The following is a 144,179-nucleotide window of genomic DNA, read 5'->3' on the forward strand; positions in this document are numbered from 1 at the left end:
GTGTGTGTGTATTTAGAATGTGGGGCAGGGTGGAAGGGTTGGCGCGTGGAAGGGTTGGGATGGGGGGGGCGCCTGAGTTTTGTCCTGCCTAGGGCAGCACAAAACCAGGATACACCACTGGGCACAATGGGTAGCTGGGGGAGCAGGAGCACAGTTAGGCTAGGTGGAGGAGCAGGGGCACAGTGGGTAGCTGGGGGAACAGGGGCACAGTTAGGCTAGGTGGGGAGCAGGGGGCACAGTACCCACTGTGGGAGCAGGGGCACAGTGGGTAGCTGAGGGAGCAGGGGGCACAGTGGGTAGCTGAGGGAGCAGGGGGCACAGTTAGGCTAGGTGGGGGAGCAGGGGCATAGTCGGTAGCTGAGGGAGCAGGGGGCACAGTTAGGCTAGGTGGGGGAGCAGGGGGCACAGTGGGTAGCTGAGGGAGTAGAGGCACAGTTATTCTAGGTGGAGGGAGCAGGGGGCACAATTAGGCTAAGTGTGGTAGCAGGGGCACAGTTAGGCTAGGTGGGGAAGCAGAGGGCACAGTGGGTAGCTGGGGCACAGTTAGGCTAGGTGGGGGAGCAGAGGGCACAGTGGGTATCGGGGGAGCAGGGGGCACAGTTAGGCTAGGTGGAGGAGCAGGGGCACAGTGGGTAGCTGGGGGAACAGGGGCACAGTTAGGCTAGGTGGGGAGCAGGGGGCACAGTACCCACTGTGGGAGCTGAGGGAGCAGGGGCACAGTGGGTAGCTGAGGGAGCAGGGGGCACGGTGGGTAGCTGAGGGAGCAGGGGGCACAGTTAGGCTAGGTGGGGGAGCAGGGGCATAGTCGGTAGCTGAGGGAGCAGGGGGCACAGTTAGGCTAGGTGGGGGAGCAGGGGGCACAGTGGGTAGCTGAGGGAGTAGAGGCACAGTTATTCTAGGTGGAGGGAGCAGGGGGCACAATTAGGCTAAGTGTGGTAGCTGGGGCACAGTTAGGCTAGGTGGGGGAGCAGAGGGCACAGTGGGTATCGGGGGAGCAGGGGCACAGTTAGTCTAGGTGGGGAGAGCAGGGGCGCAGTTGGAAGCTGAGGGAGCAGGGGGCACAGTACCCACTGTGGGAGCTGAGGGAGCAGGGGCACAGTGGGTAGCTGAGGGAGCACAGTTAGGCTAGGTGGGGGAGCAGGGGCATAGTCGGTAGCTGAGGGAGCACAGTTAGGCTAGGTGGGGGAGCAGGGGGCACAGTGGGTAGCTGAGGGAGTAGAGGCACAGTTATTCTAGGTGGAGGGAGCAGGGGGCACAATTAGGCTAAGTGTGGTAGCAGGGGCACAGTTAGGCTAGGTGGGGGAGCAGAGGGCACAGTGGGTAGCTGGGGCACAGTTAGGCTAGGTGGGGGAGCAGAGGGCACAGTGGGTATCGGGGGAGCAGGGGGCACAGTGGGTAGCTGGGGGAGCAGGAGCACAGTTAGGCTAGGTGGAGGAGCGGGGGAACAGGGGGCACAGTACCCACTGTGGGAGCTTAGGGAGCAGGGGCACAGTGGGTAGCTGAGGGAGCAGGGGGCACAGTGGGTAGCTGAGGGAGCAGGGGGCACAGTTAGGCTAGGTGGGGGAGCAGGGGCATAGTCGGTAGCTGAGGGAGCAGGGGGCACAATTAGGCTAGGTGGGGGAGCAGGGGGCACAGTGGGTAGCTGAGGGAGTAGAGGCACAGTTATTCTAGGTGGAGGGAGCAGGGGGCACAATTAGGCTAAGTGTGGTAGCAGGGGCACAGTTAGGCTAGGTGGGGGAGCAGAGGGCACAGTGGGTAGCTGGGGCACAGTTAGGCTAGGTGGGGGAGCAGAGGGCACAGTGGGTATTGGGGGAGCAGGGGCACAGTTAGTCTAGGTGGGGAGAGCAGGGGTGCAGTTGGAAGCTGAGGGAGCAGGGGGCACAGTGGGTAGCTGGGGGAGCAGGGGCACAGTTAGGCTAGGTGGGGGAGCAGGAACTCCTTCCTGCTTCCCCTAACTTACCAGGCAGAGGGTTCGCCTGCCTGTAGCTCTGCCCCGCTTAACTTCACTTAATTTGCCCTCACTGATAGACCCGAGTGGGGACTATCAGTGAGGGCAAAGGGGGCAGAATTAAGAGGCAGGGGGCGGAGTGCAGCCACGCTACACAGCACAGCTCGCACACCCCTAAAGCCGGCCCTGACCGTGGCTTATTTACGATTCCAAAGCTACACTCAAGTCCTGATACAGCTGAACTTCTAAGACAAAAAAACAAATAAGGTAAGTAAACCACTACCACTTAGTGCCTACAGAGATGGCACTACCGGTATAAGTAAACTTACCCAGTACCTAATGGAGGCTCCAAGGGCCTAACCCCAACTTGTATGTAGAAAAAAAGATGAAACATACAGAGAGAAGCAGCTGCAGAGAGCAGGTGTATCTAACTGTATGAATCTGGAACAAAATAAAGTAGTCTCACAAAAAATATAAATAAATAAAGTTGTAATTATAAGACAGTATGTGAATCTCCTTGTGATAATTCAGCTAAAAAATAGATAGACTAATTATATCCTGTATCCCTAGTATGTAATATGAGTATATTTAAACCAAATAAAACACCAAGAAATTAGCTTTAATAGATTCTGCTCTGTGTTCTCTCAAATATAACTCAAACTAACAAGAGAGAGGATAAAGAGGTATAATTACAAAGAGTTACCACTAAGAAGATCCTCTAAACAACAAATATATATATATATATAGGATACCTAAGAAGGGAGATCCCAAATCCAGGTATATAATATGGACTAATGTAACAGTATCCAAGATGTAGAGAGGATATAGATATCGTGGAGCTTAGGATGCCCACGGCATATCTATTGAACAGAGCAAAAGAAGTAAATATAGATATGTGTGAGGGAAATAGCAGAAACATGCTTCACAGACTGTGTAGCAGTCAAAAAATCGCAACAAAGTATACAGTATCCCTACTTACATGTACTTCACAGGCTCAAATAGTGGTCAAAACAAGAGATGTATAAATAAGCCCATCTATTCAGACATACAATAAGTGCCTACAAATCATGACAGTGCCATATAGTTACAAATGTGGGCAAACCAGTGATGTCCGTAAAAACGGACAGTGAAAACGCCTGACGCGCGTTTCAGTGCTCTTACTAGCACCTTCGTCAGAGGCAAATCCGAAACTGTTCGGTGTGAGCTTAAAATACCCCATTCAAAGGGTCTCTTGTCCAATAGGAGTCCTCCATATGACAGGGGGCGGGGCCAAACATTTCCCGCGCTGAAACAGGCTAATTGGCTCCATCGGAGGAGGTGGGACGGTCATATATTTTCTATTTGCATAAGCTCCTCCCACTTTCCTCCGTCGGTGGAAAAACTGCCTTCCAGCATATTGGATGTTAGGAGGAAGCTAGAGAGACGAAATTACACAGATCTGAACGAGCAATAAATGTATTATAGGTCTATCAAGATGGGTATAATCCAGTGTATACATATATATGTAATCAACATAAATTCATGACAGCTCTTAAGGTTCTATAGATGCATATCAATCTAGTGAATCCACAAGACTAGGTACATTTGTCTATAGATAATGATTATATATCCATGTATGGTAACTAGGTATATATCATATACCTTAGTATGTTATACAGTGCTGGATCTAAATACAGGTGTTTTGATATGGAGTCAAAAAGTACATATCATATCACCATAGAGTTGAGTGATATGAAGTTAATAATGCATATCAAATCCCCATATAGCTAAATGAATAGTATAGATATGTATATCAATGTTCATACGGGTCTAAAAGGTATCATACAGACAAACACATCTGTAAAAGTTGATTATATACTCTTTCATTCTGACAACTCATATATAGAATAGTATATATAAACATACATATATATACAAAGGACCACAAGTACTTGATTATTGAAATACATTGATCAATAGATAGTGGCTATATGTCAACACTTTGTCCTAACCGTGGAACTTAATAGACCGTACCTGCATAGGGATTTATTGCAATGCTCAAAATCCAAGTACAGAGGCTCAAATAACCAATTAATGATTAGATGTCAAATAGAGTCCCTATAGTTTAAAGAGGGTATTGTGCTCTAAATGTTACCAATGAGCAGGATCAAACAAAAGCATAAAAGAAGAAATCTATTAAAAATAAGAGAAAACATAAATTAAAGAAAATATCAGTAATGTGAGAAGCCACTATTACGTACACAGTAGTGGATCATGTAGTATAATAAGTATTTTTAGTCGATATTGTTAGTCAGAGATAAAGGGTGTGAATGAAAACCCTTCATTAAGGCCCATAGGGGAAAGAGTTTTTAGTCTATATATCCAAATGCTCTCTCTTTGTAGGAGTTTTTTTTATCAAGATCTCCTCCCCGTGGGCCAAGTGTAACTGTCTCAATTCCACAGAAACGTATGTTTTCTGCGGATCCTCCATGGTGGAGTTTTAGGTGTTTTGAAATAGGAGTATCAATTAGTCTCCTAGGGTTAACAGATGTAATATGTTCTCAGATCCTCTGTTTAAATGCACGAATCGTCTTTCCCACGTACATTTTTTTTTGCATGAGCAGGTTAATAGATACACTAGACTGTGGTTTGACAATTAAAGAATGTCTTGATGTCAAACTCGTGTGTATTCGAAGAGTCCAAAATCTTCTTAGATGGACGTAAAATGAATTTGCATGATTTACATCTTCCACATTGGTATGTTCCAAATACTGATGATTTTAACCAAGTGGGCTTGGTAGATAGAGTGCTTAAATGGCTTGGAACGAGTATATCTTTGATGTTTCTACCACGTCTGGCTGTCACTGATGCATATGGAGTAATGACTTTCTGTAGATGGTGATCTTGTTGGAGAAGTGGCCAAAATCTGTTTAGAGTTGTAAGTGTTGGATGCCATCCTGCATCGAAATTCCCTATACACCTAATCAGTTGTGTGTTGTCAGTACCATCTTTCTCTAAAAGGAGGGTTTCTCTATCTGTCATCAGGGCCCGCTGATATGCATTTTTTTAAACATCTGTTGGGGTAACCTTTCATTTTAAACTGTTCCTTAAGAGTTTTTGCCTTAGTCTTAAAATCTTTGACTGTAGAACAGTTCCGTCGCAAACGTAGGTATTGGCCCACTGGTATCCCTCTTTTGAAGGGAAGTGGGTGATGACTCTCCCAATTTAAGAGATTATTAGTCGAGGTTGGTTTTTTTTAAAGAGTGTTAGTCTATCTATTTTTTAGCTTAATTATCACAAGGAGATTCACATACTGTCTTATAATTACAACTTTATTTATTTATATTTTTTTTGTGAGACTACTTTATTTTGTTCCAGATTCATACAGTTAGATACACCTGCTCTCTGCAGCTGCTTCTCTCTGTTTTTCTCTGAGTTTTTCTACAGCTGGACTTCTGAATGGGCTATTAAAGCCAGTCGTCTAGATATGGGATCACAAAATCCCTTTCCTTCTTAGGCCCGCAGTGATGACTACCAGCGTTTTTGTAAAAACTCACGGGGAAGACGAGAGGCCAAAAGGTAGCACTCTGAATTGATAATAAAGCACTGTTCTTGGCATTTGATGGCAAACTGTAAGAATCTCTTGCTTGTTTCTGCGATGGGAATATGCAAGTAAGCGTCCTTTAAGTCCAGCGACATCAGCCAATTTTCCGTCTGCATTATGTGTATTGTCTCAATAAGAAACTTCTCCTTTATAATTAAACTGTTGACAGCCTGGAGATCCAAAAATCGGTCTGAACGTTCCCTCTGGTTTTGCGACCAGAAAAATTCTAGAATAAGTGCCCTGAAATCTTTCTTCCAATGGAGTGCTTTCTATGATCTCTTTTATAAGTGCATTCTCTGCTGTCGCCGAGTTGACCATTGAACATAAAAAATGTCTTCTTTGGGTATCCGAAAGTTCTAAATGGTGACCCTTTCTTATAACTGAAAGGACCCGCCATCCTTCCCAAAAGTGAGTCGCTCTTCCTCCTACAGGAATGGCATCATACATTTCTATTCTGTCAGCGAATCTCTTTTCTTTTGTAATCAAAAAATTCCCTTTGTTGACCTCTGTAGGAGTTTCTCCTAAAGGAATTTCTGTAAGTGGAACGGTCTCTAAAAAATGTTTTATTCCAACGCTTTTTCTTGGATTCTTAAGGCAAAGCTTTTTTGCCCTCAGTCATTTGTTTCAACAGCTCATCAAGTTTGGAACCAAACAGTCTGCCAGGTTCAAAAGGATTTTTTTTATGCTGAAGGCATCCAGCATGCATTCTACCTGTCTAAGCCTGCTGCAAGCTCACCCGCTGGCCATCCTAATGGGTAGCAACCGAAGCAGAGCCTCCCGAGCCACAGCTCCCTCACCTTGCTTCTGCCTAGAACAGGGGTAAGACTGCCTTTTTTTCCCCTCCAAATTAGAAATCCCTGCTATTATGCACTGCCTCTAATCTGCAGGGAAAAACATGTTTATGTTCCTGACCCTATAGTGTTCCTTTAAATCATGATCATAATGTATCATGTGTTCATATGAGATTGTATTTACCTAATTTTAAGACCTGCTAAAGTACTGATGATTGTTGTGTCTTGATATGTAAATCCAGAGAATTCAAACAGTGTGTACTTTCTTTTTCCTAAGACTATATCTGTATACTATGGTGTGTGCTATTCCCTATACAACTCTATACTGAGCAGCCACAAATTAAAACCACCTGCCTACTGTGTAGGTCCCCCTTGAACTGCCAAAACACTGGACTCACAAATACCTCTAAACGTGTCCTGTGGTATCTGACGCCAAGACATTAGCAGCAGATCCTTCTGTGCATTATCCTGCTGAGTGGCCAGTCATCAAGGAACACCTCTGCCATGAGGTGATGTATGTGGTTTTCAACAATTTCTAGGTGGGTGGCACACGTAAAAGTAACATCTATGCAGCCCCATACTCGACAAACTATGATGCACCGTGTGTTCTGACACCTTTCTATAAGGACCAGCACCAAGTTTTTCAGCAATCTGAGCTACAGTAGCTCTTCTGTGTGATGGGATTCAACAGGCTAGGTGTCACTCCCTACGTGCACCAATGAGCCTTGGGCACCCATGACCCTGACACAGGTTTACCAGCTATACTGTGAAAAGGAATATAGTATACACACTAACCACAGATAATAAATCTGCTAAATTGAAAGGGTCCCAGGTGTACCTCACTAACACCCAAAGTAGTAAAACGTGAAACAAGAAAATGGAAACCACATTCAATAAGCATACAATGAAAATACAACCTGGAAAATATAACCAGAGTAGGTCTATTCTCTATAGGAGAAAATGACAAAAATAAATACAAATCATAGCGTAACACAATAAGAGATTAATAGTGAAAATGTGATGTTAGTAGCAAACTCACACACAGCGATGAAAATCAGGCCTCTCACCCCCCTGGGGTATATGTAATATGTAGCTTGATAGCAGATTCAAGTATATAGATGTCTTCAAAGAAATGGATAAAAAGAGCCATACATGGTGAAGTATGTAGTAAAATTACAAAAACGCATTTATTGATTGCACTTACAAACAAAGGAGAGTCATAGGCATATATCCACTACAAGTGGAACTGGATAGCAGCGTGGTGGATTGGAGACAAATACCAGCTTGAAGAACCCAGCAAACAGGTAAATAGATAAAATATTAAAATACAACAACGAAAGTCCGATATCCAACGCGTTTTGTCCGACAGTATATGTAAGGGACTTCTTCAGGGATATATGTAGAGCCTTGTGTGGAAGGACTTCTTATACCCGAGGTAATTCTTCATAATGCCGTTCACCGGCAGCGTGCGTTCCAGCGTGGAACGCAGTGATCCACTTCCTCTGACGTCTATCCGGTATTCGGCGCATCTGCCCGGGAAACTTGAGGTCCACAGCACTGGAGTACTAAGCGTGCTGTGACGTGTAGTAAAAGAGATCTAAACACAGGAGAGGAAAGTACACAACTGGCGATATGTCGCCATACAGACAAGGAAAAAACAGAATCCTGGCAATAATACAGCAAATATATACAGCAGATGATCGAACATATATTAATGTATAATACAGAGTATAGAATACATGAAAACAGTGAATAAACTGATGAACTGGTCAATCAGTTAACCATCAATCCATCAATTAGTATTCAATATGCAAATAATTAATGTTAATAAACCAATCAATAAGTATATTTAGATAATATCCATATGTATAATATACAAAAAAATAAACGGAATTACAATGTATACTTGACTATTATACAAAATGGAAGAAAAAAGGAGAAAATTAGTATGGATGTCAAAAATCAACTGTCTAAAAGTAAATCTAAATGAGTATGTATATAAAAGATGAGAGAAAAAAAAAAAGGTAAAAGGTAGATACACATGAAATCCAAACAACAAATCCAATGTTCCAAGATATAAATTCAAATCAGACCTTGTAGGTCTATTTCTGCATTAAGGCCATGATGTAAAGTGTTGAGAGTATATATCCAGAATGCTTCTTGGCGAATTAATTCTTGGAGTTTATCCCCTCCTCTAACGCCCAATGTAATATGTGCTATGCCAAAGGCTAAAAAAATTTCCCAACAAAAAAGGGGACATGTATTACAATGTTTTGGAACACTATGGTCTAATTTACCTTTCTTGATATTATTAAAGTGTTCCAAAAGTCTGATGTGAAGTTTCCGAGTAGTGCGGCCCACATATTGGGCCCCACAGCCACATTGAAGTAGATAGATTACAAAAGTAGTTTGATCTGATATGTTTTTGATGTACGAGTACCAACAAAACTAGTAATATTCCTTTTTTGATATTTACACGTGGAACAGTGTCCACAACAATAAAACCCTTGTAAGGGTTTAAGGAAAGAAGTGTTATGGTACTTTTTCAGTAAACAAAAATGTTTAAATGTCTATCTGTTCCTGTCCAAATTAAAGAGAATTGAATTGCGTATATACGCTGAAGTAATTCAGTCTGACACACGGAGTTCAGGTTAAAATAACTTCGAGGAAATTTATTGGCAAGTCCAGAAAAGCGGGCTCGCAGGCCCTTTTAAGAGGCATTTTCGTCATCATTGATTATCAAGATATCAGTGAATAAACATCATTAATTGGATTAATTGTTAAGTGTCTGGATTAGTATCCACCTATCAATATAATTAATTGGCTCAAAAACTAAGTGGTTAGCTTCGTGTCCACCCACCAAGAGGTGGTATTGTTTTGGACACAGGTGGGGACAAGGGGGTCTTGAGCGTCATTTTACACGGTCGGTGATGTCAGGTCTCGTGGTTAGGTGCAAGGTCTCTTATGAATAGAACATTTCATTACTACTGTGTTCTCATGGCCTCTAAATTATACTATGTTGCGAGTTAGGGGAAATTCAACAGTTCCTGGGTTAGTCATATCCTTATGGAGAATACAGTCTTTGTCTATTGTGTTAGATGTGCTGAGAAATTCTGTCATGTAATGTAGTTTTCATATGGAGAAGTCAGGTTATGAGGACAAAATGGAGGATTTGTCACAGTATCAGGTTAAAATTGAGTTAGTGCAATAATTCAATACAAGTTCAATAAAGATTTTTTTAAATAATTCTACATCAGAAGTAGATGTGGATGTAGAAGGTATCGGAAGAAGACTAGGAGCCAATTTATTTTTGAGGTTAGCTGCTCGTTTGTAAATAATTGTAGGTTTGTTAGGGATAACATCTCTAAGTACATTGTCTCTTTGTAGGATGTACCAATATTTATTTAGAATTTTTTTAATTTGTTTAACTTGTGAATTCTATTGGGTGATGAACACCAATTGAAATTTATTTTTAGGAGTGTCAAAATTATTTTTATTTTTAGCTCGTTGTCTATTAGGGTGATTATTTAGAAAATGAGATCTATCTGTATTAAATATGGTTTGTATATCTACATTAATTTGGTCTTGGTCATAACCTTTTTCTGAATAGCGTGTTTTGATTGTCTGAGCTTGTTGGAAGAATTTGTTGTCATCTGAACAGTTTCTTCTAAGACGAATCAATTGACTTCTTGGCACATTAGAGAGCCAAGGAGAGTGGTGGGCGCTGGACAAATCCATGGCTGTATTACATTCGGTTGGTTTGAAAAATGTTTTGGTTTTAAGTTGATTTTGATCCACATAGATGGTGAGATCTAGAAAATCTAGAGATACTGAGCTAATGTTATAAGTAAATTTAAGATTATGGATTTTTACACAATAGGTGTGGAATATGTGGCGCTAAGTAGTAGGTATAAACAGTGGGTTTTAGCTGCTGAAAAACACTCTGTGGGTACTCCTCAAAAGCCCACCATACAAAGATAATCACCAAAATACAAAAAAGGTTTCAGGCCCAATTGGTGTTGCCACCCCTTGGGTCCTCTACCTTTAAGAGTGCAGCGCTGTGTTTGGTTACAGTAAATTACCTGTGGTTCAAAGACAGGTACCCTTTGCGTTCTCCAATATAGTGAATATACAAAAGAAAAAAATATATACAAATGATTGTGCAGTATATTAAACACTGTGGTTGGAAATTGAGTGAGTTCACAATTATGTCTACACTCACATTTTTTTAGAGCCTTTTCAAGTGAATTAGGCTCTAAACTTGTGCACGTCTGTGTCTTTAAAGGTAGATCACACGACCCCTCTCTCCAAGTTGGATGGTGTATTCTCCTCTCCACTCGGTATATGAAAGACACAGAATTAACGAGCTAAGTGTAGCATCCTTTGTAGTTTTTGTGAGTTTTCAAAAAATGAGATTAAAATGCTCACCTTGTTTAGAGCCTTTTGGTAACTGGCTCTAAGTATGCAGACCTAGTGTCAATTTGTGGGGTGACACTGCCCCTTCCCTGGAATCACTGGTACTGGATACAGTTGGTAGTAAAAAATAGGTGAATTTATTACAATGTATAAATAATCAATATAAAATACTTTCTAGAAAATAAAAAACAGATAAGAACAAATATATTAAGAGTGTTAGTGGTTTCCAATAAAAATATTCAGTCCACTTAAAAGCTAAAACGCGTTTCGCCGGTAAAACGGCTTCCTCAGTCAGCTTGTAAAAGACTTCCTGATTCTCTGTCCTTTTAAATCTGTGAAATCCCGCCTAAAATGCGTCCTTCCAATCGGAATGGTCCTTCCGATCACCTGACGTGGCTAAGCAGCCGTCGCGTCACTTCCGGTTTTTCGGCACTACAGGATCCAGAGTGCTTTGCGTCCAGCGCGTCACTTCCGGTTTTCGTCCGGTCGCTTATGGGGATTGTAGTCCGAAAATGGCGATTAGCCAAGTCCATATTTGGAGCCTATTTGGCTCAATTGCAATAATAAAACGAAAATAAAAGAAAGAAGTGTACAGTTAAATGTTCTTATGTATACTCTTTATATATAGCACGGAAAAAACGCTTGTCTAGCCTTTTTTTGCATTTCCATTGAAGGTATTCCGTTTTCTATATATAATCTTATCTTTAAAATACAAAAAACCTTTTTTTGTGAACCTTTTTAATTAAAAGACATACAGGTTATTTAAATTTGATAGGAAAAAAGTGACTTGTGCTTAGGATGTGCTTTTTATACATAGATCCTATTTTCTGCAAAAAAAACATTTTACCAAATACACATTTAATTATTTATTTCCCAGTTAGTGGGGATTTTTCTTAGGTGAGTGTATCTGTTGCCTCCCTTATTTAAAGGTGGTATCACATCTATACAAAAAAACATGCAAAGGAAATAAAATACATAAAATACTTTTAAAACCAGTGGAAGGCGAACGTTGGTGATTAAAAAGTATACATGGTTTTTTCATAAAAAATGGCATAGCTCAAAATCTGCGTTAAGACCTGCAGGGGCTAAAGTGTTGAGGTTAAAAATCCATTTTGTTTCTATTTTGCCTAATTTCTTAATCTCATCTTCCCCTCGCCAATTGAGTGTGATTTTTTGGATTGCCATGAATTCCAGACATTGGGGGTCTCTATTGTGTACTGAATTAAAATGCTCTGAAACACTGTGTTTATCATAACCTTTCTTTATGTTCCTAATGTGTTCATTAACACGAGTTTGTAAAGGGCGTTTTGTCCTGCCCACATACAACAAATTACATGAGCATTTTAAAACGTATATTACTCTTTTTGAAAAGCATGTGATCATCTGGCGTATCTTATACTTATTTTCTCCTTTTGAGTCATGGAATTCTGTAATATGTCTCTTTACACTTTTCGTGCTTCTACATGCTAAACACTGTCCACAGCCAAAAAAACCCTCTTTCTGGAAGAAGGGAGTAGATGTATTTTCTCTAATATGATTGTGTGTTAATTTTCGTTTTAAATTGGGAGCTCCTCTGTATACTAATTGTGGTCTCTCTGGTAGGATAGAGTGTAGCATGGGATCGTTCCTTAACATAGGCCAGTGTTTATTGATTGTCTGATCTTCTGACTCTCTTGATTGTAATTACAAATGAGCGGCAGACTCTTATTATCATTTTTATTTTTAGGTTTGTATTTTAACAGGGAAGATCTTTCCATGGCTCTTACTTCTTTTATCGTGTTGGAAAGAGAAATTTCCTCATACCCTTTTTCTATAAAATCCTGTTTAATCTTAATGGCCTGGATTTCAAAAGTGCTTTGATCTGTGCAGTTCCTTCTAACTCTCATCAATTGTGCTTTGGGTATATTTTTAAGCCAGGGGGAGAAGTGACACCTGTTCAAATAAATATAATTGTTAACGTCCACTGATTTAAAAAAGGTTTTGGTTTTTATCTCATTGTCCTCTATAAAAATGGTCAGGTCTAAAAAATTAACGCTTTCTTTGCTGAATTCTGTTGTTAGCGTCACTCCCCAATCATTTGTGTTTAAAAAGGTTAAAAACGTATTTAAAAGATCCACTGAACCGTTCCAGACTAAAAAAATGTCGTCTATGTACCGCTTATAGGAGACAAGGTTCGCTCCCCACTCTAGGCTGTTGTCTATAAACTTGGTCTCCCAGTAAGCCATAAAAAGGTTAGCATAGCTAGGAGCAAACCTTGTCCCCATAGCGGTACCGACTTTCTGTAAAAAGAATTCATTGTTAAACCAGAAATAGTTATTATGAAGAATGAGGTCTATTCCTTCTAAAATAAAGTTGATTTGTTCTTTTGGATAGTTGTTGTCTTTTTTGAGAAAGAATTCTACTGCCTCCAGACCTCTTGTATGGGAAATTATGGTGTAGAGTGAACTCACGTCTGCTGTAACTAAAATATAGTGAGGTTCCCATTTAATGTGCTGCAATGTTTGTATAATGTTTAGTGTGTCTTTGAGGTAGTTGGGAGTTTGTTGAACCAAAGGTTGTAGACACTTGTCCAGGTATTCCGATAGTCTACTGGATACGGAATCTATCCCAGAGACTATCGGTCTACCTGGAGGGTTGGTTAAATGCTTGTGGACCTTGGGTAGATGGTAGAAGACTGGAATTTTTGGTTTATTGATATTGATATACCTATATTCTTTTTCATTCAATATTTCTATTTCTTTTCCTTTGTTTAGTAAATCGTCAAATTTATTCTTAATACTGTTGGTGGGATCTCCATTAAGTTTTTCATATGTCTCTGTATCTCCTACTAATCTGAGTCCCTCTTTGAGGTAGTCCTCTGTCTTCATAATCACAATCCCCCCCCCCTTTGTCTGCTGGTTTTATTACTCTCTTTTTATCTTTTTACAGTGCTTTTAGGGCTAGCCATTCTTCTTTGCTCAAGTTCATGTGTTTCTTACTTTTGGGTTTTATTTTATTTATGTCTTGCATGACTGATTTTTCGAAAGTGGTCATTTCTTTGGATATGAAATTGTTCGGAAAAAAGGTGGATTTAGCTTTGAGGTCAGTGTGTATATATTTAGGGTTGCTATTTGAAATAATTGGTTGATCTATTCTCATAAAACATTTTTTCAGGCATAGTTGTCTTTTATACCTATTGAGATCTATAAATATGTCAAATTTATTCAGTGGTTGTGTGGGTACAAACTTTAGCCCTTTATTGAGAATTCTTTCTTGTGCCGGTGGTATAGGATCTCCTGTTAAGTTAAAAATGATGGATTTGGTTTGAGTGGTTGTTCTTCCTATCTTCCTAAGTGTCTTCCCTCCCCGGGTTCCTCTCCCCTTAAATTTCTTTGTCTTTTGGGTGGGGTGTGTAAAGGTGAAGAGATATCGTGAGGGGATTGTGTTCCTTTGTACTTGCCTTTCTGGCGTCCCTCTTGAAAAAAATCATCCTTCTCATGTCTGTCTGTTAGGATATCGAACCTATTTGAAGTGGCAGCGTAACTATTATGGGTTTCTTTTCTATTCCTAGTGAGGATAGGTGACCTTTCCCTGACTCTTCTTATTGTGCCGCTTTTCTCCTTATCCTGGGTTTGTGTAGTCCTTGTGGGTTGTGTGTGTTGTATAGGGAACCGTGTGTGGGGTGATCTTATCCTGGAATGATGGTTATCATGCGTTGGTGTTACTTGCCTTTGCCGTGAATTAATTCTATTTCTACTGTATTGGTTCCCTTGTCTAGTGACATCTGAGTAGCTCCTGATTGGGTGATGTGGTGAATGGCCTCTATTGTATTGGTGCCTTGAGTTTGCATGAAAAGGTGTGTCTGCATGTCTCTTTTTTGTGGCATAAGTAGTGACTTGGTTATTGTCATAGTCGTATTTATCTCTTTTATACTTTTTCTTTTTGATATTAATGGTTTCTGTCTCAGTTTTTTATATTTGCTTCTGAATGTTTTTAGTGATTGTTTCGTATTCCTCAGGAGTAGTGTGGTTTAAAAGTAGATTTTGTGTCTCATTTATATCCTTGTCTAATTTTAATAGGGTGGTTTTTCTTCTTTTTATTATCATTCTCATGGTGGTAAAAGAAAAATTATCTAGCATTTCTTGCCATTCCTCTATAAACTCCTCCTCACCTTTGTCAAAGGTGGGGTATTTATTATATCTCAATCCCCTCGGGGTGATTTTTTCTTTTAGATACTTTTCTAGAGTGGCTACCTCCCAAACAATACGAACTTCTTGGTTCATAGCTTTTGTCAGTTTGTATTGGCATTCCCTAATATCGTGAGTGTTGGTTTGATTTTGGGTGCTGTGAGTTAAAGTGGGGGTGTCAAACATTGTATCTATATTTGTGCAATAATTTTTCCTTTTTCCCTTTTTGATAAAAGGAAAAATTATTGCACAAATATAGATACAATGTTTGACACCCCCACTTTAACTCACAGCACCCAAAATCAAACCAACACTCACGATATTAGGGAATGCCAATACAAACTGACAAAAGCTATGAACCAAGAAGTTCGTATTGTTTGGGAGGTAGCCACTCTAGAAAAGTATCTAAAAGAAAAAATCACCCCGAGGGGATTGAGATATAATAAATACCCCACCTTTGACAAAGGTGAGGAGGAGTTTATAGAGGAATGGCAAGAAATGCTAGATAATTTTTCTTTTACCACCATGAGAATGATAATAAAAAGAAGAAAAACCACCCTATTAAAATTAGACAAGGATATAAATGAGACACAAAATCTACTTTTAAACCACACTACTCCTGAGGAATACGAAACAATCACTAAAAACATTCAGAAGCAAATATAAAAAACTGAGACAGAAACCATTAATATCAAAAAGAAAAAGTATAAAAGAGATAAATACGACTATGACAATAACCAAGTCACTACTTATGCCACAAAAAAGAGACATGCAGACACACCTTTTCATGCAAACTCAAGGCACCAATACAATAGAGGCCATTCACCACATCACCCAATCAGGAGCTACTCAGATGTCACTAGACAAGGGAACCAATACAGTAGAAATAGAATTAATTCACGGCAAAGGCAAGTAACACCAACGCATGATAACCATCATTCCAGGATAAGATCACCCCACACACGGTTCCCTATACAACACACACAACCCACAAGGACTACACAAACCCAGGATAAGGAGAAAAGCGGCACAATAAGAAGAGTCAGGGAAAGGTCACCTATCCTCACTAGGAATAGAAAAGAAACCCATAATAGTTACGCTGCCACTTCAAATAGGTTCGATATCCTAACAGACAGACATGAGAAGGATGATTTTTTTCAAGAGGGACGCCAGAAAGGCAAGTACAAAGGAACACAATCCCCTCACGATATCTCTTCACCTTTACACACCCCACCCAAAAGACAAAGAAATTTAAGGGGAGAGGAACCCGGGGAGGGAAGACACTTAGGAAGATAGGAAGAACAACCACTCAAACCAAATCCATCATTTTTAACTTAACAGGAGATCCTATACCACCGGCACAAGAAAGAATTCTCAATAAAGGGCTAAAGTTTGTACCCACACAACCACTGAATAAATTTGACATATTTATAGATCTCAATAGGTATAAAAGACAACTATGCCTGAAAAAATGTTTTATGAGAATAGATCAACCAATTATTTCAAATAGCAACCCTAAATATATACACACTGACCTCAAAGCTAAATCCACCTTTTTTCCGAACAATTTCATATCCAAAGAAATGACCACTTTCGAAAAATCAGTCATGCAAGACATAAATAAAATAAAACCCAAAAGTAAGAAACACATGAACTTGAGCAAAGAAGAATGGCTAGCCCTAAAAGCACTGTAAAAAGATAAAAAGAGAGTAATAAAACCAGCAGACAAAGGGGGGGGGGATTGTGATTATGAAGACAGAGGACTACCTCAAAGAGGGACTCAGATTAGTAGGAGATACAGAGACATATGAAAAACTTAATGGAGATCCCACCAACAGTATTAAGAATAAATTTGACGATTTACTAAACAAAGGAAAAGAAATAGAAATATTGAATGAAAAAGAATATAGGTATATCAATATCAATAAACCAAAAATTCCAGTCTTCTACCATCTACCCAAGGTCCACAAGCATTTAACCAACCCTCCAGGTAGACCGATAGTCTCTGGGATAGATTCCGTATCCAGTAGACTATCGGAATACCTGGACAAGTGTCTACAACCTTTGGTTCAACAAACTCCCAACTACCTCAAAGACACACTAAACATTATACAAACATTGCAGCACATTAAATGGGAACCTCACTATATTTTAGTTACAGCAGACGTGAGTTCACTCTACACCATAATTTCCCATACAAGAGGTCTGGAGGCAGTAGAATTCTTTCTCAAAAAAGACAACAACTATCCAAAAGAACAAATCAACTTTATTTTAGAAGGAATAGACCTCATTCTTCATAATAACTATTTCTGGTTTAACAATGAATTCTTTTTACAGAAAGTCGGTACCGCTATGGGGACAAGGTTTGCTCCTAGCTATGCTAACCTTTTTATGGCTTACTGGGAGACCAAGTTTATAGACAACAGCCTAGAGTGGGGAGCGAACCTTGTCTCCTATAAGCGGTACATAGACGACATTTTTTTAGTCTGGAACGGTTCAGTGGATCTTTTAAATACGTTTTTAACCTTTTTAAACACAAATGATTGGGGAGTGACGCTAACAACAGAATTCAGCAAAGAAAGCGTTAATTTTTTAGACCTGACCATTTTTATAGAGGACAATGAGATAAAAAACAAAACCTTTTTTAAATCAGTGGACGTTAACAATTATATTTATTTGAACAGCTGTCACTTCTCCCCCTGGCTTAAAAATATACCCAAAGCACAATTGATGAGAGTTAGAAGGAACTGCACAGATCAAAGCACTTTTGAAATCCAGGCCATTAAGATTAAACAGGATTTTATAGAAAAAGGGTATGAGGAAATTTCTCTTTCCAACACGATAAAAGAAGTAAGAGCCATGGAAAGATCTTCCCTGTTAAAATACAAACCTAAAAATAAAAATGATAATAAGAGTCTGCCGCTCATTTGTAATTACAATCAAGAGAGTCAGAAGATCAGACAAATAATCAATAAACACTGGCCTATGTTAAGGAACTATCCCATGCTACACTCTATCCTACCAGAGAGACCACAATTAGTATACAGAGGAGCTCCCAATTTAAAACGAAAATTAACACACAATCATATTAGAGAAAATACATCTACTCCCTTCTTCCAGAAAGAGGGTTTTTTTGGCTGTGGACAGTGTTTAGCATGTAGAAGCACGAAAAGTGTAAAGAGACATATTACAGAATTCCATGACTCAAAAGGAGAAAATAAGTATAAGATACGCCAGATGATCACATGCTTTTCAAAAAGAGTAATATACGTTTTAAAATGCTCATGTAATTTGTTGTATGTGGGCAGGACAAAACGCCCTTTACAAACTCGTGTTAATGAACACATTAGGAACATAAAGAAAGGTTATGATAAACACAGTGTTTCAGAGCATTTTAATTCAGTACACAATAGAGACCCCCAATGTCTGGAATTCATGGCAATCCAAAAAATCACACTCAATTGGCGAGGGGAAGATGAGATTAAGAAATTAGGCAAAATAGAAACAAAATGGATTTTTAACCTCAACACTTTAGCCCCTGCAGGTCTTAACGCAGATTTTGAGCTATGCCATTTTTTATGAAAAAACCATGTATACTTTTTAATCACCAACGTTCGCCTTCCACTGGTTTTAAAAGTATTTTATGTATTTTATTTCCTTTGCATGTTTTTTTGTATAGATGTGATACCACCTTTAAATAAGGGAGGCAACAGATACACTCACCTAAGAAAAATCCACACTAACTGGGAAATAAATAATTAAATGTGTATTTGGTAAAATGTTTTTTTTGCAGAAAATAGGATCTATGTATAAAAAGCACATCCTAAGCACAAGTCACTTTTTTCCTATCAAATTTAAATAACCTGTATGTCTTTTAATTAAAAAGGTTCACAAAAAAAGGTTTTTTGTATTTTAAAGATAAGATTATATATAGAAAACGGAATACCTTCAATGGAAATGCAAAAAAAGGCTAGATAAGCGTTTTTTCCGTGCTATATATAAAGAGTATACATAAGAACATTTAACTGTACACTTCTTTCTTTTATTTTCGTTTTATTATTGCAATTGAGCCAAATAGGCTCCAAATATGGACTTGGCTAATCGCCATTTTCGGACTACAATCCCCATAAGCGACCGGACGAAAACCGGAAGTGACGCGCTGGACGCAAAGCACTCTGGATCCTGTAGTGCCGAAAAACCGGAAGTGACGCGACGGCTGCTTAGCCACGTCAGGTGATCGGAAGGACCATTCCGATTGGAAGGACGCATTTTAGGCGGGATTTCACAGATTTAAAAGGACAGAGAATCAGGAAGTCTTTTACAAGCTGACTGAGGAAGCCGTTTTACCGGCGAAACGCGTTTTAGCTTTTAAGTGGACTGAATATTTTTATTGGAAACCACTAACACTCTTAATATATTTGTTCTTATCTGTTTTTTATTTTCTAGAAAGTATTTTATATTGATTATTTATACATTGTAATAAATTCACCTATTTTTTACTACCAACTGTATCCAGTACCAGTGATTCCAGGGAAGGGGCAGTGTCACCCCACAAATTGACACTAGGTCTGCATACTTAGAGCCAGTTACCAAAAGGCTCTAAACAAGGTGAGCATTTTAATCTCATTTTTTGAAAACTCACAAAAACTACAAAGGATGCTACACTTAGCTCGTTAATTCTGTGTCTTTCATATACCGAGTGGAGAGGAGAATACACCATCCAACTTGGAGAGAGGGGTCGTGTGATCTACCTTTAAAGACACAGACGTGCACAAGTTTAGAGCCTAATTCACTTGAAAAGGCTCTAAAAAAATGTGAGTGTAGACATAATTGTGAACTCACTCAATTCCCAACCACAGTGTTTAATATACTGCACAATCATTTGTATATATTTTTTTCTTTTGTATATTCACTATATTGGAGAACGCAAAGGGTACCTGTCTTTGAACCACAGGTAATTTACTGTAACCAAACACAGCGCTGCACTCTTAAAGGTAGAGGACCCAAGGGGTGGCAACACCAATTGGGCCTGAAACCTTTTTTGTATTTTGGTGATTAAATTTAAGATTATACTCATTGGAATTAATGAATAAAAAAAAAAAAAGGCTCAAACTATCAGATGAGCCCTCCCATACAAGTAATACGTCATCTATGTAGCGCCGCCATAAGACGCTATACTTCCTTGCACTACTTTTGGTAGGTACTAACCACAGCACATCAGGAACACCCTACAAGACTTGCCATTTTGGAGATGTTCTGACCCAGTCATCTAACCTTCACTATTTGGCCCTTGTCAAAGTCACGGAGATCTTCTTGCACATTTTCCAGTTTCCAACATATGGTATTCAAGAATGAACTGTTCACTTGCATCCCAATATATCCCACCCCATGACAGATGCCATTGTAACAACATAATCAGTGTTATTCACTTAACCAGTCAGTGTATTTAAACATTACTTTTGTTTCCAGTTTTGTCCTGCCACAACTGTTGTGTATTAATCCATTTGCAACATGGTGAAACACTCTGCAGCTATGACAGTTATTGGAGACATCTCTGGCAAGAAAAATATGGTGGTATTCTGTTTAACATTTACTATAAAGAAAAGCAGCCATTTGTACAGTCCTCTACTTTAGAAATGCATATTACTAGAGATGAAAATTTAAACCTCAAAAAGTTCTGGATGTTTGTGTTTTAAATACACACACACACCTGAAAAGATTTACCAGTTTCAAAGAGAATCTTTTTTGGCCACCATAAATAGTAGCAACGTTGACAGAAACTTTCATCCAGCCAATTACGAAAAAGTTAAAAAAAATTATATGTCCTTTTAATTTAACATATCAATTTAGCATGATTACCAGGTAAGGGGCGTTTTGTTCAAACCCAATCAAGATTGTCAAGGTGCCAAACAGTTCAATAGTGACAGCAATAAATTATTACAATCACATAATGAAGTATAAAATGATCCCAAGTGATTGTTCACATTGTGAAAAACCAAATACCTATACAATACTTTGTAGAGGAAAAAAAAATATTAAGAAATAGAATATTTAGAGTATCAGATTATTTGAAAGGAGAAATAGGGGAACAAACAAAAGTTTAAAGCAGCCTCAATTGCCAAGGGCGCCTGCAGAAACACAATGCCGGGCTGCTCATTTCCAAGTCAAGCTGGGAATTATGGGAGTTTTGGAAACACGATTACTCGATTTTTTATTTATTTTAGGCCTAAGGAGAACTTCTCAAAGTCCAACTTGAGATATGCAGGTAATGCATAACAGTAATTTTTCTATTTGCACTGTGGAGGGTTTTATTGTTTAGTTTCTGTATAAACATTGCTACTGTTTGTGTTCCCCCCCCCAAAAAAATAGCACATATGCAGTAGTACTAGAAATGTGTCAGGTTTTATATACACATTGGAAACCAGTTTAACTCACAGAATCTGAAAAGGTTTGGTAGTTTAAAGTTTAGCCTCTAGAACCATGCAGTTCTAGAGTGGGGCTGCGAAAATCTATATTAAGATATTATCACTGCATTACTCTCCAAAGCCCTAAACTAGACATCTGCTGTGCTGGATATATTCTCTACTTCTAGAACCCTCCCACAGGGCATCTACCTAGTAGTACTGCATAATAGACAGTGTGCAATACAGAGAGCAGATACTTGCAGTGATTGGATTCCACAAGGTTGTCTTTAAAAAGGAAACCAAGTAACAAAGGCAGAAAACAACCATAATGCAGCGTAGTGGTTATTGTCAGGAGCACCTATTGTAAGTAGTGAAAAGGTTTTAGAACAGTTTTGACTTCTTACCTTGAGCCCACCAGGCAGGGAGGACTTTGCTGTAGTGGGCATGATGCTTGGAGTGTTCATTTAACCCCTTAAGGACACGACATGTGTGACATGTCATGATTCCCTTTTATTCCAGAAGTTTGGTCCTTAAGGGATTAAATGCACCAAGGAAAAGATGCAATCTCATGATAGATAAAGGAATTGGCAGGCACTTACAGACAAACTTTTGCTGAGTTGAAACAAATTGTCTGCTTTCCGTGGTGCTGACCCACAGGAGAGCAGCACAACAAAATAAAGACAGGCATACATGTAATTTTAATATTCACAAGGTGTCTCCCAGCAGCTCAGCTCGCACTATGTACCAAGAGAGGCCAGTCCAGGAACACATGTGAAAAGGGAAGTGTAGCTAAGGAGGCCCAATTTAATTTGCAAGATATTTTATTCCCATATATTTAATTTTTCAAAAAGGGAGAACTATATATATCAGGACTATGATAAAATCAGACAAGCTAAGTTTTGTTTGTGCAAGTGTGCAAAACGAAACTCAATATATTAGCAACTGAAACATGGGGTATAAGTTACATGATGTTATATACATATGTCCTCATATATTTGAATATTGTATTGTTTAGATTTTACATTAAAAAATTCTCTATAGATTAAATTGCTTATATATGAATCAAGCTAAATCCTGGCATTTAAAAAAAAAAATTGAATATATTCAATACAATGTCCCATAAAGATCTGCACACCAGTCAAGCCATAAGAACGCACAAACGCACGAACCATAACTGAACACTTATTTGTATTCCTTACACAGTATAGAATCCCTTTAAGAGGCTATGGTTTTTTTCTTATAAGCATGTTTATTATATAAAAAAAATTGTGCAGTACTAACTCATGCCATATATTGTTTTATCGCGAATTGCTGGTATCTGCTGTTGTGGCAATATCGTCATGCATGTACCTTCTATGCACAACAAAAATAAAAGAATAAAGAAAACTAATATATATATATAAATATTTCTTTTTTTTTCTTTATTCTTTTATTTTTGTTGTAGTTTTGTATATAGTTTATACTCCGTTTGCAAACACTTCTATATTGTATATGTGAATAGGTCATCTGTTAAAATGGTGTTATTGCACTTATGATATGCACTTTATTACATTGCTATTTTTTTATTAAATATTTTTTGTATAATAACATGGGTGTGCTATTTGACTTTTACGGTGTACTTGCTATCCTAAATAGGTAACAGCAATTTCCATTTAGCACCTAAAAAAAAAAAGTTATCTGCAGTTATCATGAAACCCCTGCAGCTGAACGCTACCTACACTAATTACTTTAATTGCATTTATAGTCACAGCTCTACAACAGTTTGTCAAACATACAAAAGCCATGAGACAGGAACACCTAACACATTTATAGCACAATCACCACTAGAATGAGCTGTAATTGTAACTTTGTAAGTTTCTGCCAAACAATATTTAAACTATGTGAGTTTTGCCATCAGAACAAATAAAAATCTCTGTAAAAAACAAAGTAATTAGCAATGGTAATTTTTTTGTAAATTTTATTTACATATCTTCAAAATATTTAGATGTTAAAAATATTTTTTTTGTAGGGAACAAAATTGCAAAGAAAGAAAAAAAAAATGGTTGTGTGGAAGACACTTTAAAATCTCAAAGGTTTAAGTGTCACTTGAGAAGTGTATGCTGAATCCTCTCAACATTACCAGAAAATATCTATAGGGATTCGTGTAATCTACTTGTTAAGATGTAAAACCATCTTCAATTTTCCAATACTATAGCCTGCCTAATTGTTTTATACTGAAAGTAAAGTTTTCAGAGGATGAGAAAAAAAAAAAAAACATGTAAATAGTTCTCAGTGTATGGTGTAGGCCTCTCCTAAATGAGGATTATGAGCCTATGACTAACCCATATATATCTCATCTTGCTACAGGAAATCCATTTTATTGCCAAAAAAAAAAAGCGGGCGTGGGGGAAAGAGGCAGGGAGTGAGGTGCAAGAATCCTGAAAATGATGACACATAAGCCACATATCCACGCTATAGAAGTCAGGACACAGTTTCTTCTGTTGCACCACTCAACCACAGATGCAATGCATAATTTGCTTTTCTTAATCTCCATCTGTTGACTTGAAATGGTCATCATCCACTGTGGAATAAATATGTCCCTCGTTGCTAAGGAACTCTAATGCTTGTCTGAGGGCAAATAGCAAGAATAAGTAGAATGTTATTTCATGTAATAGGATCTTAATTATTGGCCATATTTTAAAATTAAATCTTTACAATTTTGTTCAACTACCATTCACAAATCTAGCAGGTACATATAAAATAGGCCTTGCGTAGATTAAATCCTAAAAAATATATACATTCAAAGATAAGAACTATATGGCCGGAAGTATAGACAGACACCTGACAGTCTTTATGAGATATTAGACAAGCAAATCCAAACCATGGGCATTAATATAAAGTTGGTACCCTGCTTGCACATATACACAGTTACCACTCTTCTTTAACCCCATAAGGACGTAGGCAGTTGTAGCGCAAATTCCAGGTTTTGTTTTCATCTAAACTTGTACATGTTGTTCAACCATAATTCACCCACACATCATTTTGTTCAGGAGAAACAGGACTTTAATTTCACATCAAATATTTATATATTAAACATAATTTAATATGAGAAAATATGAAACAAAATGTGAGAAATTAAGAATTTTATTTTTGCATGGCATTTTAACTGTGAATGTCATAATACTGTTAGCCGTTACTGCAATAAAGTACACATTTGTATTCAGCGATGTCTCCAGAGTACAAAAGTACCCCCGTTGTACAGGTTTTATGGTGTTTTGGTAAGTTACAGGGTCAAATATAGCACATTACATTTTTCAGTTTATACACATTGAAATTTGCCAGACTGGTCAGGTTGCCTTTGAGACCGTACAGTAGCCCAGGAATGAAAGTTACCCCCATGATAGCATACCATTTGCAAAAGTAGACAAACCAAGGTATTACAAATGGGGTAGATTTTTTGTAGCCACTTGGTCAAAAAACACGAGCCAAAGTTAGCGTTCAAATTTGTTTTCTGCATTTTTCACACACAAACAAATATGAACACTAATTTTGGCTTGTGTTTGTGACCAAGTGGTCGCAAAAAAAAAAAAATGACTGGACATACCCCATTTGCAATACCTTGGAGCTGTCTACCTTTGCAAATGGTATGCAGGGTAATTCTCATTCTGTGCTACCAATCATTCTCAAAGGCAACATAACTAATCTGGCAAATTTCAATGTGGGGAAAAAGGAAATGCAAGCCTTATATTTGACTAACTTTTCGAAACAGCAAAAAACCTGCACATCAAGCTTGTCAAACTTGCGTCCCACAATGAATATATTTGCGGCCCACCTGCCCTCGGGACGATATTTCCTGTCTGATTCTGGTCTTCCCTCCCACGTCTGCAAGAGGGCAGAGTGGCTGTGTCTGCCTCTCCTCTTACTCGCAGTACCAGAGGAAGAGCAGAGCTGGAACTTGAGGACGGCTTATCTTAAGGTAGGGGAAGAGGCATTTGGGGAATGGGGCCAGTGAATTAAACTGAGGGAGTAGGCACTATATTAATTTGGGAGAGGGAGGTATTAGAGGGAGGGGTTGCTGTATTAATTTGGGGGAAGGAGTGGGCCTGTGTATTAGAGTGGTGGAGGGGGGCAATGTGTTAAATTAGGAGGAGGGCAGTGTATTAGAATGGTAATTGGGAGAGACAGAAGTGTATTAGATTAAGGGGCAGTATATTTGATTGGATTTGGGGGCAGTGAATTAGAATGGGGGAAGGGGGCAGTGTATTAGTTTGGGTCTGCATGGAGGCGCTGAACGCTCTCCTTGGAGATGCTGATTGGCCGCGCAACTGTTTGCCACACATTCACAATAGCTTCCCAATGCTTTCCTATGGGAAAGCATTGGATTTGGCCAAGATCATCAAGTTTAATGATCTCCGCCAAAGTGAAGAACACACTCGTGTTATTGTTTTATTAGAGCTGTGAAACTGCATATATTCACCATTTTAGTTCCATTACCAAACTGCTCTGAATAGGTCATGGCAGTTGGACTGAAACATTGGTTACATGCAAATACATGTGTCCTTAGAAAAAATGTGCTCTTTTGTTTACTGTGAAGCCCTACGAGTGTAAGGACGTCAAATGTCAGGCAACATTTTTATACTGTACTTTTCAAAATTTTCTATGAAAACCTTTTGCATTTTTGTGGCCCACAAACTTAAACCTGGTTTATTTGGCCCGTGTTAGCCTTTGAGTTTGACATGCTTGCTGTACATGGTGGGTACTGTTATACTCCGGAGACTTCGCTGAACACAAACAGTGTTTCAAAACCGTAAAACGTATCACAACAATTACATTGTCAGTGAAAGTGCCCCGTTTATGTGTGAAAAATGCAACACTTTTGTTTCGTTATTGTTGTGATAAGTTTTACGGTTTTGAAACACTAATATTTGTGTTTAGAGATCTATATACACATTTGACTTTTATATATGTATTAATATCAGAATACAGATCAAACGAATTTAAACAGGAATACAATTTTTTTTGTTTCTCAATTGATTTATTTTTAATATATAATTAGAATATATATATATATTGCACGTACATATAAAAGTACTTGGATAATACATACATATGATCCAAGTACTTTTTCTTTAATTTATGAACGGTTTTAAAATTTTATTTTAACTTAAACCTTTTTTGCAGACACGAGGGTGGACAGCCTGGGAGTTCGGGCAGTCCCCCTGCAGGCACTGCATAAGCCAGCTATTCCAGCCATGTAATCGAGAGGACCCCACGATCATATTTTATGGATCAGGCAGAGGGGGCTGCCTGAGCTCCCAAGCAGACCCAAGGATCACGACCACCGGCGTGGGATCAGCTGGGACGTTCTATGCCACCCTCTGGCGTTTAGAGCTACCCCAAAAAGGACTGCATAGAATGCCCGCTGTCCTAAAGAGGTTAAAGGTCTACTACAAGATTTTGTATTGTGTGTGTGAGAGAATGTGGGCTTATTCAGCCAAAACCGCATTTGTAGCATATATAGGATGCTACAGAATCGGTACCAAGCATCTGTCCATGAATGCTAAATATGTATATGGTCTTCGGGACATCGTCATTACAACTATGCCATGGACAAGTAGTACATTAGGGGGGTGTAAGCTTTCAAACTACACACTTTTTATCAATATGGTAAGTACAATGCATTAATAGCTTTAAATTTTGAGCCAACTTAGGGCTCTAATGAATGTGAGTGGGCATACCAGAAAACATTAATATTTATTTTCCCTATATTATAATGTCTACTGTCTGCACAATTGTAGTTCTATTTTTGAGGTATATGTGCTGATAAAAGGAGATTTTATACAGGGATATTATGTGTGGTTGTTGCACGTTGCTTGGCAATTTGCACATTTATATATTTGCACTTTTTTAAAAGTTATTGTTGCACATATGGAATATTGGTCATTGTGTTGATTAATGTATTGCTGTATAAGCTGGGTTATTTGATAAGCATTTTTAAAAGTTTTTTTTGCAACTTGTTAAAGTAATTGTTTATCCCATTGAAATTTGAGAGTAGTATTGCATTTCATAAGGGTGTTTACAGTATTTAACTTTATAAGTTAAGCTTAGGAAATCTCAGTTTGTTTGCATTTTAGAGATTATTTTTACAGTTATAGTTAGTTATTTTGTAAGTGCCTTAAAATATAACTTGTTTTATTCCTTCTCATAACTTATTTTGCCATTCCTTTTCTGCTCATTTTTACAACAGATACTATATAAATCACCCAAAATAAACTTTGACCCACAAACTCTGTTGCGCATCTATAACCGCCAAAAACAAACTAAATAGTTTCTAAATTTTGTCCTGAGTTTAGAAATACCCAATGTTAACATGTTCTTAGCTTTTTTTTTTGCACGTTATAGGGCTATAAGTACAAGAAGGACATTGCGGTTTCAAAATATATATTATTAAAATGTATTAATAGTGACATTGTAACACTTATCTGTCAGAATTCTCTGAATCACATATACATTTTTTTTTTTTAAAAGTAGACAATCCAGGGTATTCAATATGGGGTATGTCCAGTCTTTTTTAGTAGCCACATTTATATTTGTGTGTTAAAAATGCAGAAAATTAGGAACACTAACTTTGGCCAGTGTTTGTGACTAAGTGGCTACTAAAAAAGACTGAACATACCCCATTTGCAATAACCTGGGTTGTATTTTTTTTGCAAACGGTATGCCATCATGGAGGTAATTCTCATTCCTGGGCTACCACACGCTCTCAAAGGCAACATAACCAATCTGGAAAATTACAATGTAAAAAAAAACCAACCTGAAAATCAAGCCTTATATTGACCCTATAACTTTCAAAAACACTATAAAACTAGTAAATTGGAGGTACTGTTATACTCGGGAGACTCGCTGAACACACATATTAGTGTTTCAAAACAGTAAAACGTATCACAACAATATCTGTGAAAGTGCCATATGTGTGAAAAATGCACACACACACACAAAAAAAAAATTACATAAATATGCACATAGAAAATTACACACACACAGTATATATGATAGGATACTATATGGGGGTGTGATCAATCACTCCTTAGCATAGATTGATGTTGTGCTAGCCCAATGAAAACAGGTTGCACGACATGACGTTAGGAGGAGGCGTGACGATTCACATTCGCCATCCTCTCTCTGGATAGGCTGAATACAGGCTTGTCTGTGATGATCAGCTGTGAGTATTCCCCTCATTAGGGGTGTATATTTACCGGCTCTTGAGGCTCATACATGTAATAGCTCCTGACGACGGCGTATATACACGCCGAAACGCGCTTCAAGCACTTTTCACTTTAACTTATGTTTCCGCTTGATAGCACTTAGTATTTTGTTTTCAGAAGTTAGTGTTTAATAGGCATCTTTTTTGACCGGACGTAGGGAATGGCGTTTCAAGTGTAGTTAGTTCAGTGGGGCACTCCGTATTTTGGGGCTAGATTTATCCACCCTGGCTGACTCTACATTGGCAGGCAGATCTATAAAGATAGTAAGGGGGCTCTCTACCAAATATACCCACTATCTATTTTAGTACGCTTGTTGGGATTCTCTACCTCTACTACCTAGCACAATTGAGCTACTTATTTCCGGTCTCTTTTCATGCTCCCTAGACTTTCCAATCATTCTTTCTTTCTGTATAGTCAGAACTACCATTTAGGATCCCCTTGTTTGTTTCAAGGGTCTCCTCTCTTTACATTGTCTTTATTTTGGGTTATCCCCTGTCTAGTAGTTCTGTGATCGGTATCATCTAGGATAGATTTCACACGTTTAGTTGTGACCGTGTGTATTCATTCCTTTTTCTCGTTTCCTACTTACTCATCTGAGCAATGCTCTTTTCATTTTCTCTCCTCTCCCTCATCAAAATATCTTACACTCACTTCTCAACAAAATCACATCCACATTAATCCCACTTTATCCATTCTTTCTCTCCTGCTCCCACCCAATCGCATACTAGACCCCACCAAATAAAGCCCATTCACACCACGTCACTATCTCTCCTCCTACTTCTAGCACCTGGTGACGTCTCTCCCAACCCAGGGCCCTTTACCTCGTCTGCTCACACAAAACTAGAAATCATGCAAACGTCATCCAAATACCCTGCAGTTTATCCTCCTCTACCAACATTCAGTGTGTACTCTGGAACACCCGTTCCATCTGTAGCAATATTAAAAACAGCCATACACGACCTCTTCATCTCCAATTCCCTCACACTACTAGCATTCACTGAGACCTGGCTTTCCCCTCTGATACCGCTACTCCAGGTTCTTAATGTTTCGGTGGACTACAAGTCTCCCACACTCCACTGTAAAGGCAGCGGTGTAGGCATCCTTCTCTCACTTCAATGTACCTTTCCAGCCATCCTCCCTGCCCTATCCTTTACTTCCTTTGAAGTTCACACTGTCCACATATTTAAGTCCACTCCTTTAAGAATTGCCATCATCTACCGCCCTCCCAGTCATCCTAGGCTATTCATTGAACACTTTTCTTCCTGGCTACTCCACTTTCTCTCCTCTAGCACTCCTTCCCTCATACTTGGGAACTTTAACATCCCAATCAAAAACCTCAACTGCCCTGATGCCTCCCGTCTGCAACCTCCTCCCTTCGGCCTCACACAGTGGTCTACTTCAGCAACTCACAGCAGGAAACACTCTTGACCTGATCTTCACCAATCTCTGTACTACCTCTAATCTCTCCACTGTTCCATTTCCTTTATCTGACCACCATCTGCTGACCTTTGACATCAGAATACCCCCATACCCACATTTCACCACCCTCAACTCTCCAATCTCACAGAAACCTCCACTGTCTTGATCTCCACCATTTCTCCAAACTCCAAATTCCTTTTACCCATCTCAAATCTCACTTGCCTCTTATCTAGACATCATTGCACCCCCTACATTTAAACGCAGCAAGCCTTCCCATTTACAACCATGGCACACCAAGCTGATCAGATATCTCAAAAAATGTTCCAGAACTGCTGAAAGCTGTTTGAGAAAGTCTGACTCTGCACCCGACTTCCTCCACTATAAGTTTATGCTGCGCTCCTTTTGTCTGCAAAAGTAAATTACTTCAACACCTTCATAAGCACACTGTCCCGCCAACCAAAATACCTCTTTCACATTTTTAATGCTTACTTCGCCCTGTTGCTCACCCTCCTCCGACCACCCTGTCCGCATCAAACTTTGCAACTCACTTCACCGAGGAGATTTCTATAACCAGGGAAGATATCTCTAACCTCTCTCCCTCCCCTTCCAATACATAACCCAACCACACTCACTCACCTGTTCTTTGCTCATTCGCACCTACTACAACGGAAGAGGTTTCTGCTCTACTCCGGTCCTCCCGCCCCACCACCTGTTCCCTCGTATCTCACTCTCACAAAAATTTCCAATCTCTCCCTTTCCCTTCACCCTTTAGGCATGCAATCATAATGCCTATTCTGGAAAAGCCCTACCCCCCATCCAACTATTGCCCTATATCGCTACTGCCATTTGCCTCCAAGATCCATGAGAGAGTTGTGTAGCAAGATTAATAGACTTCCTCGAATTAAACTCTGCTTGACCCGCTTCAGTCTGGATTCCGCGCTCGTCACTGTTGAAATAGCTGTGACCAATTTAATCACTGCTAAATCTCGCAGCCATTACTCTATCCTAATTCTCCTTGATCTTTCTGCTGCCTTTGACACTGTTGATCATCAACAGCTTCTTATCATTCTCCATAATCTCGGTCTATGAGATACTGCTCTCTCCTGGTGCTCCTCCGACCTCTCCCAGCGCTTTTTCAGTGTTGCTTTCTCTGGCTCTGCCTCTTCTCCCCAACCCCTCTCTGTTGGCATTCCCCAAGGGTCTGTCCTTGGTCCCCTACTGTTCACCATCTATACTGCCTTTCCTGGTAAACTCATCAGCTCCTCTGGCTTTCATTATCATTTATATGCCGATGACACACAAATCTACCTGTTCTCTCCTGACCTCTCTGCCCATCTTGACTCGTAGCTCCGACTGCCTCTCCACGATTTCCAACTGGATGGCTGCTCACTTCCTTAAATTCAACCTGTCCAAAACAGAACTTCTGGTCTTTCCTCCCTCAAGTGTTGTTACTCCCATGTCGGTCTCCCTCCAAGTCAACGGTGCTACCATCACTTCTACCTCGCAGCCTAGGTGTTCTTTGACTGCGACCTCTCCTTCACCCCTAACGTCCAGTGGATCACCAAATTCTGCCACTTTCACCTCAAAAACATATTTAACACGAGACGCAGCTAAGGTCCTGGGTCCATGCCGTTATTTCTCGCCTCGACTACTGCAATCCCCTTCTCAGTGGTCTTACGTGTTCCCAGATTGCACTGCTGCAATCTATAATGAATGCGGCGGCGAGGCTCATTAATCCACCCATTGTACAGCGCTACGGAATTGGCTTGTGATATATACATATATAAAATTTAATTCTAAGTGTATTTTGATATAAATATATATTATCAATAGTTAGAATAAAAATTATATATCATTTTTTAATTGACTTATTTATATTTTAGAATATATACACACAATATACAGTTATATATACATGTGTAATTTAATTCTAATTGTATTTATATATTAATATATGTATAGATTATATAAAAATACACTTAGTATATACACACACACACACACACACACACACACAATATATACATACATACATTTATATTTTGATTTAATAACATTTATTTTACAGATGCAGGGAGACTGCCTGTCAGTTTAGGCAGTCCCCCTGCAGGCAGATACATGGACTCCTATTGCGGCCATGTGACCAGTCTTTCAGAGCAATGACATGGCCCGCAGGGGGCCTAATTTGCAGAGGGGGAACTGTCAGGACTGTCCCCCCCAGACCGGGAGCAACACCGATTGCGAGCGGAGGAACGGCAGCGTTCGGGTAAGTAATATAATTGCAGCAAACTTACTAGGAACATCCGCGGTCCCTAAGGACCGTTTGTCTGTTGTACCTAGTACGTCCGTAGTCCTTAAGGAGTTAGTAATGCTAAAATTTTTAAAATGCAATTTCTCGGGGGCGTGGCTTCAACGCTGAGGAGAGTGGACGCATGTCGGCTAAGCTCCCGCGGCGCGCATAACTAACGGCAAGTACTGGGGCACCTACCTACCCTAAACCAGCCCGGGACCGGGTCCAACCATTCAGGTCACAATGGGGAAGAAGGCGAAAAAGCTAAAAACCCTTACCGGGAGCGGCTCCCGCAATATCGCTGACCTCCTACAGCCGCGGCCTAGGCCCAAAATGGCGCCGCAACTAGACGTATTCTATTCATCCTCTGAGGAAGAACTCCTAGATGCACCTGACGAAATACCTTGTTCAAGGAGCGTGAACAGCCCTCAAAGAGAGGAAGACCTGACAGCCCCAGCCACAAAAGGGGATATCAAAGCCCTATTAACAAACATAAGAGCCTTCTTCAATGCAGACTTGAATATTATACGTGAGGACATCACAGTAGTGACAGCAAGACTGCAGGCTAACGAGGATGCCATCACCTCCCTAACCCAAAAGCAAGTAAGCACCACCGAGCACTTGCTACAGCTCCAAGCATCACACAAAAGTATGCAGGTCAGACTGGACACCCAGGACGATGCAAGGAGACGTAATAATCTTAAAATCAGGGGCATAGCCGAATCAGTTACCGAACAGGAACTGCCCCATTTCTTACGCCGGCTATGGACTACCCTACTGCCACAGCGCTCTACGAAGGGCATTCAGGTAGACGGCTGCTACAGACTAGCCAAGTCAAATAGGGCCCCGGAGGGGGTTCCCCGAGACGTCCTGATACGTTTCCCGCTACTCCATGACAAGCTGGCCCTGCAGGACGCTGCAAAATCCAGAACTCCTCTTAAGTTCGAAGAAATGCAACTCCAGTTCTTACAGGACTTATGCCGCTCTACTCTGGAATGGAGACGGTCTTTCCAACAAGTGACAAAGATCCTACGCTCTGCAGACATCGGCTACAAATGGGGACCTTCTCGAGCACTAATAGTCCATAAAGATGGGAACATACATCAGCTTTCCACCGCAGAGGACTCAGCGACATTCCTTCAAGGACTGGGCCTTACCATGTCTTCTGACAATACAGCACGTCCAAGTCACAGATGGGACATACGCAGGATTGTCCCTTTTACCCCACGCTCTGCAGAGGACACAGGCTGACTGATAAAGCACCAGCAGTCACAAGGAACTGGACTGATCCCCACACCAGTACCAGATACCGGTCAACCTCTGATGTTTATATGTTATAGTTTTAATGTTTCATTAGTATGCAGCACTGTTAGAGTTCCCGGGTCATAGTTAACACAGGTGACCCTAAGCGACCGCACACTCCTTACGACATGTCCCGCTAAGAGGACACAGTCACCGGAGATTCCCCTCCGCTCTTCCCCCGCCCAACACTCTGGGGTAACTGAGTGTAAATAGCTAATCAACACACCCGATAGACCACAACATCGCCTAAGTATAAGACAGGACCACTGCTTCCATACATAAGACCCAAAGGGCTGGGTCACACTCCTAGGCCCACGGTCTCGGCACCATTATCACGCCCTACATTACGTAACAACATGTAAATATGAGACATACATCATTTATATACTGCTTGAGCACTGTACCACTCTATCAGTACACTCCTACCTGACACAGACGCTAAGTGTAGTATTATGTCAACTAGCAAAGTGTTTACTACCTTAATTCAAAAATCACATTACTGCTCTCTACTGTGCTAAGGCTACTAAAACGTGGCAGACGAGGGCTGTCGTGACGCAGTACCTGTTTTTGCTTATGTTGTCTTTATTTTGCTTTGTGTTTTTTTTTTTTTCTTTTTGTTTGTTTATTATGCCCTTTGGGCAAAACGGAGCTATCTCCACCTAAGAAAATTACTACCGGTACCCAGTGGCACCATTACAATATTGTTCAACATAACAACTCAGCATGTCTATATTAGCTAACAGCTCTACGCATCTCCTCAACTATACTTACCATACTACTATAAAATGTTTAGTTACATGCCCAAGTTTATGCAAAGGTCAGCCACTCTCCTGTAACAATAGCTCCATCTACTAGTCAGCCTGCAATCTAAGCATACCATAAAAACTTTAAAAATGTGCGATATATACAATTGCCATAACTCTGTTTTATATGTCTTGTTGTCAATCTGTGTGCAGAGGCTGTTGTGGCTTACTGAACACTATGTTATTTCTTTGCACGCTATAAATAAAGAATTTAAAAAAAAAAAAATGCAATTTCTCTATACATACACACAAGACTCCAAGGCTATCCCACTTTGTTGAGGCTGGCTGGCAGCTAGATTTTACTAGCAAGTAACTAGTTGCTTGACACCAGAACAGATACATACTTGATTGTGTTCACATTAATTCCTTGAAGCCTTGCCTTCAGATCATCTAATGCCATTCCTTCACTCCCTCTGTAGCTTTTAATCAGATTCAAAATCTAGAATGGAGGGGAAAAACATTGCACACATTTATCATTTAAGAAGAAGAAAAAAAAAAACAGACTGCTCATGAATGATAAAGGAAATTGCATGTTTAGATCATTAGCACTTTTCCAAGCAAAAAAAAAAAGCAGCAAACAAAAACATATAGGGTCATTAAGTCTGCACAGTAATCCTATCCTCATCATGACAAACTTCCTCCATATAAACAAAAATAAACCTAAGTGACAGAGTTTTGTTTTTTTAATAAAAGTTTACAAACCTTTTGAAAATATGACGATGAGATTCTTTACAAGACAAAAGATGCAGCTCAGTCACATTTCACACAAGTATTTGCTCTCTCCTGTGATAAGCAGTGATTTTCAATTACAACATAGCTTGTTGCAATTAAAAGCCTATTGTTAAATCAGAGGCTAATATAAGCACACCGTGACTAACTGGGTTGGAGAAAGCTTTTGGCTATTCCTGCCTGAAGTTTGCATTTTGATTTTAATTTGCAGCAGAGCAGAGTTTATGGAATAACCCTAAGGTTTAGGGCAAGTAGGGTAATGGCAGGTTAGGCATTTTAAGTACTTCATGAACTTAAAGTCTAATTTTCCATCTTATATAGTATGTGTGCATTACATAAAACCACCATTTCATATATATATATGTACCTGGCTCTGATGTGGCGTCAGCCCATTAATTGGCATGTCATTTGCTCCTGCAGTCTCCCCCATTCCCACGCGTCCAGGTGTGCTGAGGACCATGGCAGATCCACCTCCTGAAGCCTAACACAAGAGACGGACATCATATTAGGAAAAACAAAACTGAAAAAACTATTACAGAATTAAATGGAATCGAAGGAATTAAAAGCCTCAGAGAAGTTTGACACTGGAGCCTCGAACAGGATCAAAACTCGCAGTAGGAGGACCTGGAGCTGCTTTGCAAGGAAAGCTTTCCAGAAGCAGAAGACTCTTCCATATGTGCGGTCTCAATTATAAACAAGAATACAAACCAGCACCCCCTCCCCCCAACCCGAAATAAATATAGACCACTGCCACACAATCCATGGATTTACACTATTTCTACACGGCTATCTGCAGCTTCCACTGCGTAGCCTTTAACATTGCATGACAAAGTAGAACCAATATAGCAAACATTACTAAGGAAAGACCCCTCCACGAAGAATAGTGTCTGAATTTGCAAGGAATGAACATGCAAAATACCTATTAAAGCAATCTTTATACAATTATTATTATTTTTATTTTTTTTTACAGTGTCACTACAAGACATAGTTCACAAAACATTGTTAGTTTATAGACAAATTGCTTCAACCAGCGATGTTGAACAGGGAGGGCTGGGGAGGTTAGGGCCATGCAACTCCCCCCTCTGCAGGGCCAGCAGCGCTACCTTTCAATGTGCCTGCGAGCCTTGCAAAAAAGGGGCCATTATGGGCCAGTTGGAGGCTCAAAAATATAATTTCCTGACCTGTTGCTCAGAGAGCACACATCTTATGCTGGGTGTAGAGCAAGTGTATGGCTTCCATGAGCAGCAGGCAGTTCAGAATGTTGCTGCGGGTTACAATGGCAACGCTCCAAAACTGAAAACCAGAGGGAGAGACAGGAGGCTCTATATACACTGGACAACTAAGGATCTTTATAATGTCACCTCCCCTTGCCCGAGAGGGATGAAGGGATACATACATAACAGAATAAACCTTAGTATTTGGAGCGCTTGCTTTTCCTGGCATTTTTTTTTCAGGGCCAAGCTTTGTGGTGGGGTTGCCAAATTATTTTGGGGCTCAAGTCCCAGGTGTTTCCTAACCCTAGCGATGGCCCCGGATTTAACTAAATTAAACCTTAAACAACAAGCTCACTACTGCAGATAAAAACAAACTGTAATGAAACAAAGAAATAAAGTATATACACTAAGAGAATACACGTATACTGAGATAGTTCCAGGTGAACTTCACAACCACCTGTGGAAATATATAGCAAATAGACAAAAGTGGAAACCACCCAGAATACGTATAGTGGATAAAGTACAAAAGGACAACCTGATATAGGTCAAATTTCCTTGAATGGAATCTGTGTGAAAATTGAAAACACTTTCATAGCGTAAAAAAGTAAATATAAGTAGTGTTTAAAGTGAGATTGGAAATGCACTCACAAACAAATGATTATTCAGGCCTTTCACCCTCTCAGGGGTAGTGTGATGAGCAAAGATGTCCTCCGACACTATATATGTGGATGTAAAAAATGCAATATAGTGAAGTATGTTTAGAAATATATAAATTCACATTTATTCATTGCACTTACAAATTAGCAGCATAAAAAAGGCATCTCTCCATAAACATATGGAACTCCTGGTGGTGATAGTCGAGTATCCACTATCCAGAGTCAGGGAGAAGATACAGCATTCAAATAAAAATAAATAAAAACAAATATAAGTACATAAGAAGTATGATAATATCCAACGCGTTTCGTCCTATTGGATGTCGGACTTCTTCAGGGATAATTGTGGATCCACTTCTGAGGGTTTTTATACCCTTCAACATCATCTTCTTGATCCGGTACACATGTAATCAAACATGCGTTTCACTGTGAACCGCAGAAATCCAGCGCGGAATACAAGGAGCTTCTCAAACAGTTCCGGGTAATAGTGCGCATGCGCGTAATGACCGCGCATGCGTCAACTGAAAAGACCGTTGCCTGTAGGGGACAAAAGGCATAGAAAGGCGAAAAAACGCCTGAGAACAAAACCGAGCACATTTTGCTACAAATTCTAATAGAGTGGCCAAATTGCCTATAATATTACAGCATACACTCTAGATATATCTCTAAATCTCAATATATATACACATTTTATTTGTATTACGAACATGAGCACAAAATTAATATAAAATATACTGCATAATATAAATTATATATGTATATACAATCATATGTAAATATAAGGTTATAGATAAGGATGGATGTAAAATCCAACTAATATGGACCCAATTAAAGGGACATGTAGCCCCATAATAAATTATTGGTGTGCAGGATTACTGAATGTAAATTTAATTATAGGGTTCTTATATGTGAAACAGAGAGTTGGGCTCAATTAAAGGGTCAATTAAAGGGTCATGTATACCCAGCATATGTTATTGATGTGCAAGGAATTATGGGTGTAGATTAAATTGATTATAGGGCTTCCTATAAGTGAATCAGGAAATTAAACTATAGTAAGGTATATACATAAAAAATAAGCATAAAAAATATATAAAAAAATATATATTCCATATATTTACATATAGGTTAATATATACATATAAACAAAGAAAAACCATGGCATCTTATTGAAGAGACTTCGACAACGAAGAGAACCCTTGAGGAAAAATGATTAGATGAGACCCTGTAAATCTATTTCTTGGTTAAGTCCCACATTCAAGGTTTTTAGATTGAAAATCCACCAAGCCTCCTTCCTAATTAGCTCCTGCAGTTTGTCTCCACCTCTCCATCCTAGTTGAACTGAGTCTATTCCATAAACTTGCAGAGTGTTCCAAGAGAATGAGGGACAAGAATTACAGTGTCTTGGTACACTATGGTCAATTTTATTTTTGCGTATGTTGTTGTGGTGTTCCAATATTCTGATGTGTAACTTTCTGGATGTGCGTCCGACATATTGGGCACCACAACCACATTGCAACAAATAGATTACAAAAGTAGAAGAACAATGAATATAGTTTTTTATAATTCTTGTCCCTCATTCTCTTGTAACACTCTGCAAGTTTATGGAATAGACTCAGTTCAACTAGGATGGAGAGGTGGAGACAAACTGCAGGAGCTAATTAGGAAGGAGGCTTGGTGGATTTTCAATCTAAAAACCTTGAATGTGGGACTTAACCAAGAAATAGATTTACAGGGTCTCATCTAATCATTTTTCCTCAAGGGTTCTCTTCGTTGTCGAAGTCTCTTCAATAAGATGCCATGGTTTTTCTTTGTTTATATGTATATATTAACCTATATGTAAATATATGGAATATATATTTTTTTATATATTTTTTATGCTTATTTTTTATGTATATACCTTACTATAGTTTAATTTCCTGATTCACTTATAGGAAGCCCTATAATCAATTTAATCTACACCCATAATTCCTTGCACATCAATAACATATGCTGGGTATACATGACCCTTTAATTGACCCTTTAATTGAGCCCAACTCTCTGTTTCACATATAAGAACCCTATAATTAAATTTACATTCAGTAATCCTGCACACCAATAATTTATTATGGGGCTACATGTCCCTTTAATTGGGTCCATATTAGTTGGATTTTACATCCATCCTTATCTATAACCTTATATTTACATATGATTGTATATACATATATAATTTATATTATGCAGTATATTTTATATTAATTTTGTGCTCATGTTCGTAATACAAATAAAATGTGTATATATATTGAGATTTAGAGATATATCTAGAGTGTATGCTGTAATATTATAGGCAATTTTGCCACTCTATTAGAATTTGTAGCAAAATGTGCTCGGTTTTGTTCTCAGGCGTTTTTTCGCCTTTCTATGCCTTTTGTCCCCTACAGGCAACGGTCTTTTCAGTTGACGCATGCGCGGTCATTACGCGCATGCGCACTATTACCCGGAACTGTTTGAGAAGCTCCTTGTATTCCGCGCTGGATTTCTGCGGTTCACAGTGAAACGCATGTTTGATTACATGTGTACCGGATCAAGAAGATGATGTTGAAGGGTATAAAAACCCTCAGAAGTGGATCCACAATTATCCCTGAAGAAGTCCGACATCCAATAGGACGAAACGCGTTGGATATTATCATACTTCTTATGTACTTATATTTGTTTTTATTTATTTTTATTTGAATGCTGTATCTTCTCCCTGACTCTGGATTGTGGATACTCGACTATCACCACCAGGAGTTCCATATGTTTATGGAGAGATGCCTTTTTTATGCTGCTAATTTGTAAGTGCAATGAATAAATGTGAATTTATATATTTCTAAACATACTTCACTATATTGCATTTTTTACATCCACATATATCGTGTCGGAGGACATCTTTGCTCATCACACTACCCCTGAGAGGGTGAAAGGCCTGAATAATCATTTGTTTGTGAGTGCATTTCCAATCTCACTTTAAACACTACTTATATTTACTTTTTTACGCTATGAAAGTGTTTTCAATTTTCACACAGATTCCATTCAAGGAAATTTGACCTATATCAGGTTGTCCTTTTGTACTTTATCCACTATACGTATTCTGGGTGGTTTCCACTTTTGTCTAAAAACAAACTGTAGCCTCAGGATATGTAGCGGTACTTACCTTATCCGGGGGCCGGCCGCGGTCCTCTCTTCAAGCCGCGCGCGGTCCTGCGGCTGCACGAGCCGCGCGCGGCTCATCCGACTGCTCAAACAGGAAGGCGGGCAGTGACCGCGAGAAGCGGTCACGTGTCCCGCCTGCAGCTAAGAGCGCGCCGCGAATCTCGGGCGCGCTCTTAAAGAGACAGTGGGAGCCTAAATTGCAAAAAGGCTCCCATTGGCTCCTGTCACGCCAATCACCCCATACACTTACCTGTTGGGGGAGTGGAAGTGACAGGAGCCAATCACGTTAGTTTGAAGGCTACTTATACTTACCCTTTTCCCTTAGTTCCTTGCCCTATCGTGGTTTCTGCTACAGTTCCCTTTAGTGCTTGTTGTGTTCAGTTGTGTTTCTCCGTACTTGACCTTGGCTTTGTATTCTGACTTCGTTTTCGCTTTATCCTTGTCTGTACTGTTTGCCGGCTTGCTGATTCCTGTGTACCAGACCCCGGCTAGTTCTCGTTTACGCTGTCTCTTTGTGCCCTTGACCTCGGATCGCTCCTGACTCTGTACTTCTCCTTTACGTCGAGTCCGGCCACTCTAAGGTCCGGTAGACGTATCTCTCCTCTGTGCTGTCTTCTGTTTTGCTGGATCCTGCGTGTAGGGGTATATACTCGTTACATTACGATAGGGCCATGGACCCCGCAGATTTAGCTCAACAGATGGCGACCCATGAGGCTAGATTTGTAGAGCAGGATCACCGTATGGATCAAATAGCTCAGGCTCTCCAGACGCTCTTAGCTAGAACCATTCCAGCAACCGCACCTAACCCTCCTGCACCCCTGCTTCCTGAAGTATCGACTATGCCTAATGCTACAGCACATTTAACGCCTCCTCCTAGGTATGGAGGGGATTCTAAGACATGCAGAGGGTTCATTAACCAAATAGAGTTTCATTTTGAAATGTATCCACGTTCATTTCCCACAGAGAGGTCCAAAGTTGGGTTCTTTATGCACCAACTTACCGACAAAGCACTTGAATGGGCAAACCCTATTTGGGAGGCTAATGGACCTATGGTGCATAACTTTCACAGTTTCCTAACAGCTTTTCGCAGAACTTTTGACACTATGAAAAGGTCTAAGAATGCCGCTAGAGCATTAATGAGGGTTAAACAGGGTTCTAGGTCTGTGGCTGATTACGCTATACAGTTTCGTACCCTTGCCTCACAGGTCGATTGGACCAATAATGGGTTAACTACTGCCTTCATGGAAGGCTTATCAGATTCTATATTGGATGAGGTAGCGGCTAAGGAACTTCCTGTTGCCTTAGAGGACCTTATTGACTACCTCATCGATATAGATAATAGGATTCGGGACAGGCTCTATACCAAGAACAGGAATAGAAGTTTTGTTACGCCTATTCACCCCAGAGTTAATCCACCGGAGAGTGTAAAAGTATCTGAAGAGGAGCCAATGCAATTAGGGGTTGCCAAACTCTCTGATAATGAAAAATTACATAGGAGAAGAGAGGGACTCTGCCTATATTGTGGTAGGAGAGAACATATGGTAAAGGAGTGTCCTCTGCTCCCGGAAAACTCTCGCACCTAAGACCTTATAGGGGACTGGCCTTGGGTGTGATTTCTAAGTCTCCTACATTGCCTCCTAACCGACTGCTTCTCCCTGTTTCTTTACATATGGGAGAGAGTTGTATAGTTGAAAACATATACGCCCTGGTTGACTCTGGGGCAGCTGAGAATTTTATAGACTCTGGTTTTGTAAAGAAAAACAATATTCCCATCAGGGAGAAGGAGATACCCTTGGCCGTTGAGGCCATAGATGGTAGACCATTGATATCTCCAGTTGTTACTCACGAGACTGCACCGCTACACATGTACACAGGGGTTCTACACTATGAAACCATTCGGTTCCAGGTCATCACCTCTCCCTCTTCACAGTTGGTATTAGGGTATCCATGGTTACGTGCCCACAATCCCATTTTTGACTGGGAGACAGGGCAGATAAAATCATGGAGTGAAGCCTGCCATGAGTCATGTACTATTGAAGTCACGCCTGTGAATTCTATTAACGTTCCTACTGTTCCTCCTTTATCTACGGCTATACCCTCTCAGTATTTAACTTTAAAGACTGTCTTTGATAAAAGAGAGGCTGACAAATTACCGCCTCACAGACCCTACGATTGTGCTATTGATTTGTTGCCTGGTACTATACCTCCCAAGGGCAGGGTGTAGTCCCCTATCGGTTCAAGAAAACCGTGTCATGGAGGAGTACATTAAAGAATCATTAGAAAAGGGATTTATTAGGAGATCCTCTTCTCCGGCTGGAGCGGGGTTCTTCTTTGTATCGAAGAAAGAAGGTGATTTAAGACCTTGCATTGATTATAGAGGTCTTAATAAAATCACCATCAAAAATGCTTACCCTATACCGTTAATAACAGAATTGTTTGACAGGCTCAAACATGCTACGGTATTCACCAAATTAGATCTTAGAGGAGCATACAATTTGATACGTATAAAAAAGGACCACGAATGGAAGACAGCCTTTAACACTCGGTCAGGTCATTATGAGTATACCGTCATGCCATTTGGGCTTTGCAATGCCCCAGCAGTGTTCCAAGAATTTATTAATGATGTCTTAAGGGACTTTATTCACTCATTTGTTATTGTGTACTTGGATGACATTTTAATATATTCTACAGACATTCACACTCATCACAGACATGTTACGACAGTTCTGAAGACCCTTCTTGCTAATGGTCTTTATTGCAAATTAGAAAAATGTCTATTCGACCAATCCGAGGTCCAGTTTTTAGGGTATTTGATTTCCGCTGAGGGTTTTCGGATGGATCCCCAGAAGCTCGCTGCGGTCATAGAATGGCCTCTGCCGCAAGGTCTGAAAGCCATCCAGCGTTTTCTGGGTTTCTCTAATTATTATAGACGTTTTATCAAAGGTTTTTCGTCTATAGTAGCGCCTATTACTCGTATGACTAAAAAGGATGGCAATACACGTGTCTGGTCTACTGAGGCACTTCAGGCTTTTGACTTTCTTAAGACTACGTTCGCCTCTGCCCCTATTTTACAGCATCCTGTCCCCTCATTGCCATATATACTTGAGGTTGATGCTTCCGATATAGGGGTAGGTGCTGTCTTATCCCAAAGAGAGTCTCCTGACAAGCCATTGCATCCTTGTGGCTTCTTTTCTAAACAAATGTCCAAAGCAGAAAGGAATTATGATGTGGGTAATCGCGAACTCCTTGCTATCATTTTAGCACTCAAAGAATGGAGACATTTGTTAGAAGGCACTAAAGATCCCATCCTCATATTTACGGATCATAAGAACCTGTCCTACCTTAGCGAAGCTAAAAGATTGTCTTCCAGGCAGGCTAGGTGGTCACTGTTCTTGTCTCATTTTAATTATATAATAACCTATAGGCCAGGCGACCGGAACACTAAAGCGGACGCTCTGTCCAGACAATTCGAGACTATTGACAAACAGGAGATTGATGTCACTCCTGTCATTCCCCCAGACAGGATAATAGCAACTACTATATTGTCTATTTCCTCGTCCCTCTTGCAGGCCATACAAGCGAAACAGAGCATGGCACCTGGCGAGAGGCCTAATGATAAATTGTTCGTTGACGTTCCCGAGAGACGGGATATTCTGTCACTGTATCACGATACTAAGACTGCTGGACATCCTGGTATTTCCAAAACAGTGTCAGCCGTTTCTCGGTATTTCTGGTGGGATACCTTACGTAAGGATGTTACTGACTATATAAGTGCTTGTTCTACTTGTGCATGTATGAAAACCTCTCGTAGAGTTCCTTGTGGGCTGTTGCATCCGTTACCCGTTCCCGAGAGACCTTGGTCTAATCTATCAATGGATTTTATTGTTGAATTACCCTCTTCGAATGGTAACACAGTCATCCTAATGATAGTAGATCGGTTTTCCAAAATGGCTCACTTTGTGTCTCTTCGCAAGTTGCCCACTTCCAAGGAACTGGCTCTTATCTTCGCTAAAGAAGTGTTTCGATTACATGGTATTCCCTTATCTATTGTATCCGATAGGGGTAGCCAATTTATTTCCAGGTTCTGGAAAGCCTTTTGTTCGGAGATGGGTATTTCCCTCTCATTTTCTTCCGCTTACCATCCCCAGTCTAATGGAGCTGCTGAACGTGCCAACCAGTCTCTGGAGCAGTACCTCCGTTGTTTTGTGTCTCACCATCAGGACAATTGGTCTGACCTGCTTCCTTGGGCTGAATTTGCTCGGAATAACGCCACTCATGATTCTTCCGGCAAAAGCCCTTTTTACGTTGTCTATGGCCAGCATCCCGTTGTTCTTCCGGCTGCATTCTCCTCACAGGGCATGCCAGTTCTGGATGAGCATTTGGCTGGTTTGCGTAATACTTGGGAGCAGGTTCAGCGTTCTTTGGTGGACTCTGCTGCCCGCCAGAAGGCTCAGGCTGACAAGCATCGCAGAGCGGCTCCTTCCTATGTTGTGGGGGACAGGGTTTTGCTTTCCACACGGAATATTCGCCTCCGGGTGCCTTCTATGAAATTGGCTCCCCGCTTCATTGGTCCTTATCGCATTATACATAAGGTTAATCCCGTTTCTTATGCCTTGGGTCTGCCTAAAAATCTGCGTATACCCAATGTATTTCACACCTCGTTGTTGAAGCCTTACGTACGCAACCGCTATACCCGGAGTACACCCCCTCCCCCTCCTGTCTCTGTGGAGGGTCATGAGGAGTTCGAAGTGTCTGCTGTTATTGACTCTCGTTTCCTCAGGGGTCGGCTTCAGTACTTGGTACATTGGAAGGGTTATGGGCCTGAGGAGCGCAGTTGGATTTCTGCGGATGCTGTTCATGCTCCCCGCCTTGTACGTTCTTTCCATTCGCGTTTTCCTGCCAGACCTGGTCCTGCCCGCCCGGAGGGCGTGTCCTCAGGGGGGGGTACTGTAGCGGTACTTACCTTATCCGGGGGCCGGCCGCGGTCCTCTCTTCAAGCCGCGCGCGGTCCTGCGGCTGCACGAGCCGCGCGCGGCTCATCCGACTGCTCAAACAGGAAGGCGGGCAGTGACCGCGAGAAGCGGTCACGTGTCCCGCCTGCAGCTAAGAGCGCGCCGCGAATCTCGGGCGCGCTCTTAAAGAGACAGTGGGAGCCTAAATTGCAAAAAGGCTCCCATTGGCTCCTGTCACGCCAATCACCCCATACACTTACCTGTTGGGGGAGTGGAAGTGACAGGAGCCAATCACGTTAGTTTGAAGGCTACTTATACTTACCCTTTTCCCTTAGTTCCTTGCCCTATCGTGGTTTCTGCTACAGTTCCCTTTAGTGCTTGTTGTGTTCAGTTGTGTTTCTCCGTACTTGACCTTGGCTTTGTATTCTGACTTCGTTTTCGCTTTATCCTTGTCTGTACTGTTTGCCGGCTTGCTGATTCCTGTGTACCAGACCCCGGCTAGTTCTCGTTTACGCTGTCTCTTTGTGCCCTTGACCTCGGATCGCTCCTGACTCTGTACTTCTCCTTTACGTCGAGTCCGGCCACTCTAAGGTCCGGTAGACGTATCTCTCCTCTGTGCTGTCTTCTGTTTTGCTGGATCCTGCGTGTAGGGGTATATACTCGTTACAGGATATCCATGTGAGGGATGGAGAGAACCACATTTGACTATAAACATACCTGACCCTGGGAATTTAGGATCATGTGAGCTTGTACAACCTCCAGCATGTGTGATATCAATTCATTCATGTCTTCAATAGGTGCAATCTTAAATGCTACAACACTCTTCTTATTCTGAAAAAGAGGGGGGGGGGGGGAGCAATTGTTAAGTTAATTCAATTTGTTATGACCATTTTAAAAATGGTATAAGCACCTGTGAACTTAAATTATTTACAAGAAAAATTGTGCTTCCACACTTTATATATTATTACCATGACAAAAATATAGCACACTACATGTGAATAGTGGGTAATGCAGAGTATACTGCTACATTGGACTTGGCTGATAAAAAATTTGAACAGAATGTTGGATATTTGTAAAATTAGTAGGAAATAAATGTTTCTCTTACTTGCACCTCTAACTGGTATAATTCAGTTTATCAGAGGACAATGTCAACATACATACATAATTCACACACCTGTATTTTTCCAGAGAGATCGATGCCATTTCCTCACTCATAAGCAATACACCCACAATTGACCATTCACATGTGTAGTGGTTTTCAAAATAATTTTAAAGGGATTAACTGGGCAACCAAACCAGCCCCTGTTTTACCTGCATTTCACAAATATCCAAATCTGAAAAGCCTGAATGAGGCATTTGCATGTGATTTCAAAAATCAGAATTTGATTTTGTGGATAACTTGGGCCATGAATAACACCAACATTGGCATAACCACAGCTGGGTTTTTTTCCTGACAATTTGAAGCGAATATGTGAATTGTCATTTTCAATTTTTCTTACTGGAAAACCAAGCAAAAAAAAAAAACCTTCTGTGTGTTACCTGGAAGGAGCGAAGATGACCTGCTACTTTAACGTAGCTATTAGGCGGTACCACAATGCTCTCACAACTTGCTTCCTGCAAGTAAGGATACAGTTGCACATTAATACAGTTACAGTTTGTAAGAGACAAGCAGTTATTAACTTAGAATTCACTCAAGTCTATTACATAACCAAATGAGATTTTGGCAAATTACTGACAGCATGCAGTCTTCCTCATCGCGTGCACTGTAAGCATTCAAAATACCAACCCACTTCCTCTGTAAGACCTCTATAGCCTCTCCTTCGGATTACATCACTGTTTTTAAACATTGTGAAATCCAACTTGATGCAAATTTGAGGAACTGTAATAGTAATGTTATTACAGATCCTCAACATAGAATTATGCATTTTGCTTTCTTGTAAACACTACATGTTTATACAATCACCTGCCCTTAGTCTCTGTGTACCAGCTACCAAAGATGTGACTTAAATGAGAGTAAGCAGGGCTCATAATTTCCACTTGCCATTAGACAGAAAACATTTTGGAAGTCGAAATTCACCCCTGGTAAGTATGCTTTGAGTATTCCAGGCTTGCAGTTGTGAGTAATTTAGAAGGCCTGGCTACTAACATAGCATTTTAGCTCCTGGGAGTAATCACAAATCCTGCCAGAGCGCCTGCCACCAATGAAATGTAAAAGATCCAGTTTAGATTACAGAGATAGCTTACATCTGTGTCCACCCACTGTCTGACATCCATTGGTGCTGCCGTCATGTCATCCACTTTATAAAGAATATTTGTTGGAGCCTTTTCAGCATGTCTGACTATTCCAACAATTGTAACCTGAAAAATATATATGTTTGGGTTATAGACAATATTTCATTGAACAATTACACATATCCTAGATGAGAATACAGATTTAACGGACACTTGAGCTGGCAGAGTTTCCCATCATTACAATGTTGGTTTTTAGCACTCTTCCTTTCACAAGACATTAACATGCTCATGTGGTCATTTACTTTGCGTTACAACATTACTTTACTTCTACTCTTATTTGCTATTGTTTATATTAAATGTACGAAATTTGCTGTATTGTTCAAATTAAATTGCCGAACAATTCTGAATTCTCCTTTACCATGGCTACTACTTAAGCAATTTTTTTTATGTTCTTATCGGACCCAAGCACCATAACTGCCTATACTCTTAGCATAAAAACATCTCCTGTCCATAAACACCGTTGCTTAACCCCTTCATGTTGCCAATCATGTATGCACAATTGTTAGGGTATGCAGCCGTACAATTTTAACCAATACATACTGTTTATGTATATGAGAAGATTATAGATTATGTGGATAGATTATAGATTAACGCTTTTCTGAAATGCATTATTTGGTAGGCATTATTTTTTTTTGGTCCAACCAAAACATTTGTTTTTGTTCCCATTGAATAGTGCATTGAATCTATGCATACTGAAATAAAAAAATAAATAAAAAAAACACACAACTTGGACATTACAGTTCACAACAGCCAAAATACACTGATTCTGTGGGTGGTTTCATTTGTTAGTGAGTAAGTTAAACTAGGGCTTGATAAGTTTGCTTGTTCAATCGGGCATGTGGTATGTTGGTATCCTTTTATACACATGGTGCCTTTCTAGTGACTGGTCAGCAATAACTTAACAGAAAGTGTCTGCTGATTCCTCATTGTTTAGCAGATATGCCTGAAGCATGGCAAATCGAGGCATCTTATTCTGTGCATTTGGCCCCAATGTTCTTGAAAAAGTGTTGCTTTGTGAAAGTCAAAATACTATATTTTCTATAAGATTCAAAAGTATTAAGCACTAATTTTAAAGACGACAACAAATTAAACCAGACAAAAGGTGGAGATTTGGTCAGAATACCCAAAATCTGAACTGAATTGGCTTTAGAAGATATGATAATTGCCAATTCAGTCAGTATTTGAACATTTTCAATCAGTTTTGTCCGTTGGTCTGGTGTTTAGTAAAATCTGGTGTTTAGTAAAGAGACCTATTCATTTAGAAGATCAAATACACACCTGAGAAAGCTCAACTTCCCCTATTCTGAAAACCTCATCATTCTGCGTGGCCGAGAGAAGCTGTGATACTGTGCATGGTACGATCTGTTGTGCCCTGGATCTCTGGAAAATAAGCAAAACTTTTTAAAATACATAGTATTTTATTTATATAGCGCCAGCAAATTCCGTAGCACTGTACAATGGGTGGACTAACAGACACGTAATTGTAACCAGACAAGTGGATGCATAGCAACAGAGGGGTTGAGGGCCCTACTCAATGAGCTTACATGCTAGAGGGAGTGATCATATCCCAAAGCATTGGGGGATAAAAAGAGATAACTGAATAATAAGTGCTCTTTAAAGGGATTCTCCACTCTCCTCTCTCTTCCTTCCCTCCCTCCCTCTCCCTCCCCCCTTCCCCACCCCCCCCCCCCCCCCCACGTATATAGATTTTTTGTACACAGCAACAAGGCCATCTCCATAGTGCGTTGTATCGTATCCTTGAGTATCTCCTCCACCTTAAGCTCAATCTCTTCCCAAAACTGCTTGATAAGAGGACAGCCCCACTAAATATGCGTTACTGTTCCCTGTCCTGCTCTGAATCTCCGGCACTTATTAGGTACACTTGGAAAGATCATATGTAGGCTGTTCTGTAGCAAAAAAAAGGAGGAGTTTATAGTTAGATTCTTGGTATTTAGCTAGGAGAGCATTTGTGGCGTAGGACCAGGATCTTTACCCATTGAGCCTCCGTAATGGACTTGCCCAGTATCTGTTCCCACCTCCTGCGAAATGTGTTACTTTCCAAATGGCCCACAAGAAGGTGCTGGTAAAGGAGGGATACTGCCTTATCTAAGGCTGTCTTACCATCACATAGTTCCTCAACCATGTGAGGTTCCGATGGATCGCCTCCTTATTGGGGAGTGTCCGGTAGAAATGGCTCACTTGCATATAACCCCCCTACCCCCCCAGTCAGTTCCGGCAAAGGGCCCAGGCCTGCATTATTCAAGACCCTATGACTTCTTACCCCTCCGTGGAAGTCCCAGAGCCTGGGCCTGCAGCCCACCTCCTACCCTCGCATTAATTTGTATTTGGATCATCAGGCTTGGTGCAGAAGACAGATGTGCTGCCCCCTAATGCTGTGCCATGTCGCCAACGTCTGCATCACTGGGGAGGTCAAATCCACAGTACTCCGTAGGCACCCCTTTGAGTCCCAGAGCGCTGTTAGGAGTGATGGCTGCAAGTGGCCCTTATGAAGCTCTACCCACTGCTTAGGAGCTGGATCCATATGCCATTCCCAAACTCTGCAGAACTGTGGATTGGTGGTACTTACGGAGGTCAAGAAGTGCCAGTCCTCCCCAGCGTCTCGGGGCACAAGATGTCATATTTGAGTCTCTTGTTCTCCATTCCATACATGTTGAATCATGGAGGATCTCAGGGAAGCAAAGAAGGCTGTGGGAAAGGCGAAAGGAAGAGCTTGAAACCCGGTATAGGAGTCTACGTAGTACGTTCATCTTTATAACTGCGATCCGGCTAAATCACAATATATGCGGATAAGCCCATTTTCGTAGATCTTGTATGCGTTGTAAGAGGTAGAAAATTCATGCGGTATTGATACCCCGAGTCCCTTGTGACAACTATTCTATGATTGGTTCCATCACAGTCCATACAGATGTTCAAACAGCTACTAGATGCATACTTGCAAAAACAGAATATTCAAGGATATAATCTTTCAATGTAGGGTAATAACTGCTTGATCCAAGGATAAATCTGACTGCCATTCTGGGGTCAAGACGGAATTTTTTTCCTAGCTTGTTGCAAAATTGGAAGTTTTTTGCCTTCTTTTGGATCAACAGCAAAAAAACAAATGTGAGGAAGGCTGAACTTGGACGCAAGTCTTTTTTCAGCTATGTAACTATTCCCAGATATTTCATGTGTGTAGTGCACTATTAAAAAGGAAACGGATGATGTAGGAGTTTGTTTTTGGTCCTTTTCCCATCTTTTCCCATTTTAGAATTGACAGTGATTGTGGATGCAAGCGATTCTTGATGGAGACTGTTCTCAACCGTTAAAGCGTTCAGCGCCTGGGTAAACTTGGGAAGCAAGATATGCCGAAAGTGCTTGTAATAGCCCAGGGTGAAGTCATTTGGGCCTGGAGTTCGCCCAGTTTTAGCAGTCTTGACCACCGCTGCCACCTCTTCCTCAGTTATTGGCCTATCCAGTGTTTCTGCCTCATCTGATCCAATTCTTTCCCTGATTAAGTCACTGAGGAACCTCATCCTTCTAACATTTCTAATCTCAAGGGCCCTGGTTGAGTCGGTTCTTGGTTCTCTAAGGGAACTGGAGAGTTCCCTTAGAGGTTCATAGTTTGTGTACCTGAGTGAGCGTTCGAGGGCCCTTCAACATTCTCGCCAGTAATTTCCCCCGTTTGTTAGCACGTGGATAGAAAAAGGCATCCGATCTTTAGACCGATCGGTAATATATGAGTGATGAGAGTTTGCAGCTGGCGTCTAGCCTCCAATAGCTCCCCGTAGGTTCCCACGAGTTGGGATCTTTTATGCTGTGCTTCGAGAGTATCTTCACAGCAAGCTCTGCTAGATGGCGCTGGGCTTCCTTCTTCCTGGATGCAAGGCGGATAATAGTTCATCTGATGACACTTATGTGTTTTCCAGCTCACGGCTGCTGTGAGTTTGCCTGGCGTGTTCATCTTTAAGTATGCGGAGAGCTCCGCAAGAATGCTCTCCTTAATGCCCAAATCCAGTAGGAGGGAGTTGTTTAGCCTCCAGGACCATGTTACTGGTCTAAATCTCGGCAAGTTCATTTCCATGGTCACAGGGTTATGATCTGACCACATAGCTGCTTTTATCTCCACCATCTGCATGTTTGTTAATTGTGCTTCTTGAAGAAATACATATCTTATGAATTGCCCAATAGGGAGTGTACTCCTTATCCGCTGGGTGTAGAGCTGTCCAGCAGACCACGAGCCTGAGCCTTCTCAGCAAATTCTGTATGCTACTTGACCCCTTAAGGACCAAACTTCTGGAATAAAAAGGAATCATGACATGTCACACGTCATGTGTCCTTAAGGGGTTAAAGCTCCTTGTGGGGTACTGTTGTGTCCAGATGATGAGTCAACTACCGGGTTTATAGGGACATTAAACTCCTCCCCCCCAGGACTAGGGTTCCTTCTGCGAACGACTCAAGTTTATTAATGATTTTGCGCACGTATTGGGATTGGTTCGCATTAGGCACATACACATCTACAAATGTGAATTTGCGATCCTGCAGCTCTCCTTTCAGGAAGATTTATCTGCCACCACAGTCTGTCATCCTCTTGGTCTCCTGAAATTGCAGCGCCGCCTCAAGCAATATAGCTACTCCTGAACTGCTCCACCACTGACACTTAGGGGGTGGGGTCCAAGACATCTTCAGTCTATGTGTCCTATCACAGGTATGGGCCCCTAACTGCAGGTAGAGTGATAGCGTCAAAAGCCAAGGACAGATTTATGCTTAACTGTAGGTTTTTTTTTTTTTAAATGTAATATTTTTATTTTTTTATTATTTTTTCGTCCCTCCTCTCCCCTTCTACATTTCAACTTCAAACTTTTCCAACCTCAGCAGGAAGCGTGGAATTTTCTCTGGTCCTCTGGCCGCTATTCATTGTGATCTCACTTGGATGCTAAAAACAGGAACCCCCATTTGTAAGGGATGTTTCTTTCATGCAGGACAGCAGTCATCGGTCTAAGTGCCCGCTGTGCCTCAAACGTAACCAGCCCCCTGGTAACTCCATACTGGTCTTGTCCTGGCCTTCTGCATAATCTTCTCCTTTATAGAGTAGGAGTGTAGGCAACAAATCAGGTCACGGGATTCTCAGTCACGAAATCTGGGCCCTGTGTGCTCTCTCAAAGCAGAACACCTCCGGACTCGCTCCACCAATGACTATGCTGAACAGCCCAGCCAAAAGGTACTCCGCGTTTTCCTCTCCCTCCACTTTGGTACACCACGTACCCTAATGTTGGAGCGGCGACTCCTATTGACCAGATCCTCCACCTGGCGGCGTAGGGAAAGTATCATGGCCCCCTGCCTTGCAATGGCAACATCCGAAGTCGTGTCCCCTTGTTGTGCGGCTTGGGTCTCAAGTGCCTGTATCCAGGCTCGCCGCAACCGCTGAGGTAAGGAAGGCAATCAGCGTGGTGGAGAGGGACTGGAGGTCGTCCCTGATTATCATAGCTGCCACCACCGATATCTGACAGCGTGGAGGCTCCTGGGCAGAGGATACGGGTGCCATCTTGGAGCCGTGCGCCTCGCAGCTAGGCCCCCGGCGGAGTCTGAAGGTCCCGTTCATTGGTCCCGTTCCCGTTCATTGGTCCCGTCAGACTATGCGTGAGCAACCCTACGAGTCTGCAGGGGTTCCGAAAGCTTGGTGCGGCCCATGAGGGTAAATAGTGCTCCGGCAAGTCGTTATTATAAGCTCGGTGGTACAGAGCTCAAGTCTCAAATGCCCATCTTGCTCAGACCATGAACAACATGCAGGCTAATAAGAAATAATTAACCACTAATTAAACCATTAGCGTAGCCAGCCTCACAACTAGCCATAGTAGAGATACTTTTAACATATGAAGAAAACCCATGAATAAATGCATGAAAAGAAAAAAATTAAACCTACAAAGGGTCCCCTAATGTCAAAGGCAAGAACACATAGGGAAAGAATAGACCCAGAAGTGGATTGTGAGTTTGTGGTTACAAAATAGAATGAGGGGGAGTAAACACATTTGGAGGCGTTAAAGTCTGGAAGAATTGTGCAGACACCAATTTTAGAGTTTAGTGTTCTAAAAACTTTACATAGCAAGCTTATTATAGTCCTGATCTCAAAATCTTTGCAGTAGATTAATCTTTGGAAAAAAAAAATATCGCTTGTGAAAAAGATGAAAGGAAAGCTGCAAGATATAGCTGCACATAGGTAATGTGATACAATCAGAAAATAAATAAATACAAAAGTCACATATAGATGCATACATTTCAGAAGTTAAAAATGCATATATCCCAAACTCTACACCTCTAAACATGAAGTATGTTGGACTGTGGTGTGGTATTTTGGGCTGCAAACAGAGCCTAATAAGAGAAGCCAAGTTACTATTTCCACTGCACAGCATTTATAGCCCACGTGTGATAAAAATCAAACCAACTGCTGGTTTACACAATGTCTGGACTCCTCCAGGTGTGATTGAGATGCCACTATCTCGCTGTAAAGCCACACCCACACACTATGAAGCCCAGCTTCTGTGCACAGCACATGCCGACTAGTGGAAAACTGATAAAGTCAGTTTGATCCGATTGTAGAACCATTGTAGTTGGTGCACCTCATTTCAGAATGGAAACAAAGATAAATAAAAACTGTCCACATACAGGTGATACTCGAAAATTTAGAATATCAGGCAAAAGTTCATTTAGTTCAGTAATGCAATGTAAAAGGGAAAACTCATATGAGATAGACACATTACATGCAAAGCAAGATAGTTCAAGCAGTGATTTGTCATAAGTGCGATAATTATGGCTTACAGCTCATGAAAACCCCAAATCCACAATCTCCGTAAATTAGAATATTACAGGCAATCAATAAAACAAGGAGTGTACATAGAACAATATCGGACCTCTGAAAAGTATAAGCATGCATATGGACTCCGTACTTGTTTTGGGCCACTTTTGCAGCAATTACTGATCCTCTGATGAAGTGAGCAATAGACGAACGAAACGCGTAAGGACATTATTCTTCACTTTCTGGCACTTACCGTAAAACGACCGGGTTCCATTTGGAACGCAGGAAGATCGGTGACACACACGCGGCTCTCAGCTTCATCTGCCGGCAGGACGAGAACATAGAAGCAGCTGCTAGCACCGTACTTTCCTGACTCCAGTACAGCACGAAAAGTTTTTTTTACATAATTGTGAGTGCGAATCCTTTTTACTTTCTGGTCAATAAATCGATTTTAATACAGCAAGCACTTTGGATTTCAAACTCAGTTTCTGCAAGCACGGAGGGATTTCTTCCACCATGATCTGTTAGTTATTATAACCATTTTTAACAGTACATTGTTATTAAGATATAAATTGCTGCAAGATTCATCATGGGACAATCCCAGTTACACTGCTCACACCCGCTGAGGGCCCCTACCCATCAAGCTATGAAGAAATCGGGCGGCTGGCCACAGGTTCATCCCCGGTGTGCAGATCACTTAGAGACTTGGGAGACGGGTACAGCGGACTGGGGCTGGAAGGGTACAGTTCAGCGGGACATCTGTGATCTCTCTCTATGGGTCCTACTGCATAATATATAATACTGTACAATATAAATTCAGCTAATCCAGCATACAAATCCCAGTTTGATTATAACTGGAAATAGCTAACAAAATTCACAGACTGTTGTGAATTTCTATTTGAGTGATACAATTGTATCCATACAGAGACATTTTTATTATTGGACTTATTCAACAAAATGCATACTTATGTTTTAACAATTTAATATAAGTAATATCATTTCTTTTTAGCATTGCATCAAACAAGTTTAAAATTTAAAGGTATATACTACTCCTGAAACTATATTGGATTATTCATATTATCAAATATTTTCTTTTCTATTGCACTTACAGGGATACTTTAGTGGAGTCCCTTTTTTCAGTTGAGAGTTAACCTTTAGCTGTGTTCTATACTCTTAAATTAAGGTCCATTTTGGACCTTATCTTTTGATTCCTGTTGCAGCAATTACTGCCTTAATGCAGCGTGGCATGGAAGCCATTAGCCTGTGGCACTGCTGAGGTGTAATGGAAGACCAGGATACTTCAATAGCGGCCATCAGCTCTTCTGCATTGTTCGGTCTCATGTCTCATCTTTCTCTTGGCAATGCCCCATAGGTTCTCTATGGGGTTCAGGTCAGGCGAGTTTGATGGCCAATCAAGCACCGTAATCCCACGGTCATTGAACCAGGCTTTGGTGCTTTTGGCAGTGTGGGCAGGTGCCAAGTCCTGCTGGAAAGTGAAGACAGCATCCCCATAAAGCTTGTCTGTGGAAGGAAGCAAGTGCTCCAAAATCTCCTGGTAGACAGCTGCGTTGACCCTGGACTTAATGAAGCACAGTGGACCAACACCAGCAGATGACATGGCTCCCCAAATCAACAGACTGGAAATTTCACACTGGACTTCAAGCATCTTGCAGTGTGTGCGCCCCTCCATTCTTCCTCCAGACTCTGGGTCCTTGGTATCCAAATGAGATGCAAAAGTTGCTCTCATCAGAAAAGAGAACTTTGGGCCACTGAGCAACAGACCAGGTCTGTTTTTCTTTAGCCCAGGTAAGACGCTTCTGACGTTTGTTGTTCAAGAGCTGCTTGACAAGAGGAATAAGACATCTGAAGCCCATGTCCAGGATCCGTCTGTGTGTGGTGGCTCTTGATGCACTGACTCCAGCCTCAGTCCACTCCTAGTGAAAGTCCCCAACACTTTGGAATGGCCTTTTCCTGACAATCCTCTCCAGGCTGCAGTCATCCCACACTTTTCCCTTCTTGATACAGCAGTTTGGGAACATCCAACTTCCTTCGCAATTACATTTTAAAGCTTTCCCTCCTTATGGAGGGTGTCAATTATGGTTTTCTGCACAACTGTCAAGTCAGCAGTCTTCCCATGATTGTGATTCCTACTAAACTAGACTGAGACCATTTAAAGGCTCAGAAACTCTTTGCATGTGTTATGGCTTACTTAGCTGATTAGAGTGGGACACTGAACCTTTTCACAATATTCTAATTTACTGAGATTGTGGATTTGGGGTTTTCATGAGCTGTAAGCCATAATTATCGCACTTATGACAAATTACTGCTTGAACGATCTTGCTTTGCATGTAATGCGTCTATCTCATATATTAGTTTCCCCTTTTACGTTGCATTAGTGAAATAAATGAACTTTTGCATGATATTGTAATTTTTTTAAGTATCACCCGTATATGGCAGCCTTATTTTAAAAGCATAGGCCCTGACTAGCTACTCCAGCGACATCTATAATAATCTGTTCCTGCTGGGCTACACAGCAGACCCTAGTGGTGTAAGACAAGGTATTTCAATTAACTGGTGAGGTAAAAAAAAAAAAAAAAATCAAACCATGAAAATATTGAAACCTTAATAAAATACCAATTACCGTATATACTCGAGTATAAGCCGAGTTTTTTAGCACATTTTTTGTGCTAAAAAACCCCAACTCGGCTTATACTCGAGTCAGAGTCTGTATTATGGCAATTTGCATTGCCATAATACAGACTGGGGGCTGTGGGCGCTGCAGAGAGATGTTACTTACCTGTCCTGCAGCTCCTGTCAGCTCTCTCCTCCTCCGCGCCGTCAGTTCAGCACCTCGGTCAGCTCCCAGTGTAAATCTCGGCTCTCGCGAGACTTACACTGGGAGCTGACAGAGGGAGCTGCACGGACGGCGCGGAGGAGGAGAGAGCCGACAGGAGCTGCAGGACAGGTAAGTAACGCTCTCTGCAGCCCCCACTGAACTGCCAATGCTGGACCACCAGGGAAGGAGCCCCCCTCCCTGCCATGTATCAAGCAGGGAGGGGGGACGAAAAAAAATTAATTAGGGATAATAAAAAAATTATAATAATTAAATAAATAATACAATAATAATAATTAAATTAAATAAATAAAAATAATAAATAATAATAAAAAAAAAATAATTAAAATAAAAAATTGCCCACCCCCCACCAAGGCTCTGCAACACACACGCTGCACCCATACACACACACACACACACGCTGCACCCATACACACACACACACACACACACGCTGCACCCATACACACACACACGCTGCACCCATACACACACACACACACGCTGCACCCATACACACACACACACACACACACGCTGCACCCATACACACACACACACACACGCTGCACCCATACACACACACACACACACACGCTGCACCCATACACACACACACACACACACACGCTGCACCCATACACACACACACACACACGCTGCACCCATACACACACACACACACACGCTGCACCCATACACACACACACACACGCTGCACCCATACACACACACACTCACGCTGCACCCATACACACACACACTCACGCTGCACCCATACACTCACGCTGCACCCATACACTCACGCTGCACCCATACACTCACGCTGCACCCATACACTCACGCTGCACCCATACACTCACGCTGCACCCATACACTCACGCTGCACCCATACACTCACGCTGCACCCATACACTCACACTGCACCCATACACTCACACTGCACCCATACACTCACACTGCACCCATACACTCACACTGCACCCATACACTCACACTGCACCCATACACACACACACACACACTGCACCCATACACACACACACACACTGCACCCATACACACACACACACACACTGCACCCATACACACACACACACACTGCACCCATACACACACACACACACTGCACCCATACACACGCTGCACCCATACACACTGCACCCATACACACACACACACGCTGCACCCATACACACACACACACGCTGCACCCATACACACACACACACGCTGCACCCATACACACACACACACGCTGCACCCATACACACACACACACGCTGCACCCATACACACACACACACGCTGCACCCATACACACACACACACACACACGCTGCACCCATACACACACACACACGCTGCACCCATACACACACACACACACGCTGCACCCATACACACACACACACACGCTGCACCCATACACACACACACACTGCACCCATACACACGCTGCACCCATACACACACACACGCTGCACCCATACACACACACACGCTGCACCCATACACTCACGCTGCACCCATACACTCACGCTGCACCCATACACTCACGCTGCACCCATACACTCACGCTGCACCCATACACTCACGCTGCACCCATACACTCACACTGCACCCATACACTCACACTGCACCCATACACTCACACTGCACCCATACACTCACACTGCACCCATACACTCACACTGCACCCATACACTCACACTGCACCCATACACTCACACTGCACCCATACACTCACACTGCACCCATATACTCACACTGCACCCATACACTCACACTGCACCCATACACTCACACTGCATTCATACACTCACACTGCATTCATACACTCACACTGCATTCATACACTCACACTGCATTCATACACTCACACTGCATTCATTATACACACACTGTAAATAAATATTCAATTAATATATTTTTTTTAGGATCTAATTTTATTTAGAAATTTACCAGTAGCTGCTGCATTTCTCACCCTAGTCTTATACTCGAGTCAATAAGTTTTCCCAGTTTTTTGGGGTAAAATTAGGGGCCTCGGCTTATATTCGGGTCGGTTTATACTCGAGTATATACAGTAACCTCTTAAATCAGTACAAATTGGAAGTTAATATTCTAGTTTTAGTCCAACTCTAAGAAGTTGGCTGGCAGTTCCCAATTCAATTACTAATCTAAGAAACAAGGCCATGCTGGAAGATGATACAAATTTGACATGACCCAGAGAAAGTGAGTAGAGGTTATTAAAAGAAACTAGAAAAACGAAATGCTCACTGTGGACATAACGTAAAAATAAAAAGCTGTGCATTTCTAATACTAGCATAACTGGGTTTCATATAGATTGGAATACACATCCCAAAATGGTAATATGTATAGTCTAAAACATGGTTTCCCAAACTGAGTCGCCGGCTGATTTTTGGTGGGTCGCGCTGATGATCCACACTGGGGACTCGGGAGACAGTCAGGCAAATACTGGGGAGCTCAGGGTGGAGTTGCCCTTTAAAAGACTAGGAGGGGAGGGACTGCATTTTGTCGTTTTAACCTTTTCAATGTCCTTTTCTGTCCTGTTAGAAATGGGCAACTATATCCCACTTGTTATGACTGCTGCTTGGACTATGGAAAATACATTTTTATTTGATACTCACAGCTTTCTTTTCTCCTTGTGTGGGTGCTGGGGATCCAAAGCCCCCTGGTGACTGCATGTAACCACCACCTCCTCCCATTCCAGAACCACCATAACCACCACCAAAGCCTCCTATTGCACACAAGTAAAAGAGGTATGTTAATTCCAAACCATGATCTATTCAGTATACTCAATTACATCACTCAGGGTCAAGCATAACTATCATAAACAACCACCAGGACAAATTTTCTTATTCCAGACAGTGACCGCAGCAAAGATATTCCTGGTAGTGCAAAAAAGTTAATTTACTTACCTTAAATTCTTTTTTCTGACATACAGTGGCAGTACAATAGGGATGTATCATCCCTAGGACAAGCATCTGAAATTAAAATTAACATAAAAAAGTTCCTCCCCCAACAAGTAGACACCAATCTGTCATCGACCCCGAGTACGCCACAATAAAAAAAATAGACTTAATACTGCAAAAATATCAAACTCATTAATAAAAGGGGTGGGGGTGTTTTATTGCCACCATATTAAGGAAAAAAGGAATTTATGGCAAGTAAAATTACAGTTTTTCCTGACATATGGTAGCAGTACAATAGGGATATATCGTGATCCCAGAACTATAGGCGGAAATTAGGCAACCACTTGCAACACCTTATGCCTGAAAGCAGCGTCAGAGGCAAAGTATAAGTCTTGTCTGTAATGTTTTAAAACGGTGTTAAATGAAGACCATGTAGCAGCTCTGCAGAGGTCTTCTGGTGAAGCTTGAGCTTTTTCAGCCCAAGAAGTAGCTATGGTTCTCGTAGAATGAGCTTTCAAGGAGGTAGGTAAGGGCAGATTTGATAAAACATAAGCCAACTTTAGTGTCCACGAGCCATCTAGCCAGATTAGACTTTGAGGCTGTATGAACTTTACATTTACTTAATTTCACAAAAAGATAGTCAGTGTCTTCCCAAATGCAGAGGAGCAGTCCAAGTAGACTTTAAGGGATCTTCCGACATACAACTTTTGCCAATTTTTTTCCAGATTAGAGTCAGATGAATTACCAAGAGCAGGCAGGGAAATTGGTTGATTAATAGCATTAGAATAAATGACTTTAGACAAAAAAGAAAGTTTTAGATATAGAACAACCTTGTCCTGAATAATCTTTGTAAATTCTGTAGAAGATGAATTTCTCCGATTCTCTTAGCAGAAGTTATAGCCACAAAAATAATGGCGTTTTATAGATAAGAGCTTTAAGGACATTTCCTTCAAATGTTGGGTGCAAAGAGCCTCCAACACTAAAAACCAGGTCACAAAAGGGGAAAACCTCTTTCCTTGGAGGCCTGATAAGCTATACAGCCTTAAAAAAAAAAAATTATAAATATATATATATATATATATATATATATATATATTTGTGTAAGGGGCAAAGTACTTGTATAAGAAGTGAGACTTCAGTAAGAAATGGGAATAGTATAAAAGGGCAAGTCGGTTGTGGTGTGCCGATACCGACGATACGGTAGGCCTGTAAATAAAGAGGGCCCACCAAGTAGTATGAGAGTAAAGAAAATGGAAAGAAAAGAAAGAGAAAAGTGTTGAAATGAGGAGTGGGTGGGAGGGGCATTCAGACGCTGACCTTGATCGGTAAGGAGTCAGGTAAGGGGTGTAGCTTATATAGGGTGGTGAGTTAACTTAAGCCCCTCCCACAAATACAGGCCAAACGGCCTTACTACTTGTGTAAGGGGCAAAGTACTTGTATAAGAAGTGAGACTTCAGTAAGAAATGGGAATAGTATAAAAGGGCAAGTCGGTTGTGGTGTGCCGATACCGACGATACGGTAGGCCTGTAAATAAAGAGGGCAAAAATGAATAACAAAAGATTTATTACAGTCAACAATATATACAATTTATCCAGATATGGCTTTAAAAGCATTTCTTAATTCTTGTGTTGGCTTGGGGATATATGTAGTATAGGCAGATGATTTCCAACGTCCCAATGCCTTGATGACGTGTACTGGTACGTTAGCGCTGGATGCGGTGGAGGCTGCTCCTATGCGAAACGAGTGACCAGAGTAGTGGGAAGGTTTGAGACCCAGCATTGTTAGCAGGGATCGTATATATCTCATGAATGCCGTGGTGGTGAGTACTGTGTGTTGTAGTTGGAATAATGGTTGTGATGGTAGTGCTGTGGTGTTGAGAAGATAGGAGTCTAAGGCTGCTACTGGACACCATTTGTTTAGGGTAGGATAATATGTGATTTCTACTGGGGGCGCATGTTGGCTTGTCTTTGATTGGGGTAAAGAGAGTATGTAGTGATCGCCATGTTTTATAAGGTGTTTGTGTAGCAGGCACCTCTCTTTTTGGTCAGTTGTGACAGCGGTGAACTCCCTTGGCCTGAGGAATCCGTAGAAGGCTGTATACATGGCTGTTTTAATAACTGTGTTTGCGGTAGTGTGGAAAGGTCTGGAATCTAATAGGTCGGATAATGACTGGAAAAGTTCTTTGTCAATGGGTAAGCGTTGTGGTGGTCGTGGAGGTACGGATTTCTGTATACCTCTGAGTATAATTTTTACCTGGTATGATGACATGAAGCTCTGTGTGTTGGGTTTTATGGTTAGTATGTGGTGTTGTATGCCGGTAAGATATAGTTTAATTGTGTTATATGATAAGTGTAATTTGAGGTGGCAAAAGGAAGCGAAAGCTATGACGGATGTCATGACAAAAGGTTGTGATATGTTGTGATCTGCCAGAAATCTATTATACAGTGTGAAGGCTCTGTTGTATGTCGCTTGAGTGTTGTGTGATAGTGCTAATGTGGCTAGATCCCTGCTATGTTCCATTATAATGTCTAGTCCATGATTAGTTGTGAGAACGGGGGTGCTACTGTGGCTGCTTGAGCTGCTGACGGGTGTGCTTGACGAAAGTCCTGAAATTTAAAACGAGACAGGCTGTCAGCTGCTACATTACTAATACCTGGTACATGAAAGCAAACCAAGTAGAAGTTGTGACGTGCTGCCAACCACGTGAGCCTTCTAAGAAACCTCATAATTGTAAGGGATGATGAACGGCCTTTGTTTATTATGTGACATGTGGCTTGGTTATCTGAGTGACAGCGAACAGACAAGCCTGACCATTGATGTCCCCATGCCACCGCAGCTGCCACGATAGGGTAGATCTCAAAGAGGGCTGAGGTTGTGAAAAACCCTTCAACATCACGGACTTCTTCTGGCCATGCGCCCCAAAGCCATTTGGTACCGAAGATGGCTGAAAAACCTTTGTTAGATGCTGCGTCTGACCATACGGTTGGTGACGTCTCTGATAAGGCGGGGAGGAACAGACTTTTACCGTTCCAGCTGGTCAAGAACCTCCTCCACATCTGTAGGTCTGCTGTGGCTTGTGGGTCCATGGACAGTCTGTGGTTCTCGTGTTGAAAGTGGGGAAAAAGACAAAGTAGTCTGGATATGAAGGCCCTTCCTTGAGGGATGATGCGCATGGCGAAGTTTAATGAACCTATAAGGGACTGGAGTTCCTTACGGTTGCATGTACCCAGAAAAATGTAGTGGTTTATGCTATTGATGATGTTGTCGATTTTGTCGGGTGGTAAGCTTGCTTGCATGGATGCCGAATCCAGTTGTATACCCAGAAATGTTATGATGGTGTCAGGACCTTCGGTTTTCTTGAGGGATACCGGGACACCCAAGTGGTGAAATAGATTAAGGGCTTCTTTGAGGCTGCTGGGCGGAAGTTCGTTCCCTTCTATCATTAGGAAGTCGTCGAGGTAATGGATGACCATGGGGCATCTTGAGATGTTCAGAAGTAACCAGCAAAGGGTTTCAGCGAAAGTGTCAAAAATCTTTGGGCTGCTTTTTGACCCAAAGGTTAAGCGGGAGAAGAAATAGTACTTGTCTGCCCATTTAATACCATGTAGGTGCCAGAGTGTAGGGTGGATAGGTAGTAGTTTGAAGGCATTCGTAATGTCTGTTTTACTTAACCAAGCTCCAACCCCAGTCTGTGTGATGGCTGTAATGGCGTGATCGATGGTGGCGTATTGAAGGGAAAATTCCTCGGAGGGAATGAGGGAGTTTAGACTTGGGGTAGGGGAGGTATGAGGGGCTGAAAGATCAATAATGAGTCTTTGCTTGAGGGAAGTTTTACCCGTGACAATACCGATGGGGTTTGTACGCCATGATGTAAATGGTGGGGTTAAGAATGGACCGAACACGAACCCGTCTGCCAATTCTTGGGCTATTAGGGTATCCACTGCTGTTGGGTTCTGGTTTGCCGACTGTAAATTTGGGCATTCTAGGTGGCCCGTGGGCATGTGTAGGATGCCTGTGTGGAACCCTTCGTTGAATCCTGTAACAAGAAAATCTACCAGGTGTCTGGATGGGTGGTTGGCTAGTAGTGCTGCTAGAACATCAATGTTAACAGACGTTAGGTAGGGTTTAGGATACATTTTATTAGGGCACATGGATTTGGCATGTGCCCTGAAACATTGAGAACAAATGTGTAACAATCTACATGCACTGAAACTACATGTGCCACCATTAAAGTTATTGCAAATTTGTGATTTGCCGAAGAAAATTATAGGACGGCCCAGCTTGTCTCTGGCGTTCCTTCCTGTTTTCCCGGCGTAGCCAGTGTTGGGAGCTTGGCTGTGGTCGTCTGCAGTGCTGGAACAAAAATTTGTGGTGTGTGTCGTAGAAGAACATGAAACACAAGCCGGTGTCTTGAGCCCGGCAAAGTGTCTGCAGAAGATTTCTGTGTCTAGCCTGCTCCAATTGATACGGGTACCATACTGGGAAAACGCGCCAGCTACTTTGGTGGAAAATGACCTGTGATAATCGTAAAAGGCCGACCCGCCGTATTTGTTACCAAGGTCCACCAGCTTGTGCATGTAACGGTCGAATTCCTCTCTTCTAGCAGGGTACACCTCACACATAACATCTCTGAAAATACCAAATGCTAATACAAATTCCGGGATTGTCAGTTTACGGTTCAACCTGGAGTCTTTAGATCTGACCACCACCGATACCTCATCATACATGTAGGTTTTGTTTTCTACCACATCCTGGGAGGCAATTAGTAAGGATGCTAAGTTGACATCTTTGCCCTCCAGGATGTCTTTCTTGATGTGGGCTGGGATAGTGTGTGCGGGGTCGACGTCATGGGTATCTGAAGAGTTACCGTTTCCCGTGGCCACTGGTACGACTGGTACGACTGGTACGACTGGTGTTGTTTGAGCGGTGTCGGGAAGGCCTGCCTTGGTAAGGGCTGTGGTCACCGCCTCGAGGTTAGCCAGTCTGTCGTTGACCTTGCCCATGGAGCTCATGAGTGAGGTCAGCATAGCCTGGATGTCTCCCGATCTGGTGGTGCTGGGGCCTTCCCCTGCTTCCATGTTGTTGGTTGTCGTGCTAAGGAGTCGAAATAATTCCGCTTTCCTTGCCGTAGCAGGGTAGGGAATTTGCCGTCTCCTTAACTCGGTGGTGATGCGTGGTATTGTCCAGGATCTGATTGACGCTGGACTGGTCATATCTCCCCTGTGAGAAGGTGTCTCGCCCCCAGCTGGGGAACTAGGGAGCGATAGCCCTTCACCACTGGCATGAGACATGTTTAACTAAAATAAAAAGTGAAATTATTATTTGAACCGGGTGTTTTAGTACTGGCTTGCTAGCTATGCCATCAGGTGAAACCATTATGCTTGAGTTGGTGACTGGTGAGGCCCTGCTAGTGCCAAGTGGCTTGAGAGGCTCTATCTATGCGTTGGCGCGATGGGATTTTTTGTGGCCACTGTTCGTGGTGGCCGATTGATGGCCTCTCGGTGATATTACTTAGAAAAAGGGGAAGGGAGTGACTGGTGAGGCCCTCTCTATGAAACATGCGAGGCGGCTAGCTCACGAGTGGCCCGAGGGGTATATGCCTCCGAGTATGAGGCGGGGTGATGGCCTCGCGGGACCGCTAATCCGAAGCAAAGATGCTGAGAAGGAAATATTACCGTTTATCGGCCCCTATGACCCTAACTGCCAGTACTTATCTATTTAATGGGAACCTATGGATATACTGTGAGCAGGTGTACGTACCTGGTAGTATGATTAAAGATTCTAGTCAATCCGTTTTAGGTGGTAGTAGATACCTGCAACTAAAATAAATGGAACCGTATGAAAATAAATACACAGCATGTTCATTCTTATTAATGTATATCCGGTTTCCCCGGGGAGATCCGTGGGGGTGATGTTTGTAGGGTGTATGATATATCAACTATTTTTATGTACAGTGGTATCTACGTAATGATTGGTTATGTATGTCTTAGTATGTATTCATTGATTTATCCTTGCAATTTGTTTTAGGGTCAGGTTAAGTACAGACCTGTAATGTCCTGCTGCATGTATGCTATATTTCAGAAAAAATGTTATGATCGTGTTCTATTTTATACATATGTATCGTTCCCAGTTTAATATAATAATTTATGTATTTATTTTGTCATGGGATATAACATGCATGGTGGGTTGGAATAGGCCTATATGCCATAATTAATGTAGTGATCAATAATGATCAATCGGCTATATAGCCCGTCTGTAGTGTTTTTATAGGATGTTCCTGACGTATGTAAAAATGAGCTTGGTGTCAGGATTTGTATTTGGTAAAATATGAGTACTGTAGTATGGTATTATATGACCTATGTGGCATTTGTATGCTATTCTGTGGAGTAACCTGTAGGTGGCACTGTAGGATCTGTACAGAATGTATCTGTGAGACAATATAACAAGTTGGGGTTGGTTGATCGTGAAGTGGATCAAGCGTGAAGTAACCGTAACGTTACACAATTTAGAAATAGGTTTGGGGTAAGTCAATAATGTGGCCACTATACACATGTGATATGAATAACCAGCTGGTTTGAAAGCTATGTAGTGGGAAGAAATTGCAGTCACGTGACCGGCGCGCTTGGCGTTAAGCCCCCACTTGCTGGCGTGAGATTTAGCATAATTTTAACAGAGAAACAGTGATTGGGTGTTTTGTGTGGAGGAATCATGGGGAATGTAGTCCCGGCGCGGAAGTAGTTCCGGCCGCCGTGAGTGAGTGCTGGCCCATGCTGTTCTTGCAACAAGGTATGTGGGGACTGTGTTATCATATAAGTATGAATTAATGTGTTTTTATGTGAAACTTGAGGCTTTAGCTGTCGGTGTTGTATTGCCGCCAGTCGGGCAACCTGAGGTTTTAATGTGTGGGGTAGTATAACTCCGTTGTAAAATGCAAATCGGGGTATCTGAGTATGCTGAGGTTCTTAAAAACTGGTTATGTTTTATGTGAGCCCGATAATGGGGTGAAGAAGGCATGTATGTTACCCGTCTGTATGTGCGGACCGGAAGGGGTCTTTTAAACGGTTTGGCGGTAAAGTGTGGCCTGGCGTTATGACCGATGCACTGTATGTGAGTCCATGTGTACCGGAAGCCGTGTATGCGACCGTTTGCAAACCAGCAAATTTAGTCGCTTGTGGACAGTAAAGTGAGGACCTGAAACCGTATTAGATGCCCTGGGCCTTGTTGCCCGGCGTAATGGTTAGGTCTACTCACTGTTTATCAGTCACTAGGACGCGATCCGCGGCGATAGAAAAGGCAGAAACTGCTCCAAATGGGAATCTGCAGAAGGATTCCTGGAACCAGCTCAGCTATGTCCACCTCGTGGGAAACAGAAGGAATACAAAAAATGGCGACTGGACGAACCGGAAGTGCATTCAGACGCTGACCTTGATCGGTAAGGAGTCAGGTAAGGGGTGTAGCTTATATAGGGTGGTGAGTTAACTTAAGCCCCTCCCACAAATACAGGCCAAACGGCCTTACTACATATATATATTTCTCCTTTCTGAAGAATATCCGAAGCAAAGTTCTTGACCAGAAAGTGTCTCAGAGTGGATACTTGAACCTTATGGGTAGATAAACTAAGACACGCTTGAAGGCAGTCTTGTAGACAATGAGGATACTTGCACCAATTAAGGAATTTCATCCACATTTCTAAGTAGATGGATATCAGAGGCAGATCTTCTGGTAGAATTAAACAGAGTATTGAATATCTCTTTCTTAATGCCCCTGTGATATAGGATCAGCCATGCAGCAGCCAAGCAGTCAATTTGAACATCTTCAATATTTCTATTGGAATTCCTTCATTCTCCAGGAGCTCTGTTGACACTGGAAGTTCACAGTACTTTAAAACCATCGTCTTCAAAACAGAGAACCAGCTCCATTATGACCAGTATGGCATTATGGCCAGTAAGAATGATTGCTCTGTTCTCACTGTTTGCAAAATACGTGGAATTAGGCTCAACGGGGGAAATATGTATGCAAGGTTGAAGTTTCACTTGACTGAAAGACCATCCAGAACCAGAGGTTTGCCTTGAAGAGGGAGGCAAATGATTGTACTTTAGCGTTTGACCTTCACGCCATGCGATCTATGACAGACCGAATATTTTCCCCAGCTGATTAAAAAAAGAAAGAAAAAGAAAAAAAGACCGGTTTCAGAGACAATTCGTTCTGGGACCATCTTGATCTGTTTAGATCATCTGCAATGATGTTGGGTACCGCTTTCCCCACAATGAGAGTTTTGAACTGATGAAGAGCATACAAAACGGTTATCAACTCCTTGAAGTTTGAGGATTTCCCTCTCTTTTGCAGACCATGTCCCTTGCCTCATATGACACTGCAGGTGAGCTCCCCAACTTGTATTTGAAAAGTCTATGGTGATTATGACCCATCCTTTTGGTCAAAAAGATAGCCCTTTTAAAAGGAAACAGGTTGTCTTCCACCAACTCAGCTGTCTTTTTACAGGATCTGAAATGTTTATCAAAGTACCCAAGTCTTCTTTCCTGGACCACTTTGTAAGAATCTCCCACTGCAAAGGTCTAGATTTTGCTCTGGCCCATTTTACTGCTGGTATAGTGGAAGTGAGGTGTCCCAAGTTCCCAACACCTACATAGCTTTCCTTATTGAGCCTTTCGGATTCCTTCTGAAGCACGCTTATCTTCTTTCTTTTCACCGCATTCAGGTGGATTGCAAGATTGTCTGACTTGATTTTAAAAAAAAAACACTAGAAAATGAATGGACTTTGTAGGATGCAGATATAATTTCTCTAGGTTTACCACCATGTTCTTCTAGGATTCTGTAAGCCATATCTTTTAACAGAGCATCTAAGTAGGGAATAACGGATTCCTTGTTCACGTAGAAGCGATGTGATAGGCCTTAGTACTTTGTAAATATCCTTGGTGCTGAGGAAAGACCAAGTGGAAGGGCTTTGAATTGAAAGCCGTGAACCCTGTAGCCCTTCTTATGGCAAACCACAGGTATTTTCTTGAGCCTACTTGCATAGGTATGTGTTGGTAGGCACCTTTCAAATTCAATGTTGCCATAAAATCTCCTTTTTGATGGGTATGCGTGACTGAAGTGATGGTTTCCATTCTGAAATGTTGATATGGAATCTTGTTGTTTAATATCTTTAGATCTAGAATAGAACGAAAGGACATATCTGGTGTTGGGACCAGGAACAACCGAGAGCAAACACCCTGATCTTACTGGGGTCTTGGAACTCTTTTGATAACACCTTTCTTTAATAGTGTAATCATAGCGGAGAAGAGAGCTTTTTTTTTTAGCTTTGATCAGTAAGATAAGGAAATCTGGTAGGGATCGACCGATTATCGGTTTTACCGATATTATCGGCCGATATTCGGTATTTTCGGCAATATCGGTATCGGCCAATATAGCTACCGATATTGCCGATAATACCTCCTAGGACCGCCAGGCTCATTACAAGCCCGGCGGTCCTGGGGGGTCCGGCAGCAAGCGGTGACTTACCTTGCCATCAGCTCCTGCAGCTCCATGTCTAAATCTCGCGAGACCCGCGGCCACAGAGCGTTGCCACGGGTTTCCATGGCAACGCTCCGCGCGGCACTAAGGGCCGCGAGATTTACACTGGGGAGCTGGAGAAGCTGCTGGCAAGGTAAGTCAGCGCTTGCTGCCGCCCCCCCCAGGATTTAACAAGCCACCGGACCACCAGGGAATACTATATCCCTCCTCCCTGGTAAGAAGCAGGGAGGGGGACTAAAAGAAACAAAAAAAAACAATTTAAATATAAAATAAAAAAATAATTAACATAAATACCCCCCCCCCCATTTTACACAAATTACATCACTGTACAAACACACACTGCATTACATACATACACACACACTACACAAACACACTGCATTACATGCATACACACACACTACACACACACACTGCATTACATACACACACACACTGCATTACATACATACACACACTACACACACACACTGCATTACATACATACACACACTACACACACACTGCATTACATACATACACACACTACACACACACACTGCATTACATACATACACACACTACACACACACACTGCATTACATACATACACACACTACACACACACACTGCATTACATACATACACACACTACACACACACACTGCATTACATACATACACACACTACACACACACACTGCATTACATACATACACACACTACACACACTGCATTACATACATACACACACTACACACACTGCATTACATACATACACACACTACACACACTGCATTACATACATACACACACTGCATTACATACATACACACACTACACACACTGCATTACATACATACACACTACACACACTGCATTACATACATACACACACTACACACACTGCATTACATACATACACACACTACACACACTGCATTACATACATACACACACTACACACACTGCATTACATACATACACACACTACACACACTGCATTACATACATACACACACTACACACACTGCATTACATACATACACACACTGCATTACATACATACACACACTGCATTACATACATACACACACTGCATTACATACATACACACACTGCATTACATACATACACACACTACACACTGCATTACATACATACACACACTGCATTACATACATACACACACTGCATTACATACATACACACACTGCATTACATACATACACACACTGCATTACATACATACACACACTACACACTGCATTACATACATACACACACTGCATTACATACATACACACACTGCATTACATACATACACACACCACACACTGCATTACATACATACACACTACACAAACACACACACTGCATTACATACATACACACTACACAAACACACACACACACTGCATTACATACATACACACTACACAAACACACACACACACACACTGCATTACATACATACACACTACACAAACACACACACACACACACTGCATTACATACATACACACTACACAAACACACACTGCATTACATACATACACACTACACAAACACACACACACTGCATTACATACATACACACTACACAAACACACACACTGCATTACATACATACACACTACACAAACACACACACTGCATTACATACATACACACTACACAAACACACACACTGCATTACATACATACACACTACACAAACACACACACACTTCATTACATACATACACACTACACAAACACACACACACTTCATTACATACATACACACTACACAAACACACACACAAACTGCATTACATACACACACTACACAAACACACAAACTGCATTACATACATCCACACTACACAAACACACACATACTGCATTACATACACACTACATTACATACATACACACTACACAAACACACTGCATTCACTTTACCCACACTACACACACACTGCATTCACTATACACACACTACACAAACACACACTCTGCATTTACTATACACACTTCACAAACACTCTGCATTCACTATGCACACTACACAAATACATACTGCATCCACTATACACACACTACACAAATACACACTGCATCCACTATACACACTACACACTGCATCCACTATACACACTACACAAATACACACTGCATCCACTACACACACAGCTCCCATGTCTAAATACACTTCATCCACTACATGTGGCATGTATATTTTGTGCATTTACCTTTAGAAATAGTTTATTTTTTCAAAATGGTAAATGTACAGAATATCGGCAAGTTATCGGCTATCGGCGTGAAAGTTCACAGATTATCGGTATCGGTATCGGCTCTAAAAAATCAATATCGGTCGATCCCTAAAATCTGGTCTTGGGAAATTAAGAATGTTATTTTTTAATCTCTTGCAACCAGATTCAGAATCCACGGCTTTACAGTGGTCTCTCTCAATCTGTGAAAAAAAAATTGTTATATCCTTCCGCCCACTCGAATAGCGTCAGAATCTTTTTGTTCTGTCGGTTTTGATGTCTTTGTGCGTCAAGCCTTGGATCTTTGCCTTGTTGTTCTTGATACCCTCTGCGGTTCTTGTATCTGGGCTTCCAGGAATACTTCCTGTCCTGAGGAAGTGCCTTCTTGGTTTCTGACATTTGTCAGATTAATTCGTCCAAAGGAGATCCACATAATTTGAAGACAGGACACTCCGCTCTCCACCGAGGAGGCAATCAGGCTGGATCCCCCTGGCAGCAACCCATGTGCCCCTCTGAAATATTCCAGGGGGTCCATGGCAGGTTGGTGTCTTATACCTGTTCGGGGAGGGAACTTTTTATGTTGTTAAAGGACCACTATAGTGCCCTGAGGGTGCCCCCACCCGCCGGGCTCTGGGGAGAGGAAAGGGGTTAAAACTTACCTTTCTCCAGTGCCGGGCAGGGAGCTCTCCTCCTCCGATCCTCCCATTCGGCTGAATGCGCGCGTCAAGAGCTTCGCACGCATTCAGCCGGTCTCAGAGGAAAGCATTATCAATGCTTTCCTATGGACGCTTGCGTGCTCTCACTGTGATTTTCACAGTGAGAATCACGCAAGCGCCTCTAGCGGCTGTCAATGAAACAGCCACTAGAGGATTTGAGGGCTGGATTAACCCATTTATAAACATAGCAGTTTCTCTGAAACTGCTATGTTTATAAAAAAAATGGGTTAACCCTAGCTGGACCTGGCACCAAGACCACTTCATTAAGCCGAAGTGGTCTGGGTGCCTAGAGTGGTCCTTTAATTTTAAATTTCAGATGCTTGTCCTGGAGAAGAGTACATCCCTACTGTACTGCCACCACATGTCAGGAAAATCATTTTATATTACAGCGATCCAAGTACTGTGATTTACAAATTTCAGCACACTCACTCATCTATAAACTAACTTCAAAGTCCACAAAATATAGGTTAAAAAAAAAAAAATTAAAAAAATTGCGTTACAGTATAATATGACTGTACATTGCATAAGCCTGACAACACCAATGTAACCCATTTTGGCAGGACCTACTCAAGCAACCTAATGCCTGCTCTTATGAGAAACTATGGGAACTGCATCACTCTGAGGCTCGCTGCAGTGTAAGCTTAAATACGGCCCTGCAATGAGGAACCGATGACTGAAAACTTAGCAACACCAAGGGATTTAGTCAGGGGTGCCAAATAAATATATTTACTCATATGAAATATGAGGTTCATTCACCTAAACATGCAGGCTTTATTATTATTTATAAAGCGCCAACAAGTTCCGTAGTGCTGTACAATGGGTGGACTAATAGATACATATTTGTAACCAGACAAGTTTGAGGGATTGAGAGCCCTACTCAATAAGCTTACATGCTAGTGGGAGTTGGGTATAGTGACACAAAAAGGTAAGGGTAGGGATGAAAAGCAGGTTGCTAGGATAGTATTAATTTAAGGCTCAGTGTTTTGATGACCGTTTCAGGAGAGGAATTTGGGTGCGGGAAGGGAAAGCTGTTCACAGTTTAATTGATATGCTTTCCTAAAGAAGTATCTTTTTTTTTTCTTTTAAAGGAGTGGAGACTGGGTGAGAGTAACAAAGAGAGTAATAAAGAAGTCTTTAACCCCTTAAGGACACAGAAGTTTGGTCCTTAAGGGGTTATGGTGAGCATCAGAGGAAGGAGTACGTACAGAGGTTAAACGTAGATCTCCGGCAGAGCGTAGGGGCCTAGACAGGACAGATTTGTGTATTAGTGAGGATAAGTAGGTGGGAGCAGCATTGTGCAGAGATTTGTAAGCAAGTGTCAGGCTTGAAAAAGCCCATTGTGGGTGAAACGCATTGTGGACTAATTTTATCATTGTTATTATTTTAATAAAGGTTTTTGGTAACTTTTACTACCACTATTAGTACCATATACCTTTTTTTCCTGGCATCCAGTTTTTATCTTTCCAGTGAGGACCTCACAAAGTATCCCTGGTGGGGATTATACCACCCACGCTAATTATACTGAGGAGGTTATCTGCTCAGATAAATGGGAGTATTTATTCTTACTCCTGGTTTCATACATTTTATACAGAGAGCACTAGTTTTGCACCCCTTGTTTTATTTTCACATACTACCTGCCGACAAGAAACATACCGGCCAATACCTTCCACCATATCCCTGAAGTGGGAGAATAAATCTACTGCAAACGCTTCACACTAGAGCTGGTTTCAGCGCTCGTGAGTAGGCCATTTTAGATTTCCTTTTATTGGAGTCATTATATTTTATAGATATTGCACTATTGGTACTCTTTTTTTCCCTTTTATGTCCCTGGACGTCGATTACCTGGGAGGCATATTTAACTGAAGATACAGGCAAACTTATAGACTTACTCACACATCTCACCCTGGACTTTTGGCTTGTTCTGTTTTATGTATATACGATTTGATATCACCTTATTGACAGAGTATTATCTGTTTTTCCATTTGTCTTATTGAGTAACACCTTGATCCCTAACCCCCTGGTGCACCTTATTGTTCTGTATTATTATTTGTTCTTTTGGGAGAGGGAGACTTACCTGTTTAGGTGTGCTGCCTTCCCTACCCTCAACTTAACGCTATTGTACCTTTTTTTTCTCCATTTCCTACAAAGTAAAGCATTGCCATTTACAATAAACAAAAATGTTTACATTGCAGGATTAAATAGGCCTGTAGTGACAGTCTACCTGACCGCCACTAAAGGAGCTCCCGGTAGGGGGGAGATTACTGAATCTAAATAAAGATAAGAATATAGCTATAAGAACACAGGTTTGTATTCCCAACACTAGATGGTTCCATCAATAAATTAATTTCCACTTATTCCCTATAGGAGGACTGAGTACACGACATTTCAGTATAACCGGACTATAATGTGAAGTTTTGCTCCTGTCCCTAATAAACACACATTGTACTAATGTACCACAGTGCCAGCAGACCCAGGGCAGACATGTTAAACCCACATTAACTCAGCGCTGACACAACATGGACTATCACAGCGCAGCATGGCTCATTGACGGCCACTCACTGACTTGTTGTAAGACACAGCCGGGTACCTACCGACCGAACCACTTACCGGTATTGTTCCACATCTTGAGCCGCTCTAGTCACACAAGTCAAGCTGCTGCGCAACGCACACTACCTCTTGGCGTGAGAAACACCGAGAGCCAATCAATACCCAGCCCCACAATCACCAATGAGCAGCGAGGACCAGCGGCGCGCCAACTTCCTCCGGCCAATCAGAAGACGCGGAGGCCTTCCAATGCTGGTGGCGCGCATTCGTGAGTCACAGGTGGAAATCGTGACGGCCATGTTTGAATAGGGCACGGATTTTACATATTATGATTTTTTATTTTTAGTATTCTTTGTTTATTCATTTTTGTATTGGCTTTTACTGTAATGAAGACAATGATTTGATGTGTGTAGTTCCCCATGCATTGCTAATTAATTGTGTGAAGCATAACCATATAAAGAACAACTATTATGGAGGTAGGTTACCTCCAAGATGTCACTGATTCAGTGTTTTGATACATATGATATTCCTGTCAAACAGCTGCTGAGCTGTCCAAGGTTTTAAAGCACATTATGAGTACTCCCTGCTGTATGAGGCTATTCCAGGGCACCCCCACCCTTAATATAGCTCCTCAGCAGCACTGGTTGGCAGTCTTTAACCCCACATGTTATGTGTCATTAAGGGGTTAATGGGACACTTAAGGCAACTAAAGCACTTTAGCTTGATGAAATACTTTATGTGTGAAGAATGTATCCTATGTTTTAATTTTGCAAAAAGAGCAGATTTCAATAGAAATTAAAACTTTTTTTAAAATTAACCTGTTTACACCCCCCTGGTGATACCGGAGAAACTGACGGAAGCGAAGCACAGAGAGATGGACACAGGTTTCTTCAGGAAGGAAGAGATTCTTTATTGGATCACCGATCGGGACTCAGAGGGACTAATGTCACCAAAATACAGCAAGTTCTGAGCCCCGGACAATAGTGCAGGCTCCTTATATAGGCACATAACTCCTCCCATATTAAGCTCCACCCGCACATTCTCTTGACCAATCAACACAAATAAGAATTAACTTCCTGCTTGACCGCATGGCTTGTCCAGCACAATGGAGGAGGGGAATACTATATCCTGTATTCTTGCACATGCTCCGTACACTACTGATCGTATCTTGCCTCGTGCAACCAACTGATCGATACGTCAGCATATGCACGTACACATGCCACGTGGTAATCTCGGCCTACTAAATTTATTTTTACCGAGATTCCACCACATTCCCCCCTTTGATGCCTCTTGATATTTTACAATTACTTGAGGCATCACTTAACCTTAGTTTGCATACACCGCAAATTACCTTGAACCAGACCAGACTTATCTTATGATGTGAATCCTCAACACTCATCTTCCTGCATTGGTTCTCCCTGATCTAGAGCCTCATATTTATAGATTGCCATTATCTGTGCAGCAGCCTTCCTCTCTGCTATATTTTCTATCAGGCTTTGCACAGACCTAACTACTAAGGGTATAAGACACGGCAGGAGTAGACACAACATTAAAATCAGTAGGACTCCACCTACCACTGCCTTAAGCCCTCCAAACCACTCATACCAGCTACCAAACCAACTACTTGGATTGTACCCTTTCCATACCTGAGTAGGCACATGCGCTAGTTTAACCATATGGCTAGTAAGCTCAGCTATTGCTTGCCCTTCGTCATCTATTTGAAGACAGCAATTGCTCAGGTTAAACTTCCCACATACACCTCCCTCTACTGCCAAAAGGTAATCCAAGGCTAATCTATTTTGGTAGACTGCTGTCCTCATCCTGGTATTATGCTTCGCTAGAAGATTGAGCGCTTGTGATGTCTCGTTAGTAATAATCTCAACCACCGCCTGTAATCGTATAATACGGTTGAGCATATAAATAGGGGTTCTATAACCAAAGGTACCATCTTCTGCCCACGTGGCTGGCCCATAATAATCTATAATACGCTGGGGAGGCCATTCATTATCTTCCCAGGCGCCTATCTCTATGGGTCCCCTTTTCTTCCTATGATTCACATCATATACTTTAACACCTAAAGTCTCACCTGTTTCAATAGGTAACAAGAAGAAGGATGGTTTGAGCATACCCAACACACATGCCCCTTCCCAGTCCTGTGGCAACTCCGAATAGGCTTTCTTACCACAGATCCAGTACAAATTTGCTGGGGCTCTCCAGGTAGATGTGATGGATAGATCAAACCACACATCCTTTAAATTGGCGTATCTAGCAAACGGGTTAGATGGTTCTGAGACATTTGAAGCCGACCACCAAGTTGTATTTTTAGTATCATCATCATAAGCTTTTTGCCCTAGACAAGTTAATTCTCCTACAGAAGTATTATACATTATTCCTTTCCTTGCTATGCAAACATAACCTATGATGGAGGTCTTTAATCTCCACTCAGATTTACCTCTAACACTCATATGATAATCGGCTTGTGTAGATATTAATTGGTCAACTGCCTCAGAACCGGACATTACCTCCTTTGCTTCCCAAGGCCATTGGTCTCCCATGTTAGTACCTCCACACACATAGCAGTTGGTAACATTAAGACTACCGGCAATACTTTCAGCTAAATCAATGAACAGGTTTTTAGCATTATGGGGGATCTTATTATCTATACTCATCTCTTCATAAAAGGAATGGTATACTTGATGAGTCTGGGAGGATACCGTATCAGTCTCTATCCCTATAAACAATACTGTCCCAGGATCTAAACCCGTCCCATATATTTGAAACCCAAATAAATTACCATACTTGTCTAAGAACTTGTCGGGGTTATTTATAAGTATATGGACTGGATTGCATTCCATAGACTTACAATATGGGCTGGTAGGCAACTTAGTCACTATCATGTCCTTGTCTACTGTCTGTCCCCAAGTTGCCCACCCCACACAAGACCAATATGGGCAAAAGTTATAATCTCTATTTGGGCATCTAGGACTCACATATTTATTTTTACTACTGGGACAAATATATTTATCGTTAGACCCATACGTCCTCTCCCATCTAAGATCCCCACATACATTCCACGGCTTTCTACCACTTGATATCGCCTTACATGCATCAAATAGCAGAACACCCGAAGAATATACGGATTCTAACACCGTCTTATTAATTAGGGTCCCCTGAGGATCTCCATTCCTGAGAGTCAACCAAATTGTACGAGGTTGATACTCCGGACTGAAGCACTTAGGTTCTCCTACTCCTAAATGGCACACACTATATTCTATATTAAGGTATCTACATCTGGATACATCTCCTTTACACTCGTATTGTGAATGCCAAATTAGGGTTTGGGAAATATGGTTACCTGTTCTTGTAGTCTTAATGCATACCTCACAGCTAGGAGTGTCGGTACCTCTACCTTCCTGAATATAAAAACACACATAAATAAACATTATCAAGAATACATCTTTCGCCGTCATCCTCAGTCTTCGTCCGTGTGAAGGCACCTCAGCTTCCAGGATGTAAGGGCTGCAGGGAATGGAGTTCTGCTCGTCTTCACAGGAGTCCCTTCGAGACTTTCCTGGCTTATATACTATATGTTGGTGAGCGGACAGGCTTTATTATGGCCGTCTAAAACACTCACTTCACCAAATCTCTGTAACAATAAAATTTGTAATCCACAAAGTTCCTCGTTACTCCGACTGAGTAGTGCGTTTTAACCGGATCTTGCAGGGATTCTCTGGATCTGCTGTAACTTGCCAAGAATCGACTGCTGCTGGTTTAACCCTGGAGTGATGTATCCACGGAGTCACTTCGGCTACTTTTATCGCTGTAGGGGTAGACAAAAGAACAACATAAGGACCTCTCCACTTGGGCCCTAACGGTACATTATTCCACTCTTTAATCCACACTTGATCTCCTGGATGGTAACTATGAACTGGGGGATAAATATTCACAGGTAATCTATCTTGTACCCATTTCTGTACCTCCTCCATAGTCTTACCCAACTCTACAACCTGCTGCCGGGTAATTCCTTCTCCCAACTGACTCAAATCCCCCCTTAAGTTACCAAGTACGGGAGGTGGTCGCCCATACATGATTTCAAAAGGAGAGAGGCCCATCCTTCTGGTAGGGGTACTGCGGATTCGTAATAGAGCTATGGGTAAGAGAACGTTCCACTTAAGTTGGGTTTCCTGACACATTTTAGCCAACTGATTCTTAATAGTTCTATTCATTCTCTCTACCTTACCAGAACTCTGGGGTCTATATGCAGTATGAAGCCTCCACTTTATACCAAGCATATGAGTCAGTTGTTGTAGGCACTGATGAACAAAAGCTGGACCATTGTCCGATCCTATAGAGCAGGGTAGTCCATATCGGGGTATTATTTCTCGTAGCAGGAATCTCACAACTTCTGCTTTCTCTGTACGAGTAGGACATGCTTCTACCCAGCCTGAATAGGTGCACACAATTACCAGCAGGTAACGATGTCCACCCGATTTAGGCATCACTGTATAGTCAATTTGTAAATCGGACATGGGGAGTCCCCTCATAAACTGGACTCCTGGTGGCTTTACTGGTCCTTGTCTTGCATTATTTTTAGCACACGTTACACATCTTCGTACAATGGCCTGAGTCAAGTTGGACAATCTTGGTATGTAGAAATGTTTCCTGAGAGATTCTTCTGTACTGTCTCTCCCAGAATGTGTCCCGTTGTGATAATTTTGGACAATTTCTACCGCTAGTGATGCTGGAATGACTATTCTTCCATCTTCTAACTGATACCATTTGTTCTCCAAATACTTTCCAGGTTCAGTCTTTAACCACTCCTCTTCTTGAGCTGTATAAACTGGAGTCCATTGAGACAGTGGAGTTGGTATTAGAGCAGCTATATGCCCCACATATTCCTGTCTTCCTGATTCAGCGGCACGCTTAGCTGTACTGTCTGCCATCCGATTTCCCTTGGTTACATCACCATCTCCTCTCAGATGCGCTCGACAATGTATGATACCGACTTCTTTCGGCTCCCACACTGCTTCCAATAGTTGTAGGATTTCAGCTGCATATTTGATTTCTTTGCCTTCTGAATTCAATAGTCCTCTTTCTTTATACAAAGCTCCGTGGGCATGAGTGGTTAAAAACGCATACTTGGAGTCCGTGTAGATGTTCACTCTTAAACCTTCAGCCAATTGTAACGCTCGTGTCAGTGCTATCAATTCTGCCTTTTGTGCTGATGTTCCTTTTGCTAGTGGCCGAGCTTCTATCACCTTGTCTATTGTTGTTACTGCATATCCTGCATAGCGGATCCCTTCTTTCACATAACTACTGCCGTCGGTGTAATATTGAACATCGGGGTTCTGGATGGGAAAATCACGAAGATCTGGTCTACTTGAAAATACTTCATCCATTACTTCCAAACAATCATGTTGACTTTCAGTAGGTTGTGGCAAAAGGGTAGCTGGATTTAAGGTGTTTACAGTCTCTAAATGCACTCTTGGGTTTTCACACAACATTGCTTGATACTTGGTCATACGGCTATTACTAAACCAATGATTTCCTTTGTAATCCAACAACGTCTGTACTGCATGTGGGACTCGTACATAAAGTTCTTGACCCAGAGTGAGTTTATCGGCTTCAGCTACTAGCAGGGCGGCTGCAGCTACTGCTCTTAGACAAGGTGGAAGTCCGCTGGCCACTGCATCCAGTTGCTTAGACATGTAGGCAACAGGTCTTTGCCATGATCCCAAGTACTGTGTCAATACTCCCACAGCCATTCTTCTTTGCTCATGTACATACAGGTAGAATGGTCGTGTGTGATCAGGTAGACCTAATGCTGGGGCACTCATCAAAGCCTTCTTCACATCTTCAAATGCCGTTTGCTGTTCTTGAGTCCATAAGAAGGGGTCGTGCTCTGTACCTTTGATAGCTGCATACAGAGGTTTTGCCAGTATCGCGTAGCTGGGAATCCATATCCTACAGAAGCCTGCTGCCCCCAAGAATTCTCGCACTTGTCTTCTATTCTTGGGTATCGGTATTTGGCACACAGCTTCTTTTCTCTCTGGCCCCATAATTCTTTGACCTTCAGAGATATGGAATCCCAGATATTTGACAGTTGGCAAACACAACTGAGCCTTCTTTCTAGACACCTTGTATCCTGCCTTCCAGAGAATGTGTAGTAGATCGTGCGTCGCTTGCTGACATATTTCTTTTGTAACTGCTGCTATCAACAAGTCATCATGTTACATACTGTAACAATACACACTCTCCTGGGATGGACTCGAAATCCAGTAGATCTTGGCTTAGAGCTGAACCAAATAGGGTAGGTGAATTTTTAAACCCTTGGGGCAGTCTTGTCCAGGTCATTTGGCGTTTTGAGCCCGTTACAGCGTTCTCCCATTGGAAAGCGAAAATACATTGACTTTCTGCGGCAATTCGGAGGCAAAAGAAGGCATCTTTGAGGTCTAAGACTGTAAAGTAAGTAGCCCTGCCCGGAATTAAAGCAAGCAGGTTATATGGATTGGGCACGACTGGATGTATACTAACAACCGCATCATTGACTGCTCTCAAGTCCTGCACAGGTCGATACTCATCTGTACCGGGCTTTTGAACAGGCAGTTCCAGGGGGAAGTACAGAATTTTAGGATACCATACCGTATGAACTTATCCAGATAAGATTGGATGTTCTTCTTAGCCTTCTGCGGGATGTGGTATTGTCTTAGGCTCACTGGATAAACCCCAAGTTTTAGTTCGATTTTAATAGGTGGAATATTGCGGGCCAGTCCTGGTGGGTTGTTCTCTGCCCAAACTCCTGGTATGTTGAATAAGGACTCATCACTCCTAGGGTTTTGGCTAGTCAACACTGTATAAAGTCGCCACTCTTCTTCCTTTGGTACGGATAAAGTCATAATACCTGAAGGTCCATTAAACTTTAAAGATGTTGTTCCATTTGGTAGGAACGTAATCTGCGCTTGTAACTTAGATAGCATATCACGTCCCAGCAATTGGACTGGACATTCAGGCATATAAAGGAATTGATGTTTTACTACGTGGCCTCCCAATGTACAGAGTCGACTTTTAAGAACCGGTTTTTCAGCACTTCTTCCAGTTGCTCCTATCACAGTAATAGTCCTTCCAGATGGAGGAGCAACTAGATTAGTCACCACCGAATGTTCAGCACCAGTGTCGATCATGAACGCACTCCTTTTTCCCCCTATTGATACATCGACCATAGGCTCCGCTCGACCAAGGGGGATGGAGCCCGGTCGGTATCAATAGTCCTCCATGACCGTGTCAGCCAATCCTACAAAGTCCCTACCTTCTCTATCGCGGGACCTTTGCGCTGCTGGAAAATACCTGTCTTCCCTAACACTTCCTCTGTTCCCATTGCTCCCTCTATTACCATTACTCCCTCCGGGACCTCCTCTACCTCTCGCTCTGCCTCTAAAGTTTCCGTAACCTGCCCTGGGTTGGTCTCTCTCGTACTGCTCTCTTTGCGGACACTCGTTTCTCCAATGCCCTTCTTCCTTGCAATACGCGCACTGATTCCTACTCAAAGGCTCCCTATTCCATCTACTATCGCCTCTATCTGTTCCCCGTCTATCTACGCCTGCGATTGCTACCGCTAGCATATCAGCCTTTTTACGCATCTTGCGCTCTTCCTCTTTCTTACTTTCTGTTTCCCTATTCATATATACCTTATTCGCTACCTCCATTAATTGGGTGATAGACATACCTGCAAACCCTTCTAACTTTTGTAGCTTGCGCTTAATATCTCCGTAAGCTTGGCTGACAAAGGCGGAGTTCACCATTCGGGAATTATCTGCGTCTTCCGGATTAAAGGGGGTATACAAGCGGTATGCCTCCAATAATCGGTCATAAAAGACACTGGGCGCTTCATCACTTTTCTGAATCACCTCAACTGTCTTTGACATATTAATGGCTTTCTTTCCTCCGGCTTTCATGCCAGCTATTATAGCGTCTCTATAGGCTCTGAGTTGAACCATATCAGCACCGTTTACATTCCAGTCGGGATCGGTGTTGGGATAATGTGTTGCGGCCCATGCTGCTGGATTAGCTTGATTCAAAGCACGGGCTTTATCCTCTAGCGCTTTAATGGCCGCTTGATTAATTCTTGTCCTTTCCTCATTGTTAAACAAAGTCATTAATAACTGCTGGCAATCAGCCCATGTCGGGTTATGTGTCTGAACTATTGAGGTAAACAGATCAGTCATAGCTTGTGGTTTCTCAGTATACGAGGAATTGTGGGTCTTCCAATTTAAGAGATCAGTTGTCGTGAATGGGACATATACGAAGACTGGGTCAGCATGTGCCATTTGACCTGCGGCATCGATATAGGCTGACCCGGGATTCAGACGAAGAGGCATCTGGTAATGTCTTAATTGTTGGGTACCGGTCAGTTGTCGGGTTTGTATGGGGCTACGTGGAGGGGCGTCAGTTATGGGTTCCAGTCGGGGAGAGATAGGGTATGAGGATGTGGGAGCTTGGTTTTGGGAAAAGGTAGTAAATAAAACACTTCGGGTCGAGCTAGAAGAAGCTTGACCGGAAGTCTGAAGTGGCGCCAAATCAGGATATTCAGACCTAATGGGGGTTGGCTCTGATTCCGGAAGGGGAGATTTAGTACGAGAGGGGGTGGATTCTGTACTGGAGGAGGAAGCGGAAGTGGATGAGGGTAATGAGGGGAGGGTTGCAGGACTTCCTGCATTTGCGTCACTTCCTCTTAAAGGAAAGTAAGGGGGCGGCAAAGGGATCTCGGACTCAGGGGGCGTGTCCAAAATGGGCCTAACCACAGTCCTAGTGGACAAACAAGTCCTGGCCACCATGAGGCGACATTGCTCCTCGTGGCATGTCTGGATCCATTTTGGCGAGTCATTTACGGCCTGTCTCCAACAATCAATATAAGGAAACTTCCCGTAAAGTTCAGGCCTACCCGATACAGCCACGTGTAAGCGCTGTACCAGAGTTGGATCCAAACTGCCACGTGGCGGCCATGCCGCAACCAAAGTAGGCCACTCCCTAGTGCACAAAGTGACCAAACGTACAGGAGACATTTTAACCCCAAAATCACAGGTTTTGAATCCCTTTTTAAAATTCTTCACCATACAACCTAAGGGATCCGGAATCGTTGACTGCGACGCGCCCATACTTAACAATGGAACGTCGTCGACAACGAATACTATACACGCGTACTATTCAACAGTCACACTCGTTTCCTCTGGCAACAGCACCACGTGGTACGGTTACCAAGTGAAACGTATACAATAACACAATAAAACACTCAGGGAATTCCCGTACACACACAGCTGTTACACCAGTCACTAGATAATCAATATTATGCCCTTTGGCGAAACTATACAGTCACCCACGCTATAATTCTCTATATACGAATTACCCGTCTATAACACACCCCAGTAACATCGTCTTTTACAAATAGCGGTTACAGTACGGTTAGCATAGGTCAAAGCACAAGTTAAGGTCACAATACAATTATTAGTGGTTATGGTGTTAAACATGCAATAGACGACAATGATTAGTACTTATATACAGTGTCAGTAAATATACAGGGTTATGGTACCGTGCACTATGATACAGCAACACACTATTAACACTCTCGCTAGACGGCTGAGCTCGCGCTATCTAACAAGATATACACTTTACTAAACAATCGTTAACACATTTACAATTCCCAACTAAACTATTGGCCAGTACCTTGAATGGACTACCTAAAACTATGTACACCCGTTTTGGTTAGCCACACTGCCCAAGCACCACATATAGCGAGCTAGAGGACCGAATTTACACAGGCGCCTCTTAGTCGATTACTATCAAACATCTAGTGGGTTCCAAATTTACACGCCTTCCCACTTAGCCAAGATAGGTTGAGAGCTAGCGAACCGAATTTACACAGGCGCCGCTTAGTCTCCCGGTCCCTCCGACCTAGCGAACAAAATATACACCCTAGAACGCTAGTCTAGACAAGACACCGGTGTCCGGCTAGGGCTATTTACACCAGAACCCCGCCTGACTAACAAAATCAAACGGTCTGACTAAAGAGCGTTCGATCGAGCGGTGCGCCTTCGCTCCTTCCCTCCGACAGAGGGGGCAGATTCCATACACAAATAACCCCTTATGGGCCTACCGCACAATCGGTATACCCCTAGTGGGTCTGCCGTCTAGAACAGCAGTTGTCTTACCTCCTCGTTCCTGAACCTGAGTTCACACTCATCGACGGGGACACCCCAGCACTTCTTACGTAGAGGCCGATGATCTCCTGGACAACAGACCAGTGGCGCCGAGACGAAGGGAGGTCCACGCAGAAGTTCAGGGGTGCAGCCGTAGAGAACGTGGGCAAAGATAGACCGTCTCACGCCTCTGCCTCTCAGCTACCGTTGAACGATGACTTTCCCGGCCAATGCACTAAATGATACCGGAGAAACTGACGGAAGCGAAGCACAGAGAGATGGACACAGGTTTCTTCAGGAAGGAAGAGATTCTTTATTGGTTCACCGATCGGGACTCAGAGGGACTAATGTCACCAAAATACAGCAAGTTCTGAGCCCCGGACAATAGTGCAGGCTCCTTATATAGGCACATAACTCCTCCCATATTAAGCTCCACCCGCACATTCTCTTGACCAATCAACACAAATAAGAATTAACTTCCTGCTTGACCGCATGGCTTGTCCAGCACAATGGAGGAGGGGAATACTATATCCTGTATTCTTGCACATGCTCCGTACACTACTGATCGTATCTTGCCTCGTGCAACCAACTGATCGATACGTCAGCATATGCACGTACACATGCCACGTGGTAATCTCGGCCTACTAAATTTATTTTTACCGAGATTCCACCACACTGGCTTTCAATCAATCAGTCCTGTTACTTCCGGGTTTGGTTGCTACTGCCTTGCAAATACTTCTTATTGAGCTCCATTGGGAAGTCTGTGATTGGACAGTCACAGAAAGTATGGGCGGGGTTAGAAGGGGAGGGCTGGTAAAATCTGCATACAAAAGATCTGCAGTTTTTTTAAAGCTGTTTTAGATATACCCTAGTAAAAAATGCATAATTAAATGCATGCACGTTTTCATTTGGGGTATATCTACTAAACAGTTATTTTTTATTTTATTTTTGGACAGTGTAGTGTCCCTTGAATGGCCAGACTGACTAGGATCCCAAGTTAGGTAGGTCCGGGAGACTCCCGTATTTGTAGTGTGTCTCCCTGACACCCTCATGTCTCATACAACATCCTGGAAATCACACACACAATCTGACATACAATATATATCAGATTGCGTGTGTGATTTCCAGGCTATTATATATACTTAATGCCCTCAATAAATTTAGGGCATTCAGCATATATTAAGATAACTCACCCTATGAATGATAGTTCTGAGCAGGGGCCCGGTCTGGTGCCCGGCCCTTTAAGAGCATGGCCGAGCCCCAGCAGTATCTGCCAGTTGGGAGGAAGCAATATACAGCCTGTCACTTACTCCCAGCTAAGAAGACAACCACAGGGGAGGGAGGAGGCTGGAGCACACAGGCAGCCTGGAGGAAGAGGAGAGGCTGGAGTGAGCAGCTACATGCTCATTCTTATCAGCCTCAGCCAGGACAAAAAGTAAACTAAGGGTTGCTGCTGATCAAATCATTATGCCTTGTGTGTATATGTGCAAGTGTGTGTATCTGTGTCAGTGTGTATGTGCCAGTGTGTGTGTCTGTATGTATCTAAATGTGTGTATGTACCAGTGAGTGTATCTAAGTGTGTGTATGTACCAGTGTGTGCATTGAGTGTGTGTGTATCTGTATGTCACTGTGTATCTGAGTGTGTGTGTGTATGTGCAAGTGTGTGTATCTGAGTTAGTGTGTATGTGCCAGTGTGTGTATCTGTATGTATCTAAGTGTGTGTATGTGCCAGTGAGTGTATCTAAATGTGTGCATATACCAGTCTGTGTATCTGTGTGTATGTGCCAGTGTGTGTATCTGTGCATGTGACAGTGTGTGTTTGTGACAGTGTCCGTATCTTTGTGTCAGTGTCCATATCTGTGTGTTAAGGTGTGTGCATAAGACCATGTGTTAATAGTGTGTGTAAATAGTTGTAATATGTAAATAGTTGTGTTACATACTTACAAAGCTGAAAAGAGACTTGCGTCCACCAAGTTCAGCCTTCCTCACATATGTTTTTGCTGTTGATCCAAATAAAATATTAAGTCATTGTTCATACATGTGTGGTGGCTGTGTGCGCTGTGGGGTGTGCAGTTGCTGGTGAAGCCACCTCCCTGAAATCAGCTTTTGCATGTTGGGATGTGTGGGCAAGCCTATGAATAGTTCAATTTTCAGCAAAACTGACTGTTGGGGCAGAAATTCTTCCCTGGGGATTATTTACTGCTGCAGACCGTCCTTGGAACTCCAACCAGCACAAACACACCTACGAGCAGCTCAGGAGAAATGACTGACACACAACACAGTAACCCTTATGCAACATACAAGTCTTATGCAATATACAATTATAAACCATGTCGATGTGAGGCTGGCTGGAATCCAAACCTGGCTTCCTCACTGAACTGGTGCTACCTACCACCTGAAGACCTTAATTAACCATGTGTGGGACCTACCACACTATACTAAAACCACCAACCCCCCCCCCCCCCATCAAAGGTTATTGGGGTCCCCAAACCCCTAGTCACCCACCCCAAAAAAAGTATCTGCAGTAACACAGGGTGTCAGGAGGGAGTATCTGCAGTAACACAGGGTGTCTGGAGGGAGTATCTGCAGTAACACAGAGTGTCTGGAGGGAGTATCTGCAGTAACACAGGGTGTCTGGAGGGAGTATCTGCAGTAACACAGGGTGTCTGGAGGGAGTATCTGCAGTAACACAGGGTGTCTGGAGGGAGTATCTGCAGTAACACAGAGTGTCTGGAGGGAGTATCTGCAGTAACACAGAGTGTCTGGGGGGAGTATCTGCAGTAACACAGGGTGTCTGGAGGGGGTATCTGCAGTAGCACAGGGTGTCTGGAGGGAGTATCTGCAGTAAGACAGAGTGTCTGGAGGGAGTATCTGCAGTAACACAGGGTGTCTGGGGGGAATATCTGCAGTAATACAGAGTGTCTGGGGGGAGTATCTGCTTGTAACATTTATATGCACTGAAAAAAAAATAAAAAAAAATAATAAATTGAAAAAAATAAATAAAATGGTTGCAGCTTCCGAATGAATCTAAAATTGATGCTGTCCAGTAGGTGGGAGGGTCTGCTAGGGAGGATGTGCTGCTGATTGGCTGGAATGTGTCTGCTGACTGTGAGGTACAGGGTCAAAGTTTACTCAATGATAAAGAATAGGGAGCGGACCGAACATCGCATGTGTTCGCCCGCGGTGGCGAACATGCTATGTTCGCCAGGAACTATTCGCCAGCGAACCGTTCGGGACATCACTACTAACCTCGTGTGGGATATGGCGTATACTGCGCCCAAATATTATACGTACATACACCTCTGCGAGGAAAAGTTGGTAAAATACCTCGGAATAATAAAACAGAAAAAAATAATAGTGCAATACAGTATATAACAGTGCAAATATTTGTGCTAGGTAACTGTAGGAAAAACACTCACATACAGTAGAGCTATATAAGAGCTCTACTTTTTTCAGCGTGGACGGTATAATCCCCGTCTAAGGATGTAAGGTGGTGAAGATGGTACTGGTCCTCCAAATGCACAATGGGGATGAAAGAGAAAGAGACGCTCTGATAGTGTAGTAAGTACTATAAAATCAGGGTGATAAGATAAAGTAATGTACTTACAATTTTTAGAGCAAGACTTGCTCTAGTTATCACAGCATGGGTGGTACTATCCCCACCTAAGGATATGATGGCACCAGGTAGTTGAACAGGACATAGAGGAATAATATATAAAATAATAAAAGAATAAATGTCTAAAAGTATAAAATAGACTATTTATTATCAAATATCACATATAAAAGTATAGGTACAAATGTCCAAAGTATAAGGGGGTCCCACTTGACGCGTTTCGCCTCTCCAGAGGCTTTATCAAAAGTGTGGGGTGGTTTCCTCGCTGTCCTGTATAAATATGGGTGAGTTGATTGCAGAACGCTACCTGGTGGGTCTTTCTTCCGGTCTCGTGGTGCGTACCGGAAGTGATGTAGTCCATAGATGCTGGCTTTGATTTGCGTTCCATTGTGGACCGCACGCGTCACAACCGGAAGTGATGCGGGTGGTCAGAGTCTTTGCGATCACATGACTTCTGTTTGGAACGCACGCAACGAAAAAAGGGCGTGCGTTGCGTTCCAAGGGTAAAAAGACCTATATCTCCCACATATAAACATAGGGGGATAATAGAGAAAAACTGAATCAGTATAAATATGTTAACCTGTGGCATACTTTAACATAAAAACAATATGGAGCATATTCAAAAAACATGGTCTAGGGAGAATCATGTATAAACATACCACTTTGCTCAGATATCTATTGGATAAAATTATATAAATAAGTAGTAAATATAATGGGGTTATTAGCAATAGAATCTGGCATTTTTAACATATATCCATAATCAAAAGGACAATATAGCAGCGTATATACAGTGCAAATGGATATGTTGTAATAAGAGCGGTGGAGATATATTAAACAAAAAGGGTGGAGGCTAAAAAGAGCACAAGTATAAAATTGGATGTAAATAATTAATATATATATAAAAAAATGGATATATATATAAAAAACGGATTGTTAATAATAATAATATAGATAAAAAGTAGATGATTGGAAAAGGGATTAAATGACTTAGAGTAAAAAATGACTTGCAGTGAAAAAAGAGAGGGATAATAAAAATGGAATAGGTAGAAGTTATAAAAGATTTATAAAAAATTATATAAATCAAATTCAATATTTAATCCTTTTGGGTGCAGGGTATCTAAATAGTATACCCACTTCATCTCCATCTTGCCAATCTGTTTAATGTTATCGCCGCCTCTCCAGTGTTTGTTAACAGTTGCAATACCCGTGAAAGTAAGTAATTTGGGGTTATTGTTGTGCATGCAAAAGTGGGAGGAGACAGCGTGGTTGGCAAAGCCCTTTTCAATATTACGGCAATGTTCTGCTATTCTGACTTTGAGAGGTCTGATAGTTCTACCGATGTATTGAAGCCCACATGGGCATTCTAACAGGTAAATTACATTTTTACTATTGCAGGTGATAATGTTTTTAATGTTGTAAGTTTTTCCAGTATTACTGGACTTAAAATCGGTGGTTACTTTGGGTGTTATCCTGGTTTTCTTGCATGCTATACAACAATTACATTTAAAAAAGCCTTTTCTTGCTGTCATGAAATTATCTGTTTTCTTTGTGTCTGTTTTTGTAAAATTTTTTGTTATATGCATTTTTAGGTTGGGGGCACCTCTAAAGATTATTTTTGGTTTGTCAGATATAATTTTACCTAATATCTCATCTTCTTTTAAAAGGTGCCAGTGTTTATTTAAAATATATCTAAGTTGTTTGTTTTTATTGTTAAAATCCATTACGATAGGTAGTTTGAACTCTTGTTTAGCGTCTTTCTTCTTTTTGTGCACCAATTCTTTCCTATTTAAAACCAAAGTCTCTTTAATAGTCTCTTCTACTTTAGTGTCCTTGTATCCTTTTTGTATAAATCTTTTCTTTAGCTCATGTGCTTGTTTATTAAAAATCGGTGTCTCAGAGCAGTTCCTTCTGAGTCTTAACATTTGGCTCTTCGGTATGTTATCGAGCCAAACTTTGTTGTGGCAGCTATTGGTCTTTATATAGTTATTAACGTGAACATCCTTGAAATGGGTTTTTGTATGTATTTCATTGTTTTTAATATATATATCTAAGTCGAGGTAGGTCACTGTTATAGTGCTAATGTTAGCTGTTAGAGTGATGCCCTCGTTATTGGTGTTGAGGAAGGATATAAATTCGTGTGTTGAGGACTCAGGACCTTTCCATACGAAGAGGAGGTCGTCAATGTATCTCACATAGGCTACCAGGCTATCCACCCAGCCATGCCCCCTCCAAACCATGCGATCTTCCCAATTTGCCATGTAGAGGTTGGCATAGCTGGGTGCAAACCTGGTGCCCATGGCTGTACCAGTGTTTGGCTCGATAACATACCGAAGAGCCAAATGTTAAGACTCAGAAGGAACTGCTCTGAGACACCGATTTTTAATAAACAAGCACATGAGCTAAAGAAAAGATTTATACAAAAAGGATACAAGGACACTAAAGTAGAAGAGACTATTAAAGAGACTTTGGTTTTAAATAGGAAAGAATTGGTGCACAAAAAGAAGAAAGACGCTAAACAAGAGTTCAAACTACCTATCGTAATGGATTTTAACAATAAAAACAAACAACTTAGATATATTTTAAATAAACACTGCCAGAAGAAAGACCCACCAGGTAGCGTTCTGCAATCAACTCACCCATATTTATACAGGACAGCGAGGAAACCACCCCACACTTTTGATAAAGCCTCTGGAGAGGCGAAACGCGTCAAGTGGGACCCCCTTATACTTTGGACATTTGTACCTATACTTTTATATGTGATATTTGATAATAAATAGTCTATTTTATACTTTTAGACATTTATTCTTTTATTATTTTATATATTATTCCTCTATGTCCTGTTCAACTACCTGGTGCCATCATATCCTTAGGTGGGGATAGTACCACCCATGCTGTGATAACTAGAGCAAGTCTTGCTCTAAAAATTGTAAGTACATTACTTTATCTTATCACCCTGATTTTATAGTACTTACTACACTATCAGAGCGTCTCTTTCTCTTTCATCCCCATTGTGCATTTGGAGGACCAGTACCATCTTCACCACCTTACATCCTTAGACGGGGATTATACCGTCCACGCTGAAAAAAGTAGAGCTCTTATATAGCTCTACTGTATGTGAGTGTTTTTCCTACAGTTACCTAGCACAAATATTTGCACTGTTATATACTGTATTGCACTATTATTTTTTTCTGTTTTATTATTCCGAGGTATTTTACCAACTTTTCCTCGCAGAGGTGTATGTACGTATAATATTTGGGCGCAGTATACGCCATATCCTATATTTTCTGTTTCACCAATACACAAGGTTTGGGAATCCTTGTATTGTATACAGCAGCCCCCATTGTTATCTTACGGTATAGTGAGCGCCTATAAACCCTGTTTTTTCATTGTACTTTATATTCCCACATAGGCAGCCCTATATTTTTATTGACATGACACTATTCGAATATCGTGACAATTATACCATAGACATTGAAGAAGTCTTTAATGAATTAAAAAATACAGAGGAAGCTAACATAAATGAACCTCTAATCATATTCGATAACCTCCAAGAACTTCTTAAAGAACTTGAATTCTCACTCACTAAGGAAATGAAGCTTAGATGGGAAATAGCAACGTTAACAAAATACGTTGATGAAAAAATCACCCCTAGAGGCCTAAGACTTTTCAAAATGCCAACATCAGACACTGACAATACTAATTTTATGAATGAATGGTTTAACCATTTAGAATTTTGCACTTTTGGTTTAATGAAAAGTTTAATTAAGGTGAAAAAAGAAAGACTCATGATTTTAGACAAAAAAATCAATGCCCTTAGGGAGCAACTCACGCCCTTTGCAGATACGGAAGAATACTTTAATTCCACCTTAAAAATCAAAAAGAATGTAGAGAAAATAGAGCATGATACTAAAAAAATTAAAATTAACAAATTCAACAGAGACAAATATGATTATGCACATAATCAAGTACGCACTTATAACACAAAAAAAAACACAACCCTCATACAAATGGAGAAACGATGATGGTTATACAAAAAACACATATACAGCTCCAAACAATAACTACTTTAGACAAAGAAGACTACAAAGTAATGACTACCAAAAACAACACTTCCCCCAATACAAAACATACCAAAGACACAGATCACCAAAAAAATTCACAGAGCCACCCAATAGAAACCACAGATCACGAATCAACCACGAAGAGAGACCCATAAAAAAAACTTTTGAGACCAAGTCTAACATGGCCTCTGCACACCCAATCACTAACAGGAAAGACCATAGCAGATATCACAATTACAAACACAGCACAGACGAATCACCTTTAATAGTGAGACCCAAAACACATAAATTCACTTACATACCTGACTCACCTAAATTCAAACCAAGAGAAAGAAAAAACTCATGGGAAAGAGTCACTACTAGAACACACCACAGACACGAAGAAGTCAAACCTAGTTCACCAATAGATGACATAAAAAACAATAGATATCATGCACTCTCATTTTGCGAACCATTCGATGAGACTTCTTTTTTAGAAATCCGCACAAACAGAGAGAAACACACAAATCGTTTGAATATCACACCCATCAAAAGTCGCAAACGCGACCTAGAGGAAGACGATCTGGTAGAAGAGAACAAAAAAGGAAGAATAGAGATATTTTAGACAAAGATAACAAAACAAGCCCTACCGGTATTTTTAATTTATCAGGAAAACCTCTGAACAACTCCCAAATCAATATATTGAAACAAGGTCTTAAGTTTGCCCCTACAAAAAAGTATGACCCTTTTCTGGCATACATTGACATCAATAAGTTTGTCAGAAATGCTACTCTAAAACGTTTTTATATGGGCAAAAAAGACACAAATACCACCATAACAAATAGTACTGACAACAATACCACCTACATAAAAAGCTTTTTAAAGAATAAATCTACCTTTTACCCAGCCCACTGCAAATCTAGTGCTTTAGAGATGTTTGAAATAAAAGTGTGTAAAGACCTAAAAACCCTGAACAGCAAAACAAACGATAGAACCAATATAAATAAAAAAGAGAGACAAATACTAAAAGATCTATATAATGACCCATCGATAGTAATCAAGCCCGCGGACAAAGGCGGAGGACTTGTAATTCTATCAAGTGAACAATATGAAGCTGAGGCCTACAACCAACTAAACGATACATCCACCTACACCAAATTAAGAAATAACCCCATTATTGACATTAAGAATAAACTAAAAGCCTATCTAGATAGAGGAAAAGACTGTGGTATAATAGATGAGAAGGAATACAAATACATCCATATATTACACCCAAAAATTCCAGTTATTTATTTTTTACCCAAAATTCATAAAGATCTCAACAACCCCCCGGGCCGTCCTATTGTGTCAGGCATAGGATCACCACTTTCCAACTTGTCGGAATATATTGACATTATGCTACAGCCTTATGTCGTTAAAACCAAGTCCTATTTAAAAGACACGATCGACCTTATCAAAAAACTGGAAGCTATAACATGGCAAAAAGATTACACTCTTATGACCTGTGACGTCAAATCACTTTATACAATAATCCAACATGACAAAGGATGTAATGCAGTGAGAACAATACTAGAAAAGGATAACCATTTGCCTCAAGAACAGATAGACTTTGTAATAGATGGGATAGATTTGATTTTGAAAAACAACTTCTTTTGGTTCAAGGATAGCTTTTACCTGCAAAACACTGGTACAGCCATGGGCACCAGGTTTGCACCCAGCTATGCCAACCTCTACATGGCAGATTGGGAAGATCGCATGGTTTGGAGGGGGCATGGCTGGGTGGATAGCCTGGTAGCCTATGTGAGATACATTGACGACCTCCTCTTCGTATGGAAAGGTCCTGAGTCCTCAACACACGAATTTATATCCTTCCTCAACACCAATAACGAGGGCATCACTCTAACAGCTAACATTAGCACTATAACAGTGACCTACCTCGACTTAGATATATATATTAAAAACAATGAAATACATACAAAAACCCATTTCAAGGATGTTCACGTTAATAACTATATAAAGACCAATAGCTGCCACAACAAAGTTTGGCTCGATAACATACCGAAGAGCCAAATGTTAAGACTCAGAAGGAACTGCTCTGAGACACCGATTTTTAATAAACAAGTACATGAGCTAAAGAAAAGATTTATACAAAAAGGATACAAGGACACTAAAGTAGAAGAGACTATTAAAGAGACTTTGGTTTTAAATAGGAAAGAATTGGTGCACAAAAAGAAGAAAGACGCTAAACAAGAGTTCAAACTACCTATCGTAATGGATTTTAACAATAAAAACAAACAACTTAGATATATTTTAAATAAACACTGGCACCTTTTAAAAGAAGATGAGATATTAGGTAAAATTATATCTGACAAACCAAAAATAATCTTTAGAGGTGCCCCCAACCTAAAAATGCATATAACAAAAAATTTTACAAAAACAGACACAAAGAAAACAGATAATTTCATGACAGCAAGAAAAGGCTTTTTTAAATGTAATTGTTGTATAGCATGCAAGAAAACCAGGATAACACCCAAAGTAACCACCGATTTTAAGTCCAGTAATACTGGAAAAACTTACAACATTAAAAACATTATCACCTGCAATAGTAAAAATGTAATTTACCTGTTAGAATGCCCATGTGGGCTTCAATACATCGGTAGAACTATCAGACCTCTCAAAGTCAGAATAGCAGAACATTGCCGTAATATTGAAAAGGGCTTTGCCAACCACGCTGTCTCCTCCCACTTTTGCATGCACAACAATAACCCCAAATTACTTACTTTCACGGGTATTGCAACTGTTAACAAACACTGGAGAGGCGGCGATAACATTAAACAGATTGGCAAGATGGAGATGAAGTGGGTATACTATTTAGATACCCTGCACCCAAAAGGATTAAATATTGAATTTGATTTATATAATTTTTTATAAATCTTTTATAACTTCTACCTATTCCATTTTTATTATCCCTCTCTTTTTTCACTGCAAGTCATTTTTTACTCTAAGTCATTTAATCCCTTTTCCAATCATCTACTTTTTATCTATATTATTATTATTAACAATCCGTTTTTTATATATATATCCATTTTTTTATATATATATTAATTATTTACATCCAATTTTATACTTGTGCTCTTTTTAGCCTCCACCCTTTTTGTTTAATATATCTCCACCGCTCTTATTACAACATATCCATTTGCACTGTATATACGCTGCTATATTGTCCTTTTGATTATGGATATATGTTAAAAATGCCAGATTCTATTGCTAATAACCCCATTATATTTACTACTTATTTATATAATTTTATCCAATAGATATCTGAGCAAAGTGGTATGTTTATACATGATTCTCCCTAGACCATGTTTTTTGAATATGCTCCATATTGTTTTTATGTTAAAGTATGCCACAGGTTAACATATTTATACTGATTCCGTTTTTCTCTATTATCCCCCTATGTTTATATGTGGGAGATATAGGTCTTTTTACCCTTGGAACGCAACGCACGCCCTTTTTTCGTTGCGTGCGTTCCAAACAGAAGTCATGTGATCGCAAAGACTCTGACCACCCGCATCACTTCCGGTTGTGACGCGTGCGGTCCACAATGGAACGCAAATCAAAGCCAGCATCTATGGACTACATCACTTCCGGTACGCACCACGAGACCGGAAGAAAGACCCACCAGGTAGCGTTCTGCAATCAACTCACCCATATTTATACAGGACAGCGAGGAAACCACCCCACACTTTTGATAAAGCCTCTGGAGAGGCGAAACGCGTCAAGTGGGACCCCCTTATACTTTGGACATTTGTACCTATACTTTTATATGTGATATTTGATAATAAATAGTCTATTTTATACTTTTAGACATTTATTCTTTTATTATTTTATATATTATTCCTCTATGTCCTGTTCAACTACCTGGTGCCATCATATCCTTAGGTGGGGATAGTACCACCCATGCTGTGATAACTAGAGCAAGTCTTGCTCTAAAAATTGTAAGTACATTACTTTATCTTATCACCCTGATTTTATAGTACTTACTACACTATCAGAGCGTCTCTTTCTCTTTCATCCCCATTGTGCATTTGGAGGACCAGTACCATCTTCACCACCTTACATCCTTAGACGGGGATTATACCGTCCACGCTGAAAAAAGTAGAGCTCTTATATAGCTCTACTGTATGTGAGTGTTTTTCCTACAGTTACCTAGCACAAATATTTGCACTGTTATATACTGTATTGCACTATTATTTTTTTCTGTTTTATTATTCCGAGGTATTTTACCAACTTTTCCTCGCAGAGGTGTATGTACGTATAATATTTGGGCGCAGTATACGCCATATCCCACACGAGGTTAGTAGTGATGTCCCGAACGGTTCGCTGGCGAATAGTTCCTGGCGAACATAGCATGTTCGCCACCGCAGGCGAACACATGCGATGTTCGGTCCGCTCCCTATTCTTTATCATTGAGTAAACTTTGACCCTGTACCTCACAGTCAGCAGACACATTCCAGCCAATCAGCAGCACATCCTCCCTAGCAGACCCTCCCACCTACTGGACAGCATCAATTTTAGATTCATTCGGAAGCTGCAACCATTTTATTTATTTTTTTCAATTTATTATTTTTTTTAATTTTTTTTTCAGTGCATATAAATGTTACAAGCAGATACTCCCCCCAGACACTCTGTATTACTGCAGATATTCCCCCCAGACACCCTGTGTTACTGCAGATACTCCCTCCAGACACTCTGTCTTACTGCAGATACTCCCTCCAGACACCCTGTGCTACTGCAGATACCCCCTCCAGACACCCTGTGTTACTGCAGATACTCCCCCCAGACACTCTGTGTTACTGCAGATACTCCCTCCAGACACTCTGTGTTACTGCAGATACTCCCTCCAGACACCCTGTGTTACTGCAGATACTCCCTCCAGACACCCTGTGTTACTGCAGATACTCCCTCCAGACACCCTGTGTTACTGCAGATACTCCCTCCAGACACTCTGTGTTACTGCAGATACTCCCTCCAGACACCCTGTGTTACTGCAGATACTCCCTCCTGACACCCTGTGTTACTGCAGATACTTTTTTTTGGGTGGGTGACTAGGGGTTTGGGGACCCCAATAACCTTTGATGGGGGGGGGGGGGGGGGTTGGTGGTTTTAGTATAGTGTGGTAGGTCCCACACATGGTTAATTAAGGTCTTCAGGTGGTAGGTAGCACCAGTTCAGTGAGGAAGCCAGGTTTGGATTCCAGCCAGCCTCACATCGACATGGTTTATAATTGTATATTGCATAAGACTTGTATGTTGCATAAGGGTTACTGTGTTGTGTGTCAGTCATTTCTCCCGAGCTGCTCGTAGGTGTGTTTGTGCTGGTTGGAGTTCCAAGGACGGTCTGCAGCAGTAAATAATCCCCAGGGAAGAATTTCTGCCCCAACAGTCAGTTTTGCTGAAAATTGAACTATTCATAGGCTTGCCCACACATCCCAACATGCAAAAGCTGATTTCAGGGAGGTGGCTTCACCAGCAACTGCACACCCCACAGCGCACACAGCCACCACACATGTATGAACAATGACTTAATATTTTATTTGGATCAACAGCAAAAACATATGTGAGGAAGGCTGAACTTGGTGGACGCAAGTCTCTTTTCAGCTTTGTAAGTATGTAACACAACTATTTACATATTACAACTATTTACACACACTATTAACACATGGTCTTATGCACACACCTTAACACACAGATATGGACACTGACACAAAGATACGGACACTGTCACAAACACACACTGTCACATGCACAGATACACACACTGGCACATACACACAGATACACAGACTGGTATATGCACACATTTAGATACACTCACTGGCACATACACACACTTAGATACATACAGATACACACACTGGCACATACACACTAACTCAGATACACACACTTGCACATACACACACACACTCAGATACACAGTGACATACAGATACACACACACTCAATGCACACACTGGTACATACACACACTTAGATACACTCACTGGTACATACACACATTTAGATACATACAGACACACACACTGGCACATACACACTGACACAGATACACACACTTGCACATATACACACAAGGCATAATGATTTGATCAGCAGCAACCCTTAGTTTACTTTTTGTCCTGGCTGAGGCTGATAAGAATGAGCATGTAGCTGCTCACTCCAGCCTCTCCTCTTCCTCCAGGCTGCCTGTGTGCTCCAGCCTCCTCCCTCCCCTGTGGTTGTCTTCTTAGCTGGGAGTAAGTGACAGGCTGTATATTGCTTCCTCCCAACTGGCAGATACTGCTGGGGCTCGGCCATGCTCTTAAAGGGCCGGGCACCAGACCGGGCCCCTGCTCAGAACTATCATTCATAGGGTGAGTTATCTTAATATATGCTGAATGCCCTAAATTTATTGAGGGCATTAAGTATATATAATAGCCTGGAAATCACACACGCAATCTGATATATATTGTATGTCAGATTGTGTGTGTGATTTCCAGGATGTTGTATGAGACATGAGGGTGTCAGGGAGACACACTACAAATACGGGAGTCTCCCGGACCTACCTAACTTGGGATCCTAGTCAGTCTGGCCATTCAAGGGACACTACACTGTCCAAAAATAAAATAAAAAATAACTGTTTAGTAGATATACCCCAAATGAAAACGTGCATGCATTTAATTATGCATTTTTTACTAGGGTATATCTAAAACAGCTTTAAAAAAACTGCAGATCTTTTGTATGCAGATTTTACCAGCCCTCCCCTTCTAACCCTGCCCATACTTTCTGTGACTGTCCAATCACAGACTTCCCAATGGAGCTCAATAAGAAGTATTTGCAAGGCAGTAGCAACCAAACCCGGAAGTAACAGGACTGATTGATTGAAAGCCAGTGTGGTGGAATCTCGGTAAAAATAAATTTAGTAGGCCGAGATTACCACGTGGCATGTGTACGTGCATATGCTGACGTATCGATCAGTTGGTTGCACGAGGCAAGATACGATCAGTAGTGTACGGAGCATGTGCAAGAATACAGGATATAGTATTCCCCTCCTCCATTGTGCTGGACAAGCCATGCGGTCAAGCAGGAAGTTAATTCTTATTTGTGTTGATTGGTCAAGAGAATGTGCGGGTGGAGCTTAATATGGGAGGAGTTATGTGCCTATATAAGGAGCCTGCACTATTGTCCGGGGCTCAGAACTTGCTGTATTTTGGTGACATTAGTCCCTCTGAGTCCCGATCGGTGATCCAATAAAGAATCTCTTCCTTCCTGAAGAAACCTGTGTCCATCTCTCTGTGCTTCGCTTCCGTCAGTTTCTCCGGTATCATTTAGTGCATTGGCCGGGAAAGTCATCGTTCAACGGTAGCTGAGAGGCAGAGGCGTGAGACGGTCTATCTTTGCCCACGTTCTCTACGGCTGCACCCCTGAACTTCTGCGTGGACCTCCCTTCGTCTCGGCGCCACTGGTCTGTTGTCCAGGAGATCATCGGCCTCTACGTAAGAAGTGCTGGGGTGTCCCCGTCGATGAGTGTGAACTCAGGTTCAGGAACGAGGAGGTAAGACAACTGCTGTTCTAGACGGCAGACCCACTAGGGGTATACCGATTGTGCGGTAGGCCCATAAGGGGTTATTTGTGTATGGAATCTGCCCCCTCTGTCGGAGGGAAGGAGCGAAGGCGCACCGCTCGATCGAACGCTCTTTAGTCAGACCGTTTGATTTTGTTAGTCAGGCGGGGTTCTGGTGTAAATAGCCCTAGCCGGACACCGGTGTCTTGTCTAGACTAGCGTTCTAGGGTGTATATTTTGTTCGCTAGGTCGGAGGGACCGGGAGACTAAGCGGCGCCTGTGTAAATTCGGTTCGCTAGCTCTCAACCTATCTTGGCTAAGTGGGAAGGCGTGTAAATTTGGAACCCACTAGATTTTTGATAGTAATCGACTAAGAGGCGCCTGTGTAAATTCGGTCCTCTAGCTCGCTATATGTGGTGCTTGGGCAGTGTGGCTAACCAAAACGGGTGTACATAGTTTTAGGTAGTCCATTCAAGGTACTGGCCAATAGTTTAGTTGGGAATTGTAAATGTGTTAACGATTGTTTAGTAAAGTGTATATCTTGTTAGATAGCGCGAGCTCAGCCGTCTAGCGAGAGTGTTAATAGTGTGTTGCTGTATCATAGTGCACGGTACCATAACCCTGTATATTTACTGACACTGTATATAAGTACTAATCATTGTCGTCTATTGCATGTTTAACACCATAACCACTAATAATTGTATTGTGACCTTAACTTGTGCTTTGACCTATGCTAACCGTACTGTAACCGCTATTTGTAAAAGACGATGTTACTGGGGTGTGTTATAGACGGGTAATTCGTATATAGAGAATTATAGCGTGGGTGACTGTATAGTTTCGCCAAAGGGCATAATATTGATTATCTAGTGACTGGTGTAACAGCTGTGTGTGTACGGGAATTCCCTGAGTGTTTTATTGTGTTATTGTATACGTTTCACTTGGTAACCGTACCACGTGGTGCTGTTGCCAGAGGAAACGAGTGTGACTGTTGAATAGTACGCGTGTATAGTATTCGTTGTCGACGACGTTCCATTGTTAAGTATGGGCGCGTCGCAGTCAACGATTCCGGATCCCTTAGGTTGTATGGTGAAGAATTTTAAAAAGGGATTCAAAACCTGTGATTTTGGGGTTAAAATGTCTCCTGTACGTTTGGTCACTTTGTGCACTAGGGAGTGGCCTACTTTGGTTGCGGCATGGCCGCCACGTGGCAGTTTGGATCCAACTCTGGTACAGCGCTTACACGTGGCTGTATCGGGTAGGCCTGAACTTTACGGGCAGTTTCCTTATATTGATTGTTGGAGACAGGCCGTAAATGACTCGCCAAAATGGATCCAGACATGCCACGAGGAGCAATGTCGCCTCATGGTGGCCAGGACTTGTTTGTCCACTAGGACTGTGGTTAGGCCCATTTTGGACACGCCCCCTGAGTCCGAGATCCCTTTGCCGCCCCCTTACTTTCCTTTAAGAGGAAGTGACGCAAATGCAGGAAGTCCTGCAACCCTCCCCTCATTACCCTCATCCACTTCCGCTTCCTCCTCCAGTACAGAATCCACCCCCTCTCGTACTAAATCTCCCCTTCCGGAATCAGAGCCAACCCCCATTAGGTCTGAATATCCTGATTTGGCGCCACTTCAGACTTCCGGTCAAGCTTCTTCTAGCTCGACCCGAAGTGTTTTATTTACTACCTTTTCCCAAAACCAAGCTCCCACATCCTCATACCCTATCTCTCCCCGACTGGAACCCATAACTGATGCCCCTCCACGTAGCCCCATACAAACCCGACAACTGACCGGTACCCAACAATTAAGACATTACCAGATGCCTCTTCGTCTGAATCCCGGGTCAGCCTATATCGATGCCGCAGGTCAAATGGCACATGCTGACCCAGTCTTCGTATATGTCCCATTCACGACAACTGATCTCTTAAATTGGAAGACCCACAATTCCTCGTATACTGAGAAACCACAAGCTATGACTGATCTGTTTACCTCAATAGTTCAGACACATAACCCGACATGGGCTGATTGCCAGCAGTTATTAATGACTTTGTTTAACAATGAGGAAAGGACAAGAATTAATCAAGCGGCCATTAAAGCGCTAGAGGATAAAGCCCGTGCTTTGAATCAAGCTAATCCAGCAGCATGGGCCGCAACACATTATCCCAACACCGATCCCGACTGGAATGTAAACGGTGCTGATATGGTTCAACTCAGAGCCTATAGAGACGCTATAATAGCTGGCATGAAAGCCGGAGGAAAGAAAGCCATTAATATGTCAAAGACAGTTGAGGTGATTCAGAAAAGTGATGAAGCGCCCAGTGTCTTTTATGACCGATTATTGGAGGCATACCGCTTGTATACCCCCTTTAATCCGGAAGACGCAGATAATTCCCGAATGGTGAACTCCGCCTTTGTCAGCCAAGCTTACGGAGATATTAAGCGCAAGCTACAAAAGTTAGAAGGGTTTGCAGGTATGTCTATCACCCAATTAATGGAGGTAGCGAATAAGGTATATATGAATAGGGAAACAGAAAGTAAGAAAGAGGAAGAGCGCAAGATGCGTAAAAAGGCTGATATGCTAGCGGTAGCAATCGCAGGCGTAGATAGACGGGGAACAGATAGAGGCGATAGTAGATGGAATAGGGAGCCTTTGAGTAGGAATCAGTGCGCGTATTGCAAGGAAGAAGGGCATTGGAGAAACGAGTGTCCGCAAAGAGAGCAGTACGAGAGAGACCAACCCAGGGCAGGTTACGGAAACTTTAGAGGCAGAGCGAGAGGTAGAGGAGGTCCCGGAGGGAGTAATGGTAATAGAGGGAGCAATGGGAACAGAGGAAGTGTTAGGGAAGACAGGTATTTTCCAGCAGCGCAAAGGTCCCGCGATAGAGAAGGTAGGGACTTTGTAGGATTGGCTGACACGGTCATGGAGGACTATTGATACCGACCGGGCTCCATCCCCCTTGGTCGAGCGGAGCCTATGGTCGATGTATCAATAGGGGGAAAAAGGAGTGCGTTCATGATCGACACTGGTGCTGAACATTCGGTGGTGACTAATCTAGTTGCTCCTCCATCTGGAAGGACTATTACTGTGACAGGAGCAACTGGAAGAAGTGCTGAAAAACCGGTTCTTAAAAGTCGACTCTGTACATTGGGAGGCCACGTAGTAAAACATCAATTCCTTTATATGCCTGAATGTCCAGTCCAATTGCTGGGACGTGATATGCTATCTAAGTTACAAGCGCAGATTACGTTCCTACCAAATGGAACAACATCTTTAAAGTTTAATGGACCTTCAGGTATTATGACTTTATCCGTACCAAAGGAAGAAGAGTGGCGACTTTATACAGTGTTGACTAGCCAAAACCCTAGGAGTGATGAGTCCTTATTCAACATACCAGGAGTTTGGGCAGAGAACAACCCACCAGGACTGGCCCGCAATATTCCACCTATTAAAATCGAACTAAAACTTGGGGTTTATCCAGTGAGCCTAAGACAATACCACATCCCGCAGAAGGCTAAGAAGAACATCCAATCTTATCTGGATAAGTTCATACGGTATGGTATCCTAAAATTCTGTACTTCCCCCTGGAACACCCCATTGCTGCCTGTTCAAAAGCCCGGTACAGATGAGTATCGACCTGTGCAGGACTTGAGAGCAGTCAATGATGCGGTTGTTAGTATACATCCAGTCGTGCCCAATCCATATAACCTGCTTGCTTTAATTCCGGGCAGGGCTACTTACTTTACAGTCTTAGACCTCAAAGATGCCTTCTTTTGCCTCCGAATTGCCGCAGAAAGTCAATGTATTTTCGCTTTCCAATGGGAGAACGCTGTAACGGGCTCAAAACGCCAAATGACCTGGACAAGACTGCCCCAAGGGTTTAAAAATTCACCTACCCTATTTGGTTCAGCTCTAAGCCAAGATCTACTGGATTTCGAGTCCATCCCAGGAGAGTGTGTATTGTTACAGTATGTAACATGATGACTTGTTGATAGCAGCAGTTACAAAAGAAATATGTCAGCAAGCGACGCACGATCTACTACACATTCTCTGGAAGGCAGGATACAAGGTGTCTAGAAAGAAGGCTCAGTTGTGTTTGCCAACTGTCAAATATCTGGGATTCCATATCTCTGAAGGTCAAAGAATTATGGGGCCAGAGAGAAAAGAAGCTGTGTGCCAAATACCGATACCCAAGAATAGAAGACAAGTGCGAGAATTCTTGGGGGCAGCAGGCTTCTGTAGGATATGGATTCCCAGCTACGCGATACTGGCAAAACCTCTGTATGCAGCTATCAAAGGTACAGAGCACGACCCCTTCTTATGGACTCAAGAACAGCAAACGGCATTTGAAGATGTGAAGAAGGCTTTGATGAGTGCCCCAGCATTAGGTCTACCTGATCACACACGACCATTCTACCTGTATGTACATGAGCAAAGAAGAATGGCTGTGGGAGTATTGACACAGTACTTGGGATCATGGCAAAGACCTGTTGCCTACATGTCTAAGCAACTGGATGCAGTGGCCAGCGGACTTCCACCTTGTCTAAGAGCAGTAGCTGCAGCCGCCCTGCTAGTAGCTGAAGCCGATAAACTCACTCTGGGTCAAGAACTTTATGTACGAGTCCCACATGCAGTACAGACGTTGTTGGATTACAAAGGAAATCATTGGTTTAGTAATAGCCGTATGACCAAGTATCAAGCAATGTTGTGTGAAAACCCAAGAGTGCATTTAGAGACTGTAAACACCTTAAATCCAGCTACCCTTTTGCCACAACCTACTGAAAGTCAACATGATTGTTTGGAAGTAATGGATGAAGTATTTTCAAGTAGACCAGATCTTCGTGATTTTCCCATCCAGAACCCCGATGTTCAATATTACACCGACGGCAGTAGTTATGTGAAAGAAGGGATCCGCTATGCAGGATATGCAGTAACAACAATAGACAAGGTGATAGAAGCTCGGCCACTAGCAAAAGGAACATCAGCACAAAAGGCAGAATTGATAGCACTGACACGAGCGTTACAATTGGCTGAAGGTTTAAGAGTGAACATCTACACGGACTCCAAGTATGCGTTTTTAACCACTCATGCCCACGGAGCTTTGTATAAAGAAAGAGGACTATTGAATTCAGAAGGCAAAGAAATCAAATATGCAGCTGAAATCCTACAACTATTGGAAGCAGTGTGGGAGCCGAAAGAATTCGGTATCATACATTGTCGAGCGCATCTGAGAGGAGATGGTGATGTAACCAAGGGAAATCGGATGGCAGACAGTACAGCTAAGCGTGCCGCTGAATCAGGAAGACAGGAATATGTGGGGCATATAGCTGCTCTAATACCAACTCCACTGTCTCAATGGACTCCAGTTTATACAGCTCAAGAAGAGGAGTGGTTAAAGACTGAACCTGGAAAGTATTTGGAGAACAAATGGTATCAGTTAGAAGATGGAAGAATAGTCATTCCAGCATCACTAGCGGTAGAAATTGTCCAAAATTATCACAACGGGACACATTCTGGGAGAGACAGTACAGAAGAATCTCTCAGGAAACATTTCTACATACCAAGATTGTCCAACTTGACTCAGGCCATTGTACGAAGATGTGTAACGTGTGCTAAAAATAATGCAAGACAAGGACCAGTAAAGCCACCAGGAGTCCAGTTTATGGGGGGACTCCCCATGTCCGATTTACAAATTGACTATACAGTGATGCCTAAATCGGGTGGACATCGTTACCTGCTGGTAATTGTGTGCACCTATTCAGGCTGGGTAGAAGCATGTCCTACTCGTACAGAGAAAGCAGGAGAAGTTGTGAGATTCCTGCTACGAGAAATAATACCCCGATATGGACTACCCTGCTCTATAGGATCGGACAATGGTCCAGCTTTTGTTCATCAGTGCCTACAACAACTGACTCATATGCTTGGTATAAAGTGGAGGCTTCATACTGCATATAGACCCCAGAGTTCTGGTAAGGTAGAGAGAATGAATAGAACTATTAAGAATCAGTTGGCTAAAATGTGTCAGGAAACCCAACTTAAGTGGAACGTTCTCTTACCCATAGCTCTATTACGAATCCGCAGTACCCCTACCAGAAGGATGGGCCTCTCTCCTTTTGAAATCATGTATGGGCGACCACCTCCCGTACTTGGTAACTTAAGGGGGGATTTGAGTCAGTTGGGAGAAGGAATTACCCGGCAGCAGGTTGTAGAGTTGGGTAAGACTATGGAGGAGGTACAGAAATGGGTACAAGATAGATTACCTGTGAATATTTATCCCCCAGTTCATAGTTACCATCCAGGAGATCAAGTGTGGATTAAAGAGTGGAATAATGTACCGTTAGGGCCCAAGTGGAGAGGTCCTTATGTTGTTCTTTTGTCTACCCCTACAGCGATAAAAGTAGCCGAAGTGACTCCGTGGATACATCACTCCAGGGTTAAACCAGCAGCAGTCGATTCTTGGCAAGTTACAGCAGATCCAGAGAATCCCTGCAAGATCCGGTTAAAACGCACTACTCAGTCGGAGTAACGAGGAACTTTGTGGATTACAAATTTTATTGTTACAGAGATTTGGTGAAGTGAGTGTTTTAGACGGCCATAATAAAGCCTGTCCGCTCACCAACATATAGTATATAAGCCAGGAAAGTCTCGAAGGGACTCCTGTGAAGACGAGCAGAACTCCATTCCCTGCAGCCCTTACATCCTGGAAGCTGAGGTGCCTTCACACGGACGAAGACTGAGGATGACGGCGAAAGATGTATTCTTGATAATGTTTATTTATGTGTGTTTTTATATTCAGGAAGGTAGAGGTACCGACACTCCTAGCTGTGAGGTATGCATTAAGACTACAAGAACAGGTAACCATATTTCCCAAACCCTAATTTGGCATTCACAATACGAGTGTAAAGGAGATGTATCCAGATGTAGATACCTTAATATAGAATATAGTGTGTGCCATTTAGGAGTAGGAGAACCTAAGTGCTTCAGTCCGGAGTATCAACCTTGTACAATTTGGTTGACTCTCAGGAATGGAGATCCTCAGGGGACCCTAATTAATAAGACGGTGTTAGAATCCGTATATTCTTCGGGTGTTCTGCTATTTGATGCATGTAAGGCGATATCAAGTGGTAGAAAGCCGTGGAATGTATGTGGGGATCTTAGATGGGAGAGGACGTATGGGTCTAACGATAAATATATTTGTCCCAGTAGTAAAAATAAATATGTGAGTCCTAGATGCCCAAATAGAGATTATAACTTTTGCCCATATTGGTCTTGTGTGGGGTGGGCAACTTGGGGACAGACAGTAGACAAGGACATGATAGTGACTAAGTTGCCTACCAGCCCATATTGTAAGTCTATGGAATGCAATCCAGTCCATATACTTATAAATAACCCCGACAAGTTCTTAGACAAGTATGGTAATTTATTTGGGTTTCAAATATATGGGACGGGTTTAGATCCTGGGACAGTATTGTTTATAGGGATAGAGACTGATACGGTATCCTCCCAGACTCATCAAGTATACCATTCCTTTTATGAAGAGATGAGTATAGATAATAAGATCCCCCATAATGCTAAAAACCTGTTCATTGATTTAGCTGAAAGTATTGCCGGTAGTCTTAATGTTACCAACTGCTATGTGTGTGGAGGTACTAACATGGGAGACCAATGGCCTTGGGAAGCAAAGGAGGTAATGTCCGGTTCTGAGGCAGTTGACCAATTAATATCTACACAAGCCGATTATCATATGAGTGTTAGAGGTAAATCTGAGTGGAGATTAAAGACCTCCATCATAGGTTATGTTTGCATAGCAAGGAAAGGAATAATGTATAATACTTCTGTAGGAGAATTAACTTGTCTAGGGCAAAAAGCTTATGATGATGATACTAAAAATACAACTTGGTGGTCGGCTTCAAATGTCTCAGAACCATCTAACCCGTTTGCTAGATACGCCAATTTAAAGGATGTGTGGTTTGATCTATCCATCACATCTACCTGGAGAGCCCCAGCAAATTTGTACTGGATCTGTGGTAAGAAAGCCTATTCGGAGTTGCCACAGGACTGGGAAGGGGCATGTGTGTTGGGTATGCTCAAACCATCCTTCTTCTTGTTACCTATTGAAACAGGTGAGACTTTAGGTGTTAAAGTATATGATGTGAATCATAGGAAGAAAAGGGGACCCATAGAGATAGGCGCCTGGGAAGATAATGAATGGCCTCCCCAGCGTATTATAGATTATTATGGGCCAGCCACGTGGGCAGAAGATGGTACCTTTGGTTATAGAACCCCTATTTATATGCTCAACCGTATTATACGATTACAGGCGGTGGTTGAGATTATTACTAACGAGACATCACAAGCGCTCAATCTTCTAGCGAAGCATAATACCAGGATGAGGACAGCAGTCTACCAAAATAGATTAGCCTTGGATTACCTTTTGGCAGTAGAGGGAGGTGTATGTGGGAAGTTTAACCTGAGCAATTGCTGTCTTCAAATAGATGACGAAGGGCAAGCAATAGCTGAGCTTACTAGCCATATGGTTAAACTAGCGCATGTGCCTACTCAGGTATGGAAAGGGTACAATCCAAGTAGTTGGTTTGGTAGCTGGTATGAGTGGTTTGGAGGGCTTAAGGCAGTGGTAGGTGGAGTCCTACTGATTTTAATGTTGTGTCTACTCCTGCCGTGTCTTATACCCTTAGTAGTTAGGTCTGTGCAAAGCCTGATAGAAAATATAGCAGAGAGGAAGGCTGCTGCACAGATAATGGCAATCTATAAATATGAGGCTCTAGATCAGGGAGAACCAATGCAGGAAGATGAGTGTTGAGGATTCACATCATAAGATAAGTCTGGTCTGGTTCAAGGTAATTTGCGGTGTATGCAAACTAAGGTTAAGTGATGCCTCAAGTAATTGTAAAATATCAAGAGGCATCAAAGGGGGGAATGTGGTGGAATCTCGGTAAAAATAAATTTAGTAGGCCGAGATTACCACGTGGCATGTGTACGTGCATATGCTGACGTATCGATCAGTTGGTTGCACGAGGCAAGATACGATCAGTAGTGTACGGAGCATGTGCAAGAATACAGGATATAGTATTCCCCTCCTCCATTGTGCTGGACAAGCCATGCGGTCAAGCAGGAAGTTAATTCTTATTTGTGTTGATTGGTCAAGAGAATGTGCGGGTGGAGCTTAATATGGGAGGAGTTATGTGCCTATATAAGGAGCCTGCACTATTGTCCGGGGCTCAGAACTTGCTGTATTTTGGTGACATTAGTCCCTCTGAGTCCCGATCGGTGATCCAATAAAGAATCTCTTCCTTCCTGAAGAAACCTGTGTCCATCTCTCTGTGCTTCGCTTCCGTCAGTTTCTCCGGTATCACCAGGGGGGTGTAAACAGGTTAATTTTAAAAAAAGTTTTAATTTCTATTGAAATCTGCTCTTTTTGCTAAATTAAAACATAGGATACATTCTTCACACATAAAGTATTTCATCAAGCTAAAGTGCTTTAGTTGCCTTAAGTGTCCCATTAACCCCTTAATGACACATAACATGTGGGGTTAAAGACTGCCAACCAGTGCTGCTGAGGAGCTATATTAAGGGTGGGGGTGCCCTGGAATAGCCTCATACAGCAGGGAGTACTCATAATGTGCTTTAAAACCTTGGACAGCTCAGCAGCTGTTTGACAGGAATATCATATGTATCAAAACACTGAATCAGTGACATCTTGGAGGTAACCTACCTCCATAATAGTTGTTCTTTATATGGTTATGCTTCACACAATTAATTAGCAATGCATGGGGAACTACACACATCAAATCATTGTCTTCATTACAGTAAAAGCCAATACAAAAATGAATAAACAAAGAATACTAAAAATAAAAAATCATAATATGTAAAATCCGTGCCCTATTCAAACATGGCCGTCACGATTTCCACCTGTGACTCACGAATGCGCGCCACCAGCATTGGAAGGCCTCCGCGTCTTCTGATTGGCCGGAGGAAGTTGGCGCGCCGCTGGTCCTCGCTGCTCATTGGTGATTGTGGGGCTGGGTATTGATTGGCTCTCGGTGTTTCTCGCGCCAAGAGGTAGTGTGCGTTGCGCAGCAGCTTGACTTGTGTGACTAGAGCGGCTCAAGATGTGGAACAATACCGGTAAGTGGTTCGGTCGGTAGGTACCCGGCTGTGTCTTACAACAAGTCAGTGAGTGGCCGTCAATGAGCCATGCTGCGCTGTGATAGTCCATGTTGTGTCAGCGCTGAGTTAATGTGGGTTTAACATGTCTGCCCTGGGTCTGCTGGCACTGTGGTACATTAGTACAATGTGTGTTTATTAGGGACAGGAGCAAAACTTCACATTATAGTCCGGTTATACTGAAATGTCGTGTACTCAGTCCTCCTATAGGGAATAAGTGGAAATTAATTTATTGATGGAACCATCTAGTGTTGGGAATACAAACCTGTGTTCTTATAGCTATATTCTTATCTTTATTTAGATTCAGTAATCTCCCCCCTACCGGGAGCTCCTTTAGTGGCGGTCAGGTAGACTGTCACTACAGGCCTATTTAATCCTGCAATGTAAACATTTTTGTTTATTGTAAATGGCAATGCTTTACTTTGTAGGAAATGGAGAAAAAAAAGGTACAATAGCGTTAAGTTGAGGGGAGGGAAGGCAGCACACCTAAACAGGTAAGTCTCCCTCTCCCAAAAGAACAAATAATAATACAGAACAATAAGGTGCACCAGGGGGTTAGGGATGAAGGTGTTACTCAATAAGACAAATGGAAAAACAGAATACTCTGTCAATAAGGTGATATAAAATCGTATATACATAAAACAGAACAAGCCAAAAGTCCAGGGTGAGATGTGTGAGTAAGTCTATAAGTTTGCCTGTATCTTCAGTTAAATATGCCTCCCAGGTAATCGACGTCCAGGGACATAAAAGGGAAAAAAAGAGTACCAATAGTGCAATATCTATAAAATATAATCACTCCAATAAAAGGAAATCTAAAATGGCCTACTCACGAGCGCTGAAACCAGCTCTAGTGTGAAGCGTTTGCAGTAGACTTATTCTCCCACTTCAGGGATATGGTGGAAGGTATTGGCCGGTATGTTTCTTGTCGGCAGGTAGTATGTGAAAATAAAAGCAAGGGGTGCAAAACTAGTGCTCTCTGTATAAAATGTATGAAACCAGGAGTAAGAATAAATACTCCCATTTATCTGAGCAGATAACCTCCTCAGTATAATTAGCGTGGGTGGTATAATCCCCACCAGGGATACTTTGTGAGGTCCTCACTGGAAAGATAAAAACTGGATGCCAGGAAAAAAAGGTATATGGTACTAATAGTGGTAGTAAAAGTTACCAAAAACCTTTTATTAAAATAATAACAATGATAAAATTAGTCCACAATGCGTTTCACCCACAATGGGCTTTTTCAAGCCTGACACTTGCTTACAAATATCTGCACAATGCTGCTCCCACCTACTTATCCTCACTAATACACAAATCTGTCCTGTCTAGGCCCCTACACTCTGCCGGAGATCTACGTTTAACCTCTGTACGTACTCCTTCCTCTGATGCTCACCATAACCCCTTAAGGACCAAACTTCTGTGTCCTTAAGGGGTTAAAGACTTCTTTATTACTCTCTTTGTTACTCTCACCCAGTCTCCACTCCTTTAAAAGGAAAAAAAAAAGATACTTCTTTAGGAAAGCATATCAATTAAACTGTGAACAGCTTTCCCTTCCCGCACCCAAATTCCTCTCCTGAAACGGTCATCAAAACACTGAGCCTTAAATTAATACTATCCTAGCAACCTGCTTTTCATCCCTACCCTTACCTTTTTGTGTCACTATACCCAACTCCCACTAGCATGTAAGCTTATTGAGTAGGGCTCTCAATCCCTCAAACTTGTCTGTTTACAAATATGTATCTATTAGTCCACCCATTGTACAGCACTTGTTGGCGCTTTATAAATAATAATAAAGCCTGCATGTTTAGGTGAATGAACCTCATATTTCATATGAGTAAATATATTTATTTGGCACCCCTGACTAAATCCCTTGGTGTTGCTAAGTTTTCAGTCATCGGTTCCTCATTGCAGGGCCGTATTTAAGCTTACACTGCAGCAAGCCTCACAGTGATGCAGTTCCCATGGTTTCTCATAAGAGCAGGCATTAGGTTGCTTGAGTAGGTCCTGCCAAAATGGGTTACATTGGTGTTGTCAGGCTTATGCAATGTACAGTCATATTATACTGTAACGCAATTTTTTTTTTTTAAACCTATATTTTGTGGACTTTGAAGTTAGTTTATAGATGAGTGAGTGTGCTGATATTTGTAAATCACAGTACTTGGATCGCTGTAATATAAAATGATTTTCCTGACGTGGTGGCAGTACAGTAGGGATGTACTCTTCTCCAGGACAAGCATCTGAAATTTAAAATTAAAGGACCACTCTAGGCACCCAGACCACTTCAGCTTAATGAAGTGGTCTTGGTGCCAGGTCCAGCTAGGGTTAACCCATTTTTTTTATAAACATAGCAGTTTCAGAGAAACTGCTATGTTTATAAATGGGTTAATCCAGCCCTCAAATCCTCTAGTGGCTGTTTCATTGACAGCCGCTAGAGGCGCTTGCGTGATTCTCACTGTGAAAATCACAGTGAGAGCACGCAAGCGTCCATAGGAAAGCATTGATAATGCTTTCCTCTGAGACCGGCTTAATGCGTGCGAAGCTCTTGACGCGCGTGCGCGCGCATTCAGCCGAATGGGAGGATCGGAGGAGGAGAGCTCCCTGCCTGGCGCTGGAGAAAGGTAAGTTTTAACCCCTTTCCTCTCCCCAGAGCCCGGCGGGTGGGGGCACCCTCAGGGCACTATAGTGGTCCTTTAACAACATAAAAAGTTCCCTCCCCGAACAGGTATAAGACACCAACCTGCCATGGACCCCCTGGAATATTTCAGAGGGGCACATGGGTTGCTGCCAGGGGGATCCAGCCTGATTGCCTCCTCGGTGGAGAGCGGAGTGTACGGTCTTCAACCTGCGGCATTACGGAGCCGGTATAAACGTCTTGCTTTATCTCGAGTGCGGTCACTGGCAAAGCAAGTAGGAGGTCTTTAGTAGCAGCAAATCACTGCCCGAGCAATATGCATGCGCACAGCGTTGGAACGCACGCCTGGGAGGTGATGTGTTCCACTGAATTTTACAAATGGTTCCTATTTAAGCTGTGCAGATTCTACTGACAGCATGGATGCTGGCCAGAGAGGATCTGCTTGTGTTATGGGCTTGTCCTCCGTGGCCCGCAGGACACTGTCTCTTAAAACCTGGACGGACACAGCCTTGAAGTCTGCTCTTTGTGAACTTCCATTGGAGTGGAAGAAATTATGTGGATCTCCTTTGGACGAATTAATCTGACAAATGTCAGAAACCAAGAAGGCACTTCCTCAGGACAGGAAGTATTCCTGGAAGCCCAGATACAAGAACCGCAGAGGGTATCAAGAACAACAAGGCAAAGATCCAAGGCTTGACGCACAAAGACATCAAAACCGACAGAACAAAAAGATTCTGACGCTATTCGAGTGGGCGGAAGGATACAACAATTTTTTTTTCACAGATTGAGAGAGACCACTGTAAAGCCGTGGATTCTGAATCTGGTTGCAAGAGATTAAAAAATAACATTCTTAATTTCCCAAGAACAGATTTCCTTATCTTACTGATCAAAGCTAAAAAAAAAAAAAGCTCTCTTCTCCGCTATGATTACACTAGTAAAGAAAGGTGTTATCAAAAGAGTTCCAAGACCCCAGTAAGATCAGGGTGTTTGCTCTGGTTGTTCCTGGTCCCAACACCAGATATGTCCTTTCGTTCTATTCTAGATCTAAAGATATTAAACAACAAGATTCCATATCAACATTTCAGAATGGAAACCATCACTTCAGTCACGCATACCCATCAAAAAGGAGGTTTTATGGCAACATTGAATTTGAAAGGTGCCTACCAACACATACCTATGCAAGTAGGCTCAAGAAAATACCTGCGGTTTGCCATAAGAAGGGCTACAGGGTTCACGGCTTTCAATTCAAAGCCCTTCCACTTGGTCTTTCCTCAGCACCAAGGATATTTACAAAGTACTAACGCCTATCACATCGCTTCTACGTGAACAAGGAATCAGTTATTCCCTACTTAGATGTTCTGTTAAAAGATATGGCTTACGGGGGCGGGGCCGGACCGCCGAGCTGGACGGTCGCAGGCAAGCAGAGCTCCTGCAACACCACGCTGAAAAATATGCTTTTAACACGAAAAACAGACCGACAGCTACGAAGCCTGCGGCCGAGGGACCGCTGGATCCAGGGAGAGGCTGGCTCTCCGAGCTACAGTCCCCTGGAGGGGAAATTCTCGATAACCTACCTGAGGCCTTCTCCGGCGGTGAGTGGGGTGGACGGCCGCTACCCCACTCCACTGTCCTACCATTCAGCACCCAACCCAAAGCTCTGAGCGGGCCCGGCTCCGTTTCCCCCCCCCATGGACCGGGGGGGTGATCCCGGTCCTCACCCTAAGGCCTTGATCGGGATGCCGCGGCCGAGGCTGGGGGGTCGGACCGCTAGGCCCAAGATGGCGGGCGCCATGTGCGCAATAGGCGAAGGGAGGGCCAGCACCTAGCACTGATACACACGGCTAACAAGGCGGCTCCTGCCTTCAGACACGGCTGAAGCGAGACCACTTACCTCCGCAGCCACTTAAATCAGCGACGACGACGGCGGCACAAGGGAGTAGGAGGTAAACCGCACGATGACTACTGCCGCCTGAATGGACTAAACCTGTCACCGGCACAACGACGAACCGACCTCTCACCCCACACCCAGCCTCGACTGACCCACCCAGGAACCGACAGCCGCGTTCCGACTACAGCACAGCTGCAGACTCGCGAGAACCACACAATGCAGCATGGGTGGTCTGCGTCCTGATACCTGCCCTAGTGGACATTCGCTTCCTGATATACAGATAAGGGCAGAGTACCAGGAAAGCAGGGCCTCAATCAGGGATCTCCACAGATGCTCAAACATAAAGTTCCCACATTATGAAGCAGAAGCAGTGTGAAAAACGCGGCTTTTCGAGCATTTTTTTCTTTTTCTTTTTCATAAACAAAGAAGCATTTTAGATAAGTAACGTTTCAACATTCCAGCCGTTCAGCCAGTTCTAATTGCCCATGTTAGTGCATTCAGTGTGCAGGCAGCGTATTTGGGGCCTAGCTCAAAGAAATACTGAGCCTGTTGTATTAGCTGAGCTGTTAAAACCAACTTAAGCCACAGAATGTGAAGTCATTTTTATCCTATAACCTGCCTAAATAGCATGTCTTAAGCTTGTTTGTAAAACAAAAACTAGTGCATTGTACTAACATACCCCATTGCTCTCCATGTTATGTAATAATCTTGGTTTCGAAATATGCATGTGGATTGCCTTTGGGGTACCACATGCCTGTATGTTACCCGCATATGCACTGCAAAAATAAAGAATTTAAAAAAAAAAAAAAAAAAAAAGATATGGCTTACAGAATCCTAGAAGAACATGGTGGTAAACCTAGAGAAATTATATCTGCATCCTACAAAGTCCATTCATTTTCTAGTGTGTTTTTTTTTTTAAATCAAGTCAGACAATCTTGCAATCCACCTGAATGCGGTGAAAAGAAAGAAGATAAGCGTGCTTCAGAAGGAACCGAAAGGCTCAATAAGGAAAGCTATGTAGGTGTTGGGACACCTCACTTCCACTATACCAGCAGTAAAATGGGCCAGAGCAAAATCTAGACCTTTGCAGTGGGAGATTCTTACAAAGTGGTCCAGGAAAGAAGACTTGGGTACTTTGATAAACATTTCAGTTCCTGTAAAAAGACAGCTGAGTTGGTGGAAGACAACCTGTTTCCTTTTAGAAGGGCTATCTTTTTGACCAAAAGGATGGGTCATAATCACCATAGACTTTTCAAATACAAGTTGGGGAGCTCACCTGCAGTGTCATATGAGGCAAGGGACATGGTCTGCAAAAGAAAGAGGGAAATCCTCAAACTTCAAGGAGTTAATAACCGTTTTGCATGCTCTTCATCAGTTCAAAACTCTCATTGTGGGGAAAGCTGTACCCAACATCATTGCAGATGATCTAAACAGATCAAGATGGTCCCAGAACGAATTGTCTCTGAAACCGGTCTTTTTTTCTTTTTTTAATCAGCTGGGGAAAATATTCGGTCTGTCATAGATCGCATGGCGTGAAGGTCAAACGCTAAAGTACAATCATTTGCCTCCCTCTTCAAGGCAAACTTGCCTCTGGTTCTGGATGGTCTTTCAGTCAAGTGAAACTTCAACCTTGCATACATATTTCCCCCGTTGAGCCCAATTCCACGTATTTTGCAGACAGTGAGAACAGAGCAATCATTCTTACTGGCCATAATGCCATACTGGTCATAATGGAGCTGGTTCTCTGTTTTGAAGACGATGGTTTTAACCCCTTAACACCGCAGCCAAATGTACAAGTTGTGAACGAAACAAAACGTAAACAAAACCTGGCATTTGCGCTATATGTCTGTCCAACCGTAATTCACCTCTTTCATATTAAATGCACCCCCCCTTATTATATATCATTTTATTCAGGGGAAACAGGGCTTTCATTTAATATCAAATATTTAGCTATGAAACATAATTTAATATGAAAAAAATGGGAGAAAATAAGATTTTTTTGATTTTTTTCGTTCTTCATGACATTTTAACTGTCAATGTCATAATACTGTTTGCTTTTACTGCAATAAAATACACATATTTGTATTCAGCAAAGTCTCACGTATAAACCAGTACCCCCTATGTACAGGTTTTATGGTGTTTTGGGAAGTTACAGGGTCAAATATAGCGTGTTACATTTGAAATTGAAATTCGCCAGATTGGTTACGTTGCCTTTGAGACTGTATAGTAGCCCAGGAAATAAATTTGCACCCATAATGGCATACCATTTGCAATAGTAGACGACCCAAGGTATTGCAAATAAGCGATGCCCAGTCTTTTTTAGTAGCCATTTGGTCACAAACACTGGCCAAAGTTAGCGTTTGTATTTGTTTGTGTGTGAAAAATGCAAAAAACGCCAATTTTGGCCAGTGTTTGTGACTAAGTGGCTACTAAAAAAGACTGGACATACCCCATTTGCAATACCTTTGGTTGTCTACTATTGCAAATGGTATGCCATCATAGGGGTAATTTTCATTCTTGGGCTACCATAGGGTCATAAAGGCAACGTAAGCAATCTGGCGAATTTTAATGTGAAAAAAATTAAACACAAGCCTTATATTTGACGCTGTAATTTTTGAAAACACCATAAAACCTGTACATTAGGGGTACTGTTGTACTCAGGAGACTTCGCTGAACACAAATATTTGTTTCAAAACAGTAAAAAGTATTGCAGCAATAATATCGTCCCTGTAAGTGCTGTTTGTGCGTGAAAAATGCAAAAAACGTCACTTTTACTGGCGATATCATGGTTGTAATACATTTTACTGTTTTGAAACACCAATATTTGTGTTCAGCGAAGTCTCCCGAGTAAAACAGTACCCCCCCATGTACAGGTTTTATGGTGTCTTGGAAAGTTATAGGGTTAAATATAGTGCTAGCAAATTAAATTCCCTATACTTTCGGCATGGGTGGTCAGGCAGGTCCCGCTAATTGTAATTAATTAGGATACCTAATTATGTAAAATTATTACATAAATATATGTGTAGAATTAATATAGGTGTATATATATACATATGTGTATATATACGTATATATATATATTTTTTTTTTATATTTTTATTTATATATAGGTATATATATATAGTGATATATACATATATATTTATGTATATAGATATATATATTATTTCGTTATAAGTGTATTTTGATATAAATATATATATATTAATATCAGAATACAGTTAGAACGAAATAAAACACATCTATATATTTAATATTTTATTTTTAATTATTTTTTTATTTAATTTTTTTACGTATTTACATATTAATTTTTTTTATATTATTTATAAATATATATATAACAATAATTATATATATATTTAATCAGTATCAGTCTACGTGTAATTTGATATTAATATATATATATATAATTATATATATATTAATATTAAAATACACCTAGACAGTGTATGTGTGTGCATGTATATGTGTATATATATACTTAGATCATATATATATAATATATATATGATCTAAGTATATAATTTATTTATTTTTACACTGTTTTAAAAAAAAAATATTTTATTTTCAGCCAGCAGGGGGACCAACTGTCATTACAGTTGGTCCCCCTGCTGGCAATGCAGCAGGCAGCTATACCGGCCATGTGATTGTGAGGTCCTCGCAAGGACCTCACTCTCACATGGCCGGGAGGGCTCCTGGAGGGCGGACGTGCCGCGGGGGGCTCCCTGGGAGTCCCCCGAACTGCGATCGCCGGCGTGGGACCGCCAGCGACCGGGTAAGTTACTAAAAACCGGAGGGCGTACTATTACGTCCGGCGGCGTTTAGAGCCGCTTTTAAAAGGACGTAATAGTACGCCCTCCGGTCTTAAGGGGTTAAAGTACTGTGAACTTCCAGTGTCAACAGAGCTCCTGGAGAACGAAGGAATTCCAATAGAAATATTGAAGATGTTCAAATTGGCTGCTGCATGACTGATCATATATCACAGGGGCATTAAGAAAGAGATATTCAATACTGTTTAATTCTACCAGAAGATCTGCCTCTGATATCCATCTACTTAGAAATGTGGATGAAATTCCTTAATTGGTGCAAGTATCCTCATTGTCTACAAGACTGCCTTCAAGCGTGTCTTAGTTTATCTACCCATAAGGTTCAAGTATCCACTCTGAGCCACTTTCTGGTCAAGAACTTTGCTTCGGATATTCTTCAGAAAGGAGATAGATATAGATATAGAGAGATATAGAGAAATATAGAGAGATATAGAGAGATATAGAGAGATATAGAGAGATATAGAGAGATATAGAGAGATATAGAGAGATATAGAGAGATATAGAGAGATATAGAGAGATATAGAGAGAGAGAGATATTTTTTTTAAGGCTGTATAGCTTATCAGGCCTCCAAGGAAAGAGGTTTTCCCCTTTTGTGACCTGGTTTTTAGTGTTAGAGGCTCTTTGCACCCAACATTTGAAGGAAATGTCCTTAAAGCTCTTATCTATAAAACGTCATTATTTTTGTGGCTATAACTTCTGCTAAGAGAATCGGAGAAATTCATCTTCTACAGAATTTACAAAGATTATTCAGGACAAGGTTGTTCTATATCTAAAACTTTCTTTTTTGTCTAAAGTCATTTATTCTAATGCTATTAATCAACCAATTTCCCTGCCTGCTCTTGGTAATTCATCTGACTCTAATCTGGAAAAAAATTGGCAAAAGTTGTATGTCGGAAGATCCCTTAAAGTCTACTTGGACTGCTCCTCTGCATTTGGGAAGACACTGACTATCTTTTTGTGAAATTAAGTAAATGTAAAGTTCATACAGCCTCAAAGTCTAATCTGGCTAGATGGCTCGTGGACACTAAAGTTGGCTTATGTTTTATCAAATCTGCCCTTACTTACCTCCTTGAAAGCTCATTCTACGAGAACCATAGCTACTTCTTGGGCTGAAAAAGCTCAAGCTTCACCAGAAGACCTCTGCAGAGCTGCTACATGGTCTTCATTTAACACCGTTTTAAAACATTACAGACAAGACTTATGCTTTGCCTCTGACGCTGCTTTCAGGCATAAGGTGTTGCAAGTGGTTGCCTAATTTCCGCCTATAGTTCTGGGATCACGATATATCCCTATTGTACTGCTACCATATGTCAGGAAAAACTGTAATTTTACTTGCCATAAATTCCTTTTTTCCTTAATATGGTGGCAATAAAACACCCCCACCCCTTTTATTAATGAGTTTGATATTTTTGCAGTATTAAGTCTATTTTTTTATTGTGGCGTACTCGGGGTCGATGACAGATTGGTGTCTACTTGTTGGGGGAGGAACTTTTTTATGTTAATTTTAATTTCAGATGCTTGTCCTAGGGATGATACATCCCTATTGTACTGCCACTGTATGTCAGAAAAAAGAATTTAAGGTAAGTAAATTAACTTTTTTGCACTACCAGGAATATCTTTGCTGCGGTCACTGTCTGGAATAAGAAAATTTGTCCTGGTGGTTGTTTATGATAGTTATGCTTGACCCTGAGTGATGTAATTGAGTATACTGAATAGATCATGGTTTGGAATTAACATACCTCTTTTACTTGTGTGCAATAGGAGGCTTTGGTGGTGGTTATGGTGGTTCTGGAATGGGAGGAGGTGGTGGTTACATGCAGTCACCAGGGGGCTTTGGATCCCCAGCACCCACACAAGGAGAAAAGAAAGCTGTGAGTATCAAATAAAAATGTATTTTCCATAGTCCAAGCAGCAGTCATAACAAGTGGGATATAGTTGCCCATTTCTAACAGGACAGAAAAGGACATTGAAAAGGTTAAAACGACAAAATGCAGTCCCTCCCCTCGTCTTTTAAAGGGCAACTCCACCCTGAGCTCCCCAGTATTTGCCTGACTGTCTCCCGAGTCCCCAGTGTGGATCATCAGCGCGACCCACCAAAAATCAGCCGGCCGACTCAGTTTGGGAAACCATGTTTTAGACTATACATATTACCATTTTGGGATGTGTATTCCAGTCTATATGAAACCCAGTTATGCTAGTATTAGAAATGCACAGCTTTTTATTTTTACGTTATGTCCACAGTGAGCATTTCGTTTTTCTAGTTTCTTTTAATAACCTCTACTCACTTTCTCTGGGTCATGTCAAATTTGTATCATCTTCCAGCATGGCCTTGTTTCTTAGATTAGTAATTGAATTGGGAACTGCCAGCCAACTTCTTAGAGTTGGACTAAAACTAGAATATTAACTTCCAATTTGTACTGATTTAAGAGGTTAATTGGTATTTTATTAAGATTTCAATATTTTCATGGTTTGATTTTTTTTTTTTTTTTTTTTTTTTACCTCACCAGTTAAAGGACCACTCTAGGCACCCAGACCACTTCAGCTTAATGAGGTGGTCTGGGTGCCAGGTCCTTCTAGGGTTAACCCATTTTTTCATAAACATAGCAGTTTCAGAGAAACTGCTATGTTTATGAATGGGTTAAGCCTTCCCCCTATGTCCTCTAGTGGCTGTCTCATTGACAGCCGCTAGAGGCGCTTGCGTGCTTCTCACTGTGATTTTCACAGTGAGAGCACGCCAGCGTCCATAGGAAAGCATTATGAATGCTTTCCTATGTGACCGGCTGAATGCGCGCGCAGCTCTTGCCGCGCGTGCGCATTCAGCCGACGGGGAGGAGAAGAGGCGGATCGGAGGAGGAGAGCTCTCCGCCCAGCGCTGGAAAAAGGTAAGATTTAACCCCTTTCCCCTTTCCAGAGCCGGGCGGGAGGGGATCCCTGAGGGTGGGGGCACCCTCAGGGCACTCTAGTGCCAGGAAAACGAGTATGCTTTCCTGGCACTAGAGTGGTCCTTTAATTGAAATACCTTGTCTTACACCACTAGGGTCTGCTGTGTAGCCCAGCAGGAACAGATTATTATAGATGTCGCTGGAGTAGCTAGTCAGGGCCTATGCTTTTAAAATAAGGCTGCCATATACGGGTGATACTTGAAAAATTACAATATCATGCAAAAGTTCATTTATTTCACTAATGCAACGTAAAAGGGCAAACTAATATATGAGATAGACGCATTACATGCAAAGCAAGATCGTTCAAGCAGTAATTTGTCATAAGTGCAATAATTATGGCTTACAGCTCATGAAAACCCCAAATCCACAATCTCAGTAAATTAGAATATTGTGAAAAGGTTCAGTGTCCCACTCTAATCAGCTAAGTAAGCCATAACACATGCAAAGAGTTTCTGAGCCTTTAAATGGTCTCAGTCTAGTTTAGTAGGAATCACAATCATGGGAAGACTGCTGACTTGACAGTTGTGCAGAAAACCATAATTGACACCCTCCATAAGGAGGGAAAGCTTTAAAATTTAATTGCAAAGGAAGTTGGATGTTCCCAAACTGCTGTATCAAGAAGGGAAAAGTGTGGGATGACTGCAGCCTGGAGAGGATTGTCAGGAAAAGGCCATTCCAAAGTGTTGGGGACTTTCACTAGGAGTGGACTGAGGCTGGAGTCAGTGCATGAAGAGCCACCACACACAGACGGATCCTGGACATGGGCTTCAGATGTCTTATTCCTCTTGTCAAGCAGCTCTTGAACAACAAACGTCAGAAGCGTCTTACCTGGGCTAAAGAAAAACAGACCTGGTCTGTTGCTCAGTGGTCTGAAGTTCTCTTTTCTGATGAGATCAAATTTTGCATCTCATTTGGATACCAAGGACCCAGAGTCTGGAGGAAGAATGGAGGGGCGCACACACTGCAAGATGCTTGAAGTCCAGTGTGAAATTTCCAGTCTGTGTTGATTTGGGGAGCCATGTCATCTGCTGGTGTTGGTCCACTGTGCTTCATTAAGTCCAGGGTCAACGCAGCTGTCTACCAGGAGATTTTGGAGCACTTGCTTCCTTCCACAGACAAGTTTTATGGGGATGCTGTCTTCACTTTCCAGCAGGACTTGGCACCTGCCCACACTGCCAAAAGCACCAAAGCCTGGTTCAATGACCGTGGGATTACGGTGCTTGATTGGCCATCAAACTCGCCTGACCTGAACCCCATAGAGAATCTATGGGGCATTGCCAAGAGAAAGATGAGACATGAGACCAATAGCGGCCATCAGCTCTTCTGCATTGTTCGAAGTATCCTGGTCTTCCATTACACCTCAGCAGTGCCACAGGCTGATGGCTTCCATGCCACGCTGCATTAAGGCAGTAATTGCTGCAACAGGAATCAAAAGATAAGGTCCAAAATGGGCCTTAATTTAAGAGTATAGAACACAGCTAAAGGTTAACTCTCAATAGAAAAGAAAATATTTGATAATATGAATAATCCAATATAGTTTCAGGAGTAGTATATACCTTTAAATTTTAAACTTGTTTGATGCAATGCTAAAAAGAAATGATATTACTTAAATTAAATTGTTAAAACATAAGTATGCATTTTGTTGAATAAGTCCAATAATAAAAATGTCTCTGTATGGATACAATTGTATCACTCAAATAGAAATTCACAACAGTCTGTGAATTTTGTTAGCTATTTCCAGTTATAATCAAACTGGGATTTGTATGCTGGATTAGCTGAATTTATATTGTACAGTATTATACATTATGCAGTAGGACCCATAGAGAGAGATCACAGATGTCCCGCTGAACTGTACCCTTCCAGCCCAAGTCTCTAAGTGATCTGCACACCGGGGATGAACCTGTGGCCAGCCGCCCGATTTCTTCATAGCTTGATGGGTAGGGGCCCTCAGCGGGTGTGAGCAGTGTAACTGGGATTGTCCCATGATGAATCTTGCAGCAATTTATATCTTAATAACAATGTACTGTTAAAAATAGTTATAATAACAGATCATGGTGGAAGAAATCCCTCCGTGCTTGCAGAAACGGAGTTTGAAATCCAAAGTGCTTGCTGTATTAAAATCGATTTATTGACCAGAAAGTAAAAAGGATTTGCACTCACAATTATGTAAAAAAAACTTTTTGTGCTGTACTGGGGTCAGGAAATTACGGTGCTAGAAGCTGCTTCTATGTTCTCGTCCTGCCGGCAGATGAAGCTGAGAGCCACGTGCGTGTCACCGATCTTCCTGCGTTCCAAATGGAACCCGGTCGTTTTACGGTAAGTGCCAGAAAGTGAAGAATAATGTCCTTACGCGTTTCGTTCGTCTATTGCTCACTTCATCAGAGGATCAGTAATTGCTGCAAAAGTGGCCCAAACCAAGTACGGAGTCCATATGCATGCTTATACTTTTCAGAGGTCCGATATTGTTCTATGTACACTGCTTGTTTTATTGATTGCCTGTAATATTCTAATTTACGGAGATTGTGGATTTGGGGTTTTCATGAGCTGTAAGCCATAATTATCGCACTTATAACAAATCACTGCTTGAACTATCTTGCTTTGCATGTAATGTGTCAATTTCATGAGTTTTCCCTTTTACATTGCATTACTGAACTAAATGAACTTTTGCCTGATATTCTAATTTTTCGAGTATCACCTGTATGTGGACAGTTTTTTTATTTATCTTTGTTTCCATTCTGAAATGAGGTGCACCAACTACAATGGTTCTACAATCGGATCAAACTGACTATCAGTTTTCCACTAGTCGGCATGTGCTGTGCACAGAAGCTGGGCTTCATAGTGTGTGGGTGTGGCTTTACAGCGAGATAGTGGCATCTCAATCACACCTGGAGGAGTCCAGACATTGTGTAAACCAGCAGTTGGTTTGATTTTTATCACACATGTGGGCTATAAATGCTGTGCAGTGGAAATAGTAACTTAGCTTCTCTTATTAGGCTCTGTTTGCAGCCCAAAATACCACACCACAGTCCAACATACTTCATGTTTAGAGGTGTAGAGTTTGGGATATATGCATTTTTAACTTCTGAAATGTATGCATCTATATGTGACTTTTGTATTTATTTATTTTCTGATTGTATCACATTACCTATGTGCAGCTATATCTTGCAGTTTTCCTTTCATCTTTTTCACAAGCGATATTTTTTTTTTCCCAAAGATTAATCTACTGCAAAGATTTTGAGATCAGGACTATAATAAGCTTGCTACGTAAAGTTTTTAGAACACTAAACTCTAAAATTGGTGTCTGCACAATTCTTCCAGACTTTAACGCCTCCAAATGTGTTTACTCCCCCTCATTCTATTTTGTAACCACAAACTCACAATCCACTTCTGGGTCTATTCTTTCCCTATCTGTGTTCTTGCCTTTGACATTAGGGGACCCTTTGTAGGTTTAATTTTTTCCTTTCATGCATTTATTCATGGGTTTTCTTCATATGTTGAAAGTATCTCTACTATGGCTAGTTGTGAGGCTGGCTACGCTAATGGTTTAATTAGTGGTTAATTATTTGTCTTATTAGCCTGCATGTTGTTCATGGTCTGAGCAAGATGGTCATTTGAGACTTGAGCTCTGCACCACCGAGCTTATAATAACGACTTGCCGGAGCACTATTTACCCTCATGGGCCGCACCAAGCTTTCGGAGCCCCTGCAGACTCGTAGGGTTGCTCACTCATAGTCTGACGGGACCAATGAACGACTCCCTTCAGACTCCGCCGGGGGCCTAGCTGCGAGGCGCACGGCTCCAAGATGGCACCCGTATCCTCTGCCCAGGAGCCTCCACGCTGTCAGATATCGGTGCCGACATACGGCGAATGGTGGCAGCTATGATAACCAGGGACGACCTCCAGTCCCTCTCCACCACGCTGATTGCCTTCCTTACCTCAGCGGTTGCGGCGAGCCTGGATACAGGCACTTGAGACCCAAGCCGCACAACAAGCGGACACGACTTCGGATGTTGCCATTGCAAGGCAGGGGGCCATGATACTTTCCCTACGCCGCCAGGTGGAGGATCTGGTCAATAGGAGTCGCCGCTCCAACATTAGGGTACGTGGTGTACCAAAGTGGAGGGAGAGGAAAACGCGGAGTACCTTTTGGCTGGGCTGTTCAGCATAGTCATTGGTGGAGCGAGTCCGGAGGTGTTCTGCTTTGAGAGAGCACACAGGGCCCAGATTTCGTGACTGAGAATCCCGTGACCTGATTTGTTGCCTACACTCCTACTCTATAAAGGAGAAGATTATGCAGAAGGCCAGGACAAGACCAGTATGGAGTTACCAGGGGGCTGGTTACGTTTGAGGCACGGCGGGCACTTAGACCGATGACTGCTGTCCTGCATGAAAGAAACATCCCTTACAAATGGGGGTTCCTGTTTTTAGCATCCAAGTGAGATCACAATGAATAGCGGCCAGAGGACCAGAGAAAATTCCACGCTTCCTGCTGAGGTTGGAAAAGTTTGAAGTTGAAATGTAGAAGGGGAGAGGAGGGACGAAAAAATAATAAAAAAAAATAAAAATATTACATTTAAAAAAACCTACAGTTAAGCATAAATCTGTCCTTGGCTTTTGACGCTATCACTCTACCTGCAGTTAGGGGCCCATACCTGTGATAGGACACATAGACTGAAGATGTCTTGGAGACCAAGAGGATGACAGACTGTGGTGGCAGATAAATCTTCCTGAAAGGAGAGCTGCAGGATCGCAAATTCACATTTGTAGATGTGTATGTGCCTAATGCGAACCAATCCCAATACGTGCGCAAAATCATTAATAAACTTGAGTCGTTCGCAGAAGGAACCCTAGTCCTGGGGGGGGAGGAGTTTAATGTCCCTATAAACCCGGTAGTTGACTCATCATCTGGACACAACAGTACCCCACAAGGAGCTTTAACCCCTTAAGGACACATGACGTGTGACATGTCATGATTCCTTTTTATTCCAGAAGTTTGGTCCTTAAGGGGTCAAGTAGCATACAGAATTTGCTGAGAAGGCTCAGGCTCGTGGTCTGCTGGACAGCTCTACACCCAGCGGATAAGGAGTACACTCCCTATTGGGCAATTCATAAGATATGTATTTCTTCAAGAAGCACAATTAACAAACATGCAGATGGTGGAGATAAAAGCAGCTATGTGGTCAGATCATAACCCTGTGACCATGGAAATGAACTTGCCGAGATTTAGACCAGTAACATGGTCCTGGAGGCTAAACAACTCCCTCCTACTGGACTTGGGCATTAAGGAGAGCATTATTGCGGAGCTCTCCGCATACTTAAAGATGAACACGCCAGGCAAACTCACAGCAGCCGTGAGCTGGAAAACACATAAGTGTCATCAGATGAACTATTATCCGCCTTGCATCCAGGAAGAAGGAAGCCCAGCGCCATCTAGCAGAGCTTGCTGTGAAGATACTCTCGAAGCACAGCATAAAAGATCCCAACTCGTGGGAACCTACGGGGAGCTATTGGAGGCTAGACGCCAGCTGCAAACTCTCATCACTCATATATTACCGATCGGTCTAAAGATCGGATGCCTTTTTCTATCCACGTGCTAACAAACGGGGGAAATTACTGTCGAGAATGTTAAAGGGCCCTCGAACGCTCACTCAGGTACACAAACTATGAACCTCTAAGGGAACTCTCCAGTTCCCTTAGAGAACCAAGAACCGACTCAACCAGGGCCCTTGAGATTAGAAATGTTAGAAGGATGAGGTTCCTCAGTGACTTAATCAGGGAAAGAATTGGATCAGATGAGGCAGAAACACTGGATAGGCCAATAACTGAGGAAGAGGTGGCAGCGGTGGTCAAGACTGCTAAAACTGGGCGAACTCCAGGCCCAAATGACTTCACCCTGGGCTATTACAAGCACTTTCGGCATATCTTGCTTCCCAAGTTTACCCAGGCGCTGAACGCTTTAACGGTTGAGAACAGTCTCCATCAAGAATCGCTTGCATCCACCATCACTGTCAATTCTAAAATGGGAAAAGATCTAGATATGTGCGGTTGTTATAGGCCAATCTCCCTACTTAACGTGGATATCAAATTGTTTACTGAAATTCTGTCCAGGATTGGGAACCTGCTGCCGAGACTTGTACACCTAGATCAAATGAGTTTCATACCTGGTAGAGAGGTCCAGGATAGCACTCTGAGAGCATCGTCCATCCAATATTTAACTAGGAAAACAGTCTTCTTGTCGACCGACTTGGAGAAAGCATTCAACCAGGTGGATTGGTCGTTCCTTATGGCCACGCTACGGGAGATGGGATTTGGAAGCAACACTATGAGCTGGATAAGCGCATTATACAGCTGTCCTAGCGCACCAATTCGAGTAAATGGAGCACTCAGATCCTTTTCAGATACAAAATGGAACCAGGCAGGGGTGCCCTGTTTCCAATGCTCTTTGCACTGACCCTGGAGGGCGTGCGAAAATCTGCCTATATTAAGGGCATTACGTGGAAAGTCACCTCTCATTAGGTTGCTGCATATGCCGATGACCCTTTTTTTTTTTTTAATATTATTAATGATCCCACTACGACGCTGCCACACTTAGAACTGTTGGAGTACTATGGGACATATCCAAATTAAAACTGAACATGTCTAAATGTGAGTTACTTAATAACTCAACTCTATTAGCCAAAAACAAACTCCTACATCATCCGTTTCCTTTTTAATAGTGCACTACACACATGAAATATCTGGGAATAGTTACATAGCTGAAAAAAGACTTGCGTCCAAATTCAGCCTTCCTCACATTTGTTTTTTGCTGTTGATCCAAAAGAAGGCAAAAAACTTCCAATTTTGCAACAAGCTAGGAAAAAAATTCCTTCTTGACCCCAGAATGGCAGTCAGATTTATCATTGGATCAAGCAGTTATTACCCTACATTGAAAGATTATATCCTTGAATATTCTGTTTTTGCAAGTATGCATCTAGTAGCTGTTTGAACATCTGTATGGACTGTGATGGAACCAATCATAGAATAGTTGTCACAAGGGACTCGGGGTATCAATACCGCATGAATTTTCTACCTCTTACAACGCATACAAGATCTACGAAAATGGGCTTATCCGCATATATTGTGATTTAGCCGGATCGCAGTTATAAAGATGAACGTACTACCTAGACTCCTATACCGGGTTTCAAGCTCTTCCTTTCGCCTTTCCCACAGCCTTCTTTGCTTCCCTGAGATCCTCCATGATTCAACATGTATGGAATGGAGAACAAGAGACTCAAATATGACATCTTGTGCCCCCGAGAAGCTGGGGAGGACTGGCACTTCTTGACCTCCGTAAGTACCACCAAGCCACAGTTCTGCAGAGTTTGGGAATGGCATATGGATCCAGCACCTAAGCAGTGGGTAGAGCTTCATAAGGGCCACTTGCAGCCATCACTCCTAACAGCGCTCTGGGACTCAAAGGGGTGCCTACGGAGTACTGTGGATTTGACCTCCCCAGTGATGCAGACGTTGGCGACATGGCACAGCATTAGGGGGCAGCACATCTGTCTTCTGCACCAAGCCTGATGATCCAAATACAAATTAATGCGAGGGTAGGAGGTGGGCTGCAGGCCCAGGCTCTGGGACTTCCACGGAGGGGTAAGAAGTCATAGGGTCTTGAATAATGCAGGCCTGAGCCCTTTGCCGGAACTGACTGGGGGGGTAGGGGGGTTATATGCAAGTGAGCCATTTCTACCGGACACTCCCCAATAAGGAGGCGATCCATCGGAACCTCACATGGTTGAGGAACTATGTGATGGTAAGACAGCCTTAGATAAGGCAGTATCCCTCCTTTACCAGCACCTTCTTGTGGGCCATTTGGAAAGTAACGCATTTCGCAGGAGGTGGGAACAGATACTGGGCAAGTCCATTACGGAGGCTCAATGGGTAAAGATCCTGGTCCTACGCCACAAATGCTCTCCTAGCTAAATACCAAGAATCTAACTATAAACTCCTCCTTTTTTTGGTACAGAACAGCCTACATATGATCTTTCCAAGTGTACCTAATAAGTGCCGGAGATTCAGAGCAGGACAGGGAACAGTAACGCATATTTAGTGGGGCTGTCCTCTTATCAAGCAGTTTTGGGAAGAGATTGAGCTTAAGGTGGAGGAGATACTCAAGGATACGATACAACGCACTATGGAGATGGCCTTGTTGCTGTGTACAAAAAATCTATACACGTGGGGGGGGGGGGGGAGAGAGGAGAGAGGAGTGGAGAATCCCTTTAAAGAGCACTTATTATTCAGTTATCAATTTTTATCCCCCAATGCTTTGGGATATGATCACTCCCTCTAGCATGTAAGCTCATTGAGTAGGGCCCTCAACCCCTCTGTTGCTATGCATCCACTTGTCTGGTTACAATTACGTGTCTGTTAGTCCACCCATTGTACAGTGCTACGGAATTTGCTGGCGCTATATAAATAAAATACTATGTATTTTAAAATGTTTGCTTATTTTCCAGAGATCCAGGGCACAACAGATCGTACCATGCACAGTATCACAGCTTCTCTCGGCCACGCAGAATGATGAGGTTTTCAGAATAGGGGAAGTTGAGCTTTCTCAGGTGTGTATTTGATCTTCTAAACTAATAGGTCTCTTTACTAAACACCAGATTTTACTAAACACCAGACCAACAGACAAAACTGATTGAAAATGTTCAAATACTGACTGAATTGGCAATTATCATATCTTCTAAAGCCAATTCAGTTCAGATTTTGGGTATTCTGACCAAATCTCCACCTTTTGTCTGGTTTAATTTGTTGTCGTCTTTAAAATTAGTGCTTAATACTTTTGAATCTTATAGAAAATATAGTATTTTGACTTTCACAAAGCAACACTTTTTCAAGAACATTGGGGCCAAATGCACAGAATAAGATGCCTCGATTTGCCATGCTTCAGGCATATCTGCTAAACAATGAGGAATCAGCAGACACTTTCTGTTAAGTTATTGCTGACCAGTCACTAGAAAGGCACCATGTGTATAAAAGGATACCAACATACCACATGCCCGATTGAACAAGCAAACTTATCAAGCCCTAGTTTAACTTACTCACTAACAAATGAAACCACCCACAGAATCAGTGTATTTTGGCTGTTGTGAACTGTAATGTCCAAGTTGTGTGTTTTTTTTTTTTTATTTTTTTTATTTCAGTATGCATAGATGGTGCACTATTCAATGGGAACAAAAACAAATGTTTTGGTTGGACCAAAAAAATAATGCCTACCAAATAATGCATTTCAGAAAAGCTTTAATCTATAATCTATCCACATAATCTATAATCTTCTCATATACATAAACCGTATGTATTGGTTAAAATTGTACGACTACATACCCTAACAATTGTGCATACATGATTGGCAACATGAAGGGGTTAAGCAACGGTGTTTATGGACAGGAGATGTTTTTGTGCTAAGAGTATAGGCAGTTATGGTGCTTGGGTCCGATAAGAACATAAAAAAAATTGCTTAAGTAGTAGCCATGGTAAAGGAGAATTCAGAATTGTTCGGCAATTTAATTTGAACAATACAGCAAATTTCGTACATTTAATATAAACAATAGCAAATAAGAGTAGAAGTAAAGTAATGTTGTAACGCAAAGTAAATGACCACATGAGCATGTTAATGTCTTGTGAAAGGAAGAGTGCTAAAAACCAACATTGTAATGATGGGAAACTCTGCCAGCTCAAGTGTCCGTTAAATCTGTATTCTCATCTAGGATATGTGTAATTGTTCAATGAAATATTGTCTATAACCCAAACATATATATTTTTCAGGTTACAATTGTTGGAATAGTCAGACATGCTGAAAAGGCTCCAACAAATATTCTTTATAAAGTGGATGACATGACTGCAGCACCAATGGATGTCAGACAGTGGGTGGACACAGATGTAAGCTATCTCTGTAATCTAAACTGGATCTTTTACATTTCATTGGTGGCAGGCGCTCTGGCAGGATTTGTGATTACTCCCAGGAGTTAAAATGCTATGCTAGTAGCCAGGCCTTCTAAATTACTCACCACTGCAAGCCTGGAATACTCAAAGCATACTTACCAGGGGTGAATTTCGACTTCCAAAATGTTTTCTGTCTAATGGCAAGTGGAAATCATGAGCCCTGCTTACTCTCATTTAATGTCACATCTTTGGTAGCTGGTACACAGAGACTAAGGGCAGGTGATTGTATAAACATGTAGTGTTTACAAGAAAGCAAAATGCATAATTCTATGTTGAGGATCTGTAATACCATTACTATTACAGTTCCTCAAATTTGCATCAAGTTGGATTTCACAATGTTTAAAAACAGTGATGTAATCCGAAGGAGAGGCTATAGAGGTCTTACAGAGGAAGTGGGTTGGTATTTTGAATGCTTACAGTGCACGCGATGAGGAAGACTGCATGCTGTCAGTAATTTGCCAAAATCTCATTTGGTTATGTAATAGACTTGAGTGAATTCTAAGTTAATAACTGCTTGTCTCTTACAAACTGTAACTGTATTAATGTGCAACTGTATCCTTACTTGCAGGAAGCAAGTTGTGAGAGCATTGTGGTACCGCCTAATAGCTACGTTAAAGTAGCAGGTCATCTTCGCTCCTTCCAGGTAACACACAGAAGGTTTTTTTTTTTTGCTTGGTTTTCCAATTCACATATTCGCTTCAAATTGTCAGAAAAAAACCCAGCTGTGGTTATGCCAATGTTGGTGTTATTCATGGCCCAAGTTATCCACAAAATCAAATTCTGATTTTTGAAATCACATGCAAATGCCTCATTCAGGCTTTTCAGATTTGGATATTTGTGAAATGCAGGTAAAACAGGGGCTGGTTTGGTTGCCCAGTTAATCCCTTTAAAATTATTTTGAAAACCACCACACATGTGAATGGTCAATTGTGGGTGTATTGCTTATGAGTGAGGAAATGGCATCGATCTCTCTGGAAAAATACAGGTGTGTGAATTATGTATGTATGTTGACATTGTCCTCTGATAAACTGAATTATACCAGTTAGAGGTGCAAGTAAGAGAAACATTTATTTCCTACTAATTTTACAAATATCCAACATTCTGTTCAAATTTTTTATCAGCCAAGTCCAATGTAGCAGTATACTCTGCATTACCCACTATTCACATGTAGTGTGCTATATTTTTGTCATGGTAATAATATATAAAGTGTGGAAGCACAATTTTTCTTGTAAATAATTTAAGTTCACAGGTGCTTATACCATTTTTAAAATGGTCATAACAAATTGAATTAACTTAACAATTGCTCCCCCCCTCTTTTTCAGAATAAGAAGAGTGTTGTAGCATTTAAGATTGCACCTATTGAAGACATGAATGAATTTATATCACACATGCTGGAGGTTGTACAAGCTCACATGATCCTAAATTCCCAGGGTCAGGTATGTTTATAGTCAAATGTGGTTCTCTCCATCCCTCACATGGATATCCTGAGGCTACAGTTTGTTTTTATCTGCAGTAGTGAGCTGGTTGTTTAAGGTTTAATTTAGTTAAATCCGGGGCCATCGCTAGGGTTAGGAAACACCTGGGACTTGAGCCCCAAAATAATTTGGCAACCCCACCACAAAGCTTGGCCCTGAAAAAAAAATGCCAGGAAAAGCAAGCGCTCCAAATACTAAGGTTTATTCTGTTATGTATGTATCCCTTCATCCCTCTCGGGCAAGGGGAGGTGACATTATAAAGATCCTTAGTTGTCCAGTGTATATAGAGCCTCCTGTCTCCCTCTGGTTTTCAGTTTTGGAGCGTTGCCATGGTAACCCGCAGCAACATTCTGAACTGCCTGCTGCTCATGGAAGCCATACACTTGCTCTACACCCAGCATAAGATGTGTGCTCTCTGAGCAACAGGTCAGGAAATTATATTTTTGAGCCTCCAACTGGCCCATAATGGCCCCTTTTTTGCAAGGCTCGCAGGCACATTGAAAGGTAGCGCTGCTGGCCCTGCAGAGGGGGGAGTTGCATGGCCCTAACCTCCCCAGCCCTCCCTGTTCAACATCGCTGGTTGAAGCAATTTGTCTATAAACTAACAATGTTTTGTGAACTATGTCTTGTAGTGACACTGTAAAAGTGCAATTTAAAAAAAAATACAAATAATAATAATTGTATAAAGATTGCTTTAATAGGTATTTTGCATGTTCATTCCTTGCAAATTCAGACACTTTTCTTCCTGGAGGGGTCTTTCCTTAGTAATGTTTGCTATATTGGTTCTACTTTGTCATGCAATGTTAAAGGCTACGCAGTGGAAGCTGCAGATAGCCGTGTAGAAATAGTGTAAATCCATGGATTGTGTGGCAGTGGTCTATATTTATTTCGGGTGTGGTGGAGGGGGTGCTGGTTTGTATTCTTGTTTATAATTGAGACCGCACATATGGAAGAGTCTTCTGCTTCTGGAAAGCTTTCCTTGCAAAGCAGCTCCAGGTCCTCCTACTGCGACTTTTGATCCTGTACGAGGCTCCAGTGTCAAACTTCTCTGAGGCTTTTAATTCCTTCGATTCCATTTAATTCTGTAATAGTTTTTTCAGTTTTGTTTTTCCTAATATGATGTCCGTCTCTTGTGTTAGGCTTCAGGAGGTGGATCTGCCATGGTCCTCAGCACACCTGGACGCGTGGGAATGGGGGAGACTGCAGGAGCAAATGACATGCCAATTAATGGGCTGACGCCACATCAGAGCCAGGTACATATATATATATGAAATGGTGGTTTTATGTAATGCACACATACTATATAAGATGGAAAATTAGACTTTAAGTTCATGAAGTACTTAAAATGCCTAACCTGCCATTACCCTACTTGCCCTAAACCTTAGGGTTATTCCATAAACTCTGCTCTGCTGCAAATTAAAATCAAAATGCAAACTTCAGGCAGGAATAGCCAAAAGCTTTCTCCAACCCAGTTAGTCACGGTGTGCTTATATTGGCCTCTGATTTAACAATAGGCTTTTAATTGCAACAAGCTATGTTGTAATTGAAAATCACTTCTTATCACAGGAGAGAGCAAATACTTGTGTGAAATGTGACTGAGCTGCATCTTTTGTCTTGTAAAGAATCTCATCGTCATATTTTCAAAAGGTTTGTAAACTTTTATTAAAAAAACAAAACTCTGTCACTTAGGTTTATTTTTGTTTATATGGAGGAAGTTTGTCATGATGAGGATAGGATTACTGTGCAGACTTAATGACCCTATATGTTTTTGTTTGCTGCTTTTTTTATTTTTGCTTGGAAAAGTGCTAATGATCTAAACATGCAATTTCCGTTATCATTCATGAGCAGTCTGTTATTTGTTTTTTTTTTCTTCTTCTTAAATGATAAATGTGTGCAATGTTTTTCCCCTCCATTCTAGATTTTGAATCTGATTAAAAGCTACAGAGGGAGTGAAGGAATGGCATTAGATGATCTGAAGGCAAGGCTTCAAGGAATTAATGTGAACACAATCAAGTATGTATCTGTTCTGGTGTCAAGCAACTAGTTACTTGCTAGTAAAATCTAGCTTCCAGCCAGCCTCAACAAAGTGGGATAGCCTTGGAGTCTTGTGTGTATGTATAGAGAAATTGCATTTTTAAAATTTTAGCATTACTAACTCCTTAAGGACTACGGACGTACTAGGTACATCAGACAAACGGTCCTTAGGGACCGCAGATGTTCCTAGTAAGTTTGCTGCAATTATATTACTTACCCGAACGCTGCCGTTCCTCCGCTCGCAATCGGTGTTGCTCCCAGTCTGAGGGGGACAGTCCTGACAGTTCCCCCTCTGCAAATTAGGCCCCCTGCAGGCCATGTCATTGCTCTGAAAGACTGGTCACATGGCCGCAATAGGAGTCCATGTATCTGCCTGCAGGGGGACTGCCTAAACTGACAGGCAGTCTCCCTGCATCTGTAAAATAAATGTTATTAAATCAAAATATAAATGTATGTATGTATATATTGTGTGTGTGTGTGTGTGTGTGTATTTTTATATAATCTATACATATATTAATATATAAATACAATTAGAATTAAATTACACATGTATATATAACTGTATATTGTGTGTATATATTCTAAAATATAAATAAGTCAATTAAAAAATGATATATAATTTTTATTCTAACTATTGATAATATATAGTTATATCAAAATACACTTAGAATTAAATTTTATATATGTATATATCACAAGCCAATTCCGTAGCGCTGTACAATGGGTGGATTAATGAGCCTCGCCGCCGCATTCATTATAGATTGCAGCAGTGCAATCTGGGAACACGTAAGACCACTGAGAAGGGGATTGCAGTAGTCGAGGCGAGAAATAACGGCATGGACCCAGGACCTTAGCTGCGTCTGGTGTTTAAATATGTTTTTGAGGTGAAAGTGGCAGAATTTGGTGATCCACTGGACGTTAGGGGTGAAGGAGAGGTCGCAGTCAAAGAACACCTAGGCTGCGAGGTAGAAGTGATGGTAGCACCGTTGACTTGGAGGGAGACCGACATGGGAGTAATAACACTTGAGGGAGGAAAGACCAGACGTTCTGTTTTGGACAGGTTGAATTTAAGGAAGTGAGCAGCCATCCAGTTGGAAATCGTGGAGAGGCAGTCGGAGCTACGAGTCAAGATGGGCAGAGAGGTCAGGAGAGAACAGGTAGATTTGCGTGTCATCGGCATATAAATGATAATGAAAGCCAGAGGAGCTGATGAGTTTACCAGGAAAGGCAGTATAGATGGTGAACAGTAGGGGACCAAGGACAGACCCTTGGGGAATGCCAACAGAGAGGGGTTGGGGAGAAGAGGCAGAGCCAGAGAAAGCAACACTGAAAAAGCGCTGGGAGAGGTCGGAGGAGCACCAGGAGAGAGCAGTATCTCATAGACCGAGATTATGGAGAATGAGAAGAAGCTGTTGATGATCAACAGTGTCAAAGGCAGCAGAAAGATCAAGGAGAATTAGGATAGAGTAATGGCTGCGAGATTTAGCAGTGATTAAATTGGTCACAGCTATTTCAACAGTGACGAGCGCGGAATCCAGACTGAAGCGGGTCAAGCAGAGTTTAATTCGAGGAAGTCTGTTAATCTTGCATACACAACTCTCTCATGGATCTTGGAGGCAAATGGCAGTAGCGATATAGGGCAATAGTTGGATGGGGGTAGGGCTTTTCCAGAATAGGCATTATGGTTGCATGCCTAAAGTGTGAAGGGAAAGGGAGAGATTGGAAATTTTAGTGAGAGTGAGATACGAGGGAACAGGTGGTGGGGCGGGAGGACCGAAGTAGAGCAGAAACCTCTTCCGTTGTAGTAGGTGCAAATGAGCAAAGAACAGTGGAGTGAGTGAGTGTGGTTGGGTGATGTATTGGAAGGGGAGGGAGAGAGGTTAGAGATATCTTCCCTGGTTATAGAAATCTCCTCGGTGAAGTGAGTTGCAAAGTTTGATGCGGACAGGGTGGTCGGAGGAGGGTGAGCAACAGGGCGAAGTAAGCATTAAAAATGTGAAAGAGGTATTTTGGTTGGCGGGACAGTGTGCTTATGAAGGTGTTGAAGTAATTTACTTTTGCAGACAAAAGGAGCGCAGCATAAACTTATAGTGGAGGAAGTCAGGTGCAGAGTCAGACTTTCTCAAACAGCGTTCAGCAGTTCTGGAACATTTTTTGAGATATCTGATCAGCTTGGTGTGTCATGGTTGTAAATGGGAAGGCTTGCTGCGTTTAAATGTAGGGGGTGCAATGATGTCTAGATAAGAGGCAAGTGAGATTTGAGATGGGTAAAAGGAATTTGGAGTTTGGAGAAATGGTGGAGATCAAGACAGTGGAGGTTTCTGTGAGATTGGAGAGTTGAGGGTGGTGAAATGTGGGTATGGGGGTATGCTGATGTCAAAGGTCAGCAGATAGTGGTCAGATAAAGGAAATGGAACAGTGGAGAGATTAGAGGTAGTACAGAGATTGGTGAAGATCAGGTCAAGAGTGTTTCCTGCTGTGAGTTGCTGAAGTAGACCACTGTGTGAGGCCGAAGGAGGAGGTTGCAGACGGGAGGCATCAGGGCAGTTGAGGTTTTTGATTGGGATGTTAAAGTTCCCAAGTATGAGGGAAGGAGTGCTAGAGGAGAGAAAGTGGAGTAGCCAGGAAGAAAAGTGTTCAATGAATAGCCTAGGATGACTGGGAGGGCGGTAGATGATGGCAATTCTTAAAGGAGTGGACTTAAATATGTGGACAGTGTGAACTTCAAAGGAAGTAAAGGATAGGGCAGGGAGGATGGCTGGAAAGGTACATTGAAGTGAGAGAAGGATGCCTACACCGCTGCCTTTACAGTGGAGTGTGGGAGACTTGTAGCCCACCGAAACATTAAGAACCCGGAGTAGCGGTATCAGAGGGGAAAGCCAGGTCTCAGTGAATGCTAGTAGTGTGAGGAAATTGGAGATGAAGAGGTCGTGTATGGCTGTTTTTAATATTGCTACAGATGGAACGGGTGTTCCAGAGTACACACTGAATGTTGGTAGAGGAGGATAAACTGCAGGGTATTTGGATGACGTTTGCATGATTTCTAGTTTTGTGTGAGCAGACGAGGTAAAGGGCCCTGGGTTGGGAGAGACGTCACCAGGTGCTAGAAGTAGGAGGAGAGATAGTGACAGGTGGTGTGAATGGGCTTTATTTGGTGGGGTCTAGTATGCGATTGGGTGGGAGCAGGAGAGAAAGAATGGATAAAGTGGGATTAATGTGGATGTGATTTTGTTGAGAAGTGGGTGTAAGATATTTTGATGAGGGAGAGGAGAGAAAATGAAAAGAGCATTGCTCAGATGAGTAAGTAGGAAACGAGAAAAAGGAATGAATACACACGGTCACAACTAAACGTGTGAAATCTATCCTAGATGATACCGATCACAGAACTACTAGACAGGGGATAACCCAAAATAAAGACAATGTAAAGAGAGGAGACCCTTGAAACAAACAAGGGGATCCTAAATGGTAGTTCTGACTATACAGAAAGAAAGAATGATTGGAAAGTCTAGGGAGCATGAAAAGAGACCGGAAATAAGTAGCTCAATTGCGCTAGGTAGTAGAGGTAGAGAATCCCAACAAGCGTACTGATATAGATAGTGGGTATATTTGGTAGAGAGCCCCCTTACTATCTATATAGATCTGCCTGCCAATGTAGAGTCAGCCAGGGTGGATAAATCTAGCCCCAAAATACGGAGTGCCCCACTGAACTAACTACACTTGAAACGCCATTCCCTACGTCCGGTCAAAAAAGATGCCTATTAAACACTAACTTCTGAAAACAAAATACTAAGTGCTATCAAGTGGAAACATAAGTTAAAGTGAAAAGCGCTTGACGCGCGTTTCGGCGTGTATATACGCAGTCGTCAGGAGCTATTACATGTATGAGCCTCAAGAGCCGGTAAATATACACCCCTAATGAGGGGAATACTCACAGCTGATCATCACAGACAAGCCTGTATTCAGCCTATCCAGAGAGAGGATGGCGAATGACGTGAATCGTCACGCCTCCTCCTAACGTCATGTCGTGCAACCTGTTTTCATTGGGCTAGCACAACATCAATCTATGCTAAGGAGTGATTGATTACACCCCCATATAGTATCCTATCATATATACTGTGTGTGTGTGTGTAATTTTCTATGTGCATATTTATGTAATTTTTTTGTGTGTGTGTGTGCATTTTTCACACATATGGCACTTTCACAGATATTGTTGTGATACGTTTTACTGTTTTGAAACACTAATATGTGTGTTCAGCGAGTCTCCCGAGTATAACAGTACCTCCAATTTACTGGTTTTATAGTGTTTTTGAAAGTTATAGGGTCAATATAAGGCTTGATTTTCAGTTTTTTTTTTTTTTTTTTTTTTTTTTTTTACATTGTAATTTTCCAGATTGGTTATGTTGCCTTTGAGAGCGTGTGGTAGCCCAGGAATGAGAATTACCTCCATGATGGCATACCATTTGCAAAAAAAATACAACCCAGGTTATTGCAAATGGGGTATGTTCAGTCTTTTTTAGTAGCCACTTAGTCACCAACACTGGCCAAAGTTAGTGTTCCTAATTTTCTGCATTTTTAACACACAAATATAAATGTGGCTACTAAAAAAGACTGGACATACCCCATATTGAATACCCTGGATTGTCTACTTTAAAAATTTTTTTTAAAAAAATGTATATGTGATTCAGAGAATTCTGACAGATAAGTGTTACAATGTCACTATTAATACATTTTAATAATATATATTTTGAAACCGCAATGTCCTACTTGTACTTATAGCCCTATAACGTGCAAAAAAAAAAGCTAAGAACATGTTAACATTGGGTATTTCTAAACTCAGGACAAAATTTAGAAACTATTTAGTTTGTTTTTGGCGGTTATAGATGCGCAACAGAGTTTGTGGGTCAAAGTTTATTTTGGGTGATTTATATAGTATCTGTTGTAAAAATGAGCAGAAAAGGAATGGCAAAATAAGTTATGAGAAGGAATAAAACAAGTTATATTTTAAGGCACTTACAAAATAACTATAACTGTAAAAATAATCTCTAAAATGCAAACAAACTGAGATTTCCTAAGCTTAACTTATAAAGTTAAATACTGTAAACACCCTTATGAAATGCAATACTACTCTCAAATTTCAATGGGATAAACAATTACTTTAACAAGTTGCAAAAAAACTTTTAAAAATGCTTATCAAATAACCCAGCTTATACAGCAATACATTAATCAACACAATGACCAATATTCCATATGTGCAACAATAACTTTTAAAAAAGTGCAAATATATAAATGTGCAAATCGCCAAGCAACGTGCAACAACCACACATAATATCCCTGTATAAAATCTCCTTTTATCAGCACATATACCTCAAAAATAGAACTACAATTGTGCAGACAGTAGACATTATAATATAGGGAAAATAAATATTAATGTTTTCTGATATGCCCACTCACATTCATTAGAGCCCTAAGTTGGCTCAAAATTTAAAGCTATTAATGCATTGTACTTACCATATTGATAAAAAGTGTCTAGTTTGAAAGCTTACACCCCCTAACGTACTACTTGTCCATGGCATAGTTGTAATGACGATGTCCCGAAGACCATATACATATTTAGCATTCATGGACAGATGCTTGGTACCGATTCTGTAGCATCCTATATATGCTACAAATGCGGTTTTGGCTGAATAAGCCCACATTCTCACACACAATACAAAATCTTGTAGTAGACCTTTAACCTCTTTAGGACAGCGGGCGTTCTATGCAGTCCTTTTTGGGGTAGCTCTAAACGCCAGAGGGTGGCATAGAACGTCCCCGCTGATCCCACGCCGGTGGTCGTGATCCTTGGGTCTGCTTGGGAGCTCAGGCAGCCCCCTCTGCCTGATCCATAAAATATGATCGTGGGGTCCTCTCGATTACATGGCTGGAATAGCTGGCTTATGCAGTGCCTGCAGGGGGACTGCCCGAACTCCCAGGCTGTCCACCCTCGTGTCTGCAAAAAAGGTTTAAGTTAAAATAAAATTTTAAAACCGTTCATAAATTAAAGAAAAAGTACTTGGATCATATGTATGTATTATCCAAGTACTTTTATATGTACGTGCATTATATATATATATATATATATATATATATATATATATATATATATATATATATATATATATATATATATACATACAATTTTTTTGTTTCTCGATTGATTTATTTTTAATATATAATTAGAATATATATATATATATATATATATATATATTCTAATTATATATTAAAAATAAATCAATTGAGAAACAAAAAAAATTGTATTCCTGTTTAAATTCGTTTGAACTGTATTCTGATATTAATACATATATAAAAGTCAAATGTGTATATAGATCTCTAAACACAAATATTAGTGTTTCAAAACCGTAAAACTTATCACAACAATAACGAAACAAAAGTGTTGCATTTTTCACACATAAACGGGGCACTTTCACTGACAATGTAATTGTTGTGATACGTTTTACGGTTTTGAAACACTGTTTGTGTTCAGCGAAGTCTCCGGAGTATAACAGTACCCACCATGTACAGCAAGCATGTCAAACTCAAAGGCTAACACGGGCCAAATAAACCAGGTTTAAGTTTGTGAGCCACAAAAATGCAAAAACTTCAGTTTTCATAGAAAATTTTGAAAAGTACAGTATAAAAATGTTGCCTGACATTTGACGTCCTTACACTCGTAGGGCTTCACAGTAAACAAAAGAGCAAATTTATTCTAAGGACACATGTATTTGCATGTAACCAATGTTTCAGTCCAACTGCCATGACATATTCAGAGCAGTTTGGTAATGGGACTAAAATGGTGAATATATGCAGTTTCACAGCTCTAATAAAACAAATAACACGAGTGTGCTCTTCACTTTGGCGGAGATCATTAAACTTGATGATCTTGGCCAAATCCAATGCTTTCCCATAGGAAAGCATTGGGAAGCTATTGTGAATGTGTGGCAAACAGTTGCGCGGCCAATCAGCATCTCCAAGGAGAGCGTTCAGCACCTCCATGCAGACCCAAGCTAATACACTGCCCCCTTCCCCCATTCTAATTCACTGCCCCTTAATCTAATACACTTCTGTCTCTCCCAATTACCATTCTAATACACTGCCCTCCTCCTAATTTAACACATTTCCCCCCTCCACCACTCTAATACACAGGCCCACTCCTTCCCCCAAATTAATACAGCAACCCCTCCCACTAATACCTCCCTCTCCCAAATTAATATAGTGCCTACTCCCTCAGTTTAATTCACTGGCCCCGTTCCCCAAACGCCTCTTCCCCTACCTTAAGATAAGCCGTCCTCAAGTTCCAGCTCTGCTCTTCCTCTGGTACTGCGAGTAAGAGGAGAGGCAGAATGGCTGGCCTGTTCTGCAGACACAGCCACTCTGCCCTCTTGCAGACGTGGGAGGGAAGACCAGAATCAGACAGGAAATATCGTCCCGGGGGCAGGTGGGCCGCAAATATATTCATTGTGGGACGCAAGTTTGACAAGCTTGATGTGCAGGTTTTTTGCTGTTTCGAAAAGTTAGTCAAATATAAGGCTTGCAATTCCTTTTTCCCCACATTGAAATTTGCCAGATTAGTTATGTTGCCTTTGAGAATGATTGGTAGCACAGAATGAGAATTACCCTGCATACCATTTGCAAAGGGTCCAGTCATTTTTTTTTGCGACTACTTGGTCACAAACACAAGCCAAAATTAGCGTTCATATTTGTTTGTGTGTGAAAAATGCAGAAAACAAATTTGAACGCTAACTTTGGCTCGTGTTTTTTGACCAAGTGGCTACAAAAAATCCACCCCATTTGTAATACCTTGGGTTGTCTACTTTTGCAAATGGTATGCTATCATGGGGGTAACTTTCATTCCTGGGCTACTGTACGGTATCAAAGGCAACCTGTCCAGTCTGGCAAATTTCAATGTGTATAAACTGAAAAATGTAATGTGCTATATTTGACCCTGTAACTTACCAAAACACAATAAAACCTGTACAACGGGGGTACTTTTGTACTCTGGAGACATCGCTGAATACAAATGTGTACTTTATTGCAGTAACGGCTAACAGTATTATGACATTCACAGTTAAAATGCCATGCAAAAATAAAATTCTTAATTTCTCACATTTTGTTTCATATTTTTTCATATTAAATTATGTTTAATATATAAATATTTGATGTGAAATTAAAGTCCTGTTTCTCCTGAACAAAATGATATGTGTGGGTGAATTATGGTTGAACAACATGTACAAGTTTAGATGAAAACAAAACCTGGAATTTGCGCTACAACTGCCTACGTCCTTATGGGGTTAAAGAAGAGTGGTAACTGTGTATATGTGCAAGCAGGGTACCAACTTTATATTAATGCCCATGGTTTGGAATTGCTTGTCTAATATCTCATAAAGACTGTCAGGTGTCTGTCTATACTTCTGGCCATATAGTTCTTATCTTTGAATGTATATATTTTTTAGGATTTAATCTACGCACGGCCTATTTTATATGTACCTGCTAGATTTGTGAATGGTAGTTGAACAAAATTGTAAAGATTTAATTTTAAAATATGGCCAATAATTAAGATCCTATTACATGAAATAACATTCTACTTATTCTTGCTATTTGCCCTCAGACAAGCATTAGAGTTCCTTAGCAACGAGGGACATATTTATTCCACAGTGGATGATGACCATTTCAAGTCAACAGATGGAGATTAAGAAAAGCAAATTATGCATTGCATCTGTGGTTGAGTGGTGCAACCGAAGAAACTGTGTCCTGACTTCTATAGCGTGG

General features: G+C 41.6%; 2 protein-coding genes across 2 annotated transcripts in view; one reads left to right on the top strand and one right to left on the bottom strand.

Moving 5' to 3' along the window:
• Nucleotides 1–23,312: 23,312 nt before the first annotated feature.
• On the bottom strand, nt 23,313–75,095 carry LOC134591396 (replication protein A 32 kDa subunit-A-like). Its single transcript, XM_063444460.1, has 9 exons — nt 75,021–75,095; nt 59,649–59,758; nt 48,653–48,754; nt 47,327–47,440; nt 46,622–46,696; nt 45,800–45,913; nt 35,463–35,576; nt 34,711–34,805; nt 23,313–23,915 (listed from the first exon to the last, which is right to left on the bottom strand). The coding sequence occupies exons 1-9, from the start codon at nt 75,034–75,036 to the stop codon at nt 23,831–23,833; spliced, it is 825 nt and encodes a 274-aa protein (XP_063300530.1). The 5' UTR covers nt 75,037–75,095; the 3' UTR covers nt 23,313–23,830.
• A 35,350-nt stretch (nt 75,096–110,445) lies between these two features.
• Nucleotides 110,446–144,179, top strand: part of LOC134591412 (replication protein A 32 kDa subunit-A) — a 34,201-nt gene continuing 467 nt past the window's right edge. The window contains exons 1-9 of the mRNA XM_063444461.1: nt 110,446–110,548; nt 120,694–120,803; nt 130,374–130,475; nt 131,686–131,799; nt 132,431–132,505; nt 133,185–133,298; nt 134,477–134,590; nt 135,256–135,350; nt 144,019–144,179. The exon at nt 144,019–144,179 is cut by the window's right edge and continues 467 nt beyond it. Of these exons, the coding sequence (XP_063300531.1) occupies nt 110,533–110,548; nt 120,694–120,803; nt 130,374–130,475; nt 131,686–131,799; nt 132,431–132,505; nt 133,185–133,298; nt 134,477–134,590; nt 135,256–135,350; nt 144,019–144,103 (825 nt within the window). The 5' untranslated portion in view covers nt 110,446–110,532 and the 3' untranslated portion in view covers nt 144,104–144,179. The remainder of the gene's footprint in view (nt 110,549–120,693; nt 120,804–130,373; nt 130,476–131,685; nt 131,800–132,430; nt 132,506–133,184; nt 133,299–134,476; nt 134,591–135,255; nt 135,351–144,018) is intronic.

Source organism: Pelobates fuscus, chromosome 1 (assembly GCF_036172605.1).
Source record: "Pelobates fuscus isolate aPelFus1 chromosome 1, aPelFus1.pri, whole genome shotgun sequence".
Taxonomy (NCBI): Eukaryota; Metazoa; Chordata; class Amphibia; order Anura; family Pelobatidae; genus Pelobates; species Pelobates fuscus.

Bases quoted from the DNA above. Each gene is read 5' to 3' on its own strand.
- LOC134591396 (XM_063444460.1), bottom strand. The intron at 46,697-47,326 runs GTAAGCTATCTC...CCTTACTTGCAG, and splicing joins GACAGTGGGTGGACACAGAT to GAAGCAAGTTGTGAGAGCAT. The intron at 45,914-46,621 runs GTAACACACAGA...CCTCTTTTTCAG, and splicing joins GTCATCTTCGCTCCTTCCAG to AATAAGAAGAGTGTTGTAGC.